The sequence below is a fragment of the Ctenocephalides felis genome, unplaced genomic scaffold, assembly GCF_003426905.1.
Source record: "Ctenocephalides felis isolate EL2017-DRISC unplaced genomic scaffold, ASM342690v1 CF-g0.4_SCAFFOLD_03572, whole genome shotgun sequence".
NCBI lineage: Eukaryota > Metazoa > Arthropoda > Insecta > Siphonaptera > Pulicidae > Ctenocephalides > Ctenocephalides felis.
Window position 1 is genome coordinate 16364776 of NW_020539726.1, and position 144179 is coordinate 16508954.

At 27.5% G+C, this 144179-nt stretch overlaps 1 protein-coding gene across 1 annotated transcript; it reads right to left on the bottom strand.

Annotated features, from left to right (window-relative positions):
- Positions 1 to 10468: 10468 nt before the first annotated feature.
- Positions 10469 to 113937, bottom strand: LOC113388173 (glutamate receptor ionotropic, kainate 2-like). Its single transcript, XM_026625575.1, has 18 exons — positions 113922 to 113937; positions 112091 to 112246; positions 73480 to 73664; positions 57361 to 57518; positions 53989 to 54130; positions 42074 to 42241; positions 40098 to 40118; positions 39857 to 40009; positions 36996 to 37214; positions 34638 to 34895; positions 32146 to 32318; positions 29510 to 29656; positions 27033 to 27182; positions 24328 to 24526; positions 21216 to 21447; positions 19928 to 20043; positions 18709 to 18864; positions 10469 to 10666 (listed from the first exon to the last, which is right to left on the bottom strand). The coding sequence occupies exons 1-18, from the start codon at positions 113935 to 113937 to the stop codon at positions 10469 to 10471; spliced, it is 2847 nt and encodes a 948-aa protein (XP_026481360.1).
- Positions 113938 to 144179: the final 30242 nt, after the last annotated feature.

Sequence of the window (144179 nt, forward strand, 5' to 3'; positions counted from 1 at the left end):
CTGAGAAGTTTCAATGGCGTCAAATGCATACTGGCAAATACGAAGAAAATCATTTAAATTGGAATTACTAGAACCATCAAATGATTTGATAATGTCTCTAGCTTCTTTCAAAGTTAATTCAGCCATTTTGTTTTGTTTATATAAACGAGTTTGAGGATAGGAAACAAAATTTGGCTTAGGTTGGAGTTTAAGTAAATGGAATGTGGAATGGAAATGTAATTTGATTTTGAAAAACTGAGTCCAATAAAATTAATGAATTATTATTACCTCTTAAAATATACTCCAAAAACTTGACAAAAATGGACTCATTTGATCTGCTCACTACTCGCTGCCGTGATAGATGAAACCTTTATCAAATCTTTCGGATATGACAACAGTAGAGTGTTGTAATCTAGATTATAATAAAACGATTAGTAAATTTTGTAAAACGTAGCAAATTATAAAAAATAGATAAAATTATATGAAAATAGAAGAGATAAATGAAATTAGAATAAATTTTGAAAAGATATTGATAAATAAACTTTGAATAAAATTTCTGAAACTCACTTACATAAATAATTAAATAATTATCACATAGAACACAGTAAAACTTAGAAGATAAGATATAGCAAATATAGTCAAGATAGTAAATTTAGTAAAACTTAATAAATAAAGATATAATAATGATTTTAAATTTAGTAAAACTTAGTAGATAATGTATAGCAAAATAGTAAATTTAGTAAAACTTAGCATAAAATTAGTAAATAAATTTCATCTTAATTACATAGATAAAAATGAAATTTTTAGATTGAGTCAAAAACCAAATTTAGTAAAAATATTGATACAATTTGCCTGAGTTGTTCTACTTATATTCCTGAATTTCATAATGGCGTCTTTCGGCGTCACTTCCAGATAGCATCCTTTAGCATAAAACGCTATAATGGCGAATTCCTCATGCGTCATATGTACCTGGCATCGCTAAGAACTTTGGGTAGAGCTGCGCGTCCTTGTTTCCAGTTTTGGGGTCCGTTGACAGATAAGATTCTTGCGGATTTTTACCAGTGTCTTTATTTCGAATTATCACTTCTTTGGCCAATTTTTTTAATATTTTAGTTCGAATTTCACCGACTGCCACCATTTATGTTGTGCCAATTTGCAGAATATGATGAATTCACAATAAATAAAAGACTTACACATTACATAGAATATATTTATGAACAATCAGACGGAATTTACGATAAAATGCAAGTGTTTTCTATAATGGTTGAATTGAGACTGCCCGTGAACTGTTCCTTGCTCCTCTGTGGCGGAAACAGTGTTGCCAAAGGGGTACCACAGTGTTACCAATCCTTTAGTGTTACCACATGTTGTTCTATAATAAGGGTTGAATCCGAGAGATGGCATAACATATGTAATCGACAAAATTATTTTTTTTATGAACCCTTTTGTTTTAAGATATTTTTATCATTATCAATAAAAAAAATGTTGGAAAATTAAAAATTTTGCTTTTAATAACCTAAAAATCACAAGAGAAATTAGAATTTCCAAATAAAACGACACAGAACATGTCGTCCATGAATGACATCCGTAACATTGAACAAAAACAGATATTTGAAAATTTTAAAATTTATGAAAAAAATGACTTTAAAAAATTTCAATTTTTTATACATTGAAATATTTTGGAAATTTTAAACTTTTATTCGAAGCGATACGTTAGTTACAAACTTTGAAAAAAATAGATTTTATAGAATTTTTAAATTTTCGAAAAATTGGACCTTTCTGAAAAATTTCTATTTTTTATACTTTGAAATATTTTGAAATTTGTAATTTTTTTGGACCTGCCCTGTCTAAAACTAACAAAATTCTTATCAATAGAAATCTAATGTTTTTTTAATCTTCCGAATCGATTGTGCCGTGTTCTCGAAATCGTCGACAAACAATTGTATCTTATTAATTTGAAAACAAAAATTAAACAGCTCTCGTAAATTTTCCACATCTTTTCCACTATCCTCAAACTCAAATTTAACAATATGATAAAAAGTATAAAGTTTTCAGAACAACATTTAAAAGTGTTTATATAGTAAATTATAATTAACTTATATAGTGAAAATATAATTAATGTAATTTTTTCTACCAAATTATTTTCTGAAAAATATCTTACCTATGCGTATTATTTCTTTCTCTTGTCCAAAAACCAAAATTAGTTGGTAGGTCAAAATAATAAAAACCGCCTTGGACCACATCGGTTGTAAAACGATTGATCGGCATCAAAGGAAATCAATCACTCATTATAAGTAGAACCACTATCAACAATTCTGACAACTTATATACAAATCACTGGGTTATCGACTTCTCAAGATAAACGATAGAAATAATCGCATATTTTGATCGAGTTTTCACAATAGATTCATTATTTTTAGTTAGAAATATAATTATTTTGAGTTGCTTTAATTCAGTTATGAATCACACACATTCTTTTTTTGTTACGGTCCCTTTTTAATTGACTTTGTTACATCATTGAAATATTGTTTTTTTTTTATTGCTAAATCAAAATATTCGAACACTATTTGAGAGCTTTTAGTGAACGCCAGAAAATCAACAATAATTAAAATATTCACTATGCACTAAATTTTATCAAAACGAAAGCTTATATAAATTAAGAAAAATTATTAAAATATTTACACTATTAATAAATTAATACTTTTATTATTGAGTATTAAGTTTTTATAATATGTTTTTTATTTATTTTTGATTGTAGATATTATTATATAGCGTCTACTGTATTTAGTTTATAATTTAAGCAAAATAAATTTGGTTGTCTTTAAATGTTTTTCAATTTATAAATTTGAACATGTTTAAATAATTCACTGGATTGAAATATTATTTGAAATTTACTTTTGATAAATAGATATTATTATATAGTATCTACTGCTATTAGTTTGTAATTTATGCACAATGAATTTGGCTGTCCTTAAATTTTATTCAAAATATAAATTTTAACATTTTTAAATAATTTAATAAGTTCAAATATTTTTTTAAATTTTACTTATGTTTTTACTATAGCTCCAGTATTTTTTATTATTGATTTTATAATATATCTTCACCAATTCTAATTCATTTGTAAATTATACACTAAAATTTGTATATAGGCAGTCTTCAAACTTTTATAAAGAATAAATGTATATATGTATTCAATTATTATAGTTTAATTTGTTACAGGATTTTTAATATATCATATATAATTTTTGATTAATATTATAATCTTACATCTTTATTATAATTATATTAAATGAATCATTAATTAATATCTCATATGAATATCATCACATTCTTGGTTTTGTAGTTTAAAGACGATTCAAAAATTTTGGTTGAAAACTATTTCAAAATCACATTTTTAGTTTTGTTAATGTTGTAATAAGATCTTAATTATGAGTATATTTAGTTTACTTTTAAATTATATTTATATTAAGTTTACTTTTTAATTATTCGAAAACTGATGCAAATAAAGATACTCTTCTTATTCTGTTATTATCTGATGAAAGATTTTTATATTGTAATTTTATTATATTTGTATTATATTGATTACGGTTTTATTGCAAATATTATATATTTTGCAAGCAATTTTTAGTGATTGTATTGAAGATTTTATCTTAAGCATTCACTAAAATTTGTCCACTTTATATATATGATGACTAGCACTGGGTAGACAGGTAGTAAACTGACATTTACTATAATTTCAAACTAATTGCTAAATGTCACTTTATGAGTGTTTGTAACTTTGATTGAATAAAAAAACTTAAAATTAAAATTGAAACTTGAAATTTTAAAATTGAATCACAACATCGTTTTCTATCCGCGAATCCACTATTGCGCTCCGAGTCCAGTTTTGTTACTGATGTAGGACAACGTGTCAGAAATGATCTTTGCATGATTCCACAGAAATTCGCCGGATGAGTCGACGGGGACGACTTTTTGTGAAGAATACACTGTATACTTGGAGTTGATGGTGATCTATATATAAACTCTTCTCATCTCAATGTGGTAACGAGAAACCGTTTGGAACTAGCGGCTATATTGTCGAATGCCTTCATAATTCGAATTTGTGCCGATGCTTCGTTTTTCAAATAACAATTAGAGATATGATGACATATTGGAGGAATTATCGAGGTTCCTAATTTTAGCCAGTGTCGAGGTAATTAAAAGTATCAGATTCTTGAATGCATATATGCAACATTGAACCCTACGTTTGCCTTTTCAATGTATTAGGTTATGGCATGTATAATGCAGCTTGTAGAATACACACTCATGTCATTTTTTTCAGAAATATATACAGACCAGTGGTACATGGCATTGTACTTTAGGGCAAATTGCTGGTACTTCCCGTATCAAAAATTAAAATTTGAAAAAAAAATTAAAAATTGTTCAGAACTTTGAAAAAGATGAGATTTTTGAGAATTTTGAAATTTTAACACTTTTTTAAGCAATCGCGTCGCATATACGTTTTAGCGTCAAAATATCGAAGCGTGTGAGCCAAAAACTAATCAGCACGTCTCTTTGTCAATACAAATTGAATGTTTTTGAATTATACAAATCGGTTGATCCGCATTTCTAAAAACGTCGCCGAAAATTTGTATCCGCACAAACACATTTACATCCCTTTTTTCTAAGGTATGCCAAAATGTTCAGAAACCTCTGAAACTTAAAGATACATAAAATTTTCATTTTCATTTTTTTTGTGATTACTATAACTTACTTTACGGGATGTTAAAAACTGATGTGATATTAGATATTTCGGTAACCAAAACCATATATGCAGCCAAAATATATAAAGTCATATCAAGTTTTTTATGTATTTAAAATAACAACATAATAATAACAACCTTACGATAAACAATATAAATAGATATATAATATACAATCCATCGTTATCAATTGTGTATATATTTCAAAAAAACAACAGGACTGTATATGTATTTTATAAGCTGTATTAAACATGCATCTCAATGGTTGACCATACTGTTTATGGAGAAATTTTAATAGATACATTTTCAATAGTGATTTGATTATTTATGTCATCAATGGCCCGATCGGCTAATTTCGGGCATTGGATTCATATTTAAGAACGATGATCTCAAGTAAAAATGTCAATTCACTACTGCTTGATATCAAGCTGTCGAAAACTTTTGGATCGTATCGAATCCGGAACAGTTATTGCTAATCCACGTTCTCACCATAAAAATAATCGATCTCATAAAATTGAAATCCATTATAACATTTTTTTACCATTTCACTGTTTTATAACTGACTTAACACTGCTTTATTTTGTAGTTTAATTTCAGCACATTACTCAGGTCATAAAATATAATAGGTTTTCTTTATATAAGCAGATGCTGTAATAATAAATAAATCATTGATTCAATTAATTTTATAATTTGGAACCTCTAATCCCTTGAGAATGAACGCGTAGAACTATGAGATTTATATCATGTTTGGCTGATCCTCGAGCTGCCTGATGTCAAGCAGTAGTAACAGAGATTTTTATTGCAAATATCTATGGATAACAATATATTTCCAAGTGAACATAGAATTTACATGGCAATATTGCAACAATAAACGTGGCATCAGTAAGTATTACAGAAATTGCAATAATAAATTCAATACATTTAAGATAGGACAACCATTTGGGTTGCAATCTATAATGCCACTATATAAAAATTGATTGTTATTGATTTTAATATGAAATGTAAAGAAATATGTATATGTATATTAATATATTATATGAATTTATATTAGTCATATATAAAGTGGTCAATTCATCGATTTAACAAAATATTAAATATGACCATTTTAGTTATACATTTTAACAATATACCTTAAACTGTTGTTGTGAAATGTTTTATTTCAATAATATAATAGCAACTGCGATGGCTGAAAATTTTGTACGAAATGATATTAATAATATATCCCCTATGAAATAAATGTACATTAAATAGAATTCACTTATTGGATTGAATAAATCGGTTTATATGTTATATTAGGCGCGGAACATATGACGTATGACATTCAATCAATCGGGAAAGTCTGCGATTGTCGGTGGTGTTCGCTCAGCAAGTGATGTCACAGTCCCTTCTATGTTTGAGCACTATATACAACATGGACTAGCAGTCCATGTAGTGTAATGTCTATGGTTTTAACATCTAATCCACGTCATTATGTAATTTATGCACAATTTCTAATCAATTTCAAAAATATACACACCCACACCGAAAGAAACAGAAGAAAAGGGTTAAGGGTTAATATTAAAATATGAAAAAAAATATAAAAAAATTATAAAATAGAAACATATTTGAAACAAAAAAAAACAATTAAATTATGAAAAAATTGAGAATAATTAGATTAATATCGAGTTTGATTATTGATAAATTGACACTTCTATTTTTCATTATTATATTTACATATTACTCACTGCGACATAACACTTCCAGAATCCATCGCAGCACTGTATATATAAAAACAGAAGATTATATTACTTTCTTCCGCATCTCCAGAAAATCTAATTTTAATTTTAATTTGAACCCAACACTTCTGAATATGTCGACATGTTATGTTTTCGGCTCGTTGAGCCCAACTGACTTGTTTCCTTCTTTCCATATTGCATAAAATTTAATGCACTCAAAACAAATGCAACTATGTACTAACAACGTCCAGAGTAAATACTTGTTCTGTGTTATTGGATTGGATTGTGCCTGTTTTACTACCGGGAATATTTATTGTTTTGAAAACAAAGCCAAGTTTTATTGCATTTCCTACAAACAAATTGTAAATAAATCGTTACAGAGTTAAATCTGCTCCATCTGTAAGTGAATTATTGGAAAATACCGTTGATAACATATGCGGAAATTTGTTAGGTGAATAAATATAATTACTTCAAATATCCATTAAAGATGAATCACAAGTCCATGAATTAAATCCATTCTGAACTATTTTAGTTCAAAATAAATATTATTCCGATCGTAGATTGAGTAACTACCTAATGAATGAATGAAGCGCTTACGATTTATTTAAATAAGCACAGAAGTTATTTTTTGAACAAGCTTATGTAATTCATATTACTTTAATGCACTAAGAAGGTTTTTTTAAGTAATTCTGAATCGATCGGTATTTAGAAAAGTCTGTTTATTGATTTTATCTGTTCATTAATATACTATTGATTTACTAACATATATAAATGATGAATCATTTATATATGTTATGCATATGTATACATGCATATATATATATATATATATATATATATATATATGTATAAATAAAAAATTGCATTATAGAACAGCCAATGTTTAGAAATAAAATAATTTTTTAATTAAAATTGTACAGCTTCTAGAATAAAATGTCTTACCAAACAGCTAAAAAAGTAACTAAATAATAATATAATCATACAAAAAATATTAACATTTAACAATTAATATCTGCATAAAAAACAAGAAAAACCACACAATTTATATGAAAAACAAATTAACTAACATTTTGAAACCTCAAATTATACATTTTTGTGTTTGAAAAATTGATAGAATGATCAGTAACATAAAAATGTCTATAGGAAAAAATATCTTCTGAGACCATAATTAGACAAATTTTGTCCTAAAAACTGTAAAATTTTAATTAAAAATTTATTTTATTTCAACGCGTTTGCTGTTAAATAATTAATTAATATGTGACTTCGGAAAGATGGAAAAACAAGTATAAAATATCTACAAAATTTATTTTTGCTAATCTAATATTCTAATTAATATATATATATATATATATATATATATATATATATATATACATATATATATATATATATATATATACTAGCAAACCCGACGAACTCCGTTTCGCTACCAGATGGTTTCGTGAGAAAGATGAAGAAATGTTTTGTTTGTTTTATATTTGAAAAGGAAAAATTAAATTTTATTACACAACAGTAATGAATTTATTTCGATTACAAAAATGAAGTGTTTTGTAGTTGAACTTCTCTAAGTAAATGAAAGTGATTCCGCAAATTATCCGTTTTATTTAAGTGCTCTTCGGTAAACCACATTTTTTGTTTTTTGGTCTGACGTTAACACAAAAAATGCGGATGGTTTCCGAACTCGTGAACAGGCAACGTATAACTGCCCATGTGAAAAACAATGATTTTCTAAATAATCTATTTAAAATTTATCTCGCAAACACTAAGCGATTAGCCTTGCGACTTGTTAATTGTCATTGCGAAAACAAGGCGAACTGGATATTGCAATCGTTTGAAGTCAAACGGAAGACCAGTCAGAATCATTGGTATGTCACCAAATCGCCAGCAATTTTTGAAATTCAGTGAATTCAGTGCGTGTACATCATTATTCTTTGCAGCAAGAATTGCTCGTTGACTTAACCAAACATAATTCTGATAATTCTCACTAATATCATCACTTGAATTTTTAATTACGGTGCGTGAAGTTCCAGCAATTTGCATTGAGGCACGATGCCATGCACCACTAATTTTCTTAGCTATAAACCTTGCGGAGCCCGGAATCCAGCGAATGCAAAATTGTCGTTCGAAACCGATTGAAATCGGTTCGTACGTTCTGGAGTTATATCGTCAGGAAAGAACACCCGACTTATTTTTATATATATGTAGATATATATATATATATATATATATATATATATATTATTTAATACTTAATATATTATAAATAAATATCTTAAATTTAGATGTAGTAAATTTGTTCAATATTTTGCCTTTTATACTTACCATATTAAGAGATGGCAAAACACATTCTTGTAAAATATTGTTGCACAATATTTAGCATCTTTTTGGTAAGCAAGTTATAAATATATCATCAAAATCCTATTAATGGCATCTTAGTTAAAAAACCAATTATAAGGGTCCAAGAAAATTTTTCCTAAATCTTATACCACATAGTAAACCAACTAGTTGCTTGGACATTTCATATCGTTTGTTTTTAAATTATGTTCAAATTGAGCCATACTGCTTATAATGTTTTTTCAAAAAAACGATCCTGGAAGAGAGGTTAATTGTATACATTAAAAAAAATTACAAAAATGCCATATATAATAGTTTTTCAAAGCTCCAATAAAAAAGTAAAATTGCATTATTTTGTTTATTAGTCTTAATATTTTAATCATCAAAAAGTATCACATATAACGAAGAACTTTTATAGAAATAATTTTCGTTATTTAGTTAAATCATTTCTCACTCATTTTAATATATACAATTATTAATAGTGTTATAAGTAAAAACAGTATTAACATTCATACTACTTGCCTTTCCCGATTTTTTTCTTCACTCAAATTATTCGTTATTTATCTATATATTTTAAATAAAAAAAGTTTAAAAAAAACGAAAAATTAATTAGTTAAACCATTTAGACTGAAATTCAAAACATAACAGTTGTGTGAAGTTATATAGGGTTAGAATAAACCCTTATATAGTTATCAATAAACACAAAGCATTAAAATTGGTATATGAAAAACTAAAAGGTGTTTGAAGCAAGAATCTCCTCAAATAAAATTCAGCATTTAATAATGCTAATATCCACTGATCCCATATGACAAAAGTTTAGCTAAAACTGATATTATTTTTTTAAATTTCAATTACATTCATCAAAATTCCATATTATAATATGTTATAACCTTATTTTATTTTGACTATTTTTATAAACGGTCATAGAGATTTTTCAAAATAAAAATTGGTGCACCGAGAATATCAAATCTTCAACACACTATTATTAGAAACATGTTATGTTACCACTGGAGACTGGTAATATAAAATAATTATGTTATCCGAGAATAGTCCCATTAACTTGTTATTAACAAAATTTATTGATATAGGGTCCAATTCTTCTGTAAAATAGACCGTAACATAGCGTTGTTATGACACTGCCAAATAGGACACAGGACACAAAAACTGTCAAATTGTCAAAATTTTGTCCGTTTTCTAGATTAGAATAAAACGTCAATAAAAATGTTATCATAACTATCTTTCTAATGCATCTAAGTCAACAAACAGCAGAAGAAAAAGTCTAATTGCACAGCAAACACATAGCATTTTAACAGTTTTTACTACCAATTTATATGAAGAAAGGAGCGTAACACAGCGTTGCTATAACAACGCTTAGAATTTATTTTATCAGAGTGTTATGGTCTATTTTATCAGAGATTGGCGACATAGTAACCATTGACCAACATCTCTTGCCTGATATATATTGTTATATGTTATTAGTATCGGAATTTGAAGAAAAACCACAGTTATATCCAAATCGAATAAGTTACCTTGTTACAAGAGTAGCTGATAGAAGCCCATTAGTTGATTGATAGGAAACAACTCTGTACCAACTTACCAGCTTTATTGTTACTAACCTAACACGTCCACAGTCCTGTTAATGTAAATACCAATAACAAAGATATTGCTTTAAATAACACAAAAATGGACCAAAATAGTTCATGTTCTCATTTCTTTAGGTGTGAATCCATACGGCGAATATGGGGGTCCCAAAGGATGGAACCTGGTCTCGGGAACCTGGCAAGGTAGCGGCGTCACCGGCCTGGAATTGTTTTCGCCGCTGCGGTCCTGGCTGTCGGCATCGCTGCAGCAAATCGCTTGACTAATTTCGAACGCGCTCTTTGAACAAAACGATCCCTGAAAATACACATATTGTTAGTTAAATTGATCGGTTTCGCCATACATCATAAACGGAATTCGGAATTCATTTATAGATTCTAGAAATTGACTTTAAGTGAGTGAATGACTCTACTTTTGATTTATAAATTATAGGTTTAATGAGCAAACAATAGTCTCTATGCACTGTAGTATAATAATACTGCTACTGTTAAAAATTTTGTTTCCGACGATTTTTATGATTTTTTTTTTGACAGTAAATACCGTAGTCTTATAGATCATACTAAAATATTACTAAAATATTAATTTTGTTTCCGACGATTTTTATGATTTTTTTTTGACAGTAAATACCGTAGTCTAATAGATCATACTAAAATATTACGGCTTATTAGATCAAACTACAATATTACTTGAAATCAATACAATACAATACACAATATTTTTTAAAATTAGACGATTTACTTGGTATAACGATAGAGTACTTGGTCTTAATGAACATACTAAAACATTAAAGTCCTAGGAAACTAGTTCAATTATAAAAATTGTTGATTTTTGAAAATTTGCTTTTAGAAAATACTCCGAGTTTACGTGTTCGTTCGTTTTTAATTATGTATAATAAATCCACTCGGAATATTTTTAATCACTCATAAATTTTTTTATTTTTTATTGATCAAGTCGATTATTTTCACATATCGGGAAGTTCATGTAACTTGCCACAAGGCAAAATACTAATACCAACTAGGTTAGAATTTATATTGTGCATCAAGTTTATATAATAAGAGTCTATAAAAATTGCAATTTTTGGTTTACTATTCATCAATTTGAACAGCTACAGATATCAGAATGGTAAAATACAACCGTCAGGACTATTCAGGAGATATTCTACTAAATTTTTGATAATTAAAAGTTGTAAAGTAAATGATTTCAAATCATGGGGTTTAATAGTAAATTTTATAAACATATTTTCTATATATAATTAATAACTAAGAATGTAAAATATTTATTGACCAGTCACTTTTTGGTAGGTCGGTCCACATAAATCATACGAATTCAATTTTGTTATAATATGATAATTTATTTTTACACTAATTTCTTAATTCATAATCCCATAATATTTTAGGTTGTACATTGAAGTAACTTAAAGTTTCATCAAAATCGTAAAAAAATTAACAACTAGCTCCAAACCAATTATCCAGTTTATCTTCAAAATACGAATCACCATACCCAACTAATATTCTTCGTACAATTTTAAAACATTTTAATTGGTTTAAGTTTTCTGGCTAAAACAGAAAAAAAAACTCGTAATTGCAAAAGTTTTAAAGTTTTAAAATCTGTGGAGCTGTTTTTAAGAAAATGTTAACGAAAAGTCAAATTTTGGCTCACATATAAATTATATATTCTCCTCAGTCGTTTAGTTTGTATATAGAAAAATTCATGATAGACTATTCATCAGAATTTATATTTTTGAAGTAACTATGAATTAGAAAGATTTGATATTAGTTAATATTAATTATTGCAACATAATGTTTTAACAAAATTTAATACATCAAATAATAATAATTGCAAAATCAATTAGAAATATAAATAAAATGCATATCAAGTGATTTAGAATTCTGTTTCCAGTGAAATTTGAAAAAAAAGTTTTATATAATGTGCATATAATAAAACACGGCTCAGATTATATTATAATAATTATTTATTATACCAATATTGAGTCCACTTTATAATTATTCTAATTTCTTAAATTTATTATAACTATATAACAAACAGAATTCAAATTCTAAAGATATGAATTTTTATATACAACATTATCGCTTATTTAATTTAATGAATATCCTTAATACTTTATTATGACATTTATCAATAAAAATATCTTAAGATTATTTCAGATCAAAAGGTAATAACGTCGATGATTAATCGATCAATGACAACCACAGGTGAAAATCTATGTCTATACCAATCTAAGATTTCTGCGATTGTTATTGATCTAAATATTTCTTTTTTTTTCAATTCAATTTTAGAATAAATCATATGTTGAAAACAACATTTTTTACAAAAAAATAAAAAAAAGTTTTTGTACATTTTAAGATACAGTTAAATAGAAGTTTTAATTGTAACTAAGAGAGGAATTAGAAAAGTTGATTACATCATTATAAAAATCATTCATATATCTATGCCATAAACTACATCAAAATCTTTATATTACATTTCTAAATTAATACACTGTGACATACAAGTTGCAAAATATTTCATATATAAAAAATGTAATAATATTTTTATATTAACGACACACCATATTGTTCAAAAATCAAAAACAATATAGTGTACTCAAACTTTCTTGAAATCTCACATAACTGAAATAACGGTAAACTTTGAAACACTAAAAATTTAGAAAATTTTCAAGAGATGAAAATTTATAATTGGGAATTTTTATTTATAGGTACGATTTTCAAAATGATAGACGTGCGTTTTCTAAATTATAAAACGAATTTAAATAAAGTAAATTGAATGAACATATTCTAATAAAAGCATTGAAGTTATTGCTCCAAATAAATTAAAGATGTATGATAAATATAATGTTATTCTACCATGAAAAATTAATAAATGAATGAAAAATTGCACATGAGAAAATGAATTTTATACCAGAAAAATGGAATCAAATGGAAACAATTACAATTCATCGCGAAGTTTAATAGTGTTAACAACCATTCATTAAAGTTAATAAAAATTAAACTTTATTTTTTTGTTAATTTATATAGAGAAAATTATTTTAACAGTTTTCTAATTGTCAAAAATTTTGAATCTGTAAATAAAGGCTAAAAATGTTCTTGCAAAGCGCTAATAAATTGATATACTTCATATTTATACTATAGTATTCAACATGATTTTTTATATATAGAAAGTAGAATAGCAATTAACTAATATAAAAATATCACATTTTGCCTTAAGTTATAAATAATTCTGCTATAATAAAACGAATAAATTGTTAATGAAGCAGTTCTACTATAAGTTAAATTATGAATCCATACAAAAATGTGGAATGATAGGATAGTTGACAGTAATATTAAACATATATGGAGGTGTGGTCTATATTAAATACCATAATTATCCAAATTGTAGTCATAATAAATTTTATGAAATATTATGTTTTATACTTTGTTTATTTTATGTATGATTAGTATTGACGACACCATGTGTCATCATATTGAAAATTAGTATATAGAATTATATAAATATTATCAAATTATTATATTATTATCAAAAAACTACAAAATAAATTGATGATCATAACATTTGCACGGCGCGAAGATTATTTTCCGAACTTAACTCAAAAGCAAAATTTTTATTAATTTTAACTGTTTCCTATAATTAATAGAATAATAAAATGTTAAAATTTCAATCAAATAATAATTTAGCATGGTAATTGACCAATCTTAAAAGAAAAACTAGTTGCATGTATTACAACTTACAACTATACGATAAAAATATATTTGAATCATGAAGATCTATTTATGCAGGATACTACTTTATAATATACTTCTAATTTTGAATTAATGTCTATGATAACTAAGGAAAATCTTAATTGATGATTAAACTCAAAATTACATCCAACTCTCTTCTCTTCATGCAATAAATTAATTTGAATCATTTAATAAAAAATTGATTAAAATTTATATTTCCTATTATGTGTCAACTACCCTATCAAGAGCAGTAATGATATTTATCGTTTATTTGAAAAGTAATGTAACAAATTTATAGCTAAACATATAATATAATATTTTACAGTAATTTTGAAAAATATTAAATTTAACGATGATATTTTGCTGATATCCAACCGCAAGTGCTTTTTATATTAAAATCTTCGGCGGCTTCGGAAATACTCACGATTCATGTAAATTTTAATCGAGATGTGGACATGAAGAAAATGATCGAAACGTCGTCTATAAAAGAAAATGAAATTTTGGTTGATGTCTACGATTTAGTAAAGATCACAACAATAGCAAAGCTTAAACAAAAGATAGCAGGCGGATTTATCATTAAGGAGATGTATAGGCAAATAACGGCGCCAATAATCTGATATAGAGCGATGTTACGGCAACGCTATGTTGCGGTCCGTTCTTTATATGAATTGGTAGTAAAAACTGTCTAAATGCTATGTTTTGGCGATCAGGCGTTTTAGATATAAACCTTAACCTGAAAACTGTACAAGAGCCAAAAATAAGAATTTTAGTTTTATAGCATAGCATTTTTCTGATGCTCTTCTGACATACATGAAATTAGATTTCATGTGCCTGTTTATACAGAGAATACATAGCATTCTGACAGTTTTCACTACTAATTTATATGAAGAAAGTACCGTTACATATCGTTGCCATAACAACGAAGAAAGGACGGTAACATAACAACGCTATGTTATTATCTATTCTATCGGAAAATTGGCCCCAAAGAAGCTAAAAAAATTAAAAAATTTCTAGGCTACAAAATTGCACAAAAATGCTCAAGCTGCTGAATAACAACATCAGATTTCACTAACAACGTCAGTATGTTTGTATTCCAACTGTTGCACAATTTTGTATTATCAAATAATTAAATCAAATATTTATGTATAGTTCAAGCATGCAGAGATTGAAAGATATCTACTAAATTTGATTGTTTTTTAAAAAAAAACTTTAGCTTTGCAGAAAAGTAAGTTATATACTTAAAAATATCATATGTTGAGATAAAAAACAGAAATACCAGCGAACGAATTTATTTTAGTCTGTATTATGGTTAAATTTGTAAAAAGCAACTTTTCTGATCTGACAATGTATTTTATGCATTCTCGAATTTTCATGATATTTATAATCAAATACTTAAATCGTAACTTGTAATTTATCAGAAGTCCAAAAGAAGTTTTTATAGTGATATCATAGGAACTTATGAAATTCTTACAAGAAAATTTAACTTGCAGATCAGAAAATTATTAGGAATGGACCTTTAATTAAATTATTATGATTCGTATGTAATAGCTTTTGTAAAAAAGTTCTTTTTGACTTTTTTATATTAAACAATTGTTAACGCTTTGCACGCAGTTAATCAATAACACACATAGCCATACTTATCTGGTAAAAATATAAAATTGAATATAATTATAATTGATTTTATTTATTTGTTCTGTTTGTTTGTTTGAAATAGTTCAATTAAAAATATGAACCTTTTTTATCGCAATTGAAACAAATGTCGGAAATACATAATACCCTAGGTTAGAAGACTATGTACTAAATTATATTGTACCATAACATCTAATGTAATAAAGAAATTTGAATAGAATTAAATTAAATTACAAACTATCTGAAAATTAAAAGCTTATATTATTTGCAAAGAAAAATAATATAACATATAATCAAGAAAAACTGCTATAACTAACTATAACTAATAAATAACTCTGGTTAAAATTGGTATAAGGATAGAAATGAAACAAAACATAACCTGAAATGTGATCTATCAGATCTATAAAAATTTAAATAAATTTTTATAGATCTGACAGTTACTTGATATACCAGCTGATATTTTCAACTTGTAATAAAAACTAAAATCTAACTCAAAAATAACTGCTCATTTTTCATTGGCAACTAACAATAAACTAATATATAATCTTACATTATCACAACCTCGAGGAAAAAATAATTTAAAAGTGCCGAAAACATAGCATTATCTTGGCGAATCAAAAACGTGCAGATGATTTCTTGATATTGGAGATAAATGTCGAACCCAAGGATGTCTCCGTAGAATTGAAACCCGAAAAGTACAAAAACGCTTACTTTCTAAAAATATTTAATTTTAAGATTTATCTAAACTAACCGAGCATTGTAAAATGAATGCTATTTAAAGTAGTTTTATTTTTTCTAAAGTGCATTCACACGCACATGACGATTTTCACATAATCAACAATCACTAATGATTTTTCACTTGATTGATCACTAATGATTTTTTTTAATGTATATAGAAATATTGTTACTCAAATTATATCTAGTTTTCTATCTAACATACGATTTTGGCAGAATTTTAATATAATGTTAGTCTTCCATATATCAATCAATAAACGATACAAAAACAATTTATTTATTGGGTTTACTTTGAGTAGATTTATAATTTATTTTATTGCAAAATTGAACAGCAATTTATCTAAAAGTAAGGTCTTTGTCTAGTTCGGGTTAAATCGACTTCGCTTTTGTTCATTGTCTGCAAAAGTAAAAAAAAATATTTTAGTATACTACAAGTGATAGTAGTTAGTTAGATAGTTTAAATAGGATTTTTTAAAAATTTGTTGATTGATTTTATGTTAACGGTTAACAGCCTTGAGTTCGAACACGTGTACTCATTTCAAAAATTTTGAATTTATTATATACGATGTCACAGTGTATTTTAGTTACAATGCGCTTCCACGAATAAAACTTTTAAACATTTAACAATCCTAAATATACTTTTTGAAATCCAACAGCGAATTTAAATAATTTTATATAAATAACTATAAGAACACAGGTTCACAAAAAATAAAAGTTGCCTGTTTCGGATGTGCGACATATGTTTTCTGATGTAGTTTTTATCGCTGAACACAAATCTAAAGTCAAAATTTGGGGTCAAAAATGACAAAAAATTAGAAAAAAAGACAAAATATCCAATCTAGTCATTCTTCTGCATGTTATTTAAAATCTTATAATTACTGTTGTTTCCTGGTCCTTTTTACTTTGAATGACTATATGAGTAGATTGAGACCTAAATCAACTATAAAATGTACAATAGAGCAGTAATTTGCCAACACATTTTCAGATATCCATATTGCAATTATGGTTTCAGATTACCCAGGGGCAACAGGGAGGAAATATTTTTGCAAATTATACAAAGAAAAACTTAATAGATCATGTAGTAAAAACTCAATAGTAATTTGAGGTAAAAGGGGCCAGGAAACGACAAATATTGCAAGTTTTTGATTATTATGCAGAAGAATTACTAGCTCGGAGATTCTGCCATTTTTTTCTAATTTCTGGCCATTTGACTCCAAATTTTGACTTTAGATTTGAGTTTAGCGCTGAAAACTATATTGAAAAAATACCGCATACCCGATTGCTTTAACAAGGATTTAATACTAATATATAAATACTATTTTTATTATAATAATAATTCAACAATTCTATTATCAAGCATTAAACAAATAACAAGAAAAAATCGTATAATTCAAAATTTTCTGATATCAATAATGTATCTAACAAATATAGTTATAAAATATTTTAACCATTTTGAAAAATAGCATTATATATTTTAGTGAATCTGATAGGAAATTTAACAATGTTACGTATGTAGTTATATTCTTTAATAAAATTTGATATTTGCTATTCATTGATATTTGCTGGCCTTTATATTCAAAATATTCTTACAGAAATTCAATTCAATAAATATAAAATTGTTTTATATTATTAAAGAACCGATTCTGCCGCGTAACAGACCAATGTTATGGCAAGGCTATGTTATGAAGAACTTTCCATAGAAATTCATTCTAAATATTGACAAAAACCTTGTGGTTGCTGTGCAGTTAGGCATTTTTCTCAGGATGTCAGATAGATAACCTAACCTAGAAACCGCACAAATGTCAAAAAAACGATGTGACATTGCAGTTTATGTGTAAAACGCCTAAATGCACAGCAAATATATGATATTTTGACAGTATTCAGTATAATTCACTAGCATAATGTATGCAATTTGGAGCGTAATATGGCCTTGCCATAACATTTGTCTGTTATGCGTCCCTAAAGTTAGCAAAAATCGAACTTAAAATTATCGTTGATAATACGGAATTTTGGTATAGCGTTATTGCAATAATGGTATTTGCTCTGAGTTAATTAGTAGAGAACAATAAATATTTTGCTGTATTTAATTAGGAGATTTAACAGGCGTATATTCTTTAAATCGTTGGCTTGGGTTAATATGATGCAATTGAACACATTGGTTTTGTTAAATGTATGTAAAGCTTTATTCGTGAAAACGCAAGATTACAGCTAAGTATCGCCCAAATACTGTTGGCTTACCCGTTCTTCAACGGCAATCTTCCGACTTTTCCATACAAATTCACAAACGGCTATGATGCAGGCTACTCCCATTCCGGCCATAAGAACTACAAAAACTCCGCCAACGTTGGCTAGGCCCAACTCGTTGGCTTGCGAACTGGCTTTTGTTGCCTCTTCCTGAAATTTTATAAAATAAATAGAAAAGGTGTTCAAATTATTTCGTAGATAGTTACACCACGATTTGGTCTTAATGCTGCTATTGTTTTCATCTATTTTAGATACTGTTTAGATATGTTTATAGAAAATATATTTATTTTCAAGGTAAGATCTTCAGTGATTAATGGAGCATTCAGCTATATATTAGGTTGGGCAAAATAAATCCTTTATATTTTCGGTAGATGGCTGTAGGTACAGATTTCTCATGAAGTATCATTCAAACAATTTAAGATTTATGCTCATTGAAAAGGTGACATTTTGCAGTAAAAAAATCTTTTGCTGTTTTTTGTTTTGTGCATTCAGTTGTGAGTTACAGAGTGTTAAAAATGAAAGGGAGAGAAAATTTTACTGTTTTTCTTTGACAAAGACAAAAACGCGAAGCTGAAATTGTAATAGTGTTTGTGGATTCGATACTGAAGAAGCCAATTATGTGCAATTTTGATTTTGTAGATTTCGTTCAGAAGATTTTGATGTCAAAGATGCACAAGAAGATCGGTCGTCAAAAATGTTGATGAAATAGGATGATATTATTAATATTGACAGGCATTTTGGCAGTCGTAACATTGCCTAGAAGCTAAAAATTGACAATAAAACAGTTTTAAACTAATAATTTTTTTTTCTCCCAACGCCATATAACTTCAAATCTAATACCACGAAAATATATTGTAAAATATTTACGTATATGTCTAAACAAAAAATTAACATGGTAATCACATGAAACAGTAATTGCGTAGATTTTGAAAAACAAATCTGAATTTCAATAGAAAACAGTAAGTTCGGTTTTGACCTAAAATAGACTATGGCAAGGCTGACTATGGACTGCTTGACCCGTACGGCTGACATGTGGTATAATATATATTAAAAGGTCTACAGTGACAGCCCTCAATCTATGGAAAAGATATGTACAATTCATTAGACATATAGTACACACGTAAATATTTCGTGCCAATACTAAACGATACATAACAATGAATCAAGCTTTATACATTTTATTAGATAAAATCAAAACAATATTGTTAATTACCGCGCAAGCTCCACCGCCTCGTTTTTCTTTCCACCACCTCCTTTTTAGAATATGCAGTTTACCCTCTTCTTGTAATTTTAAAACTGCATTACTAATGGCAGTGCGATATGGAGAGTCTGAAACAACAAAAATTAGAATACTGCATATATAAACATTTAAATTAATTAAACATTAGAATATTGCATAAGAAAACACTTAATTTACATGGTGATGTACCAGTTTATGCAGTTTCCATTCGTTTTCTATGAAAATTACACTAGAGAACAAACAACAAGAACTGACTGAAAGGTAATTAAAATAATTTTTAGATAAAAATAATATAATAATATTACACCTTGAAATCATATTTCGAGTTTTCATCATTGTAATGCGATCGTTTCGAAGCTTCTTTTGTATGAGTATGACAAATTTTTATTTATTTTTCTAAGTATTAATGTAACAAACTTGTAATGCGATCGTTTCGTAGCTTCTTTTGTACGAGTATAACAAATTTTTATTTATTTTTCCAAATATTAATGTTAAGATATATCGAAAATATTAAGAATCATTTAAACACTAATAATTACATGAATATTTCTCAATTTATTAACAATGACATATTCACTAGTTGAAACTAGTACAATGAAGATATCCTAATATAACACCAATGTTTTTATTCGACGTAATGACCAATAACATTATTATTCCTGTATTATTCTCCACAATTAAAAATTAACTAATAATAAAAATGCGATTATAATAATTATAAAGAATTTCACATTAAGTTACGGTTTTTCATAGCAATAATATTAATATTTGTAACAGTTTCTTAATCTTAATATCGCAGTAGAGTTCAAACTCTAAATGAACATCTTAAAATATTAGAGGTCTGAACAAAGTTGTGGTTTATGTGTCTGAAAGATTTTAATTGAAAACTTTTTGGCTATTTGCTTCATTTAATAGTAAAAGCAAAGTTGAAAATTTCAACTTATCAGCTACTTCTGGATTCTATTTATAAGGTTGAGTATATACTCATATCGGGAAGTTGATGCAACTCGCACCTAGTTAAATATTGTTCTTTTTATGAAATAAATGTATGCTGTAAAGTTCGACAAAATAGCATGTACTATAGAGAGAAAGAGCAAAATGTATTTCTTATTGTAATTTTAATTTTATTATAAATCGGTAAAAATTTTGGTTGGTATCTTGTTAATGCTTTATTCATGTACTATATATTTCTCAAAAAGTTCCAACTTCCTAGTTAGCCAGACAATTATAAATGATTAATAATTTATTAATTATCACTTACTATGAGGCATAGCTATTCCATAGCCTTTACTATCAAGTAATCCTCCGACTTGTGTAAGATCACAATTTCTTTCGATGACGTATTCGATGGACGTAGATTCCATTAAAAATGCGTAGGTGCCACGCCCCCGGACTACGCGTTCTACGCCTTCTACATTCGACGTAGTAAACACTTCAGGTCTTGTTGATTCCATGAAGGACCACATTCTTTGATAGGTCGTGAAATTTGAATCCTAAAATAAGAACAGTTGAACATTGATTTATTTGTTTAAATTATCATGTTTTAAATGATTTCAAAATGCATTACTTTTGTATTTTAGGATAATCGCCAAGCTAAAACTTAAGTTCTCTTTTATATTTTTTTTATTTTCATAAACTCTATTAGATATTATATTTTTATTAAATTTTATGTTAATTTTAAGTTAGACTCTACAGATTTTCATATGTGAAAAGGACCATTAAAGTCTGGACCATGGTAAACGTGTAGACAATTAAAAAGTAAATTGAGTAAAAAAAGCGCAATTTCACAAGAGACAAATTAATGCAATAGTTATACCAACTCTGCTGATGAATATTTCTGACAAAATATCGAATCAAAGTTATTCACAGTGTTATCTCTTATATTTTGCATTGGTTGAATAATGTAGCTATTGTTTATTAAAGACTATTTAATGATAAACATAAGACATTGGACCTGTTTGCCTCCTGACCGTCTCATTTTACCGTGCCTATAGGGTCAAAAGGCACCAGGTGACAAACAGCAAAAAAAACACATTTTTACAATGATGAATTGGTTTGGGAGATTTGCTGAACCTGATCAGAAAGTTGTTTTTTCAATATGTAGTAGAGTTTATATAAAAACCGACATTTCAAAAAACCGGTTTTCGAATTTTAAATTTCCCAGAAAACCGGTTTGAACCGGTTTTCAAATTTTATATAAAAAATCAATTTTTGCTCGAATATTCTGTAATAATAAAAAAAATATATCGGCAAATTTAGTGTGATTTAAAGCAGTTTTTGACCGAATTTATTTAATGTTCAATTTTATGGAAAGTAAACAAATTTATTTTAATTTTAATTAGTAGAACAAAGAAATATTAGTTGATGTGGATTAAATGACTTTGGAAATAATTATTCGTTATTCATGCATCGTTTTCACATATAGGTTATAAATATTTTTATAATAGTGAAATAAAAGAGTTTGAATAAATAAAAATAATACATTTTTAATTAAAAAACTTTTAACTTTTAATTAAATAAAAAAAAATAGATACATATTGATACATAGTTGTTAATGTCAATTTTAATTCTAAAAACAATTAAACAAAACCCCGAGTTTATTCTATTCCGGACAATTTTAATTAATTAATTTCAAATATTTAATTATTTTTTAGTTAAATGAAATATGATTGCTAAAAGCTGAGCACGCCTATCGATTTGTTATTTAGAAGTGTCCTTCGTTTACTCACAAAATTTCGGCAAATTTTCCGTAATAGAAAATACTATCTCACTTGCAACCGAACTAAAGTGTGTTATGATAATTCTGGAAATTTTGTTCTTTTATTTGTGACTTCTAGGGCTAAAAACTCTTTTTTTTTTTTCATTTTAGTAGAGCAATTCACTCTTTCAACAAGAAGTCGCATTGATCTAAATTAATATATCCATTGATATAATAATCTAAATTAATATATACATTAGGCAAAAGATAACACAGAACCTTTTTAGGAATAGTACAGACTGATATGATTCCAAATTTTATCGAACCGATATGATTCCAAGTATCAAAACGCTTGCTTCCATCTAGTACATATATATATATATATATATATATATATATATATATATATATTTGTCATTTTCCATTTATACAATAAAAACCTGTATTTCCGCAAAAACGCCGGTTTTCGAATTTCATAATTTTCGTCAAAAAAACCGTTTTTGAAAACCGACAAACTTTAAATCTATATAAATAGGCTGTGATATAGTTTGTTTTGCTTTCAGAGTATAGTTGCTCAAAATTCAAATTAAATCTTTATGCCCTTATACAATTTTAGTGTTAGTGCTTAATTAATTATGATTATTGCCAATTTATGAATAATATATTTTACAGTTGAAAGAAAGTATAAATACCTACAAATGAAAAATATTGTTATGCGTCAAAATAATGCAATATTTTTTAGGTTTTTTGTATTATTAACATGGGTTGTATGCAATGCAAATATTATTAATTTTATGTTTTTATCAAAAAATTTATTGTTTTATTATTTCAACTTATTTTATAATTATTACTTAAAGTGTTCTTATTGCTCATATTTTAAATTTCGCAGTTTTTTTAAAGATTGTAATTGATTTTGAATATAATATACAAATTGAAAACAAAACATTGAAACTGTAAAAGGATGGAACAAATTTTTTTTCAAGGCGGTAGAAAGAGTACATAATGAGCTTTTTATGATACAAAAATATTAATAAACACCAAAATAGTATTATAAAAATTAAAAATTCATATAAAATATAGGCAAAAATACAAAAAATAACAAATTGTCAGAAATAGAAATAAAAATAACAGATTGTCAGAAGACAATCTCAATGGTATTTGAATGTTTGAGCGAATTATTGGAATAAAAAACATGTTAGTACTAAAACTTTCTGTAGGGTCAGATTCATATCTTTAAGTTTTTCAAAGGTTTCTGAACATTTTGGCATACCTTAGAAAAAATGGATGTATGTGTGTATGTGTGTGTATGTGTGGATACAAATTTTTGTCGACGATTTCGGGAACACCGATCAACCGATTTAAATAATTCGAAAAGCATTCCATTCGTATTGATAAGAAGACGTGCCGATTGGTTTTTGGCGAAGGCAGGTCTAGCCGTTTCGAAGATACGGGGCAAAAAGTGACAAAAACGGTAACTCAGTTTTTAAGAGAACGGAGCGCCCGATTTTAATAATTCAATTAACAAATGTTAATTGGACATATGTATATCAAATTATCAGATTTTTTAGAGATTTCAATAATGTGTATACATTTTGATATACAAGATTTTTAATTACGGTACGGGAAGTTCCAGCCTTACGGCACGATGCTAGTTTTAATATTAAATTCCACTTACTCTGAAAAATGAAGCCGTCGATCCTCCGGCCAATGCACCGTATTTGATCTTGGTCTGTTTGGCTAAATCCTCGGCGCTTTCTATCGGCGACTCCATGCGCTCGACAGTCAGGAACGCCGCCAAGTTAGCGGTGTACGAGGAAATCATGATTAATGTGAAAAACCACCACATTCCGGCTACCATTCTTGTAGATAAAGCTCTGAGACGTGGAAAAATATGAATATATTAGCATTGTCTAGATGGAAGAAATTCTTATATATTATCATGCAAATGTCTTAAACCGAAAAAATATTACAGCAGACAGAAGTAATAAGCATGACACCTTTATAACATATCAAAAGTCATTGTAATAATACTATTGGTTCATAGATGTATTTTCAAATATCTATATGTATGGTATATGTATATTGTTTTATTTTAACAAATTTGCCAGACATTTACTGATGAAATCATTATGCTCAAGCTCAAACGTACATAGGTTTTGTTTAAATTTCACCAAGTCTTAATTAAATAATTTTTATTTTGAGCATAAGAAATTGTTCTACTATTTCTAAGATACTATAATAAAGAATATTACATTAAAATATATCTAAAAGTGCAACTAATGTACATAAGTTTCACTAAAAAGGTTCAGTAATCAAGGTAAAACATCTCACTTATGACAGTAGCATAAAAATGAGTATTATATTTCATTATTAATAATGTGAGTAAGTAGTATATTAAAAAGTATAAGCAACCCGATTATGAGATTAGGATACAAGATTAATGCAAAAAAATAAAGACTTTGAAATAAATGGAAGGACATCATGAAAATTTTAAACTCTTGCTTGTGGATGTGCACTTAAAGTTTTAAGATTAACTGTAAAAAATTAATTTAGGAAAAATGACTTCTGCTTCAACACACACACACATATACAATGTATATATATATATATATATACATATAGTTAAAAAAATGTTTCAACAGCCCATTCGTCGAAATTAAAAAAATATGTTAAGAAAAAATAATTTTCTCTATTATACGATTTAACATTTGATGTGTGTCATATTTCAGTAATAATAATAATTTATTAATAATTTTTTTTTGACGGAAATTATCATAAAACCTTAATTATTAGAAGAAGGAAATTATATTATTTAAATGCATAATAGAGCAAAAAATGAATCTTCTCCGTAAAAGTGACAGAACCAATATGATCAAGGTAGATCTACATGTAGGTCAATGTCATCTACATTGTGGATAATAAAAAAAAAATTTTTCCTTAACTTCTTTTACATTTCGACAAATGGGCTGTTAAAACATTTTTTTCAAATATGTTTCAAGGTAAAAAAAACTATCAATATATTACTATCTCGTATGCTAGAGAGTTTGGTATATTATAGTATATAAAGTGTATATAGAAACAAAATGTATATAAGTCTATAAATTGTATATAGAAAAGATCTACAAAAAATAATTTCAAGTTAATAGAAACATGCATTAAATTTCAACTGTATTTTAATTGTAACTGATTAAAATTACTGAGCTTATTCTACTCTTATTAATTGAAATTTGAATATTTTTGAAGTTCATCTTATATTTGTTATATTAAACTTAATACTCTAATGTGCTTATCACAAATTATTTGGAAAAAATAATAGAAAATTTCAGAAAACTATTTCTAGTATATGATATACAAATAACTGAAATCTAGTTTAAAAGAAATTTATAAATAATTCATTACATATATTAGAAACTAACAAATGGGTTACATTCAAAACTATAGCTAACAATCATCTAACTTTATGTGTAAATATTTGAAACAAATATTTTTAAAAATTGCTCTTCCTACAGTATATTACAAACATGCACAAATCGTCATTATTCAACAAACCACAATTAAACACATCTTACCTTTAGAAACTCCATAATTTTGTACCATAAACTTTAATTAAATTTTAGACTGAATGATTTGAAGCAATAAAATGCATCAATAAAACTAATCTAGTGGATTAAATGAGGCAATAAACTTCTAAAATTCGTTCAAATAAGTTGATTTTGCTAATGCCAGTTTTATGGGTAATTATTCAAGATAATGAATATTCATATTCGTTTGTTAACGATCGTAAATTTCAGTTGAAATTTAATCGAAATATATTAACAAAGGTACTTCGTTAAATTGTGAGATATAGTACAAATCTACATATCTATTTGATTTTTATATAAGTGAGTTACTTATAATTTTAAATTGTACATGGATTACGAGTTACCATGTCGTTGATTACGAGTTAAAAATGTTACTTAAGTTTTATTTTAAAGAGTATTTTGAATATGTTGACTATATGAAAACTGCTGAAAAGTTTCATTCTTTCAAAATTGTAGAACATACTCGACGAAGAAAATATTTGAAGGAATAGGTAACTGAACGTAAACATTATCTGATACGTAATTATTTTTTAGAAAAAAATTGTAAATTATTATTTTTTTACTTGTAAAATGTCATAAAAATTGTTATTGTAACAAATTATAGTTATAAAACTTAGACACATATTATGGTTATATTACCTTATACCTCTGTTACCTACCTGTAAAAGTAGATTTCCGTTCCAACTCTGAATTAATTTTCTAGATTCATCTACTCATCAAACTATTATTAACTATATCTAATAGCGTTATTTATAAAGCCATTCGCCAATACAAAATCCCAAATCTGTTAAAATCTTACTTTGGCGATATATCGCAACCCTGTTGCATGAGCGATCCGATGGTGAACCAGAGCGAGTTCATCAGTGAGAACTGATTATTTTCCTGATTGTTTGTCTCGTTTCCTGGACAAGATGGATGTTGAGTACTTTCCCATTCGTAGGGGCTGAACCTAAAAACATGACCCAGACACAGAGGTACAGAACTACCGTGCAGAAGGCAAAGGTAAGAGAAAGTTTGAGAACATAAATAAAGTTGGATCTTCGGTGAACTTGGTGAGAATATCGTGGAATGGTAATGGCAAGCATTTTTTCATGATATATAATGATAATAATAATATTTAATTTGAAAATAATAAAAAATAAAAAATATATAAATAATGTGCTATATTCTTCTCAAAGACAATCAGGCGATGAGATTATATAATATAGTGATATTTATTATCAGATGAGATTTTATAAAATGTTTATAAAGAAATTATTAATATAACTCTCATAAAAATATATCACGTAAAAAAACAAACTATTATGATCACTATATTTTGAGAACGAACTATTTCGACTAATATATTTTAGAAATTGCAAAAGTGCTCGGAGCTATTCAACTTCATCATTTGAAAATTGGCGAGCAAATATCTCCATAAAATTTAGTATCACATATGAACTATTTCAAAAACTACTTTTTTTTGAAGTAAAACTTCTTCAGGCGAGACTAGGGTAAATCCGTACAAATGCAACGGAGTGCCAATGTTTCGTCATTCGCTCTCGATGACATCATTTCTATACGGGTCGATTGTGATTAGTCGTCGTGTATGTGAATACAGATCTGTCATTGTATGCGTACCGACATCAACGTTGTATGCGTACCGATATCAACAAAAAAATCGGTATAGATAAATAATTATTTTAAAGTTATATCGTAGTACAAATCTTGATTTAATGAAAAATGCCTGAATTAGAAGAATATTTTACCCTGTTACTTGAAGATAATAAATTGTGCCGTGAACTAAATGCAAGTGTATTGATTAGAAATTATTTCTATATTATTCGTAGTTTATATAAATCTTAGTTATTAAAATGGAAAACATTTTTATAGGGAAGATAGATATTACATCTGCTCAAAAAATGAAATTGTAACGGCAGCAAAAAAGTAAAAAAAAACAAGCAGTCAATGAATAAATATTAATTTTAATTACATGAAGTCTCAAACACACTTGCATGATGAGTAAAATTGTGAAAATAATATTTCTTTAGGCGTTGTTTAATATAATCCACTGTGTGAACGAATATTATAGAATTTATTAATCAGCAATTACTTCATTTCTCTAATAAAGGTTCATTTATAAATGCTAATTACAATGACAAACCGATCATGTCATATTTGAAGTATGACTTTTATTACATTATTGTTTTCAAATATTATAAATAATTTTAATGCTAATATAAATATATAATTTATAATTTATTATTATATAAATATATATGATCATTGACAATAATAATTGTGAGCATCACGAGTGTTACCATATTACAAATAAACATTATTCAAAATTGTTATATGATGTATTTATTTTTAATTAAATGCCATCTAGTACAGTAGCAAATAAGTTTTCTTTTTGAATATGCAATCTTTATAATTCATTATGTAGTATTTCATGTAGAAATGATATAAAACAAGACTGCGAACTAAATATTCAGAATGTGATATGGTATTACAAATATGAAATATAGAATACATTTTATAAAAATTATTAGATTGTATTTTAATTCCCATGTAAAAATTATATACATTAGATCTTTACACTTAGAAATTTGAAGGTAAAACGGAAATGATACTGTGTTTTTAAAATTTAGTTTTTATACATAAATACAAAAAATTTCGAACTAATCTTCTTAGAAATAAAATGCAATGATGTTAAAGGATATAAATTAGACTTGGTAAATCGGTAAGTTGAATTTTTATATATTTAAATGTGCCATGTAAAACGAAATAATTTAGAGAACAAAATATTTTAAATAAAATATTTCTTACAAAAAAATGAAGTACGATTGAACACCTATGAAACATTATATTGTAATTTTAATTCAATGTAAAAATGTTATAGATTTGCGAGCACGGCAAAATTGGAACTGTTTTTGTTAAATTTTGTTTATACTAATTTATGATCTTAAAACTTATGAATTAAAATAAATTGTCATATTAAAGTATAAAATGTTATTTTCATACTAGAATAATGAATGAAAAGAATGAAAAAAAAGTCTTGATTTTGAATAAAAATAAAATTTGAATATGATATTAAACTGAATTACTACAATATTATTATCTACCATTACAAACATTCTCGATATTCTCCACCATCGTAATGCAATACATTTAGATATCTGCATAGTTAACATGCTAGAGAGAAAGAACCTAAAATAGTTCAAAATCATTTCATAGCACGCAGAGCAAAATGCCTAGGAAGTAGGGCAACCAATTTGGCAATAATTGGCGGCTTACTTGGGCAGCAAGTCGCAACTTTGTTGCATCAGTGAACCGATAACGAACCAAAAACAATTCGGCAATGTGAATTTATTGTTCCCAGAGGGATCGGCTGGGCCTGCATTTGGTTCATGAGTCGAGCTTGACCATTCGTACGGTGAAAATCTGTATGTGCGATTATAATTTGAAAGTCTAATCTAAGCACGGAATTTTATAGGATCGCAATAAATTATATAAATATTGAAGATAAAAGTTAACTAGCATATTGTAATTTATAACAACACAGTATAGTTAAAATATTTTTTCATAAAATTATGTGCGAATAAAATATTTTGCATATTTGTATTATTAATTCCAACTAATGGTAATGCCAAACTTTACTTCAGCAAAAAAATTGAAAATTCCGATTAATGTCAATGCCAAATTATATTTCAGCGAAAAATAATAAAAAATTGCATACTACAATTCGCAGCAACACTGTACAATTTTCTGAATTTTGAAGAATATAAATGACAAATTTTACTTTTACTACGGCAAAATATTATAGAACGATATTTCATAAATAATTTATCGATTAGTTATTTTACCCTATATTTTATAACTCTATAGATATAGTTCTTAGGTGAAAAATACCAAGGTTTCATGAATGCTATCCTTTGTTTGAATTATTTAAAAAATAAGCCTATTAAAAAAGCATTAACGACATTTATACACCATTATAAGAAAAGTGAAAAACTTATATTTTATGAGAGGTGTTCACATAAAATATATCTATTTAACATTCATCAGATCAAAAATATTTTTTCAAAATGTTAATTCATGATTACAATATTGATCCACTACTTGAAATTATGCGAATGGTTTTATACTTTGTTACGTAACATTTTTAACTAATGTCATCTAGTTGAAAAATTTTATAAAAAGAGCCTTTATATGTTAAATTACCCAAGTCCACAAAAAACGTTGTTTGTATTAGATGTGTGGTATATATGTTTTTCAATGTAGTTTTTACCGCTGAATACGATTCTAAAGTCAAATTTGGGGGTCAAATGACACAAAACATTTTTTTAAAAAAAACTACAAAATCTCCGATCTAGTCATTCGTGTGCTCGATAAATAAAATTTTATAATTTCTGCCATTTCCCTGCCCTTTTTACCTTAAATATTAAGTATTCACTTAAATGATCTATTACATTTTTTTGTAGAATATAACAGTAATTTGCAAACTTATTTTCAGATATACATTTGCAAACATGTTTGCAGATGTTTGCAAATTAATGTTGAATTATATGAAAAAAGACCATGGATTATTTAATTAAAACTTAATTGCAACTCAATAGTCATTGAATGTAAAAACGGTAGAAATTATAAGGTTTTAAGTATCATGCAGACAAATTACTAGATAGGGTATTTTGTTTTTTGAAGTAAAACTTCTTTAGGCGCGACTAGAGTGTAAATCCGTACAAAATCAAAGTAAGTGCGTTACGGCCGAGTCGAGTGCCAATGATTCGTCATTCGCTCTCGATGATATCATTTTTTTATACGGTCGATTGTGATTGGTCGTCGTATATGTGAATAGAGATCTGTCGTTGTATGCGTACCAATATCAATAAGAAAATCGCCATAGATTAAACATTTTAAAATTTCATCGCAGTACTAATCTTGATTTAATGAAAAATGCCTGAATCAGAAGAGTATTTTACCCTGTTTCTTGAAAATAATAAAACAAATTAAACATTTGTGCCATGCACTAAACGTAAGTTCATTGATTAGAAACTATTTTTATATTATTCGTAGTTTCTATAAATCTTTGGAGTTATTAAAATGGAAAATATTTTTTAGGCAAGACAGATATTACAGCTGCTAAAGGAATAAGATTATATCGCCAGCGAAAAAGTAAAAAAAATACAAGCAGTAAATGAATGTATGTTAATTTTAATTACATGAAGTTCTCCAAACACTATGATGGGTAAAGTTGCGAAAACAATATTTGTTTAGGCGTTGTTTTAATCCACTGTGTGAACAAATATTATAGAATTTATTAATCAGCAATTACTTCATTTCTCTAATGAAGGTTCATTTCTAAATGCTAATTACAATGACAAACCTATCATGTTATATTTGAAGACTTTAATTCCATTATTGTTTTCTAATATTATAAATATTTTTAATGCTATTATGAATATATAATTTATAATTTATTTTTATATAAATATGCATAATGGTTGAAATTAATAAATGTGTGCATCATGAGTGTTACAAAATTTCTAATAAACATTATTCAAAATTGTTTTCTGATGTATTTATTTTTAATTTAAATGCTATCTCGTACAATAGCAAAAAAGTTTTACTTCAATGGCGTGTGAACCTTACGCGCACTCTTTTCTTTATTTTTCTTTAATTTTTTACTATTTAACTTTCAACTTTTATTCTAGATTTGTATTCAGCGGTGAAATCTACATTAGAAAACATATGCCGCAAACCAATTTAGAAAACCTTCTTTTTCAGGACCTGTGTTATCGATCGTTTTGTTTTATAAATTTTTCAAAATTTGTCATATATGGAGGTAATCACTTAATATATATATATATTAATCATATCCAGATTATAAACACCAATTATAAAACATTAAAATAAAGTATATTTTTTCTTACCGAGCTAGTATGAAAAGAAGCACTGAAACTCCCAAGTAGGCTGTTGCCATATAAATCCACACATCAAGCGACAATGGTGACAAGAATGAGAACAGATTTGGTGGTTGTTTTACTGGTTTTCTGTACAACACACTGATTCCGAGATTCATGAAAGGCATAGTAAAATCCACGACCTATAAAATAATATTTTAGCTGTTAGATTATCAGTTTGCAAGAACAAAAAACATAGTTGTTCATACAATTCATCAACATCGTTTTTACAAGTAGTAGTCAATAGAAATCGAATCTCAAACGAATAAAAACTTGTTGTTGATTTTATTGTCTCATGGAATTTCTCGTTCTAGCAAACAATGAATGAATTGTCAACATAAAGAAATCGAATTGAATAGAAGCTGTATCAGATAAATGCATTCGTTAGTATTTTCAGAAAACTTTGCTATGATTGAGAATTGGTGATAGACTTCAAATCCAATTAGGTAATGTGTAGTAAATCAATTGGTACATTTTAACCACATTAGTTTATGAATACTTGATTATTAAATAAAATAAAATATAAGTAATAATAAATAAATAAAATATAATTAATAATAATATAAGTAATAATTCTTGACAGTAAAAAAAAATCATGCAAATGAACATATACGTACAACTTTATAAAAGGTTTTGTTCATAAATGACTTCATAATGTTCTATTCATAATTTTATAAATGGCGTACCAAAACGTTTAAAAATTGATGTTTGTATGAGCTTAAAAATATTTAAGATTGTATATAAACTATTTTATAAAATGTTTCTTAGTCACATCGTGCAATAAATGACTGAATATTATGATTTTATGGTTTTATAGTAAACAAATACATAATTACGAATTTCGCATAGATTTTTTCAGGTTATAATAATATTAGTTAATAATTCTAGACAGGAAAAAAAGTCATCGAATGTAGTACAATTTCTTGCAAATCATTTAAGAAAAATGTTAAAAACTTATTTTTTTTTAATGTTTCTTGGCCATGTCGTGCGATGTGCAAATATGTCATAAATAATTATAAAATAATTTTTTTTTTTATTTATTTAACTCTATTACTACCAGTAAAAATCATATCATCGGATATAGTACGATTTCTTATTACTAAAAAAAAATCCTGAAATCGACTTAAAATAACTTTTGTGTATAAATTGGAGAAAATAATTTATAACTTACTACATTTTATGAAGAAGAATTTTTAATTAATTATTATGAATAAATAGAGGAAGTTTAGCAGACGATGACTGAAAATGAAAAGGTATGGGTTGTGCTTTTTTGTTTAAAAAAATAATCTGAATGTAAAAAAAATAATCAAAATTATCATTACTAAATTAGTGATTTAAGCATTACAGAAAAATCAAAATAAGGCACGTTCTCTTCACTTTTAAATAAAGTACTGCATCCCAGAAAAGGTTACGAAAAATTGTAGAAGTAAATATATAACAATAACACATTAAAAATAAAAGAAATTAAATTTAGAAGATAAATAAAATGAACGTACAAGAAGTAAAGCATTAACTATCAAATAATGAATTATTCAAATGTGAAAATATTGTATGACATTGCCTAAAATGTTATATAGATCTCAACATATAAATGAGATATTTGAACATGTAAAAATTATAATATATATATATATATATATATATATATATATACATGTAACAATTATAATATATTATATACATATGTATATATACGAGGTGTGTTCAAAAAGAATTACTAATAATTAAATTTCGCGGGTCTGGAGTGTCTGATTGTCAAAATTTTCTTTTTATTGTGTTGGTATACATGCCCCTAAAGTATGATGAAATTTTCAGCTATATTCACTGTTTACTTTGTCTGTGGTAGTCGCTAAGGTTCGACGTGTTTTTCTGAGCTCGGCGATTTTTACAATGGAAGAATTGAAAAGTCAAAGAATTTGTATTAAATTTTGCGTAAAAAATGAAATGAAGTGTTGCAAAGTGCAAAAATTCACCAGATATGGCTCCGTGTGACTTTTTCCTATTCCCAAAGTTGAAGAGACCCATGAAAGGACGGCGGTTTTCCTCGATTGAAGAAAATCGCTGAGAGTGCTCAAGGACATATCAAAAAGTGAATATCAAGGGTGCTTCGAAAATTGGAAAAAACGCTGGCATAAGTGTATTATATCTGGGGGGGGACTACTTTGAAGGGGACCACATTAATGTAGACGAATAAATAAATATTTTTTTGAAAAAACGAAAATTCCGGGTACTTTTTGAACAGACCTCGTATATATATATATATATATATATATATACATATGTATGTATTATTGTGTATTTTATAAAAAGTCAATTATGATAAAGTTCGATGCTCGAGTAAAACTTCATTAATAAGGCGAGTGTGAACAGAATTCGAAATGTATCCGTACTTGATGATGTCTGCTCACGTTACCCAATTAGTAAAAAGGTTCACAACAAAATTAATTCAAAGGCATAATTACCTGTTCCCTTTCATAAGTGATCGTCAAATCAGCAACTGCCAAATCAGCCCTTTGCTCTAATAGCTCCCTCATCATTCCGTCCCATTCCCTTGTTTGTTTATTATATGACCCGTACCTACCATCGGGTGCCAAACGAAATGAAAAATTGAAACCTAATATTTTTGATATCTCATAAATTAAATCTACGGCGTATCCTTCGAATTGGGCGTTTCCACTTAGCTTTTCCGATGAGTCTTTGCGCATACAGTATGGTGAACTCTGGAAAGGAAATGATAAGAATAGTTATGTGAAAAGCTTTTTTATATAGTTTTTAGGGACCACGTCATTTAACAATTTGAAGGTCGAAGCATAGGATACTAAAGCATAAAAGCAAAAGTTTGAATAGTAAAAAGTCATCTATTGAGAAGGAAGGAAAGTAAAGGTAAATTAGAAGTGGAGTTCACATGCCACGGATGTTCGGACACCAAAAATTATTATGTTGATTTTTAGTATTTTTTTAGTTTAAAATTATATTGTCAAAATATAGAATGGTACAACACCGGGATTTCTTGATTCCGAATACCGGGATTCCGGACGATATTTGTCCGGTATTCAATACTGGTATTTATACAAAAATACCGGTATTTCGGGACTACCAGTATTTTGTTAAAAATTGAACTAACGCAATACACATTCACAAGACTTACACTGTGTATGTGTATTGCCAGCTCGGCTCAGCCACGTATGACACATCGACAAGCGGCAAGTTAAAGCAATTGTTTATATATTATATACGATAGCTACCCAATGAATAGAACCCATTTATAAAAAAATATTATTCGACGTGTATTGTTCTTATATCTTATTCGTTATCAATAATTTTTAAGCAAAATATACAATCGACACGATTTAATTTTTCATGTTGTATATTTTCTTGTCAATCATTCGTATTTATTTATTATTTTAATATAACGACAATTCACTAAGTCAAATCATCGAATGATAATATTGGTCTTGGTGGTGGATGACCTATTTCTTATGCGTACATTGCAGCTCCTTAGAAATTTTTTATATCTAATTGAAATTTGATTATGATCTAAATACACTAAACGTGGGTACAATTGTCGACTAATAATGTGCTTCTATTATTATTAATGTATGGTATTGACATTACGAAAACACGAAAGCATTTAGGAAAATTTATGTACCCCAAAGTCTGATGATGGATCTTTGATAAAATCAAAAACAAATGATTGAAATTATATCATTTGCATAGGTTTTAATTGAAATTCGTAAGTCGTGCAAAATGTTTTTTAAAAATGTTACAAATGATAAATCAACTTAAAACTGAGTTTTTTCTTATTTTGTACCATAACCATCAATAATTATTGCTCTCTATAAAAGAATAAGCATTTTATAATTATTTTGCGTGTATAAACATTGTACTGCGTTTCAACTGTAATGTCAGATTAATAATATATTTTTGATATTATAACAAAATCTAAAGTTAGTATTAATGAGATACGTGTTAAATTATTTACAAATGAAATTAGACACAAAATGAATGTTATCATTTATTATTAATGTGACTAAAATGCAAAAAATATGCACATAGAGACAGAAATCAAATTTAATCAGCAAAATCTTGAGACATTTATGATTCGAAAATTTTGTTTGATGTTTAGTTATCATTTAGTATTAATATGACTAAACACAAAAGCTTTGAAATGAGAATTTTAAAACTCTAAATTAGAGTACACAACCAGAAGCAAAAGTTCATGAAAATCTTGAGACTTAACTTTTTATGAAAAACTTATGTTGTCCAAAAATTTTATGTAAATTAGTAATTCTTACATACTGTTGATATGTTGATAATAGTAAAAATTCTATTTGACTATTAAAATTATTACAGAACCAATGCGTTCAGAGCTTTTACTTACTACGTATTTTTTATTATTTTGTCATTTATTTTTTTTATCATTTTTGACTTTGTTGATAGTACATTGACCATTTTCAATTACAATTATTATGCAATATTTTTTTATAATTTTATGTTTCTAGATTTAATAAAAGTTATAAACATAGGGCTCCATATATTCTTATATCTGACAATAATAGTTATAATTTTAATACTAATAAAATTAGTTGAAAGAGAGATTTCCAATTTTATTATCTGCTTCCATAATTTCATGAATAATTATAATAATTATAATTATTATGGAAGTTAATAAATATAATTAGTTATTTATTTGTAGTTAGTTATTTTAAAGATGGAGAAGTGTTAATTATTATTGCAATGTCAATTTGTGGTTGAACACATGCAAAATTTTAATATATTTGTAAACATTATTAAGTATTAAATAAAATATTATTACTTACCAATATAGTCGTAACAATCAAAGTTCTATTCTGTAATATCTCACTAATTTCTTTTTGCGATTCTCTATATGATCTCGTGAAATTCACACCTTGCGTAGAATTCCACGTTCCAATTTGCCGCAGTCCATCTTTACTCAATTCCACGATATCGAGAAGAAAATCGCTTCGGAAACCTTGATGATCAAATTTGATAACACCTGTTAATCCTCGCATCTCCACCTGTAAAGCATATGTATCAAATACATAATCCAAAAGGGAAAAATAATAAGAAATCTATCACAATTTTATCTTTCTCGAGCAATATTGTTCTATTTAATGCAACCAGCTAAGGAGGACATTGCTATGTCTTCTGATGTACTAACAGTGCTAATTTGATATAATTAAACTGTAACTACTTATCGAACAATTAAATCACTGTAACCAATTTAAACACATTATCTCAACTAGTTGTGAGTAGCATTTTGCCTCAAGGTAAGTTTTACTAAATTTCGTATACAACATATAGTCAACTGAATCAATGTGAATTTTATTTTCAGCTATTTAGGTAAAATGTTAACCTTAATTTATGGCAATAGTAAAATTTTGGTCTTTACTAAAAACTGATAATGCGAATTTCAAATGATGTCTTTGAAACATATGTACTTATATTATCTGTAATTGTATAAATTTAATTAATTTGATCTACACATGCCATTTCATCTGTTTCAAGTTTTAAAAATGTAATTTGTAAAAATGTAATTAAGTGTTGACGCCAACTGCAATCAGTAGTGCCTAACACGGTACGTTCATATGCCATGGCATATATTCTGATTGGAATCGCTTAAGAGCGGGACAAAATTTCAAACTTCGGTGAAATTTTATTTTTTCAGAATTTGTTGATTTCTAACGCATTCTACTAATTATAAAAAAATGTCTTGGGTGATCGTCGCTAAATTTTATCGAGTTACATCGAATGGCGATGTATAATGGCGAATCGATCGAGCCGTTTTTGAGAAAAAACTTTTTCCAAATTTGGTCTCATTCGATTCAGAATGACTTGAAACGCGTAGAAAACATATAATTAGCGAATAATTTTTTTTTGACGAGAACAAATTTTTTCTTCTGAATGTTGAACACACAACTTTTTTGACAGGGCAACTTTCACAAATTTTCAGCTAAATTGTTGCTGAATTGTATAATATATTTAAAATACGAAAGTTGGTGCTACATAAAGATGCCAATTTATAATTCAATTTTCAATTGAATAGAGAGTTTTTCATTATTTCAAATATTGCCTGCGATTATTAGGTATATAAGTATTATTTTTTCAACGAATTTTTGAAAACTATTTTACGGCGAAATACAAATTGTGAAAACATTCAAATTTGTTGCGCAGAAACTTGTATGGAAAATATTTTTATGGTATTTTTTCATGGGTGGTAAATTTCGTTTTTAGATGTAACTCGATTTGTTTATTATTGGAAAATTTATTTTGATACCATATACAATTAAACTGTTACATAAGCATTATTATTACTATTATTCTGTAAAATCAATTCATCATCTGATATTGACAGCAGTGAAATGTTCGACACGAGTTCACAAACAGATTAATAAAATATATATAGAATTTTGCTATATAATACGTATCATATAATTGAATTATTTGAACAGTTTGGGGATAAAATAGAAGATTAGTATAGATGACGATTAATACTATCAATTCATATACACATGGATATATATATATATATATATATATATATATATATATATATATATCAATGGTAGCCAGTACGTCAAAAACTGACAAAGTAAATATTTTAATCAGTAAAGATTGAACCAAGAAGATTGCACAAAAAATTACTTATAATTTTTAATTATTATTAATACATAGATAAACAAGTTTATATGCATGCAAAACAAATACCATGTAGAAACAGGATAAATTTAAATCACATATTTTTTATTATATTTTTGTCATATAAATCCATATATATTCTAGATTTGAACTCCTTTAATGCAGATTATTTTAAAACGTCCGGTACTAGGTTCCATTTTTTAAAATCATATTTTTGTTACCAAAGTTTGATTGATAGTATTAATTATTTTTTAGCAAAGGTTGGTTTTTGTTAATTTAGTTTGATTTATAACTTTGTTATCGAACATAAGTTATAATTTAATAAACATTTCGTAAAATATTTTTTGATTTATTTATAAATATTTGTGCGTGCCCGGCACTTGGGGACTTCCGCTTAATTTTCTCCACATTGCACCTGGTTGATCTGCAACTTTGTTTGCAATTTGAAAATCTGAATACGTGTTGGCTAAATACAGTTTTAGTCTAAAAAAATCCAATAGATCATTTAATTGAATCAATTGTTATTCAAGATAGAAATGGCCAGGAAATGATAAAAATTATGAATTTTTAAGTATCAAGCAGTAGAATTACTAGATCGGAGATTTTGTCGATATTTTAATTTTTTTTTTATTTTTTGTCATTTAGCTCTTAATTTTAACTTTAGTTTCGTGTTCAACGGTAAAAGCTACATATGTCGCACGACCAATACGAACAACTTTTTTTTGTTTTGTGGACCTGTGTAATTATACAGGACAGTAGTGATGATAAATGAACATTATCAATAAATTAATTGGATACATTTTGTGAGACGGAATCAACGGGTTTCTAAAAATACTTTGTATGCCGATTAACTGGGATAATCATCAATCAGTTCTTGTATTTTTGGAGTTAATTTCATTTCCTCATTCATATGTTTCATGCTACAAACGTGTCTAATTTTCCCTGTTTTATCCGTACCTATGTACAAAAATAAATTCAATGACATCAAATATTCATTAAATCCTATTCCGATAATACTCACAATTTTCATGTAATTAATTAAACTGTACCCATGGGGCCACGTATCTTGCGCATCACAGGACAGCGGCTGAATATCAATTTGTTGACTCGTGTCCAAGTCGTGAAGGGCTTTTGCAAACAGCAAAACAGCATCGTACATTAACGCAGTTTCCGCCTGCAAAAATAGGTTCCATGTCGAACAATATTTACCGATTTGATATATATGGGTGAAATACAATTCAGGAAAAACATATTGGACTTACCTTGATCACTGTCGAGTTTTCCTAAAACAAATAAAAAAAATTTAGAGAATATTTAATTGTGACGAGAATTAGGACATGCAATATATATAGAAACTAGTAGGGTGCATGGCATCGTGCATTAAGATAAATTGCTGGAATTTCCCGTAACGAAATCCAAAATCTTGGTACGGAACCCAAAAAAAAACACAAAATGTGTACACATTATTAAAATCTCTATAAAATATTTGATAATTTGAAGTACATATGTCCAATAAACATTTTTGACCGCCAAATGACATTTTTTAACTTATTTTTATTGAGAGTCCATACCCGCTGCCTTCCCAAAAAACTAAAACTAGGAATCGAATGTTATTTGAACCATTCAAATCGGTTGATCCGTGCGCCCAAAAACGTGAACGAAAACAAAAATGCGGACACACAAAACACACACACATACATCCATTTTTTTTCTGAGGTATGCCAAAATGTTCAAAAACCTTCAAAACGTAAAGATATGCAAAAATTTTCTTTTTCGATTTTTGACCCATTACTATAACTTATCCTACGGGAAGTTAATAATTACTCGCTAAAAGGGATATATAATCATTTTGTAATTCACTATACTTTGATCTACTTTTTGTATAAGATGATTTCAAACGCTTCTAAAGTGCCACAAGCGACTTATGAAAATAATATTTCTATGTATAACAGCTAACTAAATTTAGCTTATTGACTTTCCGTAGAGTAAGTAGTAGTAATCGTCCAAAAATAAAAAAAAAGGATTTACATATCTTTAAACTTCAGAAGTTTCTGAATATTTAGGCATAGCTTAGAAAAAAATGGATGTGTGTGTGTGACTGAGTGTTTTGTGTGGAAACCATTTTTTGTCTACAATTTTGGACAGACAGATCATTCGATTTGAATAATTCGATAAAGAGACGTGAAAATTAGTTTTTGGTTAAGATTGGTCCAGCCATTTCGGAGATACGAAGCAAAAAAGAACAAAGCATCCGATTTGAATGATTCAAAAAATATTACACTTGTATTAAAGTAATGAAGAATTAGTAAATTTTTTGTGAAGACAAGTTCAGCGGTTTTGGAGATTCAGAAAAAAAGTTAAAAAGCTGTAATTTAACGGTCAAAGGTCATATATTTTCGACAGAATGGATTAATCAACATGAATCGAAAATTAATTAAAAAGTTTCAAGAAATTTAAAAATTATCAAACTTCAAAAAAACCTTCAAAACATTTTAGTTTGCAAGAAATTTTAAGTTTTAAAAAAAAATAGTGAATAATTCAGCATTTTTAGAAGCATTTCTTAGCTTCGAAAAATTTTTAGTTACTTTACTCGAAGTTCAAGTAAAATTTGCCTTAAAGCATGACACCATGCACCGCTATAGTTATTAATAATATTAATGCTATCACTTTTAAAAAAAATTATCGATTGAAATAAATATGTGTCATCAATCGAACATGCATCTATAAACAAATATTATTTATTATTGTCTTTTATTTTTGTTGTTTGTTACAATATTTTTGTATGAATTGAGTGATTCTAACAGTTTTTGAACTTGTGAATTATGAATATTAAGTAAAAAAATTTAGTTAATTTAATTGAATGATCAATAAATAGTAAATTTATCAATATTGTAAGCATTTCATATTCAAAATTAAAATCCATTAAGAATATGTATTTGTTTTATCAGCAGACTTTAGTAGGTACTATTAGTACCGTACTAAAAAATTCTATTAATGAAAGCAATAGATATAATCTGATATTGATAAAAACAATCCAATCAATCCAAAATATATAAAACATCGGTGTCCATATAATAATATTGCAACTGTAATAATTTCACGTTAATCTGCTTTTTGTATTGAACGGATTTGAAACATGATAAAACAATGTATCGAGTGATAACAAAATAATAAATACCGATATAGGGAGATTTAATATAAATTGATTTGTAAATTGGTTTATAAATTGAAATATTACCCGTGTCACAAATGCAGCTGCGTCCAACCTTCTTCCAAGCCTTTGCTCTCCTTGTATCCATTCTCTGACTGCTTTTTGGACATCTGGCTTTTCTGGATCTACCAGTCTTAAGGCTGTGATGTTGGTGCCACCGTATTTAAATTCTTCTAAATCTACTGAGTGAATATCCTGAAAAAAATAGTATATTTTCTATGTTATTTAACAGAAATAATTTCACACAATTAATATTGCAATATTATTTAAAAATTTATGATAAATAAAGAATCTTAAATACTTTTTAACTTCCCGTAGGACAAGTTATAGTAATCGCAAAAAAATCGAAAATGAAAATTTTTATATATCTTTATGTTTCAAAGGTTTCTGAATATTTTGGCATACCTTAGAAAAAATGAATGTATGTGTGTGTGAGTGTTTATGCGTGTGTGTGTGTGCGTGTGTGTGCGGATACAAATTTTCGTCGACGATTTCGGGAACACCGATCAACCGATTTGAATACTTCAAGAAGTATTCGATTTGTATTGATAAGGATTGCTGATTAGTTTTACGGGGCAAAAAGTGCCAAAAATGGTAACTCAGTTTTTAAGAGAACGAAGCGTCCGATTTTGATAATTCAAAAAACATTTTACTTGTATTGACAAGAAGAATTGGTCAAAATTTCATGAAGGCAGGTCTAGCGGTTTCGGAAATCTAATGAAAAAAGTAAAAAAAATGCCATTTGGCGGTCAAAAATGATCATTAGACATATGCACATCAAATTATCTGATATTTTATAGAGATTTTAACAATAAGTATAAATTTTGTTTACATTCCTATGAGTTCCGTACCAATGTTTATCCGTTAGACGCCGACGCGGCGCCTACGCGCTTTGACATTTAGCCTCTATGCAGTTAAAGCAGTACGATTGCTTTGAAAAAAAGTTCAGAATTTCCAATTAGGTCAAAATAAAGAAAATATTTTTTTTTAATAAAAATTTTTTTTTCCAAAAAAATGTAATTTTTTGTCAACTTTATAGTTTTTCAAAATTCTATTTTCTTTAATAATTTTTTTTCAAAAATGTTAATAGTTTTTAAAACAATAATAATTTTTTGTACGGAAAGTTCCAACAATTTGTCTTAAGACACGATGCCTTAATTGCCTTAAGACAGAATTCCACTTACAGCTAGTTACTTTAAGAAATAAGCAATTCACTTAAAAAAATAAGCAAAAAAGTAATATTCTTATTTTGTATAAATACTATTGTAAGTCACAAAATACTTGCGATTAATGCCCCTTTATAACTGGTACATATAACATAAGTTTTTATATTTTTAATTTGAAGCAAAAACACTGAAAAAGGGATATTTTAATCTGAAAACATATTTAAATCTTTGTTTTACCGCCCATGTTCTTTTACCACTGTGCTATTACAAACTTTACAAATGTTACCCGATTTTATTAATATGCCAAATGTCATTCGAAAGTTTATATAAAATTTTTGCTCACAGAGTTGAGTGAGATGTATTTAGATTATAATTATTATAAATTGTGTAAATATATATTCACAAAATTTAAATTCCAAGTTTTTGCGAAAAACATAACTAAGACCATAATAAAAGCATTAGCCAGTTCTCATAAAAATATTGTCGTTAATAAAAAATATTACAATACTGACTTGGAACCCTTTGTTGTTTCATATAAAGTTGCATTTTTTATTGTATTATAAGTTATTAGAAGGCATTTAGATTTTCGAAGTAAAGTAAAAATTATTACTATTTCATGAACTTTCATAAGTACTTTAAAAATGTGTTAATAATAAAATTGTATAACATTATATTCAAATAATATAAGATTGTGTTCAGAAAATTATTTAAAAAATTTATCTTGTTAAAGTAGCAAAAAATATTGTCGAAATAATAAACGTTAACAAATGGGATTATAATTGTAATACCTTAAATACGAGATTTTGTTAACAACTCTACTAACAGCTACTATTTTAAAATGCAATTCAAATTATATTAGTTTGTTCATATATGAGATTATGTTCGAAAAATTATACAAAACATATAATTACTACAAATTAACTTTAATAATCCAGAAATGTATGAATGCAAAAATGCAGTGATTTTTTTTAGAGAAAGGTATTTTTTTGCGAAAAACCATTTACTAAATAAAAAACATTAATAAAATCGTATACCATATTAATATCACTATTATTTTATTAATTCATGTTAATATCATAAAGATTGTGTTGAATTCAATTGTGTAATATGCGATCTTAACCAGAAATTCAAGTAATATTTTATATTGATGCAAAAATAAATAGTGATTATTTCTTATGTATTTGTATTTATATAGGATGTCCAGTAGTCAACCTATTATAAGAAGTTTGCATCAAACAAGTTTTTGATTTCACAAATCTACATTTGCATAGTCTAGTAGTTTTACTTGCTTTTGAATACGTTTATTTTTGTCTCTTAAGTAATATTTATGGGTCCGTTTAAACTTTATGTAAATCCAAGTAATTAATTTAAAATTAAAATTGAGATACGCTATGACGAATACGGAATTTCACAGTAGCATAGATAAGGAACGCATTAGCAAACTATGCACGAACGTAGCTACTAGTGATGTGCCAAGTCGAATCAAGTGATTCGAATCATTCGAATCAAGCCTTTAACGACTTGATTCGAATCAGATTTTACTTGATTCGAATCAACTCGCATCAAGCCGCGAAATATTTACTGTGATAAAATATGTATTTTTTCATAAATATAAAATTTTTCATAAATATAAATATAAAAAAATGTTTTAATTTAATTCAATATTATAATAATATAAAAAATAAATATCATAAATATAAAAAATAAATAATGAATTAAATCATGCGAGCCACCCGACTTTAATATGCTTAAATGTATCAGCCAACTCCAATCGTCTTTGTGTGACTTTAACCGCATTCATCGACTAACTATATCATCCGACTTCATATGACTCAAACCGAATCAAGCGGCGATATGAGTTGTTCCGACTTCATATGAGCCAACTCGAATCAAGCGGCGTTATGAGTTGTTCCGACTTCATGAGCCAAACCGAATCAAGCGGCGTTACGAGTTATTCCGACTTCAATTCTGATTCGAATCATCCCGACTTCAAGCCGTTCGAGCGATATGAGTTAACCGTATGGGCGATACAATGCGTCGTCGTTCTTGTGTGTTTATTTATTTTACGGAGCGCTGAGAGCGATTTTATTCGTGAAATATCAATACCAAATTTTGATAATAATTAAGTGTTTTAGATTTTAAATGTTATCAGAATAAACCACTCGAAATTATGAAACGAGTTTCGGGAATCTTTCAATATAATTCTCTTTTGAAACAATACTAAACACCAGAAAGTCAGTAAATAATATGTTAACTTCTGATTATGTAAGTAATGGCAAATTCACATTAATGAAATTAACTTTCAGCTCTCAGTTTAGATGCGATCCTTTACTGATTACATAGTAAAATAAACAATCGACCCATGATTCCAAATATTATTTTATATGCTTTAGTGATGCACAATTGTTTGGTAATCTATTATTGTAAATTAATTTGAAGATATGTTTTAGCCGTCCTCAAAATTACATCATTTTTAATAATTTTCAGAATATACTTTTTGATAGTGATTTATGTTTACAATTTCTACTTTGTCGGTTATATTGGTTAAACTGACAATTTTGATTATAAATTTGGATCACTTTTACTAAATTAATACATCCATGATTTTTTTTTGTCCATATATATACTTGATTCGAGTTGATTCGAATCATGATTCGAATCAGGTTTTTTTCTGATTCGAATCATTCGAATCGGGAATTTTTCGAGTCGGCACATCACTAGTAGCTACTATCATTTTGCGAAACTGCCTTACAACAAGGACTCTCGAATAGTTCTAAGATAGTCACTACGTATATATGGCTATCAGATTTAAGCACTTTGAATACACCAAGTTCGAGATGCCAAAATGTAACTGAGAATAAATAGATATTTTTGAAACTTAATCATATACAAGCTAGAGTCTTTTGACCTGTATTGGCTCAATATTTCCAATTCTAGCTAATATTTAATTAATTATCTACCAAATAGCTGTATTCGATTATGCTGTATTATATTATACATATAAATGCCATTCTGTTACATCTACTTATTAAGATGAAAAATAGCCCACGTATCTTAAGTTGAGCTAAATTAGATGCATCTTTGAGTGAAATATCCCTTTCAGCATCCCAATATATATTAATGGATTACATGCATAAGAGTATTTTTGGACTCTCTGTAATTATACTGTAAAACCAAACAACATACATCAGTACCCATAACACATTGCAAGCGACCAACCATCGAAAAATGATCAAAAAAATTCTTAGTTATTGTCTAAAATAGAAATAGTATCCATTCAATAGAGCGTTCTGGGTCTTATTCTGTACTGTGCTCCAATTTACATAAAAATATGGAATTATGTCTATCTTGCCCTTAAGCTCAAATGTGAATATGGGAACAGTTTGGACACCCTGGGGGATAATAACACCCCTTTTTTCTGATATAATTTTTATTTTCAAAATACCGTCAGATATCGATAGAAGGACTAATATTAGGTGAAAATGCTTTATAAAGTTTTCATCATATTTAAGTTACTGGCTATTAACAATTTGTATTTTGACGTTTATCTAAGAATGTAAGAATTAGTTATATCGAGATGTTTAAAAAGTAAGTAACCTTTTATAGATTTTTTTAATTAGCTAAATATTTATATATCTATATGGACACATATTTGTATAGATATCTTGATTAACTTAACATACATACGTTTTTTTATGGAGAATGTGTAAAATCGTTCGAAGAATGCTCTCATATGTGTGATATTTATGAAATTGGTAGTAATATTGTTATGTTATTCTAGATTTTTATTAATTTTTTTATATAATTAAATCACATTTAAGAACAAATTTAATTTATAACATTGATAAAATATAATATAACATATTGTTCAATGTGAACAAAATTTATAACTAGATTTAAATTTTTGCCTTATCACAAGTAGCATAAGGTGAACTTGTCGATATGTGTGAATAATTTAAGACCTAAGAATGAATAAAAAATGAGAATTATTAACTACAAATTTATAGTTGTGATTATAAAATTTTGAACAGTTTATATTCAAAACAACATTATTATTCCTAATTTTTAAATCTTGTAAGCTTTCAAATAAATGATTGTATGACTATAATATTTAATACACAGTTTAAAGTCATGAATGCTGCCGGTATGCATGTTAAATTAAAATAACAATTTTTTTAATAATTAATTACAAATCAAGTGCCTCACCAATTTTCACTTAAAATCAATTGATACGATTCCTTACTGATTTTTCAAATAGTTTTGGAATTTTCAAAATCTGTTCAGAGTTGTTGAATTATTCTTTTTGTGTATACCACAAACTGTTATTCGTTCTTTATAATTTCTTACTTAATAATCTATATCTATTTCACGATATATTATTGCTTTGTATGCATTTTGGACTATGTATATATTTCTAGTTATCAATTACAACGCAAACGCAACAGTGACAAATGTCAGTAATTATTAAGTTATTTCGTAAACTAACTACATCAAACTATAACTAACTAATTTGTAACTAATATACGACGAATGTAATATATGAATTGATGCGATATGCGAAATGAACATACATTATGACTATATATATATATATATATATATATATATATATATATATATATATATATATATATATATAAAGTCCTAAATAAGCCCAAAATGGTAATTTAGTTTTTGAGAGAACGGAACGTCCGATTTGAATAATTCACAAAATATTTTATTCGTATTGACAAAATTAAGTACCGTTTAATTTTTTGCGAATACATGTATAGCGGCTTAAGACATCGATTGAAAAAAGTAAAAAAAAGCCATTTGGCAGTCAAAAATGATAATTAGGCATATGCACATGAAAATTTTCAGAAAAATTCAAAGTTGAAAGAAAAGAAAAAAGTTCAAGAAATTTCAAAATATAAAAAAGAAAAATTATATTTTTCAAAGAAGCCATATTTTTAAAAGAATTCAAAATTATCAAAAATCTCATTATGCAAAGGTTTTAAAAAATGTCAAAATTTTAATTTTTGGTACAAGAAGTTCAAGCAATTTCTCTTAATTTATTTATATAGTTTATTTTTTAGTACTTTAGGTAATTATTTTCTTATTTCTTCAAATTCATTGATACTTGTTATGTTTTTAATTTAGAATCCAAAGTTTTGATTAGAATTTTCATGTTTAGAAGATTTTCTCCTAGTTAGTATAAATTATTTTTATTTATAGTTTTTTGTTATTATATTTAACAAATATTTTACTTTACTAGAAGTGGATTATAATAGCACACACCTGATCTCGGATTTAGTGTGAACAAATATTTATATAATTCTAATTTGAAATATTTGTTGCCTAGTTATAAGTATGTCGGACTAAGCTCCAGAGTATATATATATATATATATATATATATATATATATATATATATACTCCATACAGCGACGGTGCCAACAATAGAAGCTGATACCAACTGTGGAGGCAAATCAGTAAAAGAGATGAAGACTTTTGATGTTTTGATGTCCATTGATTACTAAAGTACTGACTGACTGAACTATATTAATGTAAACTTATTGAAAACTTGATGACGAGTGAACTCATACAGATCTTAACTCATACTCGTCTTGACTAATACTGATTCATACTGACTGACTGAGAAATGAACTAAGAATTAACAACGATTTCATCATCTTGTAGCTTGTATATTCCTTATCGAAATGACGTAATCATTTCTAGAATGCCTTTTCGAACTTGTTCAAATTCAGAAACTACGCTTTTCTTATTTGTTAAGGTGCAGTTTGTGGTTTTGCGGTTAGAAAGCCTTGCAAAAGTCCGTTATTTTTAAGCACGTGTTGTCCGAACCTTATCGTCCTTACCGTGCTTATATCGAACATACAATGTAACAGCGTGATTCATGAAGGATACTGCGTTGTTCGTATTCGGACCGTTATAAAGTATTTTATATTATTTATAATTATATATATATATATATATATATATATATATATATATAATATATTATATATAATATACACATATATATATATATATATATATATATATATATATATTATACTTATAAACAAAAAAATGTTATAAAATTTATATCTATTATATATATATATATATATATATATATATATATCTGTGTATGTGTGTGTACATATAAAACTTTCTTCTCCGAATGCATTCAATAACGGAATGTGCACCAGCAGACTTCTTCGCAGAAATATTTACAATTTTCTTGCAGCATTATCATGCGCTTGTGTGAACAGAATGATACATACTTCTGTAAAGAAACATATGGAAACTATCGTCGCACAAGATGATTTTATATCACACAAAAGTTAACTTTCGCATCCTAGATATAATGTTGGCAAAATCCTAAGATATCTTTTTCAAAAGTTAAATCCGATATCGAAATTGAATCTCGCCAATTATAATCTCTATCTCCAGTGGCACTTTAAACTTTAGCCCCTTGAGACTTAATACAGTCGCTTTATGGAAACTCGATGGCTTGAAGCATTGTGAAACAAATCATAAACGCAAGCAAAACAATTTGTGCAATTTCATTGTGAATCTTAGAAGGCAAAATCTCGATTATGTACAAGTGAAAATTAATTAAAGCGCCAGATATATAATTTAAGATCGTAGTTCTCCTTGCGGCGCAAGATTTCTGGAACTATAGTAGTGAATGTAAATTAAAACTGTTTTAATGATTAAACGTGGCGAATTGTTCTTGTGAATAAAAATGAGTTGCATGTGGTAATAGGTGATATTAGAATCCAGTATTTATTAGTACCTACAAGAAATTCAATATGTATATCATTTCATCAGATAGATGTGTAAATGAATTTCATAAAATGCACATAAAACACAAAGTGAACAATATATTGCATTTAGTAAGTCGGTAGATAGATTTCACTTGCAGATAACAAAATCAAAAAAAATATGTTCATCTACAATTATTTTGAGCGGATTCTCTACGGGTTTAATTAAATTATAAGGGTTCCATCTAAATATGAACATTTAGAACTGGTATCCTTTGACTACATCAAAATTCTCATTACCAGCACTTTCTAGAACGGCTATTTAAATTTGTGGAACGTAGCTATTTCAGCTATCTACAGCATGTTCGGTAGATTAAGCATTTTCAAGTGTTTTGAAGTAACCACATCAGCTTTAGTATTATGTGAGATACTATTAGAACACCAAATCCGTACATTTTAGTTTGATAAAATATTTACAACAGCAATATCATAAGTCCAATTATCGAGTCAAATCGTAAGAATTTAAACAATAAATAAATGTAATTATTTCGACAGAGTATTAAGATGATACAATTGAATTTATGTAGTTCATGGAGCTATCTAAAACAGGGGTAATTAGTAACAGGCATTTTTAAATAAGATCTTAAATAAATCATATTGCAATATTTTTTATCTCTATTAACATGCAAACGTTCCTGCATCATAGCTACTGTCCTGGAGGCTGACGCCATAAACAGAACTGTGCAGGTCCGTCATTTTTGACAGGTAATATAAAATCGATATATTATAAAATTTAGGTTTGTTCAATATTGACTAACCTTCAATTATATATATCTTATTTCGTTTAAAGTTCATCAATGTTTCATAATGTGTAACAATTTTTATGACTGCAAAATTGTTTAAATAGTTATCTTGATTGAGTTACAAAAATGGAGCCTAAGTTGAAACAAAACCTTGGGACTAGTTATAATATACAAAAATTAAAACAAGATTGATAGAATTTTTATTTTGTTACACTATATCTTTTATTTTTATTATGGTAATAATTGTGGATTACGTTGATTTATCATATAAGTTTATATTATAAAAGACATTACTTATTTTATTTCATTTGTAATAATTATAATTTGCATTGATTTATTAAAAGAATTATTTAGAAACATGTCAATTTTATTAACACTAAGAAGAGAATGAATTTTTATAGTATTTCTGTCGATTTTTGTCGTTGCTACGTACCCTGGCACTTTTTCTAGAAAATGATTAATTGTGAAATAATGAACAACAATAGTGGAATTATCCTTACTTGATGCGGTGAAGGAGTTAGAGCAACCATTTATTTTATTTCGTAAAAATATATTTAGTGGATCTCAAGATGTATTAGTTAAGAAAAACTGTAACAACAAGTCCCTTGCTCCTCTATACCTACTAAATTAAATAATTTTGCGCTTAAATCTGAAGGTTTTGTATGCCACAAATCTTTACATTCCAAAATAATGATTTTGAAATAATAACTCATGCCATACTAAATTTTAAATAATTACCTTATATACTATTGCTATTTATACATCCAAGTCAACTTTATTTCAAATAAAGTTGTATAACACAAGTTAACCTGTCAATGACTAAAAACTTCAGATGAAATTAAAATAGTAACAGAGGAAACCAAAAACTTGTAAGAAATGAACTATTACCACACTAAAATAAGAGTTTAATACAAGTCTAAAAAAATGAAATGTTTAAAAAGTCGAGATGCATTACGCTGTTTGCTCTCAATGCGGTTAGTATTTTAATTAAAAAAACTTTAAATTATAAAATTTTAATTAAAGAAACACTCAGCGTTGCAAGAAGTTGAATAATTGTTCTGAATTAATAATAAAAAGCAATAAATATGAATTATAAATAAGAAATAATAATTGAGAATAAATAAATTATAAATATAAAATAATATATGTTTGATAATATTACACATTTATTTTAGTTGAATTATGTCTTCACGTATTGATTATATACTTACTTTGTTGATGATAATGTAAATAGCCTTTTAAATTCGGCATCATTTGCCTGAATTTTGTATTTTAGTTTTTCTAAATCCATATCGTACTAGGGGCTATGATATGATGTAAATTTTGTCACTACAAAAATTGTTTTTAGATTTATTTTGCGACAATCCAATAAGAAAATGCAACATATGCAAGGGAAGTAACAGCTGATGACGCCGAAGGCAAGCAAAATCTTTCTCTGATATATTCAATGAAAAATAAATACATTTGCAATATCTAGATTTATATATGCACATTGAATATGCATGTTTAAAACAAATTCGCTATAGAAAACTTAAAAAAATGTATGCATATAGCGGTATTCAAAAATAAAATTCACTATCACACAATTTTTTTGACTGACTTAACTCATGGCAGAATGTACAGTATTTTGGAACATTTAAACAAAATTTATTATATAAAATCAACAGAAACCAATATTTTAGATTCTACATTAGCAAAAAATTGCATGTATATAATACGCACACGAAATCTTGAAATTGGCGTTTCTTGTAAATGAATATGAACAAAAATGTACTATGAATAAAATTTAGAAAATTGGCTGCTAAACTTGTAAAATAATTTACATTATCATAAATAAAATAAGTTCTAGAATCAAATGTATGATATTTGATACAACTGTAAAGGCTGTAATAAAGTTCATAAAAAATTGATGAAAATTACAAATACCGGTATTTGCTTTCTCAAATTGTTTCTTTAAAGTTTATATAACAAAATAAAAATTTAAATTTGTGATAATGAATTTCGATCACTCCAAACCGAATTTACTAAATAAAATAAACTAAAACCAGTGTCTTGGATTCTACGATAAGCGAAAAATTAAAATTAAAAATCGCACTTGAAATCGTGAATATGGTAAAAATGTATCTGAACATCTATAAGGGAAATTAAGTGAACGAAGAGATTTTAAAACGTAATGATATGAGCAAGATATATATATATATATATATATATATATATATATATATATATATATAATTATTTATTTAAAATCATTTTATTTTATTAATTTTCCGTTGAGTACATTATGATAATTGCAAAAAAATCAAAATTTTCAAAATCAAACGTAAATTTTTGAATATCTTTACGTTTTAGTGGTTTCTGAATATTTTTGCACACCTCATAAAAATTTATATGTATATGTATGTGTGTGTTTGGAAACAATTCTTTGTCCACGATATGAGGAGCACATATCAACTGATTTGAATAATTGAAAAAACATTCGATTTTTGTTGATGGGGGGATGCGCTGGAGATATGAAGCAAAAAACGCGAAAACAACCAGTCTTTGATACAACAGCACATCTAATTGGAATAATTAAAAAAACTTGTGACTGGTTTTAACTAATGACTGAGTAAATAATTGATTACTTTTTTTGCAAAGTCTGGCGGTCTCAAAGATTCGGAGCAATAAGCACAAGGAATATTAGTTTTTGATATAACGGCGCATCCGTTATATCATATTCAAAAAGCATTTTGATTGTGTCCACGGTGTTAAAATATTTAAAATATTTAAAATTTTGATGATAATTATTTTTATTTTGCGAATGGATAATTTCTGAAAGAGAAGTTCCAGATTGCCTTTTAGCACAATGCAGTCACTACCCGTTTAAAAAAAGTTTAAATCCAGTTTATTTATTAAAAAAAAAATCAATTCTGTTTTCCAACACATCGTTTTAGCCAGTTTGACCAGTTTATAAAAATTTTCGAAGTAAGAGAATGTAAAATTCACTGTCATGTTTGAAAAATTGTTAATGAACACAATTCATTAAAAAATATAATAAAAATATAATCGCAATTACGATCCAGAAATCATCAATAAACGTCTGCAACGGATTATCATAATGACATTTCAAATACAATACACAATATTAAATAGAACATGCAAAACATTCAAAATACAAAATACCATATTATTCAGTACAGAGATAATTAATTATAGTAATAAATGATAAAATTAATTACCAGTGACGTGATTAGATAGCTATGATAATCGCTCATCATTCCTATCTGTTGAGCTTGTTTGAGAACATCGTATATTCTATCGGTTGAACAGTCTAACACGATATGTGACTCTGCAGAATTCTTGATTTGCTTAAGCAATGGTCTGAAATTATACAACGTATATATTAGAAATGTTCCATGAAATCTGCAAGATAAATATCTCATTAGCAACGAGGATAATTTCACAAAAACAAAATATTTCATATGATTCAGGATGAGAAAGTTTCTGCAGCCGACGTAATTGTAATAATATGGTAGGTATGTGGAAAGCTTCATTTGCATTAAGGCTTAAGAAGAGGATAAAAACGACTATAATAACGTAAAAAACGTTGTTAATGCACTATTTTCTACATAAAAAGATACTATTTCAATGTTTTCACATATCTATGTTATTTTCAGAGATAAAATTTGTTATTGCTTTTATACAAATTTCGAAAGTGTTTATTATAGACAAATTTAATATCATATGAGTCATTATATGAATACGAGACGTCACTAATGCAATATTTTCAATTGAAAAATGCAGAATTTAAAATTATGCTATACTTTTTGTAGATATAATTAACTTGCCGTAGGGTAAAGATTAGCAATCTCAAAAAAAAATCGAAAATACATTTTTTTCATATTTTTAGGTTTCGAAGGTTTCTGAACATTTTGGCATACCTTAGAAAAAATGTATATGTATATGTAAATGTATATGTTTGTGTTTGTGTGTGTTTTTTCGTCGACGATTTTAGGAACACGGGTCAACCGATTTGAATATTTCAAAAAACAGTCTATTCGTATAGATAAGGAGACGTGCTGAGTGAGACTTTTGGCAAAGGTAGGTCTAGCCGTTTCGCAAATACCGGGCAAAAATGACCGAAATTGATTTTTTGAAAGAGCGGAGCGTCCGATTTGTGTGAATCAAAAAACATATTATTTGTATCGAAATGAATTTTTGGGAAACGTAAAATTGAGGTAAATCGAGTAAAAGAAGTAAAAAAACATGCAATTTGGTAATCAAAAATAATCATTAGACATATGCACTTCAAACCATATTGTAGAGATTTTAATAGTAAGTATCGATTTTGATCATATTTTTATGGAATCCGTAATAATGTGTGTCCGTTAGACTGCGACGCAGCGCATACGCGCTTCCATATTTATCCCTATGCATCTAAATATAGCTTCCATTGCTTTGAAGAAAGTTCAAAATTTCAAAAATAATTTAAAACATAAAACATTTTTTTTTCGAGGAAACCATTCTTTTCAAAAAAGTCATTTTTTTAAATAATTTTAAAATAATCAAAAATCAAGTACATTTAAGGTTTAAAAATATTATATTTAAAAAAAATTAATGTTTGGTACGGAAAATTCCAGCATATTGCCTTAAGGCAGGATGTCATACACTACTAGTTTAATATTATTTTTGCAGTAACTTAAATTCGAAGCTATAACTGTATTTTGCTCTGATTTGGAAATTTTTGGTTCATAAATTTATTATAGACTAATCTTGTATAATATCTTGTATAATTCGTATAAAATTATATATTATATTATCTTTTGTTCAATACCAATATTACTTTGAAGGCAGAATGTTTTAATTTAAATTTTTATTGTTGCTTTTAAAACAAATATTTAAACATTAGAGGCACATTTTGATTCAATAAAAAAATTAAAACGATTTTGACGTCTCAATTTGGTTTTTCTGAATTTAATTGAATAAAAGTTAAATTGTGTTGGTGCTGATGTTAATCTTCGAAAAGTTCAATTCGAATATATGGATCAAACGTAAAATCTAATATTTCAATTCAACATGCGGTAGGTATAATGTGAAAAACTAAAAAAAATCTTTTCCGGCAATATATCATGCTCGTTCAATTTGGCCGATGTTTTTTTTCCTTTCGTTTGCTCATTTAAATACAAGGAATAAATCGAAGTGGATTAATTCAAAAAAACCTAAATTGAAATTTGCCCTAAAAGTCTACATAAACTTTATAAATTAAGACACGTCTGATCAAATATATATGGTCAATTTTATTTTCCGACTAATATTTTTTAAATCGTTCAAATGATACAAATAATGCGATGAAAGGTTATAACAGTAAAATCTTAATCTTCTAAATATCATTAAATCTTTAATTAATTATGATTATTTTGGCTCAGAACAAAAGTAGCATTGTTGCTAGAAAGTAATCTAATGTGGGTATAAGCAAATGTAATGAACATATTTTTATATGTTTCAATAATCATATTTTAGTAAATTACTTTATATAATTTAATAAATTTATTTATTAAAAACTAGTAACTATTTAAATATACAAACGTTTTCATGCTCTCCTATCTGTATTGCCACATATTTTCAAGCTAATACTACCGAAACGATTTTAAAATAGTTCGAATCATATTAATTGGGAATGATACTGATTAGTTTTAAGTGCAAATCTACCGAGCCGTTTTCTTGTAATTAACTGTTGAAAAAAATATCAAGTCGATTTTTATCGAACTTTTTTTGGCGATATATATCATAGTCTTATAGAACTTACTGAAATATTACGACCTTAGGATAAGTAGTTTAATTTTTAAAATTCATCTAAGTTTGAGAAAATGAGAAGCTTTTTGACGTGTGTTAAAATTACTATTAGACAATTTACTTGGTAAAACGATAGAGTACTTAGTCTTAATGAACATACTAAATCATTAAAGTCCTACGGAAACTGGTTCAATTATAAATATTATTGATTTTTGAAAATTTGCTTTTAGAAAATACTCCGAGTTAATGTGTTCGTTTGTTTGCAATGATATGTAATAAATCCACTAGGAATACTTACACATATCGGGAAGTTCATGTAACTCAAGGCAAAATACCAATATCAACTAGTTATATTAAATTTTATATATGCAAAATATAATTAGTTGCATAAAATAATATTATGGCAAAATATAATATATGATATATGTTCAATGAATATCTACATAATGATAAGTTTTCTGATGATTTGTTCATTGGAAGTATCATTACTTTAATTTTCTGATTAGTCACTTCATCTTTTGTCGCAAGCATAAAAAATCCAAATGTTTATTTAGCATCAATAATAATATTGAAACATTTCACGTATTGTGTTAAAAAAGGTCGAGTTCAAGTTTTTTGCTCTTCATTTTTGTTCCAAACGCAATAATCATCTAAATCCAGCCTGACGACGCAGATATCTTAACCCAAAAGTTTTATTTCTCCAAAAAGTTATCAACTCCTAATTCTATATTAATCGACAAAATAAAACATTTCATCAGAAGCTTATAAGAATTTATGACATTTAATTAAGATTTAATTAAAAGGATAGCAAGTTTTACCTGTGATCTGATCCTTCGCCGAGTTGATGTACGGCAATCGGAAACTCCGATAATCCATGAGATTTAAGAAGTTCCTGAAGTCGTACTAGGCCTTCGTTGTTCTCGTAAATAATCGTGAAAGTCCTCCAGCCCCAAGCCTGGACTAAGTCCACATAGGCCTGCGGAAAGAAATGAAGAATAATTACTTATGTGTCTATAATACAAATTCGTGGTACAGATATTTGAACATATAAATCATTAAAACTTGGATGAAAACACAAGGTTAATATAAATTCAAATAAATTTTGTACAGATGATTTATGTGTCTACAGCAAATAACTGATGCTCAAAGATTCAAAGTTCTTGAGCATGGGTCAAATATTGAAGCAATATAATTTTAGTTATAATATTATGCAAAATAACTTTTTAATACAAATATACTCATTTAAAACATTTTTCTTAAACATTAATCTTAAGACCATAACATTTCGATCTAATTAATTCAAATGGAAATTCAGTTTCTTTTAAAATTATCATGATATAGGTTTAAAATTCTAGTACAGCTCATTGTTTCAAACTTTATTGAATTTTTATAATTAAACCAAGTTTTGTAGGCCCATAATATTTTAGGATGTTCATCAAGACCATGAACTCAATCATCATACAAAGTTTTATTAATATCACAAAAAATTTCAACAATTACTTATGGAAAAAAAAATTTTAAACTTTCAAATTAGGTTATTTAGGATTTTTTGCGAAAATGTGGACAAAAAGTTTTATAGTTTTTATCAAATTCGAGAAATGAGTTTGCAATACTAAAAACTTTTAATACTTTAATGAATTTTACATACTTAAGCCAAGTCATGTAGGCTCAAAAGTATGTCAGGATATACATCATTAAAAAATTTCAACAACTACTTATGGAGAAGTGTGTTTAGGATTTTTTGCGAAAATGTGGACAAAAGGGTTTTAAGAAATGACTTTGCAATACTAATCATCACAAGTTTTATCCAGTATTATCGAGTTCTTTTCAATTTTCGAAACCGGTTCAGTCGTTTTTAAAAAATCGCCGATGAGAGGTCAAATTTTCGTTCACATACATACATACACACATACTTTTGCCTATATTTAGATCCAATCGGAATATATAGTAAAAAACTAACTTTTCTTTCAGAAAGTTAGTAACACATTCTATCTTTATAAAAGCTCATTTTTAAAAATGCTGCAAATTAATCACTGTTAAATATTTTGTTCCAATTTTTAATAATCATGCATTACACAGGTTGTCCCAGAACTTAACGTCAAGCCCAAACAGAGTGATAGTAACGATCCTCTCGCATTAAAAAAAAGGAAAAAATTATATAACGTTCTTTGAAAATTATGAGTTTTAAGTGCAACCTTGTCTATGGTGAGATTTTATTTCGTTTTTGGTCATTATGGTACCAAGAATTACACTCCTGATAAAATGCACCAACTTATGATGAAATTTGTCAACACACTAGTACTTTTTTTTAAAGAGGACCTCTCCCAATCGATCGACTTTAACATTTTTAATTGATATTTCAACAAACAATCTTAAATAAAGTCTTAAAATGGCAATTGAATTATTATTTTTCACTGTAGTCCCAGAAATGTTATTCACGGTTACGAAGGTTTTCAGTAACCATTATTTAAATACAAGTATGAAGCTCCGGTTGAAAATAAATGAGAATTTATTTCAAATGCAAAACTTGAATATGACAATGACTTGTCAATGCTTTCACATTGATATATTCACGATGAAATCATTTCTATCTCTAGTGAGCTATAAATATACATATAAAAATCGAGCGATACTGAAACTGACTACATTGTAGAGCGTAAAAAGCATCGTAAAAATATATTAAATAGTAAACTTTTCTCAGTGACTCCGAACGATGTAATCATACTCATATAACACGTACTCTAACTTATTGAAATTTTTTCATAACTTTAAAAATGTGAAATCATTGTGAGGTTTTCAATAAAATATAGTAAGTAATAAATGAAAAGCGGTGTATGGCAAATTGATTATAGGTACTTACCGTATCATAACTTAAAAATTTTAAAAGCTTAAAAATTTCGACTTATTATAAAAATTTGAGATTATTGAAAAAATTCGTTTTTCTTGAGAAAAATCAACTTTTTTTGAAAAAAAAATCGATGCGACTTTATTTTCAAAAATTTTTTTTTTGAACTAACAATAAGTAAACTCAAAGCATTATAAATCATGGTACGGAATCAAATGAATTGGAAACAAAATTAGTACTTGTAATTAAAATCTCCATAAAAATCTCTTGATGTGCTTATTTCTAATGATTATATTTGCCCAAAAATGGCATTTTTAAAAACTTTTTTCCAGGATCTCCGAAAGAGCTGGACCCGCTTTTGCAAAAAATTAATCAATTCTTTGTTCCGACAATTTAAGTTGAATGGGTTTTGATTAATTAAACTGGGCTGCTTCGTTATCTCAAAAATTGAATTACCACTTTTGTTACTGTTAATTGATATATTATCTTAATAAAACTCATATAGAAACAAGTTTAAAGTGATCAATCTAATCTAGCCATCCGTAGCTGGGGCAAGTTGCACCAGTTCGGATTTTCTCTTCTTTTTTTAAGTTATCACTAGAACTTGGATTCGTCAGTTTAAATCCATTTTAGGAATAAATTGATGGATTGATAAATTAAATTTCTTCACTTCAAGTAATGTGAAGATAATATATCACAATGATAGTAAGGTAAAATAAAGTAGTAAGAGACAGCGGCTGAGAGACCCTGCACTTATTCTTATACTTTTTATATTTCTAAACAGCAAATATCATAACCATTTTTTCTACTTTTAAAGAACAATTAGAATTGAGAGTGCTATTTTTAGTGCGGTTTTTAGTATAGCAATTATCCTCATGTATTTAAACTTATTGTGGTAATGCCAAAGAAGGTAATTTTCTCCTTCAAAATGTATTTTAAAATATCTTTGTGAAAATGAAATTGTCCGAAATGAGATATTGAATACGAATATCAAAAACTTCTGTTTTAAAGCTTGCTTTATATCATGTTGTCAGAAGTTATGGATAAACGATATTTCAATGCTTTACATCCCAATACAAGTATGAGTGTAATAAAAAAAAATCGCACATGATATAAAATATAAACTAGTGGTGCATGACATCGTGCCTTAAAGCAAATTGCTGGGTCTTCTGACACCGAAAATTAGTATTTATTGAAATTAGAATTTTTAAAAAACCTGAAAACTTTCAAAAAAACACAGATTTTTGAGAATTTTGAAAAATTTGAATTTTTTGTTATTTTTCGATTTCATACTTTTTCTGAAAATTGAACTTTTTTCAAAGCAATCCAGAAATATCAAAGCGCGTAAGCGCCGCATCGCAGTCTCTCTAATAAACATTTGTTCGAAACCCATAGATATGTAAATAAAATTTATATTTATTATTAAAATCTCTATAAAATATCTGATAAATTGCAGTGTCTAATGATCATTTTTTATCACCAAATGGCATTTTTTTACTTTTCATTCGATCTCTGAAACTGCTAGATCTGCCTTTGCTCAAATAAAACGGTACTTCACTTTGTCAATACAAATAAAATGTTTTTGAATTATCCAAATCAGACGCTCCGTTCTTTCATAAACAAATTACCCATTTTGGCTTTTTTGCGCCTCATTTTCGAAATGGCTAGACCTGCCTTTGCCAAAAACTAATCAGCACGTCTACCAATCAAAAAAAAGTGTTTTAAATTATTCAAATCTGTTGATCCGTATTCTAGAAATCGTCGACTAAAAATTGTATCCGCAAATACATGCACACAGAGACATATGATCCATTTTTGCTAAGATATGATAAAATATTCAGGAACCTCTGAAATGTGGAAATATATATAAAGGATATATGAAAAATTTCATTTTCTATTTTTTTGCGATTACAATAACTTACCCTACAGGAAGTTAACTAGTGTATAAGATAAGTATAAATTCTCTATATAAAGTCATATAAATATTCATTCATTTATTTAATTACAACAGCCTTCCATAATACATTATACGGTGCCTCGAAAAACGATTTTACGTTGTCAGAAACGTCTCTCGCGTATTAAAATCTTTTTTCTTCTCACAAAAAAGAATTTAAGTGGTTCTAAGTTTATTCATCCAGCGTTCTTCCTGTTCATCTCAAAGGCAAATATTTATCATAAATTAATAACGTCGGCTAAAATAAGACTTGTCGACTAACTCAAACACACCACGAGTCACCGACACAAAACTACCATCAAAGGGTACTAATTGTTTGCGAAAGCTTGCTAAGAATCGCATTAAACTGTTCAAAGGATCTTTGTATTTATAATTGATAAATAAACAGTGCACAAAAAACAACAATCTACATGAAACGCTAGTGAAACTCTCCAAAGGTAAGTTACTGTATTTCAAATATAACTTAATTAACTTCCCGAAGAAGTTTATGTTTTCATCAAAAAATCCGAATGGCTAATTTTATGTTTTCTCGACGTTTCAAGCCATTCTGAATCGAATGAGACCAAATTTGGAAAAAGTATGTGTGTGTGTGTGTGTGTGTGTGTGTGTGTGTGTGAACAGATTTTTTGCCGTAAATCGACGTTTTCTCCAAAACGGCTGGACCGATTTCAAAAATTAAAAAGCCATTTGATGTATCTCGATGAGGACTATCGTCTCTGAGTTTTGTGCGGCGACCGGCCGGGCCGTTTCTTTGTAAATTGCAGAAAAGTGAAAAATTTTTCGCCCACGTTTTAGCCCGCAATTCTGAATCGATTCTGAAAATTCAAAAACCGTTCGATAGATATTTATTGGGAATCGTGCTGATTAGTTTTTGGTGAAGATCGGCCGGGCCGTTTTCTTGTAATAACGTTTTCAAAAAAAAAATTTCGACAATTTTTATGATTTTTTTTTTGACGGTAGATACCATAGTTTTCTAGGTCATACTAAAATATTACGGCCCTACGACAACTCGTTTAGCTTTAAAAATTCGTCAAAGTTTGCAAAAATTGGTATAGTTTTTTTGACATTTGTCAAAATTAGACTTTTGATCGACGTTTTCTCAAAAGCGCCTGAACTGATTTCAGAAATTTAAAAGCCATTTGATGTATTTCGGGGAAGACTATCGTTTGTCAGTTTTGTGCGACGATCAGCCAAGCCGTTTCTTTGTAATTTGAAAAAAAGTGTTAAACTTTTCGTCCACATTTAAGCTCATCCTACCGAACCGATTTTAAAAAATCAAAAACTGTTCGAAAGATATTAGTTGGGAATGATACTGATCAGTTTTAGGTGAAAATCTACCGAGCCGTTTTCTTGTAATTAACCGTTGAAAAAAAAAAATTAAGCCGATTTTTATGGAATTTTTTTTAGCGATATATACCATGGTCTTATAGAACTTACTGAAATATTACGGCCTTAAGACAAATAGTTTGATTTTAAAAATTCATCAAAGTTTGAGAAAATGAGTAGCTCTTTTGACATTTGTTAAAATTAAAATTAGACTATTTACTTGGTATAATGATAGAGTACTTGGTCTTGAACATAATAAATCATTAAAGTCCTGAAAACTGGTTCAATTATAAAAATTATTGATTTTTGAAAATTTGCTTTTAGAAAATACTCCGAGTTCGTTCGTTTTCAATTATGTGTAATAAATCCACTCGGAATACTTTTAATGACTCATAAATTAATTTATTTTTTATTGATTAAGTCGATTATTTAAATATATCGGGAAGTTCATGTAACTTGCCTCAAGGCTAAATACCAAACCAACTAGTTCAATTTATAAACAAGCGTAATTTCCTTAGAGAAATTTATATTGCCTCTGTATATCAATTTATATTCGCACAAAGTTGATTTGATTTTTTGTGAAATGGTAATGTAATAAAATGTTATATAAACTTTTTATACAAAAATAAACAAGCTAAATTAATAAAAAAGCTAATATATACTCAAAAGGCCTTTAATGAAGTTAAACCTTATATAACAATTCATTTTCAGAAAAATAATGGAAAAATGAGACAACAAAGTATTTTATAATATCTTGATCGATTTACTAACATCGGATATGACCCGAGTAGTATTGTTAAATGAAAAAAAATTATTTATAATATATCGTTAAATGCTTGAAATCTAAAAAGTATTTCAGATTTCTATGCACCAAAACATTTGTTTGTAGTCTATTTTTTGAATTATCTAATTTTTATATATCATGAAATACTACATTATAGTAAGTGGTTAAAAATAATTACGTTTATCTAAAATAATGAGAGTTGAAAATTGTACTACCCATCGTAATGTTTAAAGTGTATGTATATCAATAATTCTTTTTTAACTATTAACTAGGGTACATGGAGGCACAAAGGTCCATTTTGACTTTGAGCAATTATATTATGAAAACATCACAACAATTAACACATATGAAGCAAACAAATATTTGACTATGTTCAGTAAAACTCCGAGCTAATTTGACTCTATCTGTTACTTCTGTTGTTTGTCAAAATCTTGGTTCGTTTTACCCCATAGAAGAAGGGTGAAATGGGACCCGCCAAGGACAAATGGGTACGATATCTTATTTTTAATTTTAAATAGATTTAATTTATATCTTGTAAAATTGTCTTTGTTAACTTAATTTACATTTTATTCACGATGTTTTATTGTTTACACCTTTGCAATGGCAAAGCTTTAGTTGGTCCTTTTTACCCCACCTATGTTCAAGGTTTTATAGAGGTTATATAAAAAACTGGTGAATCTAACTTAAAATTAACAAAACATTATACATTGCGTGCATACATTGAGTATACATTAGTATACACCTGAAATACTTAAAAATTATATTAAAGTCACGTGAACTAAACAACAGTGCTCATAAGCATTAAAACTTATTGATGGATTTTCAAACATTGTTGTTTATCTCCTGATAGCAACGTCATAAGAATTCCTCGACTTTTAAATGCTGTTGTTAAAAAAATCTTATTTTTACTTGTTTTTGACATATCGATGGTGGTCCTTCTAACCCACGGGCCTTTGTGCCCTGATCTACCCTATGTTAATCGACATATCTAAATGATATCTAGATATAGTCTTGAAAAGCAAACCATATTTAATGATAACAAAAACAAATAGATATAAGGGATTCATGTTTTGCTCTTCGAAAATATAACAAATCATTAATTCGCAACAGAATTGGTATTAATATGGTACAGATGACACGAAAAAAGTAGTATAAGAAGAACTCATATAATAATAATTAAATTGAAATCAATACATTTTTTGTAGAGATAAAATTAAAAATAAACTTTGTGCATCATCAAAATTAATATTATTTTAGATTATTGTACATAAGTCCAAAATGATAATATTTGCTTTTGCGCCTGGATTACAAAAACATTCATTTGATATATAATGCATTTAAATACTAATTATAAAATTGATCACTAATTATAAAATTGATCTTAGTTCTTGCTCGAAACGTTCCTAAAATCCAGTCGTCATTATCATTTCGATAATTCTTCATTTTGTTTGTATTAAATTCATATTTTACTCGTTTTTATAATCTTGGAAAAAAGTTTAGCGATTACGTTCTGGGTTGCGATTCAGAATTAATTAAAAATTAAATCGTTGAATCATGTAATTTTCATTTGCTAATGTTCGTCAAAAGAAAATGTGAAAATGATATTTTGATGGGATGATTTTTTGTATCAAAGAATAATTAGGTCGTAGTTACACATTCTATATAGATTTAGGAATAATAAAATAGATTAACTTGATGATTAATTACCAAACGTTTTCAGTAATTTATATTAGGATTAAAAACAAAAGTATTAAATACAAATTGATTATTTTTCTAAACCTTATATTGGAACGTATCATAAATGAAAAAATGTACAATTTTTCTTTATATTTTTTGTTGATAATAACAATCGTTGGTATTGTTTACTGTAATTCCAATGTTAATTGGTAATACATTACAAATATCATAAATTAAAAACAAATAATCAGGATTCACATAAAACATTATCAATTATTTAAAACAAAGTTATGGTAGTTTAACGTATAACGAAAAATATCAGCAAATGAATTCATTTCATATTGGATTGCACTCGTTGAATTTATATTATGATTGTTAATTCTAACCACATTTCAATTTGAAACACTAAATAAATATCAATTATTTATAACTCTATTATATTTAACTAGGTTTATAATGCCATTACATTATAATTGAAACAATTTGGTATTATGCATGAACGTTCCGAAAATAATTTCAAATTTATGTTCAAATATATACTTAGAAACTAACGAACAGTTAGGTAAATATTTTGTCTACGAGTATATATATATATATATATATATATATATATATATATATATATATGTTACGGTAAATGTGCACTCTCGGTGAATGTGCACATTCACCGGTAAATGTGCACATTCCCCAAAACGCTAGGTGAATGTGGCGTGTTCTCAAACAATCAAATTAAAACAATGGTGTACGTGCGTACTTGGATCGGTCTTATGAACATCTCGCGTATTTGACGCATGCGCAATAAAGACTATGCGCGAAATATGTCAAGCATGTTACAAATTTTGTACCAAAATGGTGATAAATGATTAATAACATTCTGTTGAAGATTTGTTCATTTTGATCAAGATATATAATAGTAGTTGAATAGTAAAGTAGTGAATCGTGAATAGTGGTAACTGAATAGTTAATAGTAAATAGTGAATAGATATTAGCAAATAGGGAATCATTATTAGTAAATAGTGAATTAAGAATAGTTAAATAGGTAATAGTTAATGGTTAAATAGTTAATAGTTATTAATTAAATAGTTAAATAACTATTTATTGACTAAAATAAAGAATATAAATATAAATATAAATATAAATATAAATATAAATATAAATATAAATATAAATATAAATATAAATATAAATATAAATATAAATATAAATATAAATATAAATATAAATATAAATATAAATATAAATATAAATATAAATATAAATATAAATATAAATATAAATATAAATATAAATATAAATATAAATATAAATATAAATATAAATATAAATATATGAATTAGTATTTCACCCGCACGTGCGCACGCGCGCGAGTTGAACTCACATTCGCCAAATGAGCCGGTAAATGTGCACATTCACCGGTGAATGTGCACATTCACCGAAATATGCACATTTACCGTAACATATATATTAGTTAAAACTTTTTTAATCCATTATCTGTTGAGAATGACTTGCTTTCTACAACAGTCGAAGCAGATTACCGTTAACTTAGAATTTTCAAAGTAAAGTGAAATATAAACTCAATAATAACTAAAAAAAAATTAGAAAGAAATATAAAGGTGTAATAAATGAATGAAAAAATAATTGAATATAAGCTAAAGTGTATAATTTTCCATAAAAAGAGCGAATGCTATTATAAAAAACTAGTGATTTTTGAAATTTTTTTTGTTACATTCTAGTGTTTTCAGAGTAACTGACGTCTAAATACTTGTCTGAGTAGTCAGTTACTCTGTACACACTAGCATGTAACAAAAAAATTGACAAAAATCATTAGTTTTAAATGTTACAATTATTAATAGCATGGTTTATTACTGTGTAATAGTGTAGTGTATTTTTGTATAATTAATTATCTTTGTTCCACTGAATGGCGGTCTTGACAAAGACCGAAACGTATTTATTCTGAATAGATAATGGATTAAAAAAATTTATATATATATATATATATATATATATGCTTGTTTTTGTATGTATGTCTATTCAAACTATAGTACATTTTGTTAATTTATTGTTCGGTGTACCTATTAATTAACTTTGATTATATGCATTAAACTAATAATTAATTTTAATAATTAACTTTTTCAATGTATTAGTGAGAATAATTCAAAACACTATAAATTGTAATTACATCTATCAACCAACGTTTTCTATTATATAACATATTGCAGATGCGCGCGTTTCGCTTGAAAATATACGGCTCTCATTATTTAAGTTAAAATGGCATCGATGAAATATCAATTGATAAATATCGAAAAGATTCCTAGCCATATTTACCAATATCTCTTCAGGCAGTAAAAAATTGATCGCAAGAAATCCAATATCTATCTGAAAAGATAAATTGGCTTTTTCAAAATTATGAATAGCGACCGAGTTATGAATGGATACGGTGGAGATATGATTTTAGACGCTTTTGAGAGATCCAAGGTAATCTTGAATTCACTAGAATTATTATTATAGAAAAAATTGTACATCGAAGTTATAGTATACACATATATAAAAAATAATATTCATTTCTGAGTAAATTGACGCCAAATTAGTGATATATATATATATATAAGTTTGATGTAAATTATACTTTTCAAAATGTTTTTTGATGTTATAAAACACATAAAAAATAGTCAGTGTTTCATTTTTCGTGCAAAATACGCTTCCAAGTAAAAATAGTCTGTTGGTGCATCGCGCAGAATATCACTTTACATGAAGTAGAAATTTCCTCAAAATAAATAGAAAAACAAACATTTTGTTCATGCCAAAATCAAAGCATGCCAAATATTGATATAAAAAAAACAAAAAGATATCAAATCAAAAATCAACACAAAATGAAATCAATCAAAACAATATAATTAAACTTTGAAAATATTATAAATTCAAATACAATTTTTAGTTTATTTAAAATAAACACATAATATCACAATTAAAGTGTTTTACAAATCATTGGTCCTTCGAAAGATTAATCAAATCAAACCAACACATTTAAATGCTCCAAATAAAGTTATAGATAGAAAAAAATACATCATTGCAACTAATAGAATAGTTCTGATTGATGTTCAAATTCTAATAAAAATTTCAAGGTATAAGTGATACTTTGCCTAAAGGTCGTTACGTGTAAATAATCGATTTAATTAATAAGTATTTGATTTGTATTAGATCTATCATATATGATATCATATTAACTTGTATACTTGTTCAAGTGACTACATGTCTATGTGTCTACATGTCTTTGAGTCTACATGTCTTTGAGTCTACACGTCTTTGAGTCTACACGTCTTTGAGTCTACACGTCTTTGAGTCTACATGTCTGCAAGTATATTTGTTCTTGAGTCTATTTGTCCTTGAGTCTATTCGTTCCTGAGTCTATTCGTTCCTCGTCTTAGTTTCTACACGTATAAACGTCTACACGTATAAATGTCTATTTGCCTAAGTGACTATTTGTCTGAGTGCTTAAGTGTCTACTTGTCGAAGTGTATATTCGTTTAAGTCTTTACTAGTCTAAAGGTCTACTTCTCTTAGTGTCTTCTCATCTAAATGTCTACTTGTCTAAGTGCCTAAGTGTCTACTAGTCTGAGTGTCCACTCGTCTAAGTGTCTACTCTTCTAAATGTCTACTCGTCTACTTGTCTGAGTGTATACTCGTCGACTATAATTGTCGACTTTGCAATTTCTACCTGCCTATCTGTGCACTTGTTCTCCGGTCTACTTGTCTACCTGTGACAACAATTCGACCTGCTGACTTGTCTACTTTTTTCCTTTCTTTACCTTTCAATCTGTCTTCATGTCTTCCATTTCGAGAAATTAATAAACCAATTTGGGTGCAAGTCATAGGATACAAATATCAAAAATATATTGTTAAAATTTTTTAAATTTTTGTAGTATTATTATTGCTGTTCGAGAGAAATACTCGTGATTGCCTACTTTACTCGAAAGGAGATACTGAACTGACAATAAAATAATTCTTAACTTGGTTTCAGTTCGACAGATTTTAGTAAGGAAATTTTATTATATAGTCTTTTATACTGTAATTTTCAGTGAATATTTAGGTTTTATATAATATATATTTCTGTCTTTCTTTTAGAATAAAAATAAACACCACGCATTAATCATATCAGATTACTTTTTTAGGGTATGGAGTCAGAGCATATGTTAAAACAAAGAAAACTATTATTTATCCAGCCGTTTCGAAACCATAAGGTTGAGCATTTTTTGATCAGAAATCGAAATATAAGTTGATATTGTATAAAATAATGAACATAGAATAAACATAACAAAAACATATTAAATAATATAACGATAGAATAGCAGTAGGTAGAATTAAAGACTGGCAAAATTTTCTTTTTCACATTCAACTTTCAGTGCTATAACAATTACATTTGCATTAATAATAAAATAATAAAAAAAACATAACTGTAAAATTAAGTAATCGTACGATTAGTATAGAAAATAATAAGTCATGAGTGGCTTGAATAATATTTCAAAGTAAAACTTATTTAAATCTTGTAAGAATTTAATTTTTTCGCTAATGAGATTTTGCAAAGCTGCGGCATATGAGAAGATAAATCAGCGAACAAGAATGTAATTAGGTTTCTGCATGCTGAATAAAAAAGAGCGATATATCATCTTGGACTATTTTCATTTATAATAAAAATTAATAAAAATGGTACTCGTATTTATATTAAAAATGAATATAAAACGTTATATTTGCAAGCAACAGCTGCAGTTTCATTTTGATGTTTCTGTAGAAACTTTGCAAATATGCTGTATCTTATTGTGATGTCTTGAGGCAATGTTGCTATTTAAACTTAATATATTTTTAAATTCAACGGAATTAAAAACAAAAATTTTAAATTTGATGTTGCAGATGCTGTATAAATTTCTAAAAAAAAAATGTAGAAAAAGGAGTCAATAATCCATGACATTCAGACTCTTTTGAATGAATCCTAAAAAAATTAGAAATCTTTTTAAATCGTTAAAAATGCTATAAAGATTTTTACGTGGATTTAACTGATCACGTTTGTATTAAATTGAACATTTATATTTTCCAAATTAAATTAACATTATTTTAATAATGAAGTATGTTTAATAAAACTTGAAATTAAATGTAAAGGCACATACCTGTAAAAACAAAAACAATGAACTTTTTTTTTACATTATTGGTATGCTGCAAAAATATAAATTAGCTGCATTATGGAAATATTATTGAAATTTTGAAATATCATATATATATATATATATATATATATATATATATATATATATATATATATTGAACTTTCGAATTATAAAAACTTTCTTAATTCTGTTTATTTCGAATGTAAAAAGTACAATATTATATTTTGACAAATATGTCAGTGTTTGTAATGTATTAGCTAAAACTTTCCTTATTTCTTTGTGATTAAAAGTAGATGAATGATTTTTACATTGACTTAAAGAACACTTCATGATTTTCTATAAATATATTGCGTAAACTTAAAAGTTCTAAACTCATTCTCCAAAAGCAGTATTTCTTTGGCCAATCCCTTAAAGTCAAATAAAATAAATATGAAAACCCAATTTTTACTTTAAATGACATCAAACAGAAGATTTCATCTAGCATGATTAAAACATCAAACGATGAAATCTTTTCGTCGTTTCCGAGATATAATGAATTCTGCTATTTCTATGATATTTGAATATTCTGTTTTCTTTCGTTGGTTTTACATTTTAATAAATGTACAGTCTGAATATGAAATATATTATAGAAATATAATGTATGGTACATGAAAGTAATCTGTTCCTGTATAATGTTTATTTTTTATCAATATTAAATTAGTCCGGATAAAGTAATTTCTTAAGGTACTTTCTGAGGTACTTGAAATTCTCACTTTTCAATGCCCTTTTAGATGCTTGTCTAATATAAATGTTTGCCGGCGGCATAAATCTCATAAATTTAGTATTTAATTTGTTGCTTAAAATGTTTGTTAATATTTATTTTGTAATCCAAAAATTCCAGATTTTGCTTAAAAGTGCCATATACAATGCGGTAAATACTACTAGTTAAATTCAACCATATATAAACTAATTGCATGATATTTTATTTCTATATGTTAATAATATAATAGATGTCGTAAATTTGATTTTATTATCAGGTAAATACAAATTATACAATTATAAAAGGTATTTTAAATTATACAAATATTCTAGCACTAAAAGTTTCTAACTGTAAAAATATTAAAAAATATGTGATTCAACATGCCATACTCTTAACTTAGAGATTAATTGAAAAATATTATATTTCACAAAATATTATTTAAGAAAGTACGATCTTAATTTCACATGTATTTCGGGTAATATTTAAAATGGTTGGTTGAAGCAAAGTGATTAATATGAATTCAAAGTAATGTAGAAGAAACTTCTATACTAAATATCTCTAAACAAATAAATATTTATATCATTTTACATAAATCATGTCTTAAGATGAAATATTTTATTAGTTATTAATATTTTTATATAGGAAATGATTTTTTTCTAAACTCTGCTAATCTGGTATCATTGTTATTGTGCCATATAAAAATTGGTATTTTTAATACAACAAAAATTCGTGAGTTGCTTATGCCGAGTATAATAAAGTATAAAAAAGTATAAAAATAGAGAAAAGATTTCTACATTACATTTTTATGAAGATTTGATCAATGTTTGCTACGAATTTTCTTATTTCTATATTATTGGTAATGGGTAAAAGATAATTTCATCGACTTGCAGAAAGTTACAATATATACAATATTCGAATTAACACATCATACATTTGGCATCTATTGTCGAAGTCCACAAGATTTATCATCTAATGAAGAACATTTGTTATTCAAATAATAATTCGAGACTAGAAAGTGTTTTCAATTCATTAATACGAAATTTACATATTTTCAAATCAAAGCAAACTTCGAATTATATATCGCAAGCGTGTTTTGACCTAACCATCAATTTTATCACATATGAATTATACTCTACAAATTTGGCAACTATGCTCAAAATCCAGATTGTGTTGAATATCAAAGACTCTAATAATGTATTTATCAAACATCGAATTTATGTAAAAAATATTTACTAGCAAAAAAATTAAAGAGATGTTTATGCCAAGTATGGAAAGTATGGAAATTACATGAAAAACAATTTCATTGAACTTATTTTGAAGATTTGTCACTGTCAATTTGTTAGGTATAAAATTCCTTATTTCTCTGTGCTACAAAATCCCAATATGGCTGGGAAATTCTCGGAATTACACCTTGTGTCCCGGGGTTTTTAGAAAGTAATATTTGTCCCGGATTTAAAGCTTTTGTCCCGAATTGTCTCGCGATTTCAAAATGTTATATATTACATTGAATCTTTGCAATAACTTGAAAATAAAATTACAACATCAAATAGTACCGTAACGCCGGACGGCACCTAGCGCCGAACACTCTATTTAACACGTGTTATTTAAGCGAGTATAAATCTTGTCATTTCAAAATACAAGTGAAAGGGGCGCGGGGGGCTCACATGTACAGGAACACGCATGTAGTCTCGCCTGTGACGCACACGGCCACGTGAGAGCAACAGTTTACTGTTTTAGGCGCAAAATCACGGCGTCACCTAAATAGCAATTGAAGTAATTCTATTATATTTATGCTTTTGCATTTGAGTGGCATTCAAAGATAAAAGTAGTACTTGATTGTTATTCGTAAAATGGTAGAATAATACTAGATATTTTAAACAATTTTAGTGGGTACCACCAAATAAAGTTAGTTTTTAGTAACAATAATTTAATTATGAAAAAAATTATACGAGGTTTAAAAGCAAAAAAATTAAAAGATGTAATAGAACATATAACAAAATAATAAATAGCTACTAAAATTGATTTAAAAAAACTTATTTTCATTGTATTTTTAAACAACATTTGTTTTTTATTATATTTAAGATATTCAGCATAAACACTCCCGCTCGGTTCCGGATTAGCAAAACTAAAAGTAGAAGTCCCGGTTTTGACTTGAAAAAATATGGTCGCCTTAATAGAAAGCAATTGAATAAGCTTATATCGTTATCGCCATTTTGACCAAATAATCAATTTTGTTGCACATACCATTATCAACACACTATACATTAGACACCTATGGATAAAATCCTAGACGCTGTATTCTTTCTATTTCACACTGTGCTCCGTCCATTCCGTAGTTTCTCTATTATCATTAAGAGCATAGAAATCAGAATTTCTCCTTAGCATTCGAAACAAAAGCGAAAAAACACAAAAGCACAAAACCACAAAAGCTATCATAATATATGGCATTACGATACCTTCGAGAGCGTCGTGGGATGGGGGTAGAGATTGACCAGGCAGCTCTCCCGTCTCAGTCGGTAATCCCAGCGCGTCTCCAGATGAGGCACCTCCATGGTGTCGCAAATGCTCTGAACGTGAGAGGCCGTGTGCGACGACTGCGGCCCGAATATGGCTGCGACCCCGGTGCGCAATAAATGGCACACTGAAATGAGACATTAAGGGATGAAGATATTTATCGACATTGTCGAAATTACAATATACATTATATTTTAATGAGGTTTTAATGATTTACTGATCGGGTTGTGGTGGTATCACAAATAAATTTTATCAACGGCATTATGCACCTGTATAATATTATGCATTGACTCTATATTAAGCGCAAAGTTAATTTATATTTTAATTTGAAGGCAAAACAGTTCTGATATATTTGTAAAACTTTAGTATATTTGTATTAATAATAAATATGATCATAATCAAGTTTTCAAATATATAATAGTATTGATTTAAACAATTTCATTTACACACTCATAAAAAGTTTAATTATAAATAAATAAAACTTTGAAAGAGAAAGAGAATTAAAAATTCAATACAAAAAAATGATTTCACAAATATTTTTTGTAAACTTTAACATTTTTTATTTTGCTATATAATGATATAATACTATTTAGATTCGTTTCGTAGAACGTTTTGTTGGACATTGAGACATATTCTTGATGTTAATTTGCAGCCAATCGTCGAATGAAAAGAATAAAAAATAATGAATTATTTATTTACACGGCATGTGTGTCATCATTTAGCAATTTTTTATCACTTATATACCACATTTTTGGCAGCTACACTACATATCTCTTTGTTTTAAAACAAAATTTTTTACTTCATTTTTTGTTTTTATTTTTCAATTAATGTTAGTTTATTTTTTGTCAGTGTTTTTCCTGATATGATACTGTGCAGATATTAACAAAATTGCTGAATGTTGACACACATACCGTCTCGAAACAAATAAATAAATAGTTAATTATTTATTCTTCTTTTAATTCGACGATTGGCTGCAAATTAACATCAAGAATAATAGTATATTGTATTCATATGCTTTGTTTAAATGATAATGTTGTGATGAGTTATATATTTCGGACAATAAAAGTCATTATAAACCATTTCAGTGTTTATACCTATTGTTTTTTAACATATGTATGGTACACCCTCAGGACGGTTGTGACACTCGCCCTCTTTTTGTATGATTCGATTTTATGACAAATTCATCGCATTTAAAGATAGTATTTTAGTATTTCGAAGTTCTTTTCTCTCAGCTATCTGGTTAATTACCAAAATTATTGCTGGTCAACAAAAAGTGGCACAAACGTACCCAGCCTCCCTTACTAGAATGTATCTTTCTTCTCTACACTCAAAATAATTAAATACAAACATGGTTAATAAGAATCTCCTAATTTAAGAACCTGTTTTCTGTTATATAAATGATAATTGCAAAAATAAAAGTGATGACTTAAATAACGCATTGACCAATTCGATGTTTTTTAATGAAAAATTTTGTTTATTAAAATTTAGATTCGTTGTCATGAAGAAAGACGATTAAAAATAGATAATATAAATACTTATCTTCCTTTTTTAAGACAATTTTCAAATGAAAGAAAATGTTTTCTGTGATATTAGTATTTCAAACTCTATAATTTAAAATGAAATTTTTTTAAACAAGCATGCCGAAAATTAATCTTACAATTAGATGTTTATGATACTATTGTTTAAAATCATTTTAGGTAATGTTGCATATGATCACAGACCTAGTTTGATTCTTTTTAATAGATAAAACACAATAATTTTGAGAAAACGTACAATAATTACACACAATGAATAAAAAACTTGAGTAACAATGTTATTTGCAAATAAGATTTGGTTTCAAAATATTCCAAATTAAAACTAACTTCAAATATTCGATTCTTTTTCACAAATATTAGCGTTAAACAATTTTTTTTATTACTTATGTGAGGATATTGTATTTTTTTTTTCAAATATTTTGTAAGTTCAACTGGAAAAAGATCAATCTAATTTTCGACACGTATGGAAGACTCATTAATTATTGAACATTAGCGACCCGTTTAATAATTTTTTATAAGTATAAATAAAACTACAAAAAATTACATACTACAATTAAATAATATTCAACAATATTCATCTAAAATACCAAAATTATTGTTAAATAAATTTAATTGAGCATAATCTGTCAAAACCATTTGACATTTGACGTATGAGACGCCGTGGCTTCATTTTAAAATACGCATAAGAAAAAAATTAAATAAAAAATGTGAACTTTCTGGGTGGTTTTGACATAATATCTCGGGATTACCACAAATATTTCAAGTCTAAAACTGGCCAAATCCGTTGACCCGTTTTTGAGCCTTAGCATACCTAACACCATATTGAGCTCCATTTTTATGTATAAGATAACTTAGTTTTATTTATCAATAACTGGATGTTTGTTGAACGCTTTGTAGTGAACAATTATGTAATAAAAGAAAATGTTTGTATTATTTTTTTAATTATGTAATATATTTTTATATATAAAGTTACTTTACTGAACTTGTTATACATATGAATGCATATATAAAGTTTGCTAAGGTAACAAGAATGAAATAAATCATAATGATATTTTCAAAACTTTATTTGATATATTATTGATATATTATGAAAAATCTGAGTCAAATGGCAAGTAAAATATTTAGTATTGTATAATATATCTAGTTAGAATAATAATTCCCAAATAGCAAATCAAATTTAAAATTTTTAATAAAGAATAAAAAATTATTTCAGAGCACTACAAAACAAATCCTCATCATTTTAGGTAGTTACAATTTAAGTAATATGTTCTGTAAGCATATGATGAATACTACTATTTGGTTTAATAAAATGTTACATATAAATCGAATTTCTTCGCAATAGTTTGAGCACCTCTACATTTTCAAGATCTGAACCAAAAAGCGGCCCAATGGTTGTAAAGTTAATCGAAATCGTTTTTGCGGTCGATGGAAAAACGCAGGATTGCGAACGGGTGTATTTTGAGATCTCGGCATATACATATGGGAATTTTATCTTCGCCGATAAGAATCCTATTACTTTTACAACATAAGGCAATTTAAATTCCTGCTTAATTCTAAAAAAACGAATAAAATACTCTCTTGAACTGAAATAAACAAACCAGGAATTATATATATCATTTGCAGTTTTTATAATATAAATTCAGTTAACCTTATAATTCGCAATCACATTATCATATAAATTTTATATTCAATTGAGTTTGCAAATTAATTATTAATTGAATAATTATAATAATTAAAAATAAAATCATTTTATAATAATCAGTGCTTTATTATAATTGAGGGTTTTCCAATTCAAAATACTCAAGTATCGTTTATAGAATTCAGTGGTTTAATACAAATTATAATTGAATTTGTAAAATAATTTTCAGTACAGGATAATTAAATATTTTAAATATTTGAAATCGAGGTAGCTGTTTTCGAACAAAAAGTCGACAATAGGTCAAATTTTTTGTCACATATCCATACATAAACATTTTTTTAAATTTTGTATCAAATAATCATAGATAAACAAGCATACATGCAAATAATTCAGACATTCGACATGAAATTTCGAAAGAACATAAATTTAGTAAATCCGTTTTTATGGTGACAGCACACACTTCACATTCCAAGAGTTAAAAAAAACTAGTAGGGAATAGAATATTTTTTGAATATTGTAAATCGGTTGATCCGTGCGCCCGAAATCGTTGACAAAAAGTTGTATTCACACAAAACACATACACACATCAATTTTTTCTGAGGTATGCCAAAATGTTCAGAAACCTTGAAACGTGTAGATATGCAAAAAACATATTTTCGATTTTTGGACGATTGCTATGAGTTACCCTATAAAAAGTTAATAAGTATTACTTCAAAGAAATTGAATTATAAATTAGAAGATTAAAATTCAAATATTTCTCATTGAAATATATTGAACTGTTCTGAATATAGCACATGAAATATTTTTTTAGAAACCCTCAAACCCTTTACTCGTAACAATATATACATACGTTGAACATATTTTACAAAATTTGAAATTTATTGCTAGACATTAAAGAAATTCATTCATATGATACAATTATTTTAATAATTAACTCAACAAATTATTTTCTATTTGTAAGCAAATAGAAGAACAATTCTTACAACTAGCCAAACTATTTAATTGTAATTAAATATTTGCGTAGTGTGAATTATGAGAATCAAAAATTGAAATTTCACGTTTACGTATTATCTTCACGTTTCAAAGTTTTCTGTACATTTTGGCATACCTCAGAAAAAATAGATGTAAGTGTGTATGTGTGAAGAGAATTTTTCGTCGATGATTTCGGCCGTATGGACGAACCGATTTGAGAAATGTGCTGATAAGTTTTTAACAAAGGCAAGTCTAGCCGTTGCGGAAATACGGAGCAAAGAATGCGAATGAGTGAACTCAATTCTGGCTAAAGTTCTGAAGCTCTTACTTAACTCTGAATATACTTTAAATAAATAAATTTAACTTTGTCATTCAGTTTACTTAATATTCATAAATATTATACAATGTTACAGTATTTATAATAGTTTATTTAATATTGCTCGATCATTTTCTTTACGGTATAAGAAGTACCAGCAATTTTCCTTAAGGCACAATGCTATCCACCACTAGTTTTTATATCATAATATATATTGATATATTCATACTGTGATACTGATATATAAAAAGCTCAGCAAATAAAATAATATTTTTACAAAATAATAAAACTCGTTTATAGATTGTTTCAAAAATTATTAAATTTGTTTCTAGATAGTGAGTAAATATGATCAATATTTACAATAAACAAAGATAAATTTGAACCGAGTATTATGATACAGCGTTTTGTTTAAATAAATCCTTATCAAAATAAAAACTGTAAATATAAAAAAAAACAAATACAGTTCTGACACATTTTTATGAGTTATTATCACGTTCGAAACAGAGCATGTGTTGTAAACGACGATCTATGTTTCTATCAATATGACAAGCCTCCGATAAATTTCAATCAAGTACCTACCAAGAACATGTAACAGTGTTGTGATTAATAAATCATTCAGGAATAATGTTTATGTGAATGACAGAGCCGTGTTGCAGATGATTGTGGTACAGATCATTCAGTATACATCATGGAATGAAATGTAAATGGAATCGACATTCAAACTAATTGTAATTTAGTAGAGAGAGTAGTATTCACTATCAAAATCTCTTGTATAGAGAGCACAGATAAGTATACACATAATAATAGTAAATCATTATCTGGCATTAATTAATTAGAGAGAAAGGTCAGAACGAGCATAATTACTAGGTTTCGAAGACTCTTAGAGCGGTATGATTTACGTTATTAATGTCCCTGGATACAAGTATTCTTATAAGCCCAGAGTTGTACCGTGAAAATTGGCCGGTATCATTTTCGTGATTAATATGATGGCTCTTTAGAACAATAGAAATTATATGTACATCGATATATATGTAATAATATATATATATATATATATATATATAAATATATATAATATAATACATATATATAGAAGGGGGGAGGGAGAGAGAGAGAGTGGTCCTCATTATTACCATTTTCGAATTTCTCTGCTCCCAAGAGCTCAAATGCTATCAAAATAAATTTAAAAAATCCTCTAAGAGTGTAAGTTCCTAATATTATCTATATTAACATTTAGGTAGTCCGCAATTCAATTAAAGTTGCGTATATTTATTATTAACATATGTCATTAAGTAAATTCTTGTGCCAGCTGCGATAGCATTTGTGAACTGAAATATTATGGCACTTAAAAATATTTATAAAACACTTAACCTCTAATTAAACCCATGCGGGCTGTTTAACAAAATATTTATTTACCATGACATGAAAAACTAGCTGTAAGTGGAATTCTGTCTTAAGGCAATTAGGGCATCGTGCCTTAAGGCAAATTGCTGGAACTTCCCGTACCAAAAATTATTATTTTTTTTTTAAAACGATTAACATTTTTGAAAAAAAATTACTTTGAAAAAATAAGATTTTTGAGAAACTATAAATTGGACAAAAAATTAGTTTTTTTTGAAAAAAAAAATTTTTTTTTAAAAAATTTTTTTTAAAAATTTTTTTTTTTTTTTTGAAAAAAATTTTTTTTTCTTTATTTTGACATATTGTGGAAGAAGATCTGAACTTTTTTTTTCAAAGCAATCGTACTGCTTTAACTACATAGGGATAAAATATAAAGCGCGTAAGCGCCGCGTCGCTGTCTAACGCATAAGCATTGGTACGGAACCGATAGGAATGTTAACAAAATGTATACTTATTGTTAAAATCTCTATAAAATGTCGGATAATTTGATGTGCATATGTCTAATGATCATTTTTGACCGCCAAATGGCTCATTTTTTTACTTTTTCCTCTATATCTCCGAAACCGCTGGACCTACCTTCATGAAAGTTGTATCGATTTTTTATCTTGTCAATACAAATAAAATGTTTTTTAAATTATTAAAATCGGACGCTCCGTTCTCTTAAAAACTGAGTTACCGTTTTCGGAACTTTTTGCCCCGTATCTTCGGAACGGCTTGACCTGCCTTTGCCAAAAACTAATCAGCACGTCTCCTTATCAATACGGATCGAATGTTTCTTGAATTATTCAAATCGGTTGATCCGTGTTCCCGAAATCGTCGACGAAAATTTGTATCCGCACATACATACACACACATACATACATACACACACACATACATCCATTTTTTCTAAGGTATGCCAAAATGTTCAGAAACCTCTGAAACGTAAAGATATATAAAAATTTTCATTTTCGATTTTTTTGCGATTACTATAACTTGCCCTACGGGAAGTTAATTAATTTTGCAACAAAATATTTATTGAATTTGTGATGTTGGCACTCAAATTATGAGTAATTAATTGCGATCAAAATTACAAGTCTGCTATCACAGATGGTGCCAGGATTTACTTAAGAACATATGTTAATAATAAATAAACAAATTTTTTAATTGAATTGTGGACTTTCTAAATGTTAATATTAAGAACTAAAACTTTTAGACATTTTTTTTATCAGTTTGGAAGCATTTGGGCCCTTGGGAGGAAATAAATTCAAAATTGTCTATATTAAGGACTACCCTAATATATATATATATTGGTGAATAACGTGACAAACTGAATAGTTCTATAATTTTTTCGTATTTTTCTTTAAATTTACTTTTATTTTTAGAATTAGAGATCATCCTTTCAATATAATGTTTATATTTGTTTTTGTTTGTCGCGAACTGTGTCCATTAATCACGTTAGATTTTTATGTAGACGAGAGCTTGACAAAAAATCACAAAATATCACGTGAGGGAAGGGTGGTATATTAAAATATTACGTTTCTTAATTTTTTACCTGAATTAAAAAAAAAATCAAACATTTTCAAAACAAATCAAAATGTTTACAATGTTTTCTGACTAAAAATACACGTGATATTTATAGGGGGAGTAATTTTGAATATCTCCAAAGGGGAAGGGGTCCAAGAGTCCTTAAAAAATCCATCACGTGATTAATGGTCGCCTCCTAATGCAAAATGATGACGCACATACAGTATCGAAAGGTGCCGTATCTAAATAATTATACGTGTTTTTCATTATTAGTATGCAAAAATCTTAAGTTTATGTTTCAACGTCGAATAAAAAAAATTTAAGTGAACAAATATAGTAGTTAAAATTCTTTTGTATAGCAAATGTTAGTTACAATGTGATTTGTTATTTTTGAAAATAATATCAATTTTGATAACCAGTGATAATATATTTTTTTCATTTTATTCTTTAAAAATTAAACATTTTTTCGTACATAAATTTGGGTAGGGCTTAAAGACCCACGAGTAAGAAGGTCTACCACCGATATCTCAAAAACAAGTAAGGTTAAGAAATTTTTAAAATCAATATTTGAAAATCCATAACAAAAATATTTTCTTTCGTTGTCAGTTTTTTCGGTTGTGAGCACTGTTGTTTAGTTTACTTTATAATATTTTCGGAATGAAACCTTTTACAAATTTGGGGATAACATTTTGTTTGCATGTATCGTATCTCTGAAATATCTTTGTTAGATACTTGTTTGCTAGTAGAAGTTTATAGGAAGTAAAAAGGCTCAACTCTTCAATGTTGTAATTAAGAGTTTTAGGTTCACCTGTATTTTTAAAAGTAATAAAGAGAAAATCGAATACAAACATGTTTCATTTCCATATAAGTTAATGAAATAAGACAATATAAACAAGATTTTATTCATAATGTATAACTATTAAATAAAAGTTTTTTTCGCTTGGTTTAATCGGGTTGTGAAGCAGCGAAGAACAGCAGTATTGATAAAAGTGTTTGGTCAAACTAGTTACTACAACATTGCTAGTAATTAAGTACTCAATAATCTACTTTTATATTCTTATTCTATAATTCTCATATCCTCATCCTATTTCATTCTGATAAATAATTCATCTTTACATTTCATAAATCCCTGCAATGCATGATGAGATCAGATTTAAATCATTCCGCCGCAGAATAAATCCTTCACGATACATATAAATTGTGTATAAAATCCATTCCTTCTACAAAATGACAATTGCTCTGGGGTGGATACTATATCCGAGAATACAACAAAGAAAATATAATACATCAGACTTTAATACTCTGAGATTAAACTCTTTTAGAAAGATAAATGACTTTGCAAAAAACAAAACAATCCAAATAGAAACAAGAAACTAAAAAATTTAATATGGGAAATGTAATATAACGAGCAAAAAATTAAATAAGTTAGGTTTATTTCACAAAAGGTTTTGAAATAAGTCTTCTTTGTAGTATATTTTTGTATGCTTTTTTTGCTTTTGTTTTGAAGAATTAAATTTAAATTTTATTATGGTATTTGTAGTATTAGCCAAATCCTGGGTCTAGTTGGTATGAAGTTCAAAATTTACAAATAATTAATACTAAAGAAAACAAATTTAAAACTCAAGAAGGTATACAAATTTAAAAAATTGCAGAATACTGTAATCGCATTATTTAATATCCACTCATAAATATACATAAATTCTATTCAATTAATACTGTATATTAAGAAAATCAAAAATTAAAAAAGATGATAAAAGATCACGTAGAGGTATTTAATATATTGCAAAACTTTTAAAAATCTGAAGACAAATATAGTAGACTCGATGGTCCGCGGGTAAAAAGATCCATCTCCGATATCCCAAAAATCAGTAAAGTTAAAAAAATTTAACAACGATATTTGAAAGTAGAAGGAAAAAGATGTATAACCAGCCATCACCGTGAATGTTACGATATGTTTGAAAATCCATTATAAATGTATTTTCTATCTTTATTTGTTTTGGTTGTGAGCACTGTTGTTTAGTGTACGAGACCTTAATATAATTTTTATGTATACGTTATTTAATTGTTTTATAAGATATATTTTTAATTTTAAGTTATATTCAACAGTTTTTATTATATAATTTCCATAAAAGCTTATACCTGTGTGGAGTAAAAAGGAACCAACTAAACCTTTACCCGAGCGAAGGTGTAAAAATTAAAACTAGTAAATAGAAAAGTAAATTAAGCTAAAAAAGCAATTTTATAAAATATAAATTAAATAGTTATTCCAACTCTGCTTATGAATATTTCTGACTAAGTACCAGATCAAGGTTACAAACAGTGTTATCTTTGTCAAAAATTTATCCATAAAATTTATATTTTGCGTTGTGTTGAATATTGTAGCTATTATTTCGCAAAATCTTAGTAAAATTGTAAATAAAACATTGGACCTTTTTGCCCCATTTCACTCTTATGGGGTAAAAAAAACCTGGAGAAGAATTTGAAAAACAGCATAAACGACATTTCTACAATGATGAATTATGTGGGAATTTTGCTGAACATAGTCAGAGAGTTGTTTGATATGTATTAATTGTTGTGATATATTTAGTTTCACAATATAATGGCTAAAAGTCAAATTGGCCCTTTGTATCCCGCCCTACACCCCACAATGATATAAAACTTTGACATTTTTGACTATTTTTGAATGTTAATTTATATTGAAAAAAATATTATATTAAATAAGTGTGATGAAAATATGATGATAAAATATGATATTATAGAGTTGTAAAATATTACCAAAAGCTAAGCATTTTATAAATCATTATAAAATCGACATAAAATAAAACCAAATAAATTTAGAAACTCGACGTAATTATTCTAATGAAATTCGCTCAATTAAGCGCATGGAGAGAGCAGCGTTATTTATTATAGAGCATTGTGAACAGCCTCATAAATTTTATAGCAAGCATCGCGTCATAAATCACGAAAAAAATCAATATGCAAATAAAATTATAAAATTAAAAATGCTTCATAATTTTTTTACTGCATATTAATATAACGTAAAATATTTACGATGTCCATAAATATGCCAGTATAGATCGTAATAACAGTAAAATTGCATAATATATTTAAATTTGCTCACCCACATATTGAAAGTATTAAAATTCACGAAATTAAAATTAGTTAAAAATATGCAAACGTATATCAATGAATAAAGCAATGATTTAAGTTTGATTGAGTTTTGTAAATAGTTGCCATAAAAATGAAAATTAAGTATACTATTTAAAACATACTCCTGAAAAACCTTTTTTATACAAGATGAATATAGTATTGAACATTTTCAATACCACATATTTGGTCCTTCGATTGTGACATATTCTCATATATATCATTTGTTGAAATCTGAGAAAACGATCAATACTGAAAATTGATTTATCTTAAGGTGATTAAATACCAAATTACCAGATAAAATTTTTAATGAAGAATTTATATTTATGTTTAGCTTCTCGATTTCAGAGTAATGAACGTTGTGCAGCTACTAAATATACCAAAAAATAATTGTGTATTAGTTACTTATAATGAATAAGTTTAACAAAAACTTGAAATAATATTCATAGTTCTTAATTGACGAATACGCTGTTTAAATGAAAAAATATAGTTTTAAAGTAAAATAAAGATTTATATACACAAAAATGTATCAGAGAGTCTCAGAATTGAACGTTAAGCCGAAATAGGATGAGAGTATGGATAATAACTGTTATAAAAAAATCAGAAAAAAAAATATAATGTAGTTTGAAACTCTTGTGAACGAAATGCTACAGCAGATAATCGTGTTATTTTAGGTTTTTATGTTTATACTAGTTTTTTTTATTATGAACTTATCAAGTATTTTACCATTTTACAATCTTGATTAAATTTGTAACGTTTTGGTAAAACTTACCAATATTTTTGAGTACGTTTTTTAAGACAGCTCTTCAATGTCGTCAAATTTCGAAAACGTTAAATTAATATTTTAACAAACAGTTTGAATTCTAGATATCTTGAGCCATTGTGTCAGTGTTTTTGACTATGTTCCAAAAATGTTATTTGCGGTTACGGTTCTAAAGCTCAAATCAACAAAAATAATAAACATAAACTTCTCCTTCGGGAAGTTAAAAATTTCCCAAAATAACCGAAAAATGGTCACTGTTTGAACAAAGCTCTAGTATGTACTTAAATGTTCAATTAATTAATAAAAGTGAATTGAAAACACAATCAGAGAAATATAGTTTTTATAATAATTATAATTCAGAATTGTCTACAACCACGTCTTTGACTCAGGACCCGAACGTACTTGTATTCGATAGCTTATTATTTCATAAATCATGAAATTTCAATATTAGAATTCAATTTATATTTATATAACAATTCAATTTATGATATCGATATAATTGCAAATGTTTAATTATGTTATTCATAATTTAGTACTATCTGAAAATACTGCCTACAATCTCAATCTCAGATAATAAACCAATTACTTGTATTTGATGGATCATTTATTAGTTTATAAATCATAAAATTTCAAAATTCCCGATAAATTTATAATTACATAAATCAATCTTTTTATGATATCGATATAACTGCAAAAAGATAATAAGAATATTTATAATTCCAAACTGTCTAAATATACTGTCAACAGTCTTTATCTCAGACCTAAACCTAAACCAATTGATTTTTAATGGCTTATTTAATAAATCATAAAATTTTAATATCCAGAGTCATTTTATAATTACTATACTCAATTTATGATATAATTGCAGTAAGACAATCATGATATTTATGATTCAGTACTATCTGAAAATACTCCCTACTAGGGAATGCAATACCGGTATACCGGTATACCGAATTACCGCCCGATTTTTCGGCGGTATTTTTACTGGTCTTTATTCCAAAAATACCGGTATTTTCGGTATTTTTACATAAGCGCTATTTGATACATAATACCCAGATATTATGATACATAATAATATAAAATTTCTCGGAACAAATTTATCTTTAAATTCCATAATCGCATAAACAGCTATATCTTCAAGTGATTTTATAAGATAAACAAATGTCAATTGTTATCTCAACTTGTCATTAAACTAAATGTTTATTGCTTTCCAAAGGGCTTCATATCGTGTTACAATAAATAGAGTTGGACTGATAGATAATGATGTTTGTTTCATCTTTTGTGAAAATGTAACTGATATGTGTTTTAACTGATATTTGCGCCAAAATATTCTATATCATACAGATTACCCGTGCGTAATTTTTTTTTTTTTTTAACTTTATACATAATAATTATGATAATTACTAAATATTTTTGCTTTTTATTACAATTATAAAATATTATTTTTCGAAAACGTTTCGAAGTTTGAAAATACTATAGAAGCATCACATTGTTTTAAATAACAATACTCAACAATTATAGTAACTCATTATTTATCTCGACAAAAAATCCAATCTTAAATTAGTGTATAAAAATTATTTTTTTAAAATATTTGTATATGATCTTTTTTGAGTTTTTAGTCTTTCTTACTCATAAGTTTGTTTTTGGTGAAAAGTACTCAATAGTGATAATTAAATTGCATATGCTTTTGTTAAATTATCATTTAAAAAAATAAACTTATTGTTTTATTTTATTGTTTAGTTGAATATAGTTTCAGTTGTATGTACATTTTTTTTATATTTGTACTAGCAACTTTCAATTTTGTTTACGTTTGTTCAATATAATAAAAATACCGGTAATTTACCGGTATTCCGGTTTTAAAATGAAAAATTATCGAAATACCGGTATTGAAATTTTCCATCGGTATTGCATTCCCTACTTCCTACAACCATTACCTTAGATCCGAAACCAATTACTGGTATTTGACGGCTCATTATTTCATAAATCATAAAATTTCAATATCCAAAATCAATTTATAATTACATAACAAGTCAATTTATGATATCGATATAACTGCGAAATGTAATTGACTAAAAACTGCCCACGATCCTTCGATGAGGACCCAAAGCAATTACTTCAATAAAATTCACTCAATTTACGTAATGAAACCACTCGGTTGATGTTGAACCATTCGAAACTGGGGAAGCAATGACGACACTGGCAGCTTTTGTGAGACCATAATTCACAGCCGTTTACTAGGACACGAAATGCCAAAGGCGCATTAAACCCCATTGAACGAACATATTTTACTCTCATAGTGATGGTAGGATGCTTCGCTTCTGCGATAAATAAATTTCTTAACAATATCTGAATGATTAACGATGTCCACGGTTTTATGGGTTGACCTTGGCCAGTTGCCAGGGCGCTTTGTCTTCTACAGAATGGTAAAATATTCAACTTAAATAATGGACGAAACGGGGATAATCCAATAAAGATAAATAAATAAATGTCGTTTGCTTTAGGATTTTTTATGGCCAACTATTATTTTAAATGATAATAATTGTGCTGAAGCAGTATTTTTGGAATACACTAGTTGCAAGTGGACTTAGGGCTATTTTATATGCTTATCCGGCATGAAAAGCGCCATTGGATTTAAGCCATCAACTATCCTGATAAAAATGGAAATAACTTAATCCAGTGATTTCCAACCAGTGGGGCGCGCCCCCCTGGGGGGGCGCCATACCGTTCCAGGGGGAGCGCGAAACTGTTTCAAAAATATTATTTTTAAATGCTAAGTGTCAAAAACAAATCAGCAAAATACTTAAAGTAATTCTAAGAGTGTTTGAACTCAAAAAAAAAATTGCTATATTTCTTGCTAATATCAAAAGGGACGGAGCAATCTTGTTTTAGGACACAAAGTTCCTCGCAAAATTTGCGTATTTAGTTGATATTTTTCAAAGACTTAGCGATTAAATTAAATCAATGCAAGGATCTCAAATTCGTGCTTTCTTCAGAAAGACAAGATTACGGCTTTAATGGAAAAATTAGAACTGTGTATAACTAGTATCAAATAACTTTATAACTTTAACTTGTTTCTCACTTTTAAAATTACTTGTGTTACTGATGAAATAGAAGTAAGTAAAGATCTTATTATCATATCAGTCATATGACTAGTCTACAAAACCAATTTTCGCATTACTTTATCTAATTAAGTCCAAATACGAATGGATTAGAAATCCATTTGTCATTGAGAAACATGATGATTTTGGTCATTCAACAGCAGAGCAGAAAATGATAATTGATTTATCTAGTGATAACACATTGACGCAGATGTTTCAGGACGAAAATATATTGTTAAGTTTTGGTTACCAGTAAAGGACGATTTTCCTACTTTGGCAAATAATGCTTTAGAAATTTTATTACCATTTGTGAGATCTTACTTATGTGAAACAGAAAATTCTTATAATAAATAGTTATGTTTGTATGTATATTTTTTATAATACTGTGTATTATTTGGCATAATTTCAGTTATATTAAGTATATTTAAATTAAATTGTTAGAAAAATAAGAATGGGAGGGGGGCGCAAAGGAGAAAGGGTTGGAAACCGCTGACTTAATCATTATTTATAAGAAATTATTTAAAAAGTAAATAGTTCAAATTGTATGATTATCTATAAAATATTATGAATTTTATATCGAATGGAAAAACAACTACTGAGTTGTTTTTCCAACATGCCCTTGTAGTATACAATGTCCCTTTTCAGCCGACTATTGTAAATTCGTCAAGTATATTGCATGTCTTTTACTGGACATAGTTGTAAATAACAGATATAATAATGAAAAAAAACGGCATGTGACGGATAAGTCGATTTGATAAACAAGAATAGAAATGCAGCAACTTTTGATATGGTGATGAAATTCTAGATTAAATGTTTGGTTTTTTTTTTGAATAATAACGTGTCCTGATTACAATGATGAAAATTAAATATAAATACCTGTTAATGTTTTAAAAACCGATGTGACCTGTAATTATTGGTTACATCTAAACGACGATCGTCATATAAAATTAAATGTATTTGTTAAATTACTAAGATCTAATCGGCTAGGTTATAAGTTCCTAGTCTGACATTCTAAAATATACTTTAATTTTTTTAATTTTCAAACAAACTTATAATATCTATAGTTGCATTAACAATAGTGCACGAACAGGGACTTAAAATTCATTGGATTTTTGTAATTAAATCACTTATCGTAAAACTATAATAATTCACAATGTTCATTAAGACCAAGTATTCTTTTCATATACATAGTCTCATTGAAAACGACACAATTTTTTCACCAACAATTTCAAAGATATGACCAAACATTTATCAAAAAGTAATCAGCACCAAATTGATATCGTCCGACGTGTTAGACTTCTTAAACTAAGTTTAGAATGTATTATAAAAACCTGGATAAAAAAAATTTGAACGTTTCTGCTAAAAATTTCTAAAGAAGCAGTTCTTCGATCAAGTTGCAAAACGAATGAATGAAAACACTTACCGAGTTTCATCAAATGGTTTTTAAATAGTTTAAATCGATTTTAAAAAAAAACGTCCATAAAATGTCTTTTTTTGTTTACACATACCTACACATTATGTCAAACAATTCAGAATTATTATTATTTTTTGTTTATTTGCTTTCGCTTACTAATTTTATATCGTATTCAATCTATATGTAGATTTTATTTTTCTTATACTATATATACTTTCTTTCAACTTATTTTCTTCACATAAATTCTATTGTTCTACATGGTTCAACTTATCTTCATTCTTCCCTTTTTTATCTTCTTACTTCTTTCTACTATTTCATTTTTATTTTCAATTTTAATTCAATTTCTATTCATTCTAATACATTATTTATTCTAATCATTTTTTTACATACATCTTACAATTGAAAAAATTACAAAAAAATGGCTGGACCAAAACTACCAATTATTCCGAAAAATAATCAGCACCCAACTGATATCTATTAGGACTAGGATTTCTTATAAAAACATGATTAAAAAATTTTGCACCTAGCTAATTTTAAAGAAACATTTTGATCAATAAAATAAAGCAAAACTAATTAATAATAATCCTTACCGAGTGTTATTGAATGGTTTTTAAATTGTTGAGATCGATTATTGTAAAAAAGTCTATAAAAGATCAATTTGTTAGTTGCTTTATAATTCGCATACTATTTTCCAACTTTTATGCCAAACGATTCAGAATGATTCGCAACGTTAGAAAACATAAAATTAGCAATTTGGACTTTGGACAAAAACATAAATTTCCTTCGAAGAAAAGTTGAAAGTTCGATTTTTTCGTTAAAGTTTCGTTAATTTCAGTGCAAACATGAAAATGTGATTGCTGTATATCAGTAATATCTAATAATATGAATTTGCAGCCTATTTTATAATTGATATTTACTAAACTATATCCAAAATAAATAGTTACTATTGACTCTAATTAGAAAATGTAAATATTAATTGCAGCACTCAATGGTGCTTCAATCATGTTGTGTAAATGAATTATGAAAAGTGGAAAAACTACTTAAATATTCAATATAATCTTTTATTATAAATGTCATGTGCAAACAGCTGAATTAATTGCAAAACTTCAAAAACTTTTAGAATTCAAGATTATAAATATACAATTTAAGGATTTATTAATATTTAATTATTTACGGAAATAAATTAATTGCAAAACTTGCAAAACTTTTCGGAGTCAAGGCTTCATATACAATTTAAAATTTCATTAATATTTAATCACTTATGAAAATATAAAAAAATATAAAATATATAAAAGTTATTTATAAATGAAAAAAATGTACACATCACTCAATTTCATTTTACTGTTTTTAAAGAATTCTGGAAATATACTGATTAACTTCTAAATCTTGAATATCTTTGAATCATATTTTATATAAACAAACTTTTAAATTTTCATTCAGAAGATGGCATATCACTGTTAGTCTCATAAAAAATGAAAATTTTAACTTATAACACTATTTAATATTATATATTATGTTACAAAAAAGAGTGCGCGTAAGGTTCACACGCGATTGCTATTGTACGAGATGGTATTTAAGTTAAAAATAAATACATCATACAAAATTCTTGCATAATGTTTATTAGTAATATGGTAACAATCGTGATGCACGCATTCAATAATGTCAACCAATATACATATTTCTATAATAATAATTTATAAATTATACATTTATAATAGCATTAAAAATATTTTTAATATTTGAAAATAATAATGAAATACAATCTCATTCTTTGAGCAGCTCTAATATCTGTCTTGTCTATAAAAATATTTTCCATTTTAATAGCTTCAAAGATTCATAGAAACTACGAATAATATAAAAATTATTATTTTACGTTTCTTACAGGGCACAAATGTTTCATTTGTTTTATTTTATTTATTATAATTATTTACGGAGACAGGGTAAAATATTCTTCTGATTCAGGCAATTTTTATATTACTACGATGTAACCTTAAAATCTAACGACATTCTGACATAATGCTTTTCAGTGACGCATAAAAACGTACGCGGTTACACGTAAAACGAAAGATCTCTATTCACTCGACACGACGACTAATCACAATCGACCCGTATAGAAAAGATTTCATCGAGAGCGAATGACGAACAGGGTAAAATATTCTTCTGATTCAGGCAATATTTATTATATCAAGATTTGTACTATGATGTAACCTTAAAATCTAACGACATTCTGACATAATACTTTTCAGTGACGCATAAAAACGTACGCCGTTACACATACAACGAAAGATCTCTATTCACTCGACACGACGACTGATCACAATCGACCCGTATAGAAAAGATTTCATCGAGAGCGAATGACAAACAGGGTAAAATATTCTTCTGATTCAATCATTTTTTAATAAATCAAGATTTGTACTACGATGTAACCCTAAAATCGAACAACATTCTGATATAATGCTTCTCGGTGACGCATAAAAACGTACGCCGTTGCACGTACAACGAAAGATCTCTATTAACTCGACACGACGACTAATAACAATCGACCCGTATAGAAATGATTTCATCAAGAGCGAATGACAAACAATTCGGACGTAACGCAACTGCCGTTGCATTATCGCACATTTATACTCTCTAGTCGTGCCTAAAGAAGTTTTATCACAGAATTCTTGTTGGAAATGCTAGTAAAGCCATATATATTATAAGTTGTGAATATTAGGATGATTTGTAGCTTAATAGTGCTGGTAATTCGAACTAAATTGCCCATTGAAATTATTCACAGAAAACGCCGGAACAATAAATAGGAGTTGTATAAGCAGTAACATATTATTTCGAATGTAGATCTCTTTGCAAACAGAATTGCTTGTTGATCTTAATCTTGTCTTAAATGCGCTTATAACACAAGCAGAAAATTATGAATAAATTTCACCAATTTTAAGATATGCATTAAGTATTCATGGTCTGAGTCAAATACTCAGAATGCTCAATATTATTTAAATTACATTAAAATTTACAGCCATTAAGAGCTTCAAGATATAACAAATTTGCTGAATTTATTACATAGGAGTTCATAAATGCCCGGGACGTTGAAATGCCTCTTGTTTTGTGGTTATCAATTGCCACACTAGACAACTTTATGTTAACCATTATTGGTAGATTCGCCGCATTCACTACTGCAACGTAACATTAACTATACGGGTTGGCCTGTACTAAAATGGTACGACCATTGTTGGATTGTATAAATTTTGTTTGTACAATGCCAATGATACTATTCCGACAATTGTGATAAAAGTTGCGTATTTGCCACATATAAGCTATAAGTGTTGCGTTATTGATATTTAAAATTTTGAATAGGACTGCGTATACTCTGGTCAATTAGAATAAATAATATATAAAATATAAAAAGAGGTAGATCAGATCTATCTAACAGTACCAAAAATAGCTATTAAATTAAATGGAGAAGTGTTATGTTTTCAATCACTCCATCGTGGCAACAATTTTAATTGCTGATTTTACGCTAAAAGCACGTATTCAAAATAGATTTAAATTAAATTAATAGTTTCAGTGAATATTTCTGACCAAATACCAGATCAAGGTCATATGGGTGTTGTTTGTAAACATGTGACAAAAAAATGATATCTTGCATTAGTTGAATAAAGTAGCTATCATTTCCTAAAATTAAATATAAGACATTGGATCTGTTTGCTCCCTAGCTGTTCCATTTTACACCGCCTATTGAGTAAGATAAGATCAATGACAAATTTTATATTTTAGAATAATAGTGAGAAAAACACATTTCTATAATTAGGAATTAACTGGGAATTTTAATGAACATATTTCCATAGTTGTTTTGCTGATACGTGTTATGTGCTGTTCATTTGATTTAAACAGTATAATTACTTAATGTGAAATTGGACCTTTGTGCCCCGCCCATGCCTCGAGTAATTGCCTAATTAATTTTCAAACATGTGTGAATGTATGTACGTAAGTTTGGCATCTATTTCTTGAGGAGTGAAGTTTAAATAACAAAATGCAACGGGATATAGAGAGTAGGTAGAAATTATGTTTAAAAATGATTGAAATATTTTTAGGTTTATATATCATTTATTGCAAACGTACAGATGACAAAATTGGTCGTATAGATTTGAAACTTGACAACTTTATTAGTTAAACTGCTGTAATAATGGAAATTGATGGTCAATTCTAATTTTTACCTAAACACTATTATATTTGTTTTTTAATTTAGCTAACTATTGGATGATCTGTTGTAATATACATTATTATTTGACTATCACAAGACCTTTTGAACAGTAGTTTTTTAGCGATTTTTTAATATTAAGAATTAACCAAGTTATTGCCCTTTTTCTTAAATTTATTATTATCTAACTTCCCGTAGAGTAAGTTATTGTAGTCGTCCAAAAATCAAAATTGAACATTTTTACATTTCTCCACGTTTTGAAGGATTCTGAACATTTTGGCATACTTCTAAATAAATGGATGTATGTGTGTATGTGTATGTATATATGAATACAAATTTTCGTCCACGTTTTTGGGCGCACGGATCAACCGATTTGAATGGTTCAAAAAACATTCAATTCTTATTGATTGGGAGATGTGCTGAAAAAGGTCCATCCATTTCGGAGATATAGTGCGAGGAGTGCAAAAAATAAAAATCGAGTTAGTGAGAGAATGGAGCATTCGTTTTGAATGCTTGAAGAAACATTCAATGACGGAGAGAAGTCGTGATTAGTTTTTGCAAAGGCAGGTCCAGCCGTTTTGGAGATATCGAGTTAAATGTGCAAAAAATTGCAGTTTTTGAGGGAACCAAGCACCAGTTTCATTTTTTTATTAATAACAAACAGAACATTGAATACAATCTATGATTTATTTTGATTTACATTAATTGAATAAAATTATATATAGTATTTACTTTAGTGGCTCATTACTATTAGATACAATTTAAGATCAAGTTAATGGGCCATAATTTTTTAAGTTTTCTTAATTCTAGTGTAAGAAACAAATTCATGATAACTTGAAAACTTATTGCAAAAAGCCTAGAAAAGCCAAACTACATACTTCACGTGGCTAAATATTTTGATCTACAGTTTCAATTACTATTGCTTGATATCAGGTTGTGCTGAACGCGTATTTGAACTCAGAACTTTGTTGATTTGAAATTTGGCGGTTAATACAGTGCTACGAACATCTTTTTTATTTACTCTTATTGTATTCACCCATTATTAAACAAAGAAATTGTATCGACACTTAAAAAATCATATAGGCATAATCATAAAATCTTTATCTCATATTAATCATAAAATATAATCATAAAATATTTTAATTTTATATGACTAAGTGCTCATCATTGAGTAGTTGACTCTATACTTCATTGCAATATTTAGCTCGTGGAATATTTGGCCACAATTAAAGCGTTGTCAGATATGGGCTTCAGGCTATATTTTTATGGTGAATATCATATATTTGTCAAATGAAACTTGTTTAGATAAAAATACATAAACCACAGAAACATATTGGCAAATAGGGTTAAAGAATACTTCAGCTCACAAATTAGTCTTTGAAAAAGCATTAATATTTTAATTTAGACAGAAAATTCATAGATCCTCCATCGATGACAGCAAAAATTGTAGCAGCATAATACTAATGTATTATTAATAATTTATTACCACCCATTCATTGCCTAAATTCAGGCCATAAACCTATTTTGATCTGTTGCAGAACTTTTAAAAGCCTATTGTTTTTCCTCAAACTTCTCCAAAAGACTTCTCGCCTGAATGTACATTTCATTTCCCCACTTCTGTAGATGAGTTTTCTTTTTCGCTGCTTCTTTTGTCTCATGATCTAATAGAATTGTTGCTCTCCGCCATTACAACAAGACAAAACAAGTGTAAGAGAGTTTGGATCCTATTTAAGTATACTCATTTGTAAAGATTATCATTGTACATTATTCTATTATTAGTGTTATTTCGCAATGACATAGCCATTTTTACTCCTTGCTTTTCAGAAATATTGTCCATTCTTCCAGTAAATTGCGAAATTCGCATTCGCGAATTTATTCGTCGAGTGTACGGTCATAATTCAAAACAATAGCCTCGTTTTAACACAAGAGTATTCAAATTCTTCAGTCATAACGGAAGTTTGGATTTGAGCTGGAGCGGAACAGAAAACTTTATGAAGTCGTGCTATTAAAGGACTTTTTTCTACCTTTTTCCTGATGCGACATTTGGGAATGAAAATAATATATTCAATTTAATTAAGTGATGTGGAATCAACACAAAAGTTTTTTTTTTTTTTTATTTCCATCTAAATTACAACTGCCTGAGAAGGCATTCAGTAATTGTTGTGATTAGTTATTAAATAAGTTTTTAAAATACTACCCATTGGTAGTATTTTAAGTTAGTATAATAAATATGAATATATGACAATAATTGCAAGCAGATAATAAATATAAATATGTGAGAATAATTACAAGCACTATACTAGATATATAACTATGCTAAGTCTAGTGGATCTAATCTTCTTAGTCTCTTGACAGTAACACAACAGTTAATATATGTATATGGGAATTATTGTAGATGCTACAAAGCCTGCTTTTAAGCTCCTTTCATGTCATTGCTTTTAGAAGCTATTATGAATCTTATAATAGAATAAAAAAGTATATATGTACGTTTTTGTGTGTATGTATATCTGGGCAATTTGTCCATTCGTCAAAGTTTTCTTAAAAACGTTTTCACCATCCAGCCATTTATTGCAACTCGATAAGAACTAGCGTTCACTATTTATGCGAGCAATTTGCATAGCAGTTTCTTCATAATTCGCTAAAAAGTTTAAAAATTGCAAATCGCGTATTCCACTTAATTCCATGGTTGTAAATTCATACAAATGCAACGGAAGTGAGTTACGGCAAGGTCGAGTGCCATTGGTTCGTTATTCGCTCTAGATGAGATTATTTCTATACCGGTCAATTCTGATTGGTTGTCGTATTTGTGCGAGGCTTCTTTGTATGCGTGACTTTATACGTGCGTACGCCACCGAAAGCGTGAAGCATATTGTTCATTTTTTGGTGTTAATGTCATAACATTTTAAGGTTAAATATTAGTACAAGCCTTGAGTTAATAAAAAATGTCTGGATCGAAAGAATATTTTATCCCATCACTTATAAATAATTATAGTGCAAATAATAAAGCAAATGAAAAATCTCTGCCGTATAAAAACGTAAGTTTATTGAAGTAATTTGTATTATTCGTGGTTACTATATATTTTTGAGGTTACTAAAATGGAAATTATTTTTATATGCTACAACTGTTCAAATAATGAAACTGTATCGCCAGCGAAATACTAAAAAAAACAAGCAATCAATGATTGTATGTTACTTTTAATGACTGTTAATTTTAATTACATGAAGTTCTTCAAACACAACTACATGACAAGTGAAATTGTGAAAACAATATTTATTTAAGCGTTGTTTAAAATAATAATTCCCAGCATTTTTATAGATATTAAAAAATATTAAAGCAGTACAGCTTTATTCTAACATGACGAAGATATATCTTTCTCAGAATTATATCTCAGAAACTTTAGAGGAAGAGTAGAGGAAGTCTACATGTTTTTCATTTATGATGACTATTAAGTATTACAAAGTAGCATATTTTTATAAATAATGAAGAATAAATTGATATTCATATTTATTACTCTAAACAAGAGATCAAGCACAACAATAGTTTGTGTAGCTGTGTATCATTTATATACCGATATACTTTATAACGGACATATATGCAGTTTATTCATTGCTAGTGTTAATGAAATTATTCAAGATTGTTATATTAAAGCTGTCTACTGTATGAACAAATATTATAGACTTTATTAATCAGCAATTATTTTATTTCTCTAATAAAGATTCTTAGTTCTTGATGCTAATTCCAATGACAAACCGATCATGTCGTATGACTAATTGCATTATTGTTTTTAAATATTATAAATATTTTTAATGCTATTATAAATTTATAACTTATTATTATATAAATATGCATAATGATTGACATTAAAAAATGTGTGCATCACGAGTGGTACCATATTGCTGATGAACATTATTCAAAATTGTTATATTATGTATTTATTTTTAACTTAAATGCCATCTCATACAGTAGTAAAAAAGTTTTACTTTAATCGCGTGTGAACCTTACGCGCACTCTTTTTTTATCTATAGATATTAGAAAGTAAATACAACTTGCCTCATGTCAAAATGCCATTCACATCAAGCGAGTATTTTTAATAGCTTTTAGACATTAGAATCCATGAATATGATACCTCAATTATATGATTATCTTTAAGGTGACAATTTATCCTTGTCTGGCCGGAAAAATCCCGGATTTCACCTTGTGTTCCGAGTTTTTTTAGAAGCATTATTTGTCCCGCAAATTAGGAAAACTTTTTGACTGTTGCCTGGCATATATGCTATTTTTTAAGATAATTATAAAAAAATGAACAAAATTTTATAAAAAGTTTGAAAGCGAAATATATAATACATACTATAACATATAACAAATGTCAGTAATTCTGATTAAACGCATTCATTTAAAACAATATGATTTTTATTGCATTCTTGAATAGTATTTGTTATTTTAAAAATTTTATATTATTATAATTTTCGGCACGTATTATAACAATCATAATTACTATCTGAACAACATTCACAAAGTTAATGCGTAATTGTATCAAATTCAACAAACACTGATCGATTATTATCAGATGATTTGTATAATAATCAGACTCAAACTTGTAACCTCAAAGTCGAAGTTGTGGTATTAAATTTCCAATGAAGTTTATAGATGCAACATACATATACCTCTTTGTATATGAACATTTCGGTATGCAATATGCTACAGGGTAGTATATAGAGCATTGTTTATGATATAAAAATATCATTAATTGTATACATTTTCTCATTGTCATTCAGTTATCATTCCTACGTTTTGATTATAATTGATGTAATATTCCACGAACTCATAAATTATATAGGAAAAATATAATTTTCCGCAGGTAATATAGAAATACTATGTTCTTATTATTATAACGAGCATACTGGCTGTACCTAATTATTCAGAATTAAAATTTTTGAACGCAGATGGTATGCTTTGAAGAATAGAAATTAATGCAGCAAAAAAGCAAACACACACAATATAATACATATATACATATATATATATATATATATATATATATATATATATATATATATATATATATATATATATATATATATATATATATCAGTATCGATTGATGGTTATAATAAACCTCTTAACCTCTTTCTTTTATTAATAGTTTCATATAATTTTTCACTTGATTGTGTAAAGAAAATAATAACCAGGTCAAAAGTTCAAATTTTCTATTATAAAATATATTGCAATGACACGTACGTATATTAGAATAAAATCCTCAATTAAGATAATAATGATTTTTCAATTTCTAGAGAAATAGTTGAAATATTTAGTAAAAAGAATTCTTATAATTGTGCAAAATGCTGATCGATTGGTAGAGATCCTAATAGATGCAGTATAAAATATGTACACTATCAAGAAGATATTGTGATATTATCTTTATAATTTATCGATTATATCCAGAATAGATGCACCTGCCTTAGAATTACAAATTGAATGTTTTTAATGCTTGAAGTATGTCAAAGGGATCAAAGGGTCTTCAAACGGATCAAAGGGGCATAAAAAAACATTTTTAATTTTTCGAATTTCACTACATAAACTAAGGATGCAAGTATAGAACTACTTATATTTTTTATTTCTGTATTTATTAACTTCCCGTAGAGTAAGTTGTAGTAATCATCCACAAATCTGAAATGATAATTTTTGCATTACTTCAACGTTCGAGACGTTCCTGAACATTTTAGCATACCTCAGAAATAATTGATGTTTTGTGTGGATAAAACTTTTCGTCCACGATTTCGGGTGCACGGATCAACCGTCAAATTGTCAAAAAAACATTCAATTTCTACCGATAGGAAGGTGTGGTGATTACTTTTTGTCAAAGACAGGTCCAGTCGTTTTGGAAATAAGAAGCTAAATGTGCAAAAATGGTGGTTTTTGAGAGAACAAAGCATCCGATTTAAGTGATTCAGAAAATGTTTTGATTGTATGATCGCAACAATTAATTCTCGGTAAAGCAAAAAAAAATGTTTTTATTATTTTTTTTTTATTACCAAAAAATATTTTTTTAATATTGAAAAAAATAATCCGAAATTTAATGTTAATTTTAGATAAAATTCTACAGCTTACTTGAAATAATCCTTATATTAACATATTTGAAAACATTCAATATTCTTCGAATATTCTATAACGGTACGGAAAGTTCCAGCAATTTGCCTTAAGGGGGTATTCTGCTGTAGAAGCATGAATTTTGCCCGGTTTTTGAAGCGCTGTACAAAGGAAACAAACAATATTTTTACTATCGATTTTTTATAATTTGTTTATTCATATTTTATTATTACATAAAAAAAATATTAAAGAAGAAAAATTAGACTTCAGAAAGTTATGAGCAGTCAAAGTGGGGGCTCAAAAAAAAAGAGGGTGTCCTGGCGTGCATGATTCCAACCCTCCTGGTGATCCGAAACATAAAAAATAGATAGATTCTTAATTATTATAGATGCCGCTATCGTATAAACCTTGAATAAGTTAAAAAAAAATTTGTTTGAATGGCGGCAGTTTGAAAAAAAAAATTGTTTTCATATTTTTTTTTAATAATTCCGAATTTTTTAAAAATAGTAAATGAAAAGTAATAGTTTTGGAGAAGGTCCATGCGATAAAGCGATGTATAGAGAAGATCCTCTCCAAATTTAAAGTAAATCGGTTTATTAGAACTCGAGATATCCTTACCGCCAGCTCGAAAAAAGTAGTTTCGAGAAAAACGAGTTCAAAGTTTTGTGACTCGACCAGAACCGAAGCCACTTCACTAAAACAGATATATCTCAGGAAATAATAGTAATTTTGAATAATCCTTTTAATGACATATTTTTGAATAACTAAACTTTGAAAATATGAAAAAAAATTTTTTGATTTTTTCAAAATTCTACAATAGAATACCCCCTTAAGGCACAATGTCATTCACCGTTTATACATTGTGTCAGAAATTGTAAATACGTCTAATTTTGGGTACCCAGCTATTATGTAAAATTTATATAAGTGTGTTTAACATTTGCATTAATTTTAACGTAAAACACTAAAAATAAAAGCTTCAATACCATTGTTACTCCATCCTGAATGAAATAAATGAAAAGCAAAGTTGGAAAATAAAAATAATTTATTAAGCCATAAGCTTTTTCAGCATCGCTATGCATATGAGTATAGAATAATAACATATATAATCCGAGTATTTGCAAATATTTTAAAAGCTTTGTTAAATTAATGAGTTTTTGCATTGAGTTATATGCTACGGAAACTTTTAATGACGTGCAAATAAAACAGAAAAATTGATCATAAGTATGGTTGTGCACAAACTGCACAGAAAACGGATTACATAAAAATGCATGTGCAAACATACAGATGCTCTGGAAAAAGTATACAAATAAAATGAAATTAGCATTCTGTTAGCGTATTTATTAAAGGTATTGGAAAATTGATGAACTTCAGTAAACAGTAGTTGTTAGAGTTATGAACTATGAAACTTTGGTAATTTAAAAGAATCAGAGACTCGAATCGATTTTAAAAATTCAAAAATCGTTCGAAAGATATTGGTTGGGACTCGCGTTTATTGGTTTTTAGTTAAGATCGACCGATCGTTGCAAAAAAGACAATATTGTTGAAACTTTATATAACGATAGATGTTTAGTCTGAAATAACATACTAAAATTTTATAGGCCTACGATAAGCTGTTAAATTATAAAAATTTATCCAAATTTAGAATTTCGCCATAAGCTTAAGCGATTCTAATCAGAATAATCTATGCCGAACATCTATATACGGTTCTTGTTTTGTGAGTAGCTACTGATGACAGTTGATGCCCACACTTTGATAAATCAAATTTTTTTGAACACGAAATAAGTGTAATGAAGTTTGTTTAACAAATTGATTCAATTTAACTGTTTCAGATACAACAAGTTTGTTTGGAAGACATCAATTGGAAATTGCATTGATTAATTATTTTTTAGTAAATTTTCTGAATAAACATTTCACCTAAATAGCTGAATCTCAATTCTCATTGACTAATTTTAATACAATCACAGATATTTTAGACTATCTTGTTTTGTTATATATTTCTCATTCTATCCAAATTTTGAATTGCGCTTTGATCTCTTCATTATTCTTCTTTTATAAATATGATTTCCAAATCTAATATTTTTACTTCTAATTTTTATTAAAATTCAACTCATCAATTCAGATTCTTTTTCATTTCAAATTAACTATTTTTAAATTCTATATCACAATATTATATATATTGGTAATCGTTTTTTTTTTAATAATCGTCCAAAAATCAAAAATATTTTTTTTGCATATCTTTACGATTCAGAGGTTTCTGAACATTTAGGCATACTCTAGAAGAAATTCAGTAAAAAATGATGTTTGTATGTATATGTGTATATAGTATGTACGTATATATGCATACAATTTTTCCTCGATGTTTTCAGGAGCACTGCTCCAACAATTTGAATTATTTAAAAAATATTCGATTCCTATTGATAGGGAGACATGCTGATTAGTTTTTGTCAAAGACAGGTCGAACTGATTTGGATATACGGGACAAAAAGTAAAGAAAATAGGAATTTGCTTTGCGAGGGCGAAGCATCCGATTCGAATGATTGGTTTGTGTTGAGTCTGAAGAAACGATAAGTTTTTGGGAATTAATAAAAAAAATCAAAATTTCAAAAACAAATTTGATTAATTATCAAAAAATAATATCTCAAAATGATACATATTTTTATTTTAATTCTAGGTAAAATTCTAAACTTCACTTAACTACTTGAAATAAATAATGTAATTTACATTTACAATTTAGTATATATAATTCTTATTGTTAGAGAGTCTTTCATTTTATCTCTGCTTGATTAGGTTTTGTTCTTTTTTCCTTTTGATAATAACATATATAAACGTCATTCAATTAGGAACTCATATTTTGTCTATATAATATGAATAATAAAAGTAACAGTAATCTATTCCAAAGCATTTAAAATTCCTCAAATATTTCATTACGGTAAGGGAAGTTCCAGCAATTTGCCTTAATTTATGATGCCATGCACCATCAGTTTAATTTTTAGAGAAAGCGAAAACATATTTTCAAAATAAATAGTTTTTTCTAAATTGCTAAATTCCACATTTCATTTACCAAGAAGGTCATTTACAATTATCGTGAAATTCATGCAACTTACATTACATCTGAATATTTATTTTATGATGGAGACACTAATAACTTTGTTAAATAGATATCCTAGCCAAAAGTTAAACGCTAAACAGCATTCAAAACTCTAATTTATTATCTTGGTATATATTTAAAAGTAAAAAACACAATGCGATATTGTACTTTTATAATATTATAAAAAGACTAGTCTGAAAATGCTAAATTACCTCCTTATTGCTTTCCATATGGTTACGCCCATGTTACACCAGCTTCGGTAAAAGCACATATGTATGAAATAAAAACAGAATATGATTATGTTCGCTTTCGAAAGAAGTCCCAAATTTAAAAGCCCATTTGATACCTTTTACTTTTACTTCACAGTTTACCTTTTCGTGTGACAAGTAGCGTAATTTACCATAAAACCCGTGAAGATTCAAACAAATGCTTTATGAAAATGTCGGGCTTTTCAAGCATACACATATTATATATATATATATATATATATTAGGGTGGTCCTTAAAATGGTCATTTTCGAATTTCCTTGCTCCCAGGGGCTCAAATGGTTCCAAATAGAGAAAAAACAATTCTCTAAAAGTTTTAGCTCTTAATATTAACGTTTAGATAGAGCACAATTCAATCAAAGTTTGTATGGGAAGAGCATGGAAAAATTTTTGAAAATTAAAAAAAAATGTTTTAGGTATAACTTAGCGACAAATAAATGAGTTTTATTCATTTATTTGTTCGCTAAATTACATCTGAAAAACATTTTTTAAATTTTTGAAAATTTTTCCATGCTATTTCCATACAAAACTTTGATTGAATTGCGCTCTATCTAAACGTTAATATTAAGAGCTAAAACTTTCAGAGAATTGTTTTTTATCTATTTGAAACCATTTGAGCCCCTGGGAGCAAGGAAATTCGAAAATGACCATTTTAAGGACCACCCTAATATATATATATATATATATATATATAATATATATATAATATATAATATGCATGTGTGTATATCCATATATATAATGTAAAAGATAAATATCCATGGTAGAGATAATGGCTCACAAAGTAGGGAGAAATCTAAAGTGCTTCTTAACCGAGCTCGGAATAAAATAAAGAAGAAGACGTTAAACGCATTATCGAACATGAAAATAATAAAAGTACTTATAGATTAATTTTCGATTTTCACGAAGGAAGCTCAGGTTCTATGAGTCGGAAAAACAGTAAGAAAATAAACAAAGAATTAATGGCAATATTCGGTTACTGGCGCGAGATAAGCGTCAATTTCTTACCCTGTCATCATCTTTCAATTACTCAACTAAACAAAGAATATTTCATGAAGAAGATATTCCACAATATTTGTCTGGAGATAAATTAAGATAAGTTGTGCAATCGTGCAGTATTTGATCTGTTTCGTATGAGGTTTTTCACCAAATTATAACGGATAATTAATGATTTTTGATTAGAAAAATATATAAACGCATAAACACAGAAACGGCATCGTGCCTTAAGACAATTACCGTACCAAAAATTATTTTTTTTAAAAAAGATTAAAAAAAATCCTTTAAACTTTGTAAAATTAGGTTTTTGAGAAATTTCGCCGTCGCCGTTACGGATGAACAATGTTACAGAACCCTTAGAAATGTAAACAAAATTGATACATATTATTCAAATCCCCATAAAAATATTTGATATGAATCGAATGTTTGTCTCCTTATCAATATGAATCGAATGTTTTTTAAATTATTTTATTTATTATTTAAATCGGTTGATTGGTGTTTTCGAAATAGTCAACGAAAATTTGTATCCTCACATACACACACAATACACATACACACACACATACATTCCTTTTTTATAAGATATGCCAAAATGTTCAAACGTCAAGATAAACAGAAATTTCATTTTTGATTTTTTTTATACTATAACTTACCCAATGAGAAGTTAAAAAAATGTCTCAAAGTTTTAATAAAATTTTGAACAAAAAGTACTCAATATATGTAACAATCGTAAAGCTGTCTAATATTTTTCTTAAATTTGGCCTAACATTTAGATATAATTATTTCATTTTTAATACAAATATTTTATAGTAACCTTTAATATTTTATTTAGTGAATGGGGGTGGTCCAAAACTCAAAATCAGGGGATTTTCCAAAATAAACGGTTTATTTAAAATCAGCGCCCAATTATAGAAGCAAATTTAGAAAAAAGTTTAAAGAAAAAAACAGAAGTGCCATTTTTTCACGCTATGTAATCTACGTAATAAATGAGAAAAACGAAATTTAGTAACTTTTATCGTTTTGACGATAGAATTACAAACTTTAATAATATTTAAAATTAAACCACTTTTTATATTATTTTAGGATATTCGTTAACATCATGAACTCTGTTATAGTATAAAATGACATCAAAATTGTCAAACACAAACTTCTTCAACAATTGATTATGAAGAAATGCCTCGCCTAAACTTTACCAATCAGGATGATATCCAACTGATATCTTCCTAACAGTTTTTGAATTCTGAAAATCGGTTCATAATTTAGCACTAAAACGTGGGCAAAAAACAATACTAATATCTGTCCTGCTAATTCTAAAAAAAGGGGCACAGCCAATAATCTCGTAAGACTAATCAACACAAGTCCTTATAAAATTTCAGCAAGTTGGATTGATCGTATTTGGAAAAATGTTGACAAAGTAGGACATTTTGGCTCATTTATACATATATATACAAACACAAACTTTATTTAAGACTTCAAACGATTCACGATGACTTGAAACGTCGAAAAAAAAAAATTGCACACATCTTATCTAGCGAAAAATTAACTTCTTTTTCAAAAATATAAAAATATCAAATTATTATGTGTTAATAAAATGTGAAATAATTGATACAACCTTATACAACTTTTAACCTTGTAATAAAATCTGGGTCTTTATACAATAAATATTTGACGCCAACTTTTTATTTATTGAGACATAACGAGATTTTCTTAAATATAAAGTTCTTCACGATTGAAGACTTTTACATTTTGTCAATTGAGGTATTTGGAGAGTAATCTTGTTGTGAAGTATTGCCAAACTTTCAATCATAAATTCTTTGCGAAATTCATTCTTTGAAGGTAAAGCGTCTCAAAACCAACAAGAATAAATGTCTTCAACTTGTAACTTTCGATTTTCCATGAGGGTTATGTAGGATTGTTGGATTTTTATATATTTGTGACAGAAAAAAGCATTTTTTTCGTATATACAATTTATTTCATAGATCAGTGGTTTTGGAAATAATATTTTAAAGCGTATTATTACGGATTGCTTGTGGATTTCTATAGCACAAAAAAAGAATCACTTACGAAGAAGTTTCTTCGACAAATATTTTGTGCCATATGAAGCTTCAATGAAATGTTCACACATCTGGATGATCCTTTTTAAGTGCATATCCTTGTTTGAAAATTCTTAGTTTCTAAATTGCTACAAACAGAGTTACATTCTTGGTAAAATCCCTTTTAGGAAGGTTGAATATTCCGCACATATACAAGAAAAGCTTATCGAAGTTTTTTCCTATAAATCCTACTTTGATAATAATTGGAATTGATATTAGAAGAAATAACTTATGAACACTTTCAATAAATATTAATATAACAGTTGATGATTTTTTGTATTTATTTGTACAGCTAAATTGTTTCTCTAGATGCATTATAGAAGTCGTTTATTGAAAATGAAAATTATTGCGAAGCGGTAATACAATTCATTCATTTTATTATAGAAACGCTGCACCATTTCTATATTGTATTTCATAATTGCTAGAAAAAATAAAATAAATAAGAAAATTATTTCTATATTATTTAGAACCATTCAGAACTATTATTGTATTGTAGTCATTAACTTTTTTAATTTAACGGGATGTATTTTTTATAAACTATCAGAAATAATATAGAATTTACGGTACATTTATACTATACGCAATATATTGGTTTGTAAATTGAAATATTTTATAGAAAATAATTTTATAATCTTGCGATTCATAATAATATTTTTCAATTCTAATTTAAATTTCTGTAATAATTCTAGGTATAAATGTACTTTATTCACTTTGTATCAAATATCGTTGTGTAATTTTAAAAAAGAAAGTCAAATCTTTTCCTTTTTCGTCACATGTATATTAAGATACTGTTTTATCTATAATAAATATAAATGTTATGATAAGTAATATAATAAGTAAATACCCAATGATATTCAAGTTTATTACAATATTAAATAATAAAGAATGTTGTTGAAAAAAAAAGCCTAGATATAAATTTATAAAGTTACTTTAAAGTTTGAAACCATTGTATTATAGTTATTATAATTACATACATCTGTTTAATTTAATTCGACTGTTTAATTTAATTTGTTAGCTAATTTAACTTGTGTTTATAATTAGTCATTAAATCATTGATCAAATTGATCATAAAAATATTATATATTCTTGCAATATAAGATATAGATTTATTTGGTTTATATTGGATTAGATAATATTTAAAATTATAGAAGTTGGCATAGGTACTTTCCGTACTCTACTTCCCAAAATATGTATAATATTCAAAAACAATAATGTAATTAAAGTCATACTTCAAATATGATGTGATCGGTTTGCCATTGTAATTAGCATTTAGAAATGAACATTTATTAGAGAAATGAAGTAATTGCTGATTAATAAATTCTATAATATTCGTTCACACAGTGGATTATGTTAAACAACGTCTAAACAAATATTGTTTTCGCAACTTCACTCATCATATAATTGTGTTTGAAGAACTTCATGTAATTAAAATTAACATACATTCATTGACCGCTTGTATTTTTTTTTACTTTTTCGCTGGCGATATCTCATTCTTTGAACAGCGGTAATACCTGTCTTGCCTAGAAATTATTTTCTATTTTAATAACTCCAAACATTTATAAAAACTACAAATAATATAGAAAGAGTTCCTAATCAGTAAACTTACTAATCATTCATCTTATCAATAAATATTTTCAAGGAACAGGGTAAAATATTATTCTGATTCAGGCATTTTTCATTAAATCAAGATTTGTACTACGAAGTAACTTTAAAATGTTTATTTATCTATGCTGATTTCCTAGTTGATATCGGAACGCATACAACGTTGATACCGGTACGCATACAACGACAGATCTCTATTCACATACACGACGACTAATCACAATCGACCCGTATAGAAATGATTTCATCGAAAGCGAATGACGCACAATTCTGCCGTAACGCATTTCCGTTGCATTTGTACGGATTTACACCCTAGTCGCGCCTATAGAAGTTTTACTTAAAAAAAATCATGTAAGTAAACTATATTTTTATATCTTTGTAATAAAACTAAAAATATTAGGCACGAATATATTTAAAGAAACGCTTCAAACATTATGGCATATGCGACGGCAGTAAGTCTGACGTAAAACAAAGATAAAGCGGAAAGCTAGAATAATATTTTGAAATTTATTCTTTCTCTGGAAACAAATATATAAAATTCAACAGTCGCTAAAGGCTTTTATTAAACTCGCACCATGTTCTATAAAAACATTTATCGCCTTTGTCAGAGTAGTACCTAGCACGGGCGGGCGGCGAGGCGGATGTGAACATCACTAAATCTTAAATAATTCGCTGAGTGAACTTATTGCTTTGAGCAAAGAGCACATAATAATGGAAGAGCTGGTAAAAAAATCGAAAATTATATATAAAATAAAGAATATTTGTTATTAAAAAAAACAATATTTATTTTTCAGAAACCGTCACAGTTACCACAACTTACTGTTATGGCCGTTGTTTTTTTTTTCATATATAATTGTACACAACACTGTCAAAAGTATTTGCAGTGCAGTCAGACGTTTTAGATGTAAAACCTAACCTAGAATACGCACAAACGTCAAAAAAGAATATTATCGCAACTGTATCTTTCTGATGTGTCATAAAAATATATGCGAGAAGTTAGATTATATGAGCAAAATGCCTGACTGCACAGCAATTACATAGCATTTCAACAGTTTTTAGTGCAATTTTATATTAAAAAGCAGCATAACATAGTGTTGCCATAACATTCGTCTGTTTTACGGCAGAATTAGTTCATAAATGTAAAAAGCAGCTAGTTCAACTCAAATTTCAAAGTTGATAAGTATATTTAATTATATTAAATTATAGTTGATTTTTATTTATCAAATATTGATTGAATAAACTCATGGATATTTTTTAATGATATATTGTACTATAGCCAACTAGAAATAAAATAACTGGTTTCTCTTAATATCAGTTATCTTAATAATCAAAAATGAAAACTAGAAATACAGTGTATGGAATATCAATTTATATAAATCCATAATTTTTTTTGCCCAGTGATATAAAAATGAATACACTAATTATTACAAGCATTCTAGATATCTTCTGATTATTATCAATTGATAAAATAAATTATATCATAGTTATATCAGAAAATGATTTTAAAAATTTGAAAATCTTGGAAATTGGCAGGTACTTTTCATCATATTTAATAATTTGGTTTTTTTTTTTATAAAAACTTCTCATTCGATTTTTTAATGATATTAATTTTTCCGTAAGATGAGTAAATTATAGTGAACATCGAGAGACGAAATTAATAGTTTTAAATTTTCAATAAATTGAGTCTAAAAATTATTGAGAAGAAATGCCTCCCATTTCTTGAAAATTGATTTTAGAAATTTAAAACTCTGAAGGATATCGAGATGGTGATAAACTGTTAAATGAGACTTGAATTTACATATGACTTTTTTACTTTCAATAGAAATTAATATCAAGTTTGTTTAAGATATATTAACAATTAATCGTGTAAATATGTTTGCTTAAAAAGTGGACGAACTGTTTTTTCAATTAGTATATTTTGTTAGTGCTAGAAACTGGAAATGTATCTAGCTCATTTTTTCATTAACACACAGTTAGAAGATTGATGTAAAATCTAATCTAATACCAAAATATTGTGTCAAAAAACTAACATTCTTGTATCGAACGGTCATTTTATAGATGACGTTAACTGAGCTAATAATTTTGTACAACAAATGGACGTGTGCAAGCAATTCAATGCAATATTTCTAGTTTATTTTTAAATAAGAATTTACGATCTATAATTCAACCTACAAAATAAAAATTGGTCTACAAAAGTTTGCCTTTATTCGGCGCGCGCGGCTGGAATATAATACTATGAAATATTATACTTCGACCCGTTTGCACTAAATTTTATTATAACATCAAAAGGTTGAAAACTACAACGCTTTGTAAAATTTAATTGGGTTTCCGTTCAATTTTAACAAGCAATTCCTGTGAATCAGTGAATGGAAACATGCGTGGTACGAGTGTTGACAACGAAAGTTCATATGCATTAGATAATTTTTTTTTATGAGAATCATATAGTTCGGGTAACCAGAAAAACATCATCAATTCGTGAATATCAAAATATTTGAAATTTGCTATTATAAATTTGAAAATAATTTCATGTAATACACTTAGTCGAATGTAAAAGTCGTGTTACTGTAAAAATAGTTACATGTAACTCTAAAAAGCAGAGTAGCATAAAATACTAAGATAAGAAATAATTTTTAATGTGTTCGTGATGATAGCAATAATTTGTTTGATTTATTATACCACATAAATAATATATAAATAAATCTTTTTTTCTCCCACTACTGTGATAAATTTTATTGTATATTTTCAGCATATATACTTCAAATGCTTTTAAGATGTTTTACTTAATAATATTGTTATAATTATTATGAGATGTAAACACTTTAGAAAGAGGAATTTTTTTAATGTACTTTTGATATCAGCTAGCCGTAAACTTAAATTTTTGTGTAAATATTATATATTCTTGGAACATATTTTATTATATTAATAACAAGTAAAGTTGAATAAAATAGTTTATCTTAAATACTGTTTTTTTACATGCTACGTGTATGATAAAGAGTAGAAAAAATATGTATTAATAGTTTTGTTTTTACATGAATTAAAATCATCAAATTATTTGCTACTCATTATATTTATTTAGGTTGACGAATGTATTTTCGAATTCATCAATTTGGATATATATTTACATAAAAGATATCTATAAAAAGAAAAACTACCGGGTTTTTATCTCTAGATAAAGATAATAAAAACTAAATTTATTACACTTCTACGCGATTTGGACCAAAATTGGACTGTTCTTCGACTTGAACTGTCAAATTTGTGAAAAGAAAAAAAGTATCAAAAATTGAAAAAAAAACTAGTCTCTCATCTAGATGGATTCCTGTTGAGAAGCTTTTAGATACTAAAATATGAAAATGGAAATATTGCATTACACACGTACAATTATATATATATAATTCATTGTTTTATTCCTATTTTAATCATAATTACAAAATAATTCATCTTCTTAGCTTCTATTTGAATTATTCTTACCAAAAATTGAGGAAACTTCAACTTCAAAATGAGTTTCGAATGCCAGTGCCCATCTCATGCATTTTAACTTAATTTTATCTCAAATATATTTTTTGCATATCATTACGTTTCAGAGGTTGCTGAACAATTTGGCATACCTTAGTTGTGTATATGTGTGTGTATGCAGGTGTAAATATAATTTGTCGTCTACATTTTTGGGAGTACGAATCAATTGATTTGAATGACTCAAAGAACATTTGATTCCTATTGATGGGGAGTCGTGCTAATTAGATTTTTGGCAAAGACAGATCCAGCCGTTTAAGAATGGAGCATAATTTGCAGATATTGAAATTCAGTTTTTGCGAGAACTAGGCATCCGATTAGAATGATTCAAAAAATATTCGATTCCTAATGATAGGAAGACGAGCTGATATTACTATATATAAATTTTCAAAGGCAATTTAAGTCGTGGAACAAAAAGTGCAAAAAATAGCAGTAATTAAGAGAACGGATGAATAAATATTTGCTTGTGTTGACATGATTTGTTTTTGGAGAAAGCAAAAAAAAATATTTCGAAATTTCAAAAAAAAAATTGTAATTTTCAGAACATTTTGTGTAAATATCTAGAACTTTGATTTTCAATTTTAATTCAGGCTAAAAACATTTAGAATTTCCAATAAATTTACGGAACAGTAAATTCCAGCGATTTTCCAGCACAATGCCATCATAAATAAATATATTATGTAATACCTATACTAGCACATTTGTCTACAAAACATACATAGTTCAAAAAGGCAACAAAAACTAAAATATCTACAATAGATCTGCAAGAAACATGTTCTTTTTTAATGAACACTCAATTTGTTTTTCACGAGAAGTTTTCTGGAGCATCAACCAGCTCTAAGATTATAAAAACAGCGACAATGTGCAAAAAGTATAGAGCTCGGAGTGGAAAAGAGTAAAGGAATAAAGGAATAAAGGAAATACCTCGTTTGGCAGCATGGAAACTGTCCTGTGGCGAGATGCGTTCCACTTGAGCGAGCAGCTTCGGACGCTGCAATATCGTGCGGTCCGCGTTTATCTTCTCGACTGCATATCGGAAGGCGATCTCCTGGGCGTGATCCGCTGGATGGAACAGACCACCTGAAAACGACAGAAAACGAACACGTTATCAAAATTACTTTCACAATCATATAATATAACCCTTTTCCAGGCAGTCGTCTAATGGACAGGGCTGGAATTAATATCTTCAAAATATAAATTGGATACAGATAGTATATTTTACTACTTCCAAATAGTTTATGAGCCCAACCGCAACTTCCTGTCGATAAGGGTTAACATTTCTAAGCCTGTATACATAAAATGATATAGCCCTTTTGCAGGTAGTAAATGATGGACAGTCTTCGAAATATTGTAGTGAAGTTATTATAATTTTGCAATAAAAGAAGCAAACCATTACTTCCATGTGGTAAGAGTTTACTATATATATATATATATATATATATTAGGGCGGGTCTATTTAAAAGTCACTTCGGCAAATATGATTTTCGGATTCTAGGGATCAAAATAAGATACTTTGCTGAAAAAACCATATGTTTCAAATAAATTCTGAAGTCCCGCGCATTGATCCGATCCATGGATGGATCGGTCTTACAAAATTAATAAAAGTTAACCACAAAAATCTAAAGAACGTCATCATTTTGCCAAAGCTCTAAGTTGCACTTAAAAGCTCATAATTTCCACAATTTCACAATGTGAAATAATTTTTTTCAGAATAGTTACTAGACTAGTTACCGGTTTAGGCCTGACGCTAAGGTCTGGTTCACCTTGTATATAAATATAGATATATTATGTATTAACAAAGTAGTAATCGAACATAACATCAATAAAAAACCTATTTTTTTTCAAAAATTTATTTTCCGTCCATACATTTCGACTATAATCCTAGCCTTTATTCAGTGGAAACTAAAAATAAAGTGAAAAATTAAAACAATTGAAATGGAGTGAAAAGAAAAAAATTAAAAGAGTAAATTGTACTTACAATTAGTTGATCTTAGTAGTAAATTAGAAGATTAAATAATCCATTGTATCAGGATATGGTAATGCACTACACTATGTAATATAAACATTAAACTTGTAATTCAACAATATTTTACAAAATACTAATTTTAAAAAAGCACAAATAGATAGTGTGTAACATATGTGGTGTTCGTGGTCTGATTAAAGATATAATGGAGAAAAAACTTTTTAAAATATTTTTACCAAGATTCTACACATGTGTGGAATGAATTGCGAATTCTTTGCGCTAATGAAGGCCAGGATTATAGCCAAAACATATAGATGTAACATAAGTATCTGAAATAAATTCATGTTTTTTATTGATGGTATGCCCTCTTAATAGACTCATAGATTCAGAATCATAATATATACATACACACACACACATATATATATATATATATATATATATATATGTGTGTGTGTGTGTGTGTGTGTGATATACTGTTTGGCTAAAAGAGGTAGATTCTAAAGAAGGCCTATAAAAAAATTCTGTAGAGTATAAACATGTAGAGCTCTATAAGAATGACGAAGATAAAATGGACCCATAAAGTTACAAATGAGGATGTATTTCAAGGCTGAAAAAAGCAAGAACAAGTGAAGCAAATACTAGTAGTTAAAACTCAGGTACAGAAAACGTTAGTAATGAAGTAAAAACATTAGAAATATGAGAACTTAATGCTGATAACAATAAATATGGTTTTTAATGAACTTTACATTATTACATTAGAAAATAAACGCTGATTGAGATAATATTTACCTATATCATTAAGCATTCTTAATGAAATTTTTACATTATCTTTAACATCATTACTCTACAAATGTGAAAACCTGACATAAAAGATGTGTTTATTGATTAAATATTAAACCTTCTATTTATTTAATTTAGTTTTTCTCAAACTTCAAATTATTAAATACATTGTAATAATATTTCAAAGACGTACTTTATTCTGGTTCCGTCGTTATCACGTCTACTCAAAAGGCATTTTTAAAACCTTAATAAATATCAGTGTCTCAACTACTGGGACAAAAAATATAAATTGTTTTATACAAATATATAGAATGGTTTGCATAAATACTCAATATATGAATGCGTAGTGTTTTCAAACGCTCTTCGACACGTTTCAATTCAAATTTATGCAGAACTATTTTAATATAGAATGTTTTTCAAAATTGCTCTTTGGCATGTTTCAATTTAATTTAAAATTTGTGCGAACCTGCTTTGCCTTTTAATTTTTAGTATTCAACAACTGTCTACACTTTTATGTATATGAAATAGTGTTATTAAAATTTTTAATAATAATGATATTTTTCATTTGCTATATCAGCGAAAGTCTTATCTACTATTGCCTGATATGTCAGGCAACACAGATTTAAACCCGAAACTCGGTAATTAAAAAACTGCGCTACTGTATCCTTGTTTCTTGTTTTAAATTACAATTTACATGCAACTATTTTAGTTTTATTAAATTTGATTATTTATAATTTCATAACATACAGTTAGTAATAGCAAATATTATAACCACGAACAAAAGTAACGCAGATGAGCTCGCAATTCGCGTTGTTTTTATTCCATCTTCCGGACTCACGCAATAATTATTTTTATATTTCAAACACTATTATTTTACAAAGCTGTGCTTGTATAATCAAGTATGAGGTAACTCATGATCTGTGACAACCGTGTACATATTTTCACGATAAAATCTATTATTATTTCGGTGTGTATTCATCATTCGTTATCTATGATTGCATAACAAAATACAACCAACTTGTAGAATAAACGTTCTGTATATAATGCACTCTATGAAGACAGTTGAGAAATTCACAACGCAGAATAGAATGCGGTTAGCCTTTGTTGTCTTCTAAGAGACTCCTGTGATGAATAGTGCTCCAGTAAATTATTCTATGACTTGAATAGGTTCTAAGAATAGCGTCTCGAACCAACAGACGGACGATGTATATATGGCAGAAGTGCCAAATTTTATTTTTATTAGAAGAAATTCGAAAAATGAATGCACGACTGTATTTAATGTGCGCCTAGTCATTTGAATTGATTTGTGTATTTGTTAACGTAAATGATTGCATAATATATTACTTTTTTAATTTAAACCTAATAAATTATGGTTTTATTGCCAAATTATTTCTTCACAAAAACTTTGAACCGCTGAATCATAGCAGAAAACGTTAAAAAAATAATAAATACAATAATAACTACTATATAACACTACTATATAACAGATTTTAGGTGCAACCTTAATTACTTAAGCAATTAATGGAAAAAACCTAACCTTGAAAATTTTTGTTGTATCACATAATATAAAATGCCTCAAAGTACAAGATCGCTCCACCGTATATTTACGGATCTCGATAAGATGAATTTCACAAATATGAGTAGTTCCAGCAATTTCAATAGCTTTGTCATAAAAATTCAATGATAAAACAACTACCTGAAGTAGGTACTTATTATGTATAAGAGTAAATTCGGATTATGGTTTCATAAATAAATAAAAAATTATAAAATTGTATACTCTGATGTCATTTGATCAAAGTGATTTTCATTTTAATACAAGTCAGTGGTTTTCTTGGATTTTATAGCGCAATTTGCACACGACGGTAAACCAGCTGTCTGTTTCTGAAATACTTGGTTGAAATAGCGGTTGAAGTAGTAATTTTTCAAATTTATCCTACTTTTAACCCTGGAACCGTAAACGTTGAGATCAGTGTGCATCCATCCATGCGAATACGCCAGCGCAAAGTGAATTGCACTTCATGTTGCCTTTCAAAACAATTACAAAAGATATAACTTGTAGAAATTTTCTATTAACTCTGGTAACGTGAAAAAACATGACTATTTGTAGGTATTTAAATAATCCAACGGTTTAAGTTCGAAGAATGTCATTCGAACCATTTTACAATCTAATTACTACTCTCTCTAATAAAATTTAGTTACGATAATTGTGTACAATATTAACATTACTACTTGATTCAAAAATTTAGTCTTCAAGATTCTTTGTGGGGTACGTTTCCTAACTTTGGTGACAAACGACTCACAATCACTTTATTTGAATCACTGAGGAAACAAAAAAATTGCAAATTGGATTTTAGTTAAAACGTTTTTTTTCCGGGAGTATATTTTATTTAACATACTTGAGTAATATTTTATTTCACAAATTTCATCATTAAATTATTTCTTTGTAACCAGGTAAGTAGGAAATTGAAATTAAATTGAATCAACAATAATTGGAAATTCATTAAAGTGCCAATATAGCAATTTTATAAAAAGTTATCAGGTTTTGATAATTAAACTGAACCTAAAACCTCTTGTCGAATGACAGTATGTAAAATGCCACAAAATACAAGATCGCTCCACCGTATATCACATATATTCTCGGAAGATAAATTTCACAAACTCAATCAATCAATTTTTTATAACATTCCAAAAACAAATAATGCAAAATATCCTGTCGTTTATTGTAAAATCATCAATCAAGTTAAAAATTTGCTACTCAAAAATTTATTTTTATTTAACTCATTTTTATTAACTTCCCGAAGGAGAAGTTTATGTTGTCATCAAAAAATCCGAATGGCTAATTTTATGTTTTCTCGACGTTTCAAGCCATTCTGAATCGAATGAGACCAAATTTGGAAAAAGTATGTGTGTGTGTGTGTGTGTGTGTGTGTGTGTGTGTGTGTGTGTGTGTGTGTGTGAACAGATTTTTTGCCGTAAATCGACGTTTTCTCCAAAACGGCTGGAGCGATTTCAAAAATTTAAAAGCCATTTGATATATCTCGATGAGGACTATTGTCTCTGAGTTTTGTGCGGCGATCGGCCGGGCCGTTTCTTTGTAAATTGCAGAAAAGTGAAAAATTTTTCGCCCACGTTTTAGCCCGCAATTCTGAATCGATTCTGAAAATTCAAAATCCATTCGATAGATATTGGTTGGGAATCGTGCTGATTAGTTTTTGGTAAAGATCGGCCGGGCCGTTTTCTTGTAATAACGTTTTTAAAAAAAAAAATCGACGATTTTTATGATTTTTTTTTTGACGGTAGATACCATAGTTTTCTAGGTCATACTAAAATATTACGGCCCTACGACAACTCGTTTAGCTTTAAAAATTCGTCAAAGTTTGCAAAAATTGGTATAGTTTTTTTGACATTTGTCAAAATTAGACTTGTGATCAACGTTTTCTCAGAAGCGCCTGAACCGATTTAAGAAATTTAAAAGCCATTTGATGTATTTCGGGGAAGACTATCATTTGTCAGTTTTGTGCGACGATCAGCCAAGCCGTTTCTTTGTAATTTGAAAAAAAGTGTTAAACTTTTCGTCCACATTTAAGCTCATCCTACCGAACCGATTTTAAAAAATCAAAAACTGTTTGAAAGATATTAGTTGGGAATGATGCTGATCAGTTTTAGATGAAAATCTACCGAGCCGTTTTCTTGTAATTAACCGTTGAAAAAAAAATTTAAGCCGATTTTTATGGATTTTTTTTTAGCGATATATACCATGGTCTTATAGAACTTACTGAAATATTACGGCCTTAAGACAAATAGTTTGATTTTAAAAATTCATCAAAGTTTGAGAAAATGAGTAGCCCTTTTGACATTTGTTAAAATTAAAATTAGACTATTTACTTGGTATAATGATAGAGTACTTGGTCTTGAACATAATAAATCATTAAAGTCCTGAAAACTGGTTCAACTATAAAAATTATTGATTTTTGAAAATTTGCTTTTAGAAAATACTCCGAGTTCGTTCGTTTTCAATTATGTGTAATAAATCCACTCGGAATACTTTTAATGACTCATAAATTAATTTATTTTTTATTGATTAAGTCGATTATTTAAATATATCGGGAAGTTCATGTAACTTGCCTCAAGGATAAATACCAAACCAACTAGTTGTGTTTATATTATCAATCAGATTGATCAAACCATTTTTTCTTTGTTTAGTATAATTTACCAAGTGTATATACTAACCAACAGTGACTATCATGTTATGCATATGAACTGAATTTTTTTTTTGAAGGTGTGTTCTATTAGTCCCTATTCAAGTAATGGTTTAATCGGTCTCTCAACATCAAAATTAGTTTTAGATACTTCTAACCTATCACATGCACATAAAATATAACATTCAGGATTAAAATCTCAAACTACTATATTTGCTATTTTCTATTTCTCTCAACTTTGCGAAATAAGCCCTGAATACATGTGCCATCATATAATATGTATGATTGCCTCGCTCGTAATCATGTTCAGCTATCACAGAAACGCGAAGTTTCATTAAGCGACTAACAAAATTTCACATAGAGCGTTTTGGAAATAGCGATATGGAAATGGATTACATTTTTGATGTTTGAGATGGCAACGGATATGAATAATCAAAACTATGTATGTTAAATCCTGGTGATAGAAGATTTTGTATAAAGGTATTAATGGAATATATCAAAATAGATATTTAATCTATACTATATTTTTTAGAATATACTTGTTATACAAATTCATTCAACAGTTTTTAACAGCAAGAATTCTTTAAGTTTTACGAAATGAGTGCTCGAACAAAGTGAGGCAGTATCTCGGTAAGAATTATTTTAAGTAGTATAACAACAGATATTTTCATGATATTATATATATATAAACTCAACAGAAGTGAAAACGGTAAACTGATAAAATGCCTTTTCGAAAAAAATACAACAAAAGAGTCTTATAGAGCATGGAGTATAAAGTGATGATTGCTCTTAAATTATATAAAAAAAAGCTTCCAATTTTAACGCTATATTTCAATCCTTTCAATATTCTAAATAAAATTGCTATGACTGCCTAAAAGATATATTATGACTACAAATGGCTAAACGAAATAAGAAAACCACCAGACTATGGACTGTAATTGGTACAATTTCATTTAGATAACTTTCTGATTTTTATTTGGAAACGTATTATATTTTTTATTTCTCATGCCAAAAGCTCGTTGTTGCGGTATTATAACAAACCATATAATTACTTTTGTATCCCAAGATCAAAGGCGATGTCACAAGTAAAGAACTCAAATCGCTTTTCCTTTTCACTCGAACACTAATTTTCAAATTCATTGTGGGCACAATTATTTGTAAGCATTATGAAGAAACAAAAGCAATTGGAATTATTTCCTATAAATAACTATTTATAATGAAAACACAGAAATTCGACATATAATAAATGTTATTTAAAATAATAAACATTACCTACTATATAATTAGTAGCAATTAAGCATTTTTATTAGATCACTGGTATATAATCATTTTGATTAGGATTTTAATATATTTAGTACGTTTCTACTTCACATTGACCTTTTACACCAATACCATATTTCACTCTATAAATAATTTGTCTCCAAGTCTGATGCATATTTTCATCAACATTCGTTACTTTTGGAAATATTTGAAATATTTCAGTTATCAGCACAATCTGATATTCCGATCGGATATTGCGTAAAACCTTTGCCGGATATTGAAAAATGACCGAATCGGTCAAATATTCTATGATAAACTTATATCCATTATATGCATGTTGGACAGAATGGAATATATAATATTTTGTTTATGAACACCAAAAGTTGTTAAGCATTCAATTAATTTACTAAAGTTATTTAATTAAAATTATTATTTATTACATATTTTCCGAATCATCGGCGACCGTAAATTATTTGCATACTTTTTTTGAAATACGCATTTGAAAATTTGATGCTAATATGTCACTGATCTGTTTTAAATTCTTTAAATTCCTACTATTTAAATTTTTACTATTTCTCTCAAATTTCTAATTATTTCTCAGCAACATTATTAGCAGACATTAGTCAATTACACATTAATTTGTTATAAGAATTTTCAACGAAAATGTGAATATATAATGAAAAACTTTATAATGAAAAATAAGATAAAAAAGTACCTGATTTATTGAATTTTATGCACGCCAATATTTAAATTAGATCCTACCGTTTATCTTTCATAAATCACCAGCCATTTTTCTCTAATGAACAAGCAATTAATTTTAACCCGTATACTAGTGAATTTTAATGCTAGTAATCTTGTTACATATAGAACACCGCTTCCAACGATTTTGCTTATTTAATCCATTTAAATCATCCTTAATTACGTTACCTTCCACATAATATCTTCGTACTGGATTTCATTAGATAAAATATCGGTAAATTATAATATCGGCGCAACAGCTTTTGATAGTTTTGCTGACGGATCACAAGTAAGATAAATCTTTTTAAACAATAAAAACTTTTGTAGTAAAACATTTCAATACGTATTAGTTTTTTAATTGATTCACCTATACTATAGATTCTATAGAGATAGAAAAAAGTTATTTAATAAAAAGTTCTAACAATGTCATATTTTATTACTTTGTTCTTTTTCAAGTCTTTTAGTGGTATAGTCAAAGTAAATTCATATTGCTCAGTGCTACAAAATATAAATGAATATCATTTGTGGGAGTCGTAATGATTATGATAATATATAAAATTAGAAACTCCCAACATAATAAAAAAATATAAATTTATTAACTATAAAAATATTTCGATATCAAAAATATACATGACATGTCCGATTGTTTTTTACAAAACAAAACAAGCCTGCTTGATATCGCCACACACTCCCTGCCCAGTGTTGATCTCACAGTTTAAAAAAAAAAAATACAGGGAAACACGTTATAAAAATGTGGTGGGAAAGCAGATTATAGCAGACCAGTGTTGTAATACTGGTCAATTACAAATTTCCATGTTTCGTCAGCAGATCCACCGTATGTGGTGATTTGACCTGCCATCAACTCCATATTCTGCATAATGTTCTCGATCTAATGGGTATTAGTTATATCAGAATAACTTAATGTTTAGAATGCATCATTTATGGGTACAGTTTCCATTTCTGCAAGCGTTGCATTCGTATCTGATGAGTTCCGATCAGAGAAAGAAGTTGGCTCTTTATCCAAATCAGGATCATTGGTTTCTTTGACATAAGAGTCCAGAATTGTGGAATCCAATAAATTATGTCAAATTTTGTTTTGATTCGTCGTTGTCACCGATAATGGGAGGTAGCATTATAAGACGATTTGTTGAGTTAACAGAGAAAGAGAGGTTGAATTGCATTCCAATGAAAAGTTCAGGCTCCAAATTATTGTAGTAACCTCGCAAGTCTGATCCAGATAGTAAGTGCGTTAACTATGATGGATTGGACTGGACATACCTTATAGGTCGTCACTGAAGACCAGTGATTATGGTGCTGCGTCAAAATCAATTTTTCTTAAATCTTCGAAAAATAAAACTCCTTTATCTTCATCTCCATCGTCGTGAGTCACCAATGTGGGAGTTGTGGTGATTATGATAATATATAAAATTAGAAACTCCCAACATAATAAAAAAATATAAATTTATTAACTATAAAAATATTTCGATATCAAAAATATACATGACATGTCCGATTGTTTTTTACAAAACAAAACAAGCCTGCTTGATATCGCCACACATTAAATAAAATTACTATACATCTTATCATCATTAGCTTAATTTGTCGAGGTATGTGTTCTTTAAATTTACATTGATTATAGGATTAGGTAAATATTTGTCTAGTTATAAAAGATGCATATTTATGTTAATAATATCAAAAGGTTTCAAAAAAGCTTTATTGATAAATTACTGAATATTTGCTACTGAATATCTGTATTAATAAAATTTGATATATTAGAAATATTAGAAGTACTACTTAATTTTATAATATATACGTGATTAATTGTGGATAAGTAAATACTAAGATTATTACAAATGATTAAATACTCTGCATGGTATATGCATGAATGCAGGTTTCTCCAACTTTCCAAAGGATAAGTTTGTGTTTTTGACAAAAAGTCAGTATTCTTATTTTTCGATGTTTCAAGTCATTAAAAACCGTTTCACACCAATAGAAAAGTGTATGTGTCTACAATAGAACATTTTATATTTTTATGTACCTGTATTTTTCCAAAAACTAATCAGCACAATACACACATCCACAAACACACATATATCAATTTTTTTAAGGTTTGCCAAAATGTTCAGAAACCTCTGAAACGTAAAAATATTAAACATTTCATTTTCGATTTTTTTGCTATTACTATAACTTACTATAACTATAAGGAGTTAAAAATGATAAATTACGAAGAAACGGCCGATCTTTATCAAGAATTGGTCAGCACGATTACCAACTGGTATCTTTGGAACAGTTTCTTAACTTTCAAAATGAATTCAGAATTATTAGCTTAAAGGATGACGAAAAATTTTGCAAGTATTTGCTGATTATAAAAGAAAAACATTACGCCCCATCAACTCCACCACCAAATTTCTTCAGAATGTCTTAAAATAGGTGCAATCGACTTTGACTCAACGTCGACAAAGTCAATTTTTGGTTCAAATACGCATATACTTTTTCCAATTCTCATAACAAACGATTCAAAATTATTTCAAGCATCGAGATAATATAAAATTAGCAAATATGAATTACTTCCGAAAACAAAATTCATTTTGGGAATGTTGAGAACCATTGAAATAAAATTACCTCTCCAATTCTCAGCATTTCACTATTACATAAAAATTTTCAGTTTATCTAGATTATTCCTATCGTCGATAGTAATGCCACCAATTTAACTGAACTGGAAATGAAATACGCTTATCAACGAGTTTATCGCATTTGAATATCTGATGATGAAAAAGTTTTATCGATTAAATCTCACTTTAATTCAATCATTGCTCTCAGCTCATTCCCAGAGACAATCATTTCCTAGTTCGCTATGAACAGTCTGTATAATTTAAATTTATTTGATAAATAAATTTGCATGTTCATTTACGACCATCCGTTGCTAGTTCGAATTTCATTGTGTTTCGTGGATTTTCAATAATCTCGTGATAATGGCACAGTCAATCTGTGATATATAATAATTGAAATATGTTCTCCCGGGGCAATTAATTTTCCTAGTAATACATAACAAACGTATATTTGCCCAGTGTCAATAATAAATACGATACAGCATTATATCATAAACTACGTACATGTGTTTAAATATTCTTTACAAATAACAGGAATTTAATTAATTATGAGTATTTATAAAAAAATTTTGATCAAAGAACAAATACATTTGGTTTTTTAATTTGAGGCTTCAGTATATTTGATCAGTGCAACGAGTTCATTACATACAGAAAATTATTTTGCCTAATTAAAAATAAATGCGAATGTGCTTTTGAAATACGTGAAACATAATATTTGCTATTGTGTATTGATACAAAGAGATATTCTGCAAAAATATTTAATAATATACCTTATTGATATTCAGTATAAAGCCTCTATTATATAAAAAAATTTTAAAAAAACTCTTGCTGTTCAAACAAAATGGTATATTGTGAATCAAAGTTGACCACAGACAAAAGCACAAGGATACAAAACATTCAATATAAAAGCTATATTGAATAACTATTTTGAATTCAATAAAATCTCATTTTATATATTCCTTTGTAATATGCAAAATGTAATTCTTATCAACCATGTAATTCTCATCCAACATGAAATATCCATAAAATATATCTGGCTGCAGAATTTAAGTTATTGAACCAAATATTCGTATAGTAGTCAAGAAATTCGTCAATCGGAACCCTTTATCTTATTAATTTTTCGAAGGAGTAGTTAATTTTTTGCCAGAAAATCCAACATGCAATAATTTCGTCAATTAGAACCGTTTATTTTATTAATTTTTTGAAGGAGAAGTTAATGTTTTTGCCTCTAAATTTAACATGCAACAAATTAGTCAATAAAAACCGTTTATTTTATTTATTTTTTGAATGAGAGTTAATGTTTTTGCCAGAAAATCCAATATCCAACATACTTGTCAACAAGAACCGTTTATTTTATTAATTTTTTAAAGGAAGAGTTAATGGTCTTGCCAGAAAATCCTACATCCAACAAATCCGTCGATTTGTTTATTTTATTAATTTTTATTAATTAATTAATTAATAAAAATAATTAATTTAATAATTTTTCAGAGAACTGTCTATTTTATTAATTTTTCTGATGAGAAGTTGTTTCTGCCAGAAAATCGAATATCCAACAATTCGTCAATAAGAATTGTCTATTTTATTAATTTTTTATAGGAAAAGTTGACATTTTTGCCAGAAAATTCAATAGTTAGACGTTTAACCCAAATTTCGTTTTCTGAATCGTTTGAAACCAAAATATAATAGAGAACACATAGTAAAGTAATGCTATTTTCAGTTTGTTCTGGAATTTAATTGACATATCAGTTGTTTGATGAATTATTTACGTATATTAGAGACAAATTCTATAAATAAGCATGGTAAAGAAGCTATCACTGATGATGAAAATATAAAATGTTTGTGTATTTCTTACAAAAATGCAACATAAAAATATAGATCAAAGAATAGAGTATTAGTTTTTAAGTTTTTATGAAAAAGTTATTGTATCATCTGTAGCAAACAACTTTGTAAAATATGTATATCTCTGTTAATTATAAATATCTAAATTACAATAACACAATAATCTAAATTATAAATTACACAATAATCATAAATCAATTGTATAAATTGTAATATACCACAAAAAATACCTTCAATTTAATTTACCTGTAATTATTATGAAAACAAAAATTACAGTAAGATATGTTAATATTTTATCGGCAGCTATCTAGTTATTATTTTTTGTCTATTATTATTTCACAAGATCGTGTTCAGAATATCTACGAATTTTACTTTTCTTTTTATCCTTGGCTCTAATATCTCGATGTGCAAATCTATAAAAGCAGCACAGACGCCTAGAAGAATATTAGTTTTTTGCAATATGTACTTATACGAATTCCCATATTGTTAAAATATTCCCATCATACGTGACCTGATAGCGAATAAGCCTGAAATATATTTTATGAAAGCTACGAGTTTTCTTCCTCATCGCGTTATTAATATTGATGAGTAAAAGCGTCTGTAAAAAATTACATGAACATCTAAATATTATGGTGATAATGAAATGCTGTAACAAATTTTTGTGCTGTTTAGTAATATTCATAATAGGTAAAATTTGGCTGTAAATTTGTCCAAAGTTAGTTGACATCATAAATAATTGAGCACTAATATCTGTTAATTGATTGAGTTTCCAAAATTTCTGAAATATTGTTTACACGTATTAATTACGAAGAATTTGTTTCATCAGTTTTATCATTTGTAAGGTTAAACAATAAGTTAAACTAATAGTGCATGGCATCGTGCCTTGAAATATTTTTTGAATTACTTTGATCGGATGATCCGTTCTCTCAATAACTGCTGTTTTTACTTGTTGTTTCGTATCACCGAAAGGGCTAAACCTGTCTTCGCTCAAAATTAATCAGCACGCCTCTGCATCAATAGCAATCGAATGCTCTTCAAATCGCAGACAAAAAAATGTATTTATACATACATACGCACATATATACGTTTTTTTCAAGGTATCCAAGAAATCTCTGAAACGTAAAGTTTTGTCACAATTTGTCATTTTCAATTTTTGGACGATTGCATAACTTACACGGGAGTAACTATTTACTATTTATCAAATTTTGTTCTTTTAAATTTGTGTGTTTATAAAGAAACATGTTTTGCGTGCTGCATTATCATACATGCAAATATACTTTTGCGTAAAGACGCTGACAAAACATAAAATTAGCAAAGTTAATAAAAGTTGAAGTTTGCAAAGTTAATAAAAGTTTGGAAATTTGAATGAATTTTGCAATTCAACCTCATACAAACTAGTAAAACAATTGCGAAACTATTTCAACGGAGGCGAACACTTCATAAGAAAAAATTCTGGAGGAAAAGAAACATTTGAAATTTGGAAGTTTGTATTCAGAGTTGAGAATGTTTTAGAAACAAAATTTAATTGATTATTTGAAATTTACCATTTATCGCAATAAAATGTTATACTTCTATATTTGATAAAATTCTTGTTAACCGATATTGAAAATATTATATTACTTCAAATGTATAGAATCTTGTTTTATTTTTTATTAACTTCCCGTAGGGTAAGTTATTGTAATGGGCCGAAAATCGGAATTGAAAATTTTTACATTTCTCGACGTTTTGAAGGTTTCTGAACGTTTTGGCATACCTCAGAAAAAATGGATGTGTGTGTGTGTGTGTGTGTGTGTGTGTGTGTGTGTATGTATGTGTGGATACAAATTTCCAGTCACGTTTTAGGGCGCACGGATCAACCAATTTGAATGGTTCAAAAAACATTCGATTCCTATTGATTGGGAAAAGAGCTGATTAGTTTTTGGCAAAGGCAGGTCCAGCCGTTTCGGAGATACGGAGCAAAGAGTGCAGAAAATAGAAATCGAATTTTTGAGCGAACGGAGTATCCGATTTGAATGATCTAAAATACATTCAATTAGTAATGATTGGGAGAAGTGTTTATTACTTTTTGGCGAAGGCAGGCCCAGCCATTTCGAAGATACGGAGCTAAATATGTAAAAAATGGCAGTTTTTGAGAGAACTAAGCGTCCGATTTAAATGATTCAAAGAACTTTCTGCTTGTCTTAACAAAATAATTGATTTTGAAAAAAAAAATTTTGTACAATTTTTTTTTTTTTTTTTTATATTTTGTATATCGAAAATATTTCAGATTTTATTTTTAATTCTGACTATAGTTCTAATATACATTACAAATAATTTCAACTCTGCAATTCGGTTTATATAATTTTTATAAATATTAAACAATGTTACAATATTTATAATAATCTATTTGAAAACATTCAGTATTCCTCGAACATTTCGTTACGGTGCGGGAAGTTCCAGCAATTTGCCTTAAGGCACGATGCCATAATTGCCTCAAGACAGAATTCCACTTACAGCTAGTTTTGTATTTATTTTTTGTTTATGCCATTTGGCCGTGTGGTCATTTAGCCTCTTGTTACAGAGTTAATATGATATGAGCAGTCATTTTGAATAACAGTCATATGCAAATTAACAGATTATTTATTATTTTAGTATACAATTTTGTAGTTCTCCACTTAATAAGAGACGAAGCGTGGGACTCAAAGCGTATAAAAATGTATGTATAAGTATATATATATATATATATATATATATATATATATATATATATATATATATATATACATATAGCTATGTAGATAGAAAAATATAAATTTGAAAATGTAGTTAACCAGTTTTATCAGTAGTTCAACGAATGTGTCGACATAGCTAAAACTACACCGTGTCCAAGTAATATATCACTGATAATACTGTACCCAACTAAAATTCAGCAAAAATAATGACGCTAATATAAAATAATTCTACATACATATATCAGCCAAATCAGTCATGAATTTTTATGTTATGTTTATAAATTTAATTTAATTTTAAATGTTAGCACGGGATTCAGTTTGAACTCCAAAAAATATTTAATATTTATGTTTGAGCAATTAGTTTTGATTTGATTTTGAATTTTGCAAAACTCATAATTATAAATCTCTTATAAAACTAAAGATCCATATTCTCAATTATATATGCATTACTTTATGTTACAACTTAATGAACAATAGACCATCCCCTTTGAAGCCTCATATAATAAATAACAGTACTTTTTTCTTTTACGAAAATTTCAGTTTCTTTTAAGCTTGAGAATGTTAAATTCATATATTTTCACTTGTTTATTGTAAAAACCAACGTTGTTATTTTTTATTCAGGGCTCAACATAATTATCAAAATTAATTTATTGCTGTAATGTTAATATGGAATATAACTATACTATAACTATAACTTAAAATTATAAATTCTCAAGAATTTTTATAATATATAGTAAATATAAAAATACTAAGAATAATGATTTGAAAAATTCAAAAAATTTCGATTTCCATTGATAGAGAGATGTGCTGATTACTTTTTGGCAAAGGCAGGTCCCCCCGTTACGGAGATACGAAGCAAAGAGTGCAGAAAATAGAAATCGAGTTTTTTAGAGAACGGAGTATCCGATTTGAATGATCCAAAAAACATTCAATTTGTTATGGAAAAAGTAGTGGATTAATCTTTGGCAAAGGCAGGTTCAGCTATTTCAAAGATAGGAAGCCAAATGTGCAATTTTAATTTTGAAATTAAAGTTTTTGTTCCAAAAAATTCTTTTTTGTATATCGAAAATAATTTAGATTTTAATTTTAATTCTAGCTGAAGTTCTAAAGCTCTTTTATATACTTGAAATAAATAGTTTTAACATTGCATTTTAGTTTATATAATTCTTTTAAATATTAGACAATATTGTCTAGTGTAACATTTATGTAACAGTTTTCATACAAATCTATTTGAAAACATTTAATATTCTTAAAGGGGAAGTTCCAGCAATTGGCCTTAAGGCACGATGCCACACATCACTAGTTATTTATGTGTATAACACAGCAACACGTGATCGGGCACTGCAAGTATTATATAAAAATATGGCTCAATAGCTCATAATTTTTTATATACAGATTTCAAATAAGAAGTTCCTTCCTTAGTGCTTTTCTTTTGGAACTAAAAATCTTCAGTATCTAACAAAAGCTGCGGAACAAACTGAAAAATCACAATGCATTTTCAGATGCTGTGCAACATGCAATTCTAACAAAATTAGATATAAAGTATGATATATTCGGTTGGCTTTGTGCACAGCATACAAAGGAAAGTTATTGTAATTCCAATCTCTCTCGTGTGGGTATATCTTGGATAAGCGTTTGACGTCAAGATTTGCATAACATAAAGCGAATATACATATGTACAAATGTGCACAGATGTAAAGCTTTGTTTTTGTACATTATTCCATGATTTGTCTATTTGGTAGAGAGAAATTTCACTCAGGATGTCCAGTCATGTGTCCCTAAAACGCCTGTCATGTCTGAGATAATATACGTTGAGGGTATGTTATAATGTGCCGCGTATTGTTAACGTCACATTATAGAAATATACAGACCATAGTCATATACTCGCATGAATATGTATACACACATACATGCATGTCTATTTGTTTAATAAATCCCTTTTTTTATTAGTAAATGTTTGATTTCTGAACTGTCGGACAAAATTAACTTCCTGTATTGTAATTAAACGTTCGAAAAATGAAAGTATTCAATAATTGTTTTGAATAATTTCAAATAGATTATGTATTATTATAATATAATAGACAAGCGTATTCTAGAAACAACTTTGTGTATAAGTTGTTCATTTTTTTTTGATAATTTAGAATTTCTTTCGAAAATTTGAAACTTTTTTAGAAGTTTGAAATATTTTGAAATTAAAAAAAACTTTTTTTTAAATTTTCTGAGAATTTAGAATATTTTGAAAATATTCGATTTCTTTGAATATTTTGAAATATTTTCACAATCGTTCTTTTAATTTTGATATTTTTTTAAATTTATCAACATTTAGTTTTTTTTTTGAAAATGTTGAAATATTTCGAAAACTTGAATTTTTACAAAATTTTCTGTTAAAGCATTTTTTGCACACCATCTACTAAAGCAAAATGTTTTTTGAATTAATCTAATGAGATGATCTGTTCTATCAAAAACTAAATTATCATTTTTGGCTATGCCTAAAAAATAACCAGCACGTCTCTTTATCAATAATGATCGAATGTTTTTTATATTATTCAAATCGGTTATTTCATACAGTCAAAATTGTCGACATTTGTTTGACTTTGAACCATATACTTGAATTTTGAAATTAAAAATCTTGGTACGGATCCTAAAAAAATTGACAAAAAATGTGTACACATTATTATAATCTCTTTAAAATATCTAATAGCTTGATGTGCATATGTCCAATAAACATTTTTGACCGCCAAATGGCTTTTTTAATTAATTTTTATTGAGACTACAACCGCTGATATTGTCTATCAAAAAATTTGAACTTCGTTTAGTTAATATAAATAAAATGTTTCATGAATTATTCAAATCGGACACTTCGTTCTCTCAAAAACTGAATTACCATTTTGGTTTCCAAAAAATTTTCATTTTCGATTTTTGGCCCATTACTATAACTTATCCTATGGGCAGTTAAAATCGTGAAAGTTTGCTGAAGGTAGTATTTATTTACGAAAGTAAAGCTTCACTTTTTGTCAAAAATAAAATACGTTGATATTATAATAATCCATATGATGAAAAATGAAAGAACTGAATCATAATACAATAAGAACTCATTAAAATTTGTACTTTAAGAATAGTTAGAGTTTAGAAACAAAGTAAGTGTAAATATAATAGGCAAGCTGTCTTCCCGAAGTGTGTAAATAATCGTGTTGATCAATAAAATATGTTAATATATGGGAGATTATATATTATTATAAGCAAATAGGAGTTAGTTGGATTTTGCAAACATGATAGTAATTTTGAAAAATAATAAATGGATTAAATATTACACATTATAGAAAAACTGGCGCTCCCATAATACACATGCAGAGTATTTTCTAAAAACGTGGTCGAGATACTATAGTTTTGACTTTTTTTAAATCTATCACCTTTTGCGTTTAATTTTTCATATTATTTAACGCAGATTATGCTCAAAATAATCTGATTATATGCATATGCTTTATGGTGCATGAATGATTATGATCTAATTCTGATTTATAATTAACTATAGAAGAAATTCTAAAAGTTTTAAAGTATATATTTATAGTATAATGCAGAGCAGTAGTTTCTTTTTAATTTAAATTCCTAAACATTTCTTTAAAAATTTTATCATTATTCCAATTTCATTGAAACCACTATAATATATTTCAGTTTTGTATTTCCATTTACAAAACAAATATTGAAGAGATACGACATTTGTGAGTTAGAAAAATATATTTTCACAGCATAACCTGACATCGAGTTTTTTTGGAAATATTGTATCATTTATATGTGTAGTTAATACATAAGTGTATGGTGGAGTAGTATAGGGAATAACATCTTTTTTATGCGAAATCATTCCGATCATTACACTTTATGAACGAGAAACATCGTATTGAGAGAACAAAACAAGATTTTATAGCAAAAAAGCATTGTCATGTTTACAATTGTCTGGAATAAAGATTGCAAGTCAGATAAAAAAGTGGAGATCGCGAACAGTTATCTGAATTGCCAGCTCCAGAAAAATAACCAGAAAAATATCTAGTTCTTTTCATCTTTAGAAAAGATAATTTTACTTACAATAGCAGTAATAAATTAGGATACAGCCGTTCGCACTTCAAACTAAGAAATTTTAAAACCGCGAAATGAATCCGATCATAACATTTTTTATAAAAATGATATTCTCGCACTTTCTGAAATGTCTCATATTAATCTCAAAGTTGGCAGCTTTAGAAGGATTTAATCTCTTCAATAAACTTTTCTTCGATCTTTTCTAAAAGTAAATCTGAGACTTCAGCAAGTTTGCCTTTATAAATAGCATCGTTCTCTGGAATATTATACATGAGAAAATCAATCCTATCAGTTGGAAAACGTTTATTTTATCTGACATAGTATAATAACTAAAGAGCTCTATTTTGCTGAAAATACGGAAAAAATCTGATGTTTTATATGATAGTAGTAGATAATGACAAAAACTAACAGAAAATAGTTACGTTCTATGGTTGAAAGCAATTGTTCATTTAGAATTAAAATTAGTAATAATTAATGATATACCTTTCAGAGTTTAATTTTTTGCAATAGAACTTTATTAAACGCAATTAAAAAAGCCTCACATTTTATATATTTTTCACAAAAATTGCAGTATTTTTCATTTTTTTGCTCTTTTGCGATAATTTATGTTTAAAGCTAGAAGTAATGAAAATACAGTTTCAATTTAGTCTTCAGTTACAATAAAATTAGTATAATAATTCTGTAATTAAATATTCCCTTGCTTTGCTTTAGTTACACATTTTTCCTAAATTGTTTCTCAATATTCCAGAAAAATTTTAAATTATTTTTTTCCTTTTATGTATCACTTAAATATGTAAAATACAATAAAGCTCATCAAATGTAATAAGACTAGTATTCCAAGATATATTCTAATAAATAATTTAGATGAAAATCCTATCAATTTTTTTATAATTGTTCATTTAGGAAATACAAGGCAAACAGTTCAGAGATTTAAAATTCAGTTTTTGCAAAAACGCGGCATCCAATTAGATTGATTCAATGGACATTTGATTCCATTTGATTATTGATGGAGAAACGTGCTGATTAGTTTTTGGCACAGACAAGTGACCAGGGAGCTTCAGAGCAAAATTTGGAAAATAAAAAAAAATGAAACAAAAAAAAATTATCCAAAAGCAATCGTTTCGTCAACACAAACAGAAAGCTTATTGAATCATTCAAATCGGATGCTTAAGCTCTTAAAAACTACCATTTTTTGCATATTTAGCTCCGTAACTCCGAAACGGATTGACCTGCCTTTGCCAAAATCTAATCACCACTTTTCCCTATCTTTACAAATTGAATGTTCTTTGGGTCATTCAAATCGGATGCTCCGTTCTGTCAAAAATTCGATTTCTATTTTCTGCACTTTCATGCTAGTATTATTTCGTTTCGTATCTCCGAAACGGCTGGACGTGCCTTTGCCTAATCAGCACATCTCCCTATCAATTGTACCCATACATACATACATACACACACATCCATTTTTCTGAGGTATGCCGAAATGTTCAGAAACCTTCGAAACGTGAAGAAATGTAAAAATTTTTAATTTCGATTTTTGGACGATTACAATAACTATTACCCTACGGGAAGTTATTAAATTAAAGCACTGAATTTACAAAGTTTATTAAAGCAAAAAAAGTATATCAAAAATGTTATATAATTTCCTTGTAGTTAATATTATATATTTTTAATATTCAGTTTATATAATTTTTTAAAATATTCTTCCTTTTATAAACTAACAAATAATAATAACTATTTTATGAATCTTCTCATTATTATGGTCAATATTGTTGGTGAAAGAGATGCACTGTTTAACTCGCAAATGCTAGTGCAAATGTAATTAAAAAAAATTAATTATTCTGCCAGAGAGAAATGATAAAATGTTAATTTATGTTTATTTACTTTTATTATATTCTACTCCATTATGGGAGTTCATGTGTATTCTCAATTCTGTACCAGCAGCATCTTGCGCATTGTGTTCATTGTGCTTTCCGTCCGGTTTAGCATAATTTTACATGATAAAAACACATTTTATTAACGCCATAATTACCTTAAATTAATTTACACAGCTTCATTGCTTTGGCCTTTTTATATATCATATTTCACTCCAAATTACTTTTTTATGTGCGATACAATTCGAATTAAGCTTTTATTTCGGTGAGTTTTTTGTGACCAGGGCGGAATATAAATTTTATTTGTGAAGCAACAGGAATTGTGAAAATTACAATAAACGGGGACAAATTAAAATATTCAAAGTCAATTTTACTCCGTACATTGTTTACAGTTTGTTGCGTGCACAAAAGTAAATTGATCGAAAAGCAATTGAAGTTTTATGAATAAATTACTGATGAAGAGAGGAATAGAATTAATTTGTACCTTTTGCTAATCAAAGTGGAATATTTAAACAAAGGTTTGGTACTGTTGTCTTTCTTAATAATTTAAATAATAAACGATATATTCGATTTTAATAGCGATGCCAAGGAACGACAATTTGCCTATTTAACAAATAAATTTAACTTTCATTTTATTTAGATTGATTAACTTCCTGTGGGGTAAGTTGTAATAATAGGCTGAAAATCGAAAATATTTTTTTTGCAAATCTTCACGTTTCAGGGGTTTCTGAACATTTTGGCATACCTCAGAAAAAATGAATGTGTGTGTGCGAGTGTGTGTTTTCGGTGTCCGCATTTTTTCGTCCACGTATTCGGGCGCACGTATCAAAAGATTAGAATGGTTTAATAAACATTCGATTCCTATTGCTAAGGACACGTGCTGATTAGTTTTTGTATGTAGGTCCAGACATTACGGAAATGTGGAACAAAGAGTGCGGAAAATAGAAATCGAGTTTGTAATGATTGGGAGATGATGTGATTAGTTTTTGGCAAAGACAGATCCAGCCATTTTGAAGATACAGAGTTAAATGTGCAAAAAATGGCAGTTTTTGAAGGAATCAAGCATTTTATTTGAATGATTGAAAAAACTTTCTGTTTCTTTTGACAAAATAATTGCATTTGGAAAATAATTTTTTTTTTCCATTTTTTTTTTTTTTTTGTATAACGAAAATAATTCAGATTTTATTTTTAATTCTGACAGAAGTTCTAATATACTTTAAACAAATAACTTCAACTTTGCAGTTAAGTTTATATAATTCTTATAAACATTAGGCAATATTTATAATAATCTATTTAAAAACATTCAATATTCCTCGAACATTTCGTTACGCTGCGGAAAGTTCCAGCAATTTGACATTAGACACGATGCCACACACTACTAGTTTCTAAAATAAATTATCTTGATAAAAAATTGAGATGAATATAATTAAATTATATTTGGAGTAAATTATAGTAATCGTCCAAAAATCAAAAACTAAAATTTTACTATTTTTACGATTCAGAGGTTTCTGAACATTTTGGCATACCTTAGAAAATACGGATGTGTGTATGTATGTGTGTGTGCTTTGTGTGAATACAATTTTTTGTCCTAGATCCATACTACTAATTGTAATTTGATTTCGTATGCATAAAACTTTGCTTTTGCTTTGCCATCTTTGCTTTTTTAATCAGCTTTCAATTTATTATTGAATCATCTAACCAAGTTTGTATACTTGTATGTCATATGTCAATATTGTTGATTGAAAAAAAATATTGCATAATTATTTTCAATAATATTCTATACATTATATTTATTATAATTATGCAGTTTTGGCATTTATTAAAGTTTTAACCGATTTTAGAAAATGAAGTGCATTTAATAACTATATAAGAATAAGTATTTGGGGAATAAGCAAATAGGTGCAAACATATTTAATAACTTTTCCCGCTGAAAATTCTAAATTGATTCTGTAAATCCGCAAACTTTTCGAAAAATATCTGTTAGAATAATTTTGAATAGTTTTTAATAAACTATCGCCCAGACCATTTCTTCGTGAGTAATTTTTAACTTCCCAAAGAAGAAGTTTATGTTTTCAACAAAAAATCCGATCTTATAGATCATACTAAAATATAACGGCCCTACGACAATTCGTTAAATTTTAAAAACTCGTCAAAGTTTGCAAAAATCAGTATCGTTTTTTTGGCGTAAAAATTAGACCTTTTTTGACGTTTGATGTATCTCTATGAAGGTTATCGTTTGTTAGTTTTGTGCGACGATCTGCCAAGCCGTTTCTTTGTAATTTGCAAAAAAGTGTTAAGCTTTTCATCCACATTTACCCTCATACTACCGAATCGATTTTAAAAAAAGAAAATACTCCGTGTTAACGTGTTCATTTTCAATTATGTGTAATAAGTCCAATCAGAATACTTATAAGCACTCATAAATATAATTTATTTTTTATTGATTAAGTATTGATCAAGTATTGCCTTAAAGCACAATACAAACTAATTAAACAAGATTTTCAGACAATTTTTTGGAAACTTTGGATATGATGATTTTTAACCGTAAAATAGCATTTACTTACTTATTTCCTATATCTCCAAAACCTCCCTTAAAAATTTAATCAGTTATTCTTTTAGTTAACACGAATTAAATGTTTTTTGAATCATTCAAATCGGGCGCTCCGTTCTCTCAAAAACTAAATTACCATTTTTGTATCTTCAGAATGACTCAACCTGCCTTTGACAAAAACTAATCAGCACGTCTACCCATAGATATGAATTGCAAATTTTTTGAATAATTAAAATCGGTAAATCCGTGCTCTTCTAATTGTCAACAAAATTTTGTATCCGCACACACACATGCACTACGCACACACATATATATGCAAAATGTTTAAAAAGCTTGAAGAAAATTGAAAATTTTCATTTTCGATTTTAATGCGTTCAATTTAATAATATAAGTCGATTTTTAATTTGCTATAAGTTACCATATGGAAAGTTCAATATAAATGTGAAATTTATTTATGCATTGAAGCGATAAGATTTTATAATCTTGTTTAAAAAATAATATTTCCCAATAAAAGTAAACAAACTGCTTCGGAATACTAAATATAAAGCAATCTTCCGATAAGATAATATCTGATTTAACTTCGCAAGTTCAGTTTTTATGAAAGTATAATTTTAGACAAGTTTTTTGATGAAAATTTTAATACCTAAGCAGGAACATATATCAATTAAAGTTATTATATCATTATATAATCTCCAAAATGAATTATTTAGGTCACATTTCGTAACAGTATTCGCCCTAAACTAATTGTTGCTTGAAACAGCTGAGACAGACTAAGTGCTGCTTGAAATTGCAGTAATAATTCTAATTGTCTAATCCAGCATCTGCTCGTCTCCAACTTGGGCTGAAATGAAGTTGAATATACGGCAATACTTGACAGGCCTTTATTTCAATGAAACGGTTTGAGATACATATGCAATTATGCTCTAAGAAACTCCTACTTTAAGATATAAAACGCTTAAAGATAAGGTGACCATATTTTTTCAAGTCAAAACCGGGATAGTAATTTTCAGTTATGCAAATACAATAGAAATCTGTATTTTTTTTGAAATTAGAATAATAGAGATTCTTATTATTTATCTATTCTAAGTTACATTTTATCTTATATTTTTGGATATACATACCTTTTTCAGTTTTTAAATGTTCTGAAATGTTGCTTAATTTACTTCAAAATTACTAACTTCCCGTAGGGTAAGTTACGGCAATCGCAAAAAAATCTAAAATAAAAAAAAAATGCGTATCTTTACGTTCAAAGGTTTTTGAACATTTTGGCATACCTTTAAAAAATGGATGTATGTGTGTGTGAGTATATGTATGTATGTTTGGATACAATTTTTAGTCAACGATTTTAGGCGCACGGATCAACCGATATGAATTATTCAAAAAACATTCGATTTCTAATGATGGAAACAGTGCTGATTAGTTTTAAGCGAAGACAGGTCCATCCGTGCAAAAAGTGCCAAAAACAGTAATGCAGTTTTTGAGAGAACGGAGCGCCCGATTTGAATGATTCAAAAAACATTTCACTTGTGTTGACCAAATAAAAAATTAATTGAGTTCTTGGTAAGGCAGTTTTAGCGATTTGGGAGATACAGATGAAAATGTAAAAAAAAAGATATTTGGCGGTCTAAAATGATCATTAAACATATGCACATCGAATTATTAGATATTTTAAAAATAAAAACAAATTTTGTTACAATTTTTTGGGGTTTTGTACCAAAATTTTCAATTCTTAAAGTTCACTTATACGGCTCAAACAAAATTCAAAATTTTCAGATTTTTTTTCAAAATTTTGTAAAATATACAAAGTTTTATACTTTAAATGTAAATTTTAAATTTACAATTTAGTTTAAAACTGTATATATTTCATATGCGTTATTCTACTCGTAAGAAATATATCCTCAAGTGGAATCATAAGGAATCTCTTAACGTAAACATTTCCAAGTGTTTTGAGCAATAAGATCGTCAATGTATAATATATGAAAGAATGAATATATAGTAATTATAATTATCTCTTTAAAAATATTTAAAAATATTTAATACAATTGTTACTTATCATTGATCAATATATGTTGAGCTTTTTTTGCTCGAATATTTAATTGTAGTATGGGAAGTTTCAGAAATTTGTCTTAAGGCACGATGCCTTGCACCACTAGTTTAAAAATAATTAGCAATTATTCCGGGCAGTCAAAGAGTTCATTTTCATAATTTTTGTTAATTTTTATAAAATTGAAAATCAAAGTTCAGAATTATGAATGTGAGATGCTATTTTAACCGAAACGTATGATCATCTTATTGAAGGATATTAATAAAAACTAAATTTTGTTTTATAAAAAAAATTGCTCAACTAGCTGTAAGTGGAATTCTGTCTTAAGGCAATTAGGGCATCGTGCCTTAAGGCAAATTGCTGGAACTTCCCGTACCAAAAATTATTATTTTTTTAAAAACGATTAACATTTTTGAAAAAATTTTACTTTGCAAGAATAAGATTTTTGAGAAACTGTAAATTGGACAAAGAATTACTTTTTCTTGAAAAAAAAAATTTTTTTTTAAAAAAAATTCTAAAAAAAATTTTTAAATCTTTTTTTCTGAAAAAAAATGTTTTTTTAATTTTGACATATTTTGGAAGATCTGAACTTTTTTTCAAAGCAATCGTACTGCCGCAACTGCATAGAAACAAAATATAAAGCGCGTAAGCGCCGCGTCGCTGTCTAACGGATAAACATTAGTACGGAATCCATAGGAATGTAAACAAAATTCATACTTATTGTTAAAATCTCTATAAAATATCTGATAATTTGATGTGCATATGTCTAATGATCATTTTTGACCGCGAAATGGCATTTTTTTTTACTTTTTTCGTTAGATCTCCGAAACCGCTAGACCTGCCTTCATGAAAATTTGATCAATTCTTCACCATGTCAATACAAGTAAAATGTTTTTTGAATTATTAAAATCGGACGCTCCGTTCTTTTAAAAACTGAGTTACCGTTTTGGGCCCGTAAACTAATCAGCACGTCTCCTTATCAATACGAATCGAATGCTTTTTGAATTATTCAAATCGGTTGATCCGTGTTCCCGAAATCGTCGACGAAAATTTGTATCCGCACATACATACACACACATACATACACACACACACACATACACACACATACATCCATTTTTTCTAAGGTATGCCAAAATGTTCAGAAACCTCTGAAACGTAAAGATATATAAAAATTTTCATTTTCGATTTTTTTGCGATTACTATAACTTACCCTACGGGAAGTTAATTAACTATTTTATTATGAAAATCGATATTTAAATAATACAGGCATAATTCAATTATTAAGTTAGCAACGGTACTCAAACTATTTTGAATTTGTATCATTAGGAGTGGTAGAAGTGAAAGCAAATAAACCATAAAATTTCAATATAATGTGATCGATTTTTTTACAAATTTAAACATTTATATAATGGTTTATTAATAGTAAAAAGACTAAAGTGGTGACTCTGCAAGAATAAATCAAGCAATTCCAAGAACATAGTCGATAACTTTAGAAAGTTCTGATCAAGCCACTAATTTAAATTATACACACATAATCTACAGCAAATATTTGTAAACTTCAAAACACGATTCATTGATTCATAATTTATAAATATAAATACTATATTATGTTTCAAAATATAAAATTCATCAGATAATGTAACTATTTTGATACTTTGTAATATTGCAACAATCGTTAGTAAATTAAACTATAATTGCACGAACACGTACTTTACACGATTGCTTTCAAAGAAATTCTCCAGGTGTATAAAATCGCTCGACAATGCAAATGTAAAGAAGCTTAAACAAATAATAAAAGTGCAGCTAACTAAAAAAGAGTTTAATTAAAATGAAGACATTTTTTGCAATCGACAATGAACATTTCTTTCTTTCAATTATTTCCACCGCATTGACTGTACTTCAGTTCTTAATTAGAACCTCATTTGTGATCTGTGTTTTATTGTAATGAAAATTCGAATTGAAAATAAGAATACAGTGTATGTATAATTTCTATTGATGTGAAAAAATTTAATGTTTTTTGGTATATAGAGATGTATATTCAATAATTATTCGTTATATAAAGTCTAACAATAAGTGAATATCAAATACATTTGATTTACCTTAAGTTGATTGCTTAGCAAAGTTATACAAACATATGTTTATGACGTAAAGAGTAGAAAATTTTCTTAATAAACTTAACTGAAACTGTCAAAAACATTCATCATTCAATCATAAGAATAACGTCTACCTCAAAAACAAGTTTTTGATTATATAGAAAGTTCCATTACCAAGTAGAAAGACAATGTGAAATGTGATTAAGTTTGCAATTGTGACTAAATTAACTGGGAATAGAGACTTGTTGCAGAATAATGCCTGGATCACAATATCTGGAAAATAGAAAATTTACAACATTTTGCTTTTTTTGAAGGAAAATATTCCTTTCCTCTTATTTGTCACACAATTATGACATAATTTATATATTTATTAACTTCCCGTAGGGTAAGTTATTGTAATGGGCCGAAAATCGGAATTGAAAATTTTTACATTTCTCGACGTTTTGAAGGTTTCTGAACGTTTTGGCATACCTCAGAAAAAATGGATGTGTGTGTGTGTGTGTGTATGTATGTATGTATGGATACAAATTTTCGCCCACGTTTTCGGGCGTACGGATCAACCGATTTGAATGGTTTAAAAAACATTCGATTCCTATTGATAGGGAAAAGAGCTGATTAGTTTTTGGCAAAGGCAGGTCCAGCCGTTTCAGAGATACGGAGCAAAGAATGCAGAAAATAGAAATCGAATTTTTGAGAGAACGGAGTATCCGATTTGAATGATCTAAAAAACATTCAATTAGTAATGATTGGGAGAAGTGTTTATTAGTTTTTGGCAAAGGCAGGCCCAGCCATTTTGAAGATACGGAGCTAAATATGTAAAAAATGGCAGTTTTTGAGAGAACTAAGCGTCCTAAATGATTAAAAGAACTTTCTGCTTGTCTTAACAAAATAATTAATTTTGGGAAAAAAAATTTGTTCCTTTTTTTTTTAGTTTTGTGTATATCGAAAATATTTCAGATTTTATTTTTAATTCTGACTATAGTTCTAATATACTTTACAAATAATTTCAACTCTGCAATTCAGTTTATATAATTCTTATAAATATTAGACAATGTTACAATGTTTATAATAATCTATTTGAAAACATTCAGTATTCCTCGAACATTTCGTTACGGTACGGGAAGTTCCAGCAATTTGCCTTAAGGCACGATGCCATAATTGCTTCAAGACAGAATTCCACTTACAGCTAGTTTTTATTAACTTCCCGTAGGGCAAGTTATAGTAATCGCAAAAAAATCAAAAATGAAAATTTTTATATATCTTTGCGTTTCAGAGGTTTCTGAACATTTTGGCATACCTTAGAAAAAATGGATGTATGTGTGTGTGTGTGTGTGTGTGTGTGTGTGTGTATGTATGTATGTATGTATGTATGTGTGTGTATGTATGTGCGGATACAAATTTTCGTCGACGATTTCGGGAACACGGATCAACCGATTTGAATAATTCAAAAAACATTCGATTCGTATTGATAAGGAGACGTGCTGATTAGTTTTTGGCGAAGGCAGGTCTAGCCGTTCCGAAGATACGGGGCAAAAAGTGCCGAAAACGGTAACTCAGTTTTTAAGAGAACGGAGGGTCCGATTTGAATAATTCAAAAAACATTTCACTTGTATTGACAAGATGAAGAATCGATAAAATTTTCATGAAGGTAGGTCTAGCGGTTTCGGAGATATGGAGGAAAAAGTAAAAAAATGAGCCATTTGGCGGTCAAAAATGATCATTAGACATATGCACATCAAATTATCAGATATTTTATAGAGATTTTAACAATAAGTATACATTTTGTTAACATTCCTATGGGTTCCGTACCAATGCTTATGCGTTAAACAGCGACGCGGGACTTACGCGCTTTATATTTTGTCCCTATGCAGTTAAAGCAGTACGATTGCTTTGAAAAGAAAGTTCAGATCTTCCACAATATGTCAAAATAAAGAAAAAAAAATTTTTTTCAAAAAAAAAAAATTAAAAAAAAATTATTTTAAAAAAAAATTTTTTTTTTTCAAAAAAAGTAATTTTTTGTCCAATTTATAGTTTCTCAAAAATCTTATTTTTTTCAAAGTAATTTTTTTTCAAAAATGTTGATCGTTTTTAAAAAAATAATAATTTTGGTACGGGAAGTTCCAGCAATTTGCCTTAAGGCACGATGCCCTAATTGCCTTAAGACAGAATTCCACTTACAGCTAGTCTATTATTGTTTACAAAACCACGTATACGATGAGGGATACTATACCTACGGGTAAATATCCGATCAATGTCAAAAACGTAATGTAAATATTTTAATATGACCTGAATACAACCTTGATATAATTATACGATATTTTGCATTGGAATATATACATATATATATATATATATATATATATATATATATATATATATATATATATATATATATATATATATATATATATATATATATATATATATATATATATAGTCCTTGTTTGGGTTAAAAAATTTATAATTTTGTGCAAAATGTAAAATGAGCTTTTCAAAAAAAAGAAATCATATTTAATATGAATGGTAGTATTCAATCATCAGATTGAATACTACCATTCATATTAAATATGATTTCTAAAGTAACCACATTTTTCACAAAACGACTAATAAAAGTTAAAAAAAATATAATAGATAATCGAGAAATGTAAAATTAAAATTGTCAAAACCATTAGAAAAGAAAAGATTCAGCCCAATTATATAGATGTTGGGTCTATATATAATTTATATTTATAATTAAAAGAACTGAATAACGTGTATATAAGTTTAATTTATAATAACAAAATAAGTATAAAGTATTTCACTGATATCAAATGTATTTAGGTTAGGTTTTAATTTTCACTCTTCCAAAAGTTGATGCATATGGGTTTTTAATAATAATATATGAATAGGATAAATGATTTTTTCAAATATAAATCCTTTGCTACATATAAAATAATAATGCCATATTTGAAAAAAATAATAATTCTGTATGAAAATAGTTATGAATAGATATATCGTATTTTGGTCAAGCTCTACAAATGTTGATCAGCATGAGCATTTATCAAATCTGAATAATATGGGAAGATTTTATTAGTAGTAGTGATATATGCAATACGATAATAGAAAAATAATGTTTTACCAAAATTTTAAAGATATATTAAACATTAAATGATTATTAGATTTTATTCGAATTCGTATACATAAATGATATCCCAGAACTCCACTCGTTCAAGCCGAAAGGGGTTCCATATTATAACCAAAAAAATCACATTTTCACTATAGCTCCTAGATTGCACTTAAAAGTTTGTAATTGTTGAACTATGAGTTTTTTTTTTACTTTTTTTTAAGAACAGACTCGATCAACACTATCAAGTGATCGTAACTGCCCTTAAAAAAGTTGTAAAAGAATATATCACATAGTTTGAAAATTATGAGCTTCTAAGTGCAACCTAGAACTTTGGTGAAATTGTGATAATTTTTCGGTTTATTGATTTTTTCCAAAGTTAACTTTAGAACCTTATTCATAGAAAACATATGCTGGGAATAAAGATTTTTGGTTGAACTATAATTTGAAAATTTTTGAAATTGGTCGTCATTGAGAAGCTTTCTTCTAAAACAAAATGCATTATAGTTGCATTGATAAGTTTTCATAGCAAAAATCATAATTTCGGGTTTTTATTTTTGACTCAATTTTTTAATGATGATACTATAACCATTTTAAAATCCTGTTAAAAAAAGCCAACTTGTGGTGAAACTTTCCAATTCACTTTAGTATATTTTATTTCAAGAAAGACTTAACCATAGATAAACTAGTATTAAATTTGGGCTTAACAAAGTTGACCAATTTTAAAACTTAAAACATATTAATTCTTGAAAACGTCGGGCAATTGTGTCATAAACTTTGACTGGGGTCCTTAAAATGTTATTTATGCAAATGGCTCCAAAGCTTAAAAGAACCAAAATAATAAGAATGATCCACAATAACTGAAAGAATGGGTTTCGGTTTGTCATTTAGTTCTGAAATACCTGTTATATATAAAATAAGGTACGATATGCATATAAGATGAAGGTTAAGTCACTTGTTGCTATTAGTAAGCTTTCAAAGTACACGTCTTAGATTTATTAGAATAATTTCACAGCAATTCTGCTAACGTAAACTCATTAACAAACACTATTTCCATGTCCACTAATTATATAAAATACTATTAATTTGAAACATGTGGGATCGCGACACGACATTAAATGCACGTGCTTACCATGTCTGCGGCGAGTAATTCAACTATCCATAACCTCCGGAGC

Coding starts and splice junctions, on each gene's coding strand:
- LOC113388173 (XM_026625575.1), bottom strand. Junction 57,519..73,479: donor ATCCCACGACGCTCTCGAAG/GTATCGTAATGC, acceptor TTCTTTCCGCAG/GCCTATGTGGACTTAGTCCA. Junction 21,448..24,327: donor CGACGGCTTCATTTTTCAGA/GTAAGTGGAATT, acceptor TTCTTATTTTAG/GATTCAAATTTCACGACCTA.